This window comes from Coloeus monedula (assembly GCF_965178545.1).
Source record: "Coloeus monedula genome assembly, chromosome: 4".
NCBI lineage: Eukaryota > Metazoa > Chordata > Aves > Passeriformes > Corvidae > Coloeus > Coloeus monedula.
The window spans coordinates 48238033-48382211 of NC_138784.1; the positions used below are offsets into that span (position 1 = coordinate 48238033).

Sequence of the window (144179 nt, forward strand, 5' to 3'; positions counted from 1 at the left end):
TTCTGATTCAGTGATAAGATCCTTCTTTCAAGCATCATGCCCACACACCAACTTTGGATGTATCTCCTAAGCACCTGCATCTCTTGGAATCCATGGTTCTCCTGCAGTCTTCTATGCAGAACAGCTGCCCTCCTGCCCAGTCTGTTTCCATTCATATACAGAATAGACAAGATATGAAAAGAGCATTGCAATGGATTTTGTATACTGTAAAAGATTATATCTAAAAATTCCTCACTTCATATATATAATTTAAAAACAGATACCCATAAATTTGTATGTCAGACAATTCCTTTAGGACAAAAAATCCCTATCTGGGATCCTATCTGAGGGCTCTTAATTTCAAATCAACATTCTCACTTTCTCTTATTCACTCTTACAGGTATGGAACACGACTGTTTGAGTTTTTTTTTCTTTGCAGTAATATGACTAAATAAACAATAAAAACATCCATGGAAGTAAAATTCAAATAGTAGATTTCAATGGGAAACGGTCAGACAAATTTATATTTTTTCAAATGGTAGCATGTGAAGGTATGCAACTGCCTGTAAATAATTTGGTGGCAGTAATGGAAGTTCTGTAACATCATGGGAACAACTTCTGCCAGAGTTGTTTCATGCCGTTTTTCCCCTTTGAATCCTTAATTACAGGATGAATCCGATGTGATTTTTACTGCTAGTGTAAACAGAACAAACAATGAAATTTTAAAACCACATTTATTTTTAATACAAAATCTGTTGCACTATTACAGAAGTGAGCCTGTATGTTTACCCCCACATGCACAGATAATTCAGCATCTACAATTAAATAAGAGTAAAATGGTATTTATTTTTTACCAAAACCACTGGCAAATCCTGTTAAGAAATGTTCTCTTTGTGCTTTGTAATCAATGTTCATATTCATTTCGGTTTCTATTAAAAAAAACTGATCAATGGAAAGCTCAAAGGTGCAAAAGAAGCTTATTACAGCTGGCTTACATTTGGGATTACTTCAGTTGTGCTTTACCTACAATATATGCATGAAAGCTGCAAGGTGTTCTATGGGCTAATGTAGTGCACTGGCAAAAGCTCTGAATGGTTCAGCTGGAATCTGTAGTAAATGAGCAGAACAGTTCACTATTTTGTTTTCACAGAAAAAAAAAAAAAAAAAGTAGATGCTTTAAAATACCATGCACACCATTGGCTGTAGTACTTCTTACACAGTACAACATAAGCTTTCTTGTTTTATTTGTCTGGAACACCTAGAAGCATATAGCATCTACGCTTTAAGTGTATTTACAAATTCAACAAAATATCTACATATAAAAAGCTTACTTAAAATTAAACTTGATGCAAGTTATGAAAAACCAATTTATTGGCAAATGAAACTGAGCATTCCTTCAACCATAGGTTGCTATAAAAATTTATATTTGGAGGTAAACATTTGATTGATATAGTATGCGAGAAAATAATTTTTTAACCGATAAGGGTAATCCTTTACCAATAAACCGTATTAGCACTTGTCAGATGGAATGCTGTGGTTCTGAGTGATAACCCCCACACTGCTTCAGGCTGGAGATAATTACAAAGCTGCCACGCTGATCAGGCTGGGACACAGAGGGAAATGCACTCTCACTGATGGATTCAACTGGTTTGGGTTTTTAATGATTTATTTTACAAGAGCTTATACCTTGCTGTGTTAGTAAATAATTTAGCTCTGGTTGTATTTTGGGGTTTTTGTTTGTTTGTTTGTTTTCATTTTTAAGTATTCTAAGGCCATGAAAACATGTTGTGCTGTAACTATGTAGAAAGCTTTTTTTTTAAGGATAAAAATCATACTCTTCATTATGTAATTTGAAATATTTTAAATTTTTCATTTTTAGCACAACAGTTTCATAACACTTCTTTTTCATCACATTTTTCCTTTATTTGGCAATGACAATAGTCTGCTAATCACAGTTTACTGCACCAACTGATTTAGTAGTACAGCGCATCATGGAATGCATATTGTATAAAGGCACTGAATGTACTTTGCCCTGTGTTTTCTGGAATATTTTCTCTCATTTTTAAAGTTTTTCTTTTAGTGACTGTACAAATTCCAAAATGCATTGCAATGCGTATCTTTTATGCCCTAAAATCAATTCAATGTGTTTTGATGTAAAAATAGAACACTGTACTGCTGTAATACTTGATAGATTAAAAAGGCTATAAAGTAATAGGAGCTAAGAGCAGATAATAGGGTCTCATTAAGCATCAGCAAATGCAAGTGTCATAGTTAAATCATTTAGCAATTATATACTGTACATACTGTTCCTAACTGTCTTGCAAAAAGACATATGATAGCTAGACATTAAGTCACCAATTTCACAACAATGTCCACAAAGACATTGAAGTTCTATATAATACTACTATAACACTCTGACAATGAGAACGGAATTCATATCCAGGGATTCAGCTGAGGACTGCATAACAAATTGTCAAACCATGTTTTTATAGTGTACACAAGATTATCTGTGAATTGAGTAGGGTCTTTTTTTCCATGCATTATACTGTGTTTTCAACAGGAAACAAAATTACAAGTTGATGTTATTGTTTGTGTCAGTTCCTTTAAAAAAAAAGTAAAAATACCCAAGTTTTGAACAAAATTTGAATTTTCTATTTTGATTCATACTAACATACCACTTACTGTGTCATTATGCTGCGTAATGGTATTGACCTGCATATTCTCATAGCATTAACATCTGGTGGTGAGGAGCTCCGTTACCTGTGTGTTCATAGTATGAGAAGGAGGATGTACAAGTGCTTTAAACAAACTGAAGATACAAGGGGATTGAGTTCTGTGGTTACACAAATGAATTCATGGCATTTACAGGAGAAGGAGCCTCAGAGCTTTCATTTCCTTCTGCAGGTTCTTTCTCTTTTTTACCACTGTATTGTCCAATAAAGGAGCCATCCTCATTGAACTGACCATTTACACCTTCTCCATAGTCAACTAAACTATCATCACTGTCTTCTTTTTTCACAGTTCTGTCTGAAGGTGTCCGGCTTCCTTTTTTTAGAGGTTTATGGTCCTCTGCATCACTGGAGACACAAACAAACAAACATGGAATTAACTGATGTATTATTTATTAAGACAAAATCAGCCGTGCATGCAGAGTTTATGAAAAGCATGTGTGCAGCCCTATAATCCTTTAGTAAACCCACATCACATTGTAGAGACAAATCAATATGATGCAGTTCACATGAAAACATGGTGTAAGAATGGCTTAAACAGAGAATGTCGTCAGCGGAGGAAGGAGGAGTTGTGATTTTTTTTTTTCCCCATCGTGCATCACTTTTCAGTGGTAATACCTGGGCCCTTGGCTTGGAAGTCATTTAGATGCAACTGCAAGCATTAAGAAGTGGGTTGTAAAGTTATAAAAAAATAATTTGTTTGTTCTCCAAAGTAACAAGCTTATGATGTGCTGTGAAGTTAGTCTGTTAAACTTCTTAATTTCTTTGACTCCTTGAAAATGAATGAAGAATGAATTTGGTTAAATGAAATATACTGATTTTCTTTACTAGTATAAAGAAAATAAAAGTGCTGCATTTCAAATAATTTGTTACATAATGCAGGCCAGACTTGCAATTTTCAACCTTACCTTTCAAGAGACCTACATATTCCATTAAAAGGGTGCAGAAGAAACAAATGAAAATAGCCTAAGAAGAAAAGCAAAGTCCATATCCTGATAGTGATCAGTATTTTATCAATAATAAGTTGCTCTTAAAATTGTTACAATATTTACTGTATTACAGGTAAGCAACAATTTAGCTTACAGTAGCTAGAATTGAGGAGTTGAGGACATGCTTATTCTTTTTCATTTCTTATCAGATCCATCTCCCTCCCCTACTCCATGACAATGTTCTGACAACGATGATGGTGATTTGGAGGACAACAGAAAAAGGAAAGGAAGGAAAGGCCAGTAGAAGAGATCTCTGTAGCAAAGTGCTGTGGTCTTTCCTTTGTCAGTGGAAAAGCTGCAGCACCATTAGCATCCTCAAATAAATTTGCAGCTGTGGTAGGCTTGTATTTCATGAAATAGATATAGTTGGGCTCTTTTCAGAACCCTTTACACTGCACTTCAGTTTCAAGATGAAGATTTCAGCAGCAGCTCCAAAGCATTTTGAATTGAAACCCACTATTGCCAGCTGCACTTTTGGGTGCAATTATTTACCTTGTCTTAAACAGAACATGTGACCTTATTTGCATATAGGGTACAAAAAAAGGAAGTGGTTTGGGGTTTTTATTTAGATCCGCAGCTCATGGGAAATATAAAGAAACACATACAAAATATCAAAGAAACAAAATTACATTTTACAATTTCCAGAACACTAGGCTGAATATCGACTCAGCAAATTATTTTAACCCTCTAATTCCTAAAACCAAATATCTTAATTCTTCAAATAATGCATTTTTTTCTCCTAATTAAACCTTTGAACTCCCAGAGAAACCATATATATACAAATATATATATAAAATATACATACATATATATATAACATAGGATGTACAAGGCCACACAGTTCATATAGGTAACCAACAAAAGCCCCGTTGAGAACCTATTGCTAGAAAACCACTACACCCATTTTCCATCAAGCTGTTTCTCCTCATCTCATCATCTTTTTTTTTGTTTTTGAAGACACTAAGTTGTCACATTCTAAAAGAAGGACACCTCTAATATGCATATACTTACAGAAAAAGCATACCAGAGATTTTATCATTCTGCATACACACCAGGAAAAAAGTGGTAGGAATATCTCTCTTATTTACGTGTAAGAAAATCTTCATGCTCAAAGGACACCAAAGCAAAACCTCCGAATGTGACTGTATCAGGCTTGACGTTTTAGTTATTGCTGTGTACAAGGCATGAGGATAAATGTCTGTCATTGATCTGTGCTCATTGGTGCTGCAAACATACAGGCCAGTAACATTTAAAAGACTATACTCCAGAATTTCAAGAATCCAGCAGCAAAGTGAAAATGTTTGTAACACTGTGAACACAAGTGATTACAGAGACATTGCTGAAGAGAGCTGATTTTGGAAGGACTCTGTATTTAAAAGGATGAAGATGGAATTGAGTATTTAATACTCATACACAATGTAGTTTCTCCAATGCCACTATCAGGAGGAATTAAGAGTCATTAAAACAGGCTGTACTAGTCAAATGAAGACCAGGTCCTCCCTTTAAAATTATAACCAGTCCTACTCTCAGTGAAGACCTGCTTTCTGGGTAAGACTGTTAAGGAGAGAACATATGGCATATGGTTTGTTGTTTAATTTTAGGTGAATAACTTCATAATTCCTTACAACATAAGATGCAGAAATGAAAATAAATTAAAATTGCAATTTTATCATATTTCAATTGGTCATGAATCTCTGTGCAAATATTCTAAAGTATGACCCTAGCCAGTGTAATTCACTAGGTTGGAATATACATAAATAAATAATACACAATTACTGTATTAAAAATATCAACATTTTTGTGTTTAATCCTGTGAAAACTTGATTTTCCTTTACAATTTAGAAAAATCTGAGTATGGGAACTTCTGCCTTGTGTTGCTCTTATGGTTTTCTTATTTATATTTTTGCAAACAAAGATTATGTGTAAGACAAACAATGAAGAAATACTTACACGGTTGCATTGTGTATACGATTTTTCTATATTTTAGTCAGGGTATGAATTCTACTATCTCTGTAATTAAAACCAAAAAAACCTGCAGATTTACCCAGGAGTGTATCTGCATGGAGGTGGGCACTGGTGTGAGAGTACAGTCACAGCAGATGCAAACATCAAAGCTGAACCCAGGGATTCCTTCACTTGTTGCACTATATAAGTCTAGAGAGATGTTCCGCCTGGACTCTGGCAGTGGAAAAACAAGTGGGATTATCCAAGGTGCTTTACACTCCTGGTGCAGAAAAAGGACACATATGCCATGGTACCATTTTTTCTGTATCAAACTGGATTTTGACTCATAGACGAACACAATGTTTTGGGTGGAAGAGAAAGAAATTGAGGAAGAAAGAGGAAAAAAACCAACAAATAGGAGAAGGAGAATAAAGTGAACACATCCATGTTTTGTACAGCACTTTTGCTACCTTGGGAGTTCGAAACAGAGAAGGGGCTCTGGTGCTCTGGGGAAATGAATGTGTTATCTGTTGCCAAGAAGCAAACTGCAAAAGCTGCTGAATTGCATTAGGATGAGCTATAGAACACTTTAGGCTGTAGAATATATATTATATTGCCAAAACATGGTAAAGCATAAATTTTGACACTGTACCCACAAGGTTTGCCAAACTTGCTTATAACTGTTGAAAAAAACTATTCCAAAATGCAAACAGGATAAATCTTAGCTTCTTTCAGTTTCTGTTTGTGGTTTTGCTTGCTGACTTTTATACTTACCTAGTGTAATACTCTGATATAAAAAATAAAGTGCAAATTGGGTTGACTAAAGTTACAGTGGGAAACCGAAGAAGTTTTTGAAAAGTGTCATTTATGCAGTGCATATAATTAATAGTCAGAAAACAATACTAGGAGGGAACCAAACATGAGGTGAGAATGGGTATGAATTCTTTATTTAGAGCCATGGAAGTTAAGTATAGTCAAACTTCTACTATTTTTTGCTGTATAAATAAATTCCATACTAGTATCTTTTTAAGGATGAAAATTTCTGAATGAAGACTCATATGTACCAATCATTTTGAGAAGTACTGATGTGTACCACATACACTTCTTTTCTTGCAAGAAAAGTATTTAATATTAAAGCATATTCTAAAGGCATGATTTAAATATTATTCATTAATGATTACTATTATATGAATATATGTTTTTTTTTCTTCTTAGTTTAATGAAACACATCAAACTTGAAGCTAATTATTAAGAGATAAGAAGTAGGAAGGTTACAGTAACATTAGTGCAAATTACAAATTTATTTGTTTAAAAAAAGTAATTCCATTTCACAAGCTTATCAGTTATTGAAAGAAATATGTACCTTGAAATCTCCTTTCTTCTTTCAACTTTTCAATTTTTCTTCCTTAGATATGGGTACACGCAGCAACCAGTCAGAATGGGGAAGACACTTTTACGATGCCTCTGCAGTCCAGCAGGCAACTAGTTCCCAACTAAATTTTGCCACATTCACAGACATGCAAAAAGACTCAATATATGGTTAGCAATATACTACTTTTCCTTATAGCACAGCTGTCAGGTGAAAGGCGACATGAAACAAAGTAGGTAAAGCACTGTGGGCTATGAGACACAGAAAGTGGGTGCAGAAGATGAAAACTGTTGACGGTAAATTCCTTTTCTGTGACCTCACATCAGTAGCCCAGAAATGTTTAAGTAAAAGCAAGTGGGTAAAGCCACAGAAGTACCTTCCACTGTAGCTTCCCTGCACACTCCAGGAGAATCTCTGTCCTTATACCTAACAGATTTCTGCTCACACTCCTAAGTTATTAGGACTGTGCAGGTGACAAATATCTTCCCTGCAAACTTATGAACTTGTATCAATCCAGATTTAAACCATTTTACTATTTCTTATTTAGCTAAGACTTAAGCACACCTATATTAGTCTTCTGAGTAGTTTCTCTTTAACATCTCTGTAATACTCAATCTTCAATCCTGGCAGAAGCTGGAAAAACTGGATGATTAAGCTCTGGCTTTAAAAACCAATGTGTTGAAAAAGTTGTTGTTAATCACACAAGTATTCAAGAATTAAGAATTGTCGAAGAATTTACATGTGTGTAAATTAGAATACAGTAAGATCACTGCCAAATCCAACTGGACTATTCAGTTCTTCAGGAAGTCCATTGAGATAATCTCTTGTGCTGAAAGCAACCAAGTTTAGAATTACAGTGCTGAGGCACAAATCATGGCTAGGTCCCTGTGGAAACACACCTAAGCTGCAAGTTAAGTAACCACAAGAGAAAAAAACTACTGTTGTAGTTACAGACTACATTCTCATTGTTAATCAACCCAGAACAAGAAGGAAGAGTAATATATTATTTAGCAATCCCAGAACTCTCTGCCACAAAGTCTCTCATAGCCTAGAATTTTAGGAAAAATACTCTGTCAAAATATTGAAGAAAAGAGGCAAAATAATTCACCAAAATGTGCAAATATCCTGTGTTACCAAACTAGCAATCCTACTACTGTAGTTGCCTTGTCCTGTTTTATCTTCCTAAGAACATTCTGCAGACTGCTGGTCTTTCATCCTTCCCTTGTACTTGCTTGCTTCCAGTCTTCCTACCCATGAACCCACGGGTCTGTAGCTGTTGTAACCTCTTAATTCCTCTTGATTTAGGGACCAGGAGGAAAATTTAGGCTGATTTATACACATACACTGACCTGAACATACAGCTGTGGTAGTTATTCTGTTTCTTGCAGGTTCTTGGTGTAGACAATGACTGTCCACAGCTTACTGTCTCAGCCTTCTACAACTCAGAAAACCACTGAGAATGCAGTGCAGATTGCTACAGAGGCACTGTTTTCCCTTATCATGTAAAACTGAAGGAATCCATCCAGTCACAGGAACAACTGTCACTGAATCATTCCATGGTTCCTGAAACACTTGCATTTCTTCAAGCATTATTTCCTTCACTAGATCAGTATGGCAGAAAAATCTGATTTTGTCTAGTCCCACAGACCAGCCAGCTTTCCCACAGAAAGTATTCTCTTAGTTGAAGTTGAGGAGTGCAAAACTTCAAACAAATCCAAGCCATCTCAAGACCACTGGGAAGCCCAGAAATGAAATGTGAAAAAACTCTCCCCTAAAATTGAGAGCTATGATTTCTCTAGAATGTCTTAATTTGTCATTAAGATTTAAGTAACTTCATAATTTAAATCTTGAAACAACTAATTTTCTAAGCACTGGGTTTATTTGTCCAGAAATACTGAAACATTTCCATGTCTTTCACTCTTAGCTCCTGAGAAACTAGGAAGCAAGTCTGTGTTCTTAAAAAGTTCCTCTTGATGGTCTGATATCTTTCTGAAAGTGAGATGTCTTTTCATACTTGGCATGAAATGATTGTGAGACCTTATACTTTCCCTTCCCTCCTTTGAACTTTGGAGGAGAACGCAAGGATCTCAGACACTTGTGAGGAGAACAGGAAGAGCTTCCAACAGAGCTCTTTTTTTTCATCTGACGTGAGGAGTGTTTGTGTTCTGAGAAATCCTTCATGATCTGAACTAAGGATTCACCGAACAGCTTGCCCCCTGTGTATGGTAAAGACAGCAGTTTACATTTTAGAGCTTGCGACGAGCTCCAAGGACGCAGCCAGAGAGCTCTCCAGGCGACAGTGAGGCAAGCCACATTCTTAACAGTGAGTCTCAGAGAATCCTCAGCTGCATCATGGATAAAATTAGCTGCAATTTTACACAGCCTGCGTTTCCTCTGCATGGCACCAGATGGGACCCATTTCTTTTTGAATCTCACTCGTTCTTCCTCCAACCATATTAGTAAAGCTTTAGAAGCGTAAGTGCAGTAGATAGATACTCCAAGCTGGGCTGCAACTAGCTTGAAAGATCTTTTAATTGCTTCCTCAATCTTTCTGTCAGTAGGATCTTTAGGGAGAGCATCCATATTATCAGGCACTGACAGTACAGAATCACCAGTAACCAATGCTCTGTCTACCTCAGGCAAGGTCCCCCACAAAGCAGCTTTATCCACTGGAAAAGGATAGAGCTTATGTAGGACTGCTGGGGCTTCATGCTTGGCTTCAGGATTACCCCAAATCCTACAGACAAGATCTTCTACAGCTGAATGGATAGGAAGTGCATTATCTACCTTGCCTTCTTCAGAGGGGATAAGCAGTTCTTCTGAAGTGCATTCAGATTTGGAAGATTTTAGCATTAACACTCTCTTTATGTGTTCAAACAGGTAATTCTGATTCTCCATGTCGAATCTACGCAGAGGATCTGGTCCTTCTGGATCTTCTGTAGGGGACTCAGATGCCATCTCCCCATCTTCAGGGGCTGATTCAACCTCCAAGGCCTTGTCAGCCTCAGGTTTCCTCTTCACAGAAACTGTTTGATCTTTTAAACTGTCCATATGATCAGACTCAGAAGTCTGGGAACTTCTCCCAGATGCTTCTAAAGGAACCAGTGGAACTTCTGCAATTGGTACCCTGGGATGTTTTACTGAATGGGATCTAGCTTGTGCCACAGATGTTATGCTTTGTCTGGCTGCTGTCAAAGCATCCTTTAAGACAGTAGCCAGCTCAGGCAAGATTACAGATTTCATTAGTGAATTCTTTTCATATTCAGAGAAGTGAGTAGTAGTAGTAGGTCTTACCTTCCTGTGGCAGGAGCTCTGAGTGTCTTCTGAATCTGAGCTGCAGTCTGGGGTCTGGCTGCACCAGTGCTGGAGAGAAGAATGCTGCCTTGCCAGTGAGCCACCAATTGAGTTGCAGCTGAGGGGTTGCTGGAAAGGGGATGGCTGTCCTGCCTGAGAATCTGAGCCCTCCTCCGACCCCATTATCTGTTGCTCAGAAGCATGATGTCTAGAGCCATGCCTGTACTTCCATTCGTCTGACCTCTTTTCCTCTTGGCAGAGGGAAGCAGAGACAGAACTAACCCTTGTAAGCTCTGAAGACTGCCTAGCCCTCCTCCTGGTGTAGGAGGTCTCTGATCTGGTGCTGGAGTATTGATCCCCTGACCTTCTGAAGAAGTTGGATTTGTCAGATCTCACAGACTTTGCTTTGGTAAAGACAGGGTCTGCTTCAGGAGAATTGGCACAGCTACCTTTTCTTTTCTTTTCCTTGTCCAGTTTCTTTCCTGTCCAAGCAGACATGGACCTGAAGTGATGAAAAAAGTTCAAAATACTCGAATTCCTAGATCTTTCAAAAGTTACATTTTTTTTCAAGGGAAACCCTATACCCTTTTTCCTCAAAGAAGCACCGCATCATGTGAGGCAGACAAACTGGGAACTGAGTGACTGCAGTGATGCTGGGCTGCAGAGAGGATGGCAAGATATCTTCTGTAATCTGACTGGTTGCTGCTGCTGCCCTGTCTCTAAGAAAAAAAGAGGAAAGCCCAATATAGACTAATTACACAGAAATACATTTTAGAAAGGAGTTTTTGCAGGGTACACAGAATTAACTCTTTCATGTGAACAAGTCTGAAAGCTTGCAATGCATCTGCCCATATTCACCAGACATAAGTGAATAAATGCATTATAAAATAATTTAATAAAGCTCTAGATCATTCTTTAGATTAACTCAAGCCACTTAAATAGGGAGACATAAATTCAAATCTTGCTACAGGTCACACATGAAAGCAGACTTGAATACTTATTCCAGGCCTGAGAAAACATGTATTGAGGTCATATCATTTGAACAATTCTGTACAAAAGTCAGTTTCTGCTGCTGAAAGTTCCAGCAAGAACTGTATCAAGAACGAGTGGAGCAAGTATGCATAAAGCAGTATGCAAACTAGACTTCCCAGGAAAACTTATACAGTACTTTCTTAACTCTGCTCCCAAAGATTGCTTCACACCTCCCCTTTTATCAGTCAAATTTAGGTAATTCATACACACAGCTGTAATAAAATAATATTCTGAACTCATTAACCTAAGAACAGAGTTAAGAGAATTATTAAGAATTATTAAGAATAAACAGAAACTACTCTTTCGCATTCAGAACTGTACATCTTGTCCTGTCAGATCAAGATGTACATTTCCCTTCTATGAAGAAGCTATGGCAACAAAGTAGATCCTTCTTGAAAAAAACTGCTTTTTATATGTACATTTGTAAATGTCAAATCTTTGAAATAATAAAGGACTTCTACACTGCTTTTGACACAGGAACGCACTATAGAGTCTATTATAGCACCCATGTAAAATATAATCATATTGACCTATTTAGAAAATAGTAACATTATTTCTTGTACTAATCAAAAAACAAACTGCTTATTTAGTAAGCTATATTCATAGTTGTTATGCAAATAGATTTGCCAAGGTATGCTTTTGGTAATGCCAGATTTGGCTAGACTGCATTTACTATAAAGGAAGAGAGTCAGGGATAAGAGCTGTGTTGCATGCTTTGAAGCTGCTTGCTATATATCTTGTACTGAAATACATGAAAGGGAGATTTGCTTTCTTGTAGGACACTCCTTCACCTCTGTGTATAACATCACTTCTTTGTTATTGGATTAGATGTTAGTACTGGCAGCCATTTTAAATGCATTTGTTTTCCAGTCAACTTAACACCAGTTTGTCTTTATCAGGCTTTAGTTAGAAATTTTATTTTCAAAAATCATAATGCTCAACATAGTTCCCTAACTGAAAGGACACTGTATCTGGAATTTGAACTATCTGAAAGATGGCTTTGTAAATAAAGATTCCACACGTTGACTTTCAAACACATACAATTGTGTTTTAATCTGCTTTTCCCCTTGAATTAGCAAATGGCTTACACTTAGCTTGGATACTTTTTTTTCTAATGAATGGTGTGGTTGAAATGCTATTTTTAGTTCTACATAACACTGGATACAGAATCTTTGACACGGAAAAAAAAGTTAGTCTTGAATTAATAAGTGTGATACTATATACAGTAGATGTGTGACATGAACAGTGAACATGACAAACCACATAAGCTGCTCACCTGTATTCACCAAATGTTCCATCGTCTTCCTTCATAGGTTGTATTTCTGGATCAGCGTGTGCATCCTCCTTTTCCTTCACTAAAATATTTGAAATAGTAATTTTTATCATGAAACTGCAAGATGAGAAAGTCTCAGACCTTAATTTCTCAAACTGATCACATTTGGCAGGAACATGGTTTGAATAAAACCAATTTTTTTAAATGGGGCCTTAGGCTATTAATTTTTTTTTTTTAAGAAAAAGATCTGTTAATTAGTTATAGAATTTTATTTTTGTTCAAGTAGAAATGACTATGTCATTTTGTATTAGCAGAACTTTTTCTTTCTTTCATTTCTAGCACTAAAGAAATTAGTTCAAAATTTGTTTAAAATCCTACTAAAGTAACTTATTTACTTATATTATTAATACAACTATTTTTTAACCAAATTTGAATAATTTAGTTCTACTTAACCATGCTCTCTATTTCTTCTTGATATTCTTTTCATACTGATTGATAAAACTGAATCAGATTCACTTTTGTTCACTCTCAGTTTGTACATTTTCTGCTTTAATTTCATGTAGTAAGAACCTGGACAATTTAGATTTTTTTTTTCAGTATTAATAATTCTCAAAATACTAGGCATGGTTTGTTAATTTCTTCTTTTCTACAACATGATCAACCCCAACATAAAGGCACATACACTGGAACCTAAATTTAACACAATTGTATCTCTTGCACATTCTGGTTTTAGGCTTAATCCTTTTTCACTGGTGGGAATAAATCCAGGCATATAACTTGTCCCTAGAAAATAATAAATGTAGCACATTGATACAGAAACCCACTAGCACCTGAGGGGTCAGACATTTACAGATTACATATAGTCCTGTAAATTAAGACTGTTGACAGGATAAAATAATATATTTGTGGTTCTTTCCTTTGCCTTTTCATTTCTGTTTTTCTGGCATCTATTCAAATCTTTCCCTTGTCTAGCAGATACAGTTATACAATCCAATACACAATATCTTGTCTTTTACTCTGGTAATTTCCACACTTAATTTGTACATCATTGTACATGCCATTATTTAAGAGGATATGAATCATTCCTGACAGTATTTACTAAGTCCCTAATTGCAATAACACATAACACCTTGAGATATATCAGGCTGCTATAATTTCATACTGAAGTAATTGGTTACTTTCTACAAACCACCGGCAAGCTCACGATGACATGCAAAAATTATCATGAAAAGGAGTTCATAGCTTCGATTTTCATAGATTTCATAACTTCGTGCTTGCCATTTGTCACTACCTGTGGAACAGTACATTTGCAATGACACCAGAAATAAGAAGTCACTGCTATAAACACCAGTTCATACTGATTCTGGAAATCTTACAAACAGTCCACCTTTATACATGTGTGTGCATATGCATAGGTATCTGTGCATAAAAAAATGTATACTTTAAAACTAATAAGTTTTCTTCTGCAGAAGCAGAGAAAAGGACGGAATATCAGGGATCCACAAAGTAATGACAACCTTAGCATCCAACTGCCCTCTACACTTTCACTCAAAAACTCTGTTCCACCCTCTTCTAGATGGTGGTTCACTCCAAGTAAACATTGTGTAGTTCCAATTTTTAAATAAAAAATTATAAAACATACTTGGACATTCCTAGACCTAATACCCAAAAAACTCTTATTCTGTTCACCTCTTCTTAGAAAAAAAAAAAATATAGAAAAAACGCCCAGCCTACATGAAGGATGGTAACTTCAAACTTAGCTGCAAAAATGCAGAAGCTGAAGATGACACAGATTCTGGGAAAGAACTGAAGGTATTGGAAACAATATAACATATGAAGAGATTTGTCCTATGACATGCATTCCCCGAACTTTAAAAAACCAGTGGCTATGGTTTGGACTTTCCGACCAAATAAATTCTAACGTAACTCATGTTAGTGAATTAAACCCATCTGCACTGGACTTCACAAAGTGGAATGTGCACTAGTGGTGATGTTTCAAACAAAGCTCAAACCTCTCTAGAGAGGTCATATAGTGATATGACCCTCTGGGAATGAAGAAGGTCCTGCTCTTATGCTGAAATAGCTTGAAGTTTTCTACCAACAGGCAGATTGCTCCTGTCAGGTCCACCAAATTATAAGACTGATTTGCCATATTCACAGTGTAAATGTAAACCAGCAGCAAATGTAATTTTCCAGTAAACCTGGGATCTGTCTTAATGGGCTACCAACAGATGAATTTTACCATCCTTGTTAAATAGCATACCTGGATACTTGCCACCTTTATTCCTCCTTATGAAGCAAACAATCAGTAAAATCAAGATCAGAAGAGCAACAGCACACATAAGACCAATGAACCATCCTTGAGTAGCGATGTCTACCTGCCGGCTCGCCATTGCTAGAGATAAAAGAAGAAAAATTATGTTTTGCTGCATTTAAATGCTATGCTAATTCAGATAAATAATAGCCAATATACAGTTCATTAAAGAATAACATTCACTGTGAAAAAGAGATAGCATTAAGAAAAACAGTGATTCTGTATTTTGTGAATATTTTCATTTTTCAAAATGTTTCCAAGTACATGTGCACAGAACTTACTTTTCAGTATATAAGAAGTCTGCTAACATTTAAGCTTAGCAACTACTTTGCAAAATCTACGCACATACTACATTGCTTTCCACAAACCTCAAAACTGTTCTCAACCATTTTGCATTAATTAAATGACTGAGATGAAGTTGCAAATTATAATTCACACAAACATGTCAGTTGCATTCTCAAAATGAGCAAAAAGCCAATAATCATTAGCTAATGCATTCCCATCAGTCTGAAATGGGGAAACAGATGGGTCATTTGATGGCCCTAATACTCAATTCCAACTAAAAATCAACAATGAAGCATCCTTTAAAACCTTATTAAGCATCATGCTTTCTTTCTTTCCTCAAACCCATACCTCATCCTACAATTTATCATTATTGCCATGATTTAGCCTTAGTGAGGGCTAAACACAATGCAGTTAGGAAGCCTTTCCTTGGCACTGTTTCCCTCCAAATGCTGACTCCAGCTGGAAGATAATGTAAATAATAAGCAAACTACAGGCACTAATAAGGACAGGAATTATCTCTGTGGTCTAGGATCTGGATCTACTGGGCTCCAACACAGTAGGAGGATTATTCTGATGAAGCGTATTTTCTACTCCACTGTTGGAAACTCACTACAGGCAACTGGACTTAGGATTTGCTGTTGGGAGAAAGTGGGAAGGGTGAGAGGAGTTCGGGATGCATGCTCCAGACAGAAGAAATTATGAAGTAAAGGAAGATGAACATCCATCCAAACCTATCTTATTCATTCTTCAGGTTCTTCTCCAGACCCAAAACCCAAGAGTATGAAGCTCTATGAAGAGCTGCCCAATAGACAGCCCATGTCTCAGTGTTGTTTTCTAGTTAAGGAGTCTGAGACAGGTACTTGGAAAAGCAGCTGACAATGCTCCCACATTCCTGAGGGATTCTATGAAAACACAAAGTACTTCTGATGTCTGGATACAGTACCTCCATACAGAAGACCAATGTGTATTCCACTTTGGAAGTACTAGGCTAAAATGAACTCTTTCTTTAAATGCTTCTTTTTGGTCTTACTGGGCAAAGCTATGACTTGATTTTCATTTAAATAATTCAATGCATTAAAGTGCCTGGTTATTATGGAGATACAATCAGATTTCTCAGCCCTTTTTTATGTTTTCTGATTTTTAGAAACTGACTCTTATATGCACAATAATTTAAACTATTTTTGCATAAGTCTCTCCATGTTATACAAATATATCATTTATATACCTAGATATTTATACTTTTTATGTCACATATAAACATACATAAATACATATAAAAACATTAAAAAGTGGCGATTAAAAAAATTACAAAGGGAATCTTTCTCTGAACTACAAATCAAAATAAAAGGAAACTTTGTTTTCACATTAAGATTAAAAGTATTTTGAGGTTTGCACATCTGCATTCATAATAAGGCATTAAATGTTGTATAATACATACTGTGACAAAATGCAAAAGCACAATTCACATTCAAATGTAGTAAGAAATAGCATTGAGCCAAACAACTCATGCATAAAAATATGCAAGATAGATGGGAAAGAGTAAAGGTGAAAACTTACTTTATGCAGCTTCCTGTATTATCTTACTGCATTTCCAGTAGGAAAGGGTTTCTATATCTCTGTGCATCTTTTAAAATGGCACATTTCCTGCCTATGCTAACCAAATTACTTGCTTCAGGCAGAAAAACCTTGCATCTTGGTGAACCACTAATGCAGGAGTCAATGCAGAACACTGTACTGGGAATGCCCAAAAAGATAAACCCACAGACTGTGAAGATGCTCCATAGGAATACTTGTCAAAGAAAAAATTGTGGGAAAAGCCTCATATATGAAACATCAAAGTTTCATTCCTAATTAAGGACATATTCCAGTGTTTGCCTCTTTGTCCACTCCATCTTTCTGCAGTGTTTAAAAGCTTTGACCTAGGCTGAAGACAGTGTGACATGAGATTTTTCTGTAAGAAATAGGCTGTTTACAATTTCATGCTGAACATTGACACTTTCCATTACCAAGAGGCAGAAAGGAGTGTCTTTAAAGTCCCTTCTCCCTTAGGACTCACCCTGTCATGTTGACTCATGCCCTTAAGTACAGGAATCCTTATCTACTGGCTCAGTATTTTTTATGCAGAAAGATGCTTTTGGGAACGTTTCCATTCAGCTTGTTTTGAATTATATTACAGTCTTGATCTTTGTTTACTGCTCCTTTAGTCTTTGGATGTGTATTTACATAAAATTTTACAGGTAGGCTTTTGTACCACTAGCTGTTTCTGGCTCTGTGTTTAGACCATACATATTTGCCTGGCACTGTTATTCAGCACCAAGTTCTCAAACCTTCCTGCAACATGATAAACTGTGAACAGAAATGGAACAAAACAAAGCAAAAAAAAGGATGATTTTAGAAAGTGCTCACTTTCAAATTGGCATACTGATTATCTACTTTGTTGCCTGATAATTATTACATAATGTTCAAATGTATTTTCATATTTAAATTACTTTCTTACAACATTCTGGAGTTGGTGGGGCCACTGCTATATAACTATGCACTGACCAAAATGGTTGGAATGAGCAGAAGTGGCTAACAAAGACAAAAATCATAACAGCTGATTGAGAACATGCTGATGACATGGCATGGGATGACAACAACATATTCAGCATAACATCAAACAAACTTCCAATAGAACCTTTTCTCTGAGTGAAATTGGCAGGCTTTGCTGATTTGTGCATGAAGAAATAGGACTGTGATATGAACATAAGGAACTTAAACAGCCTTACTGATTCCCAGAATATATGTGTGACATCAAAATCCATATAAAACCAGTATATGGCAGGAAAGGAAAGATTTACAAGTAGGAATGTCTTAACAGTGGTATAAATAGATTATATGAAACATCAAATTGAATCTGCACTTTCTGATTACGCAAATATTTTAGCTCTATAAAAAGAGACGTTGTTTAAGTACAGCCATCTAATTATATTAATTGGAAACATAAGAAATAGGTCATCTTTAGTGCACAGCACACAGATGGAGTGTGAGCAGGGCATATCTTGCCCCTAGTATAAACATCAGTAAAGCAGAGTGAATTGAAAGGATGGAAACATTCATAACCTACATATAAATGTACTGGCATTATTTAGGAGTCTATAAAATAATTTAACATTGCTCTATAAAAAGGAACATGCAAAGATTCTAGCTGCAACATCTCTTGGCTAGAAGCAGGTCAGCATTTCAGCACTTGGTCTACCATGATTCTGACTACGATACAGAATTGGTACAGTGTGCCTCACCTGGACCTGTCTCAAACACATCCTCTGAACTCCTAAAACCAGACAGGCCCTCAGCACCAACCCGGACTTTATATGCTGTTCCTGGTGTTAAACCCTTTAAGACAAAGAAGCTTCGAGAACCATTTACAATTTCTTTTTTCCAATCTTCTTTGCCTATAAAAATTTTAGGAAAACAACATGTTGGAATTTTAATTTTCTCTGTATTACTGAAAATTTCTAGACAGAATACTGACAGTTATTTGACTAAAGTTTGGATCATCTAAGAAAAATAGCTGTTCGCTCAAAAATAATAAAGTTATATAAAATTATGACTAATAAATTGCATGCAATATATTGAAGACGACGTGGTACAGTAATTATGAAACTATTTTAAACATTTGTTCCATTGTACTGAACAAACACAAATTTAATTTATTTTTAAATGCTTCTTGAACTTGTAATTATAAGATACATTAAAATAGATTTTAGTCATTTAATTAAATGACACTTTTGCAGTTTCAATCAATATTTATGTTGGTTAAGAAGTTCTACTTCAAAATCTGAATCTCTCTCATATCTTTTTTCTAGGACAGTATCAGCTATTTCTTTGACCAATATCCAGAAAAATGCATTTCTATTCCAATTTGCAGATTAGTCACCTTTAGTGATAACTTGAGCAGGATGGGGTATTTGAAAAGAAGTATCTTGCTTTTATTAGCTAACTTTGTATTAATTACCAGTATTATGAAAGTTTTAAATCTGGTTTTAGGCAATAAAAGAACACAAATTGATTTCTATTTTATTGTAAGGTTTAATTAAACAAATAATATCTTATTTAATCTTTTTTCTTTCCTGAATCGGGCATAATTTAGGAAAATTCTTATATCCCATTTTAATGCAAGTAATCATATTTTTGCACATGTAATCATTTAATGATAAACAACTTCATGCAAACTACATTTTTAGAAGCTCATGTTCAAAAGAATTTATAAAATAATACAAAGGAACAAAGGTTCATATTCTATCTAAGCATCAAATACCTGCTAAACACTGAAGTTTATTAAAGTCAAAATTATTTGATCTTCCTGATAAAATTAAAAAATAATTCTAGACATTTAAGAGCTATCATTAACACTGGGTCAATTTAAGACCCCATTTACTACAAAAATCTTCAAAAATACATCTCAAACTTTAGCAGAATTTAAAGAAATGACTTCTTACTGCCTGCTACACCATATTCAACATAAAAGTTCGCATGATCTGGTCCCTCATACTCCCAACTGATATTGGCATAGGTCTCAGCAGCAGCTGTTGTAACATTTCTGATCCTTGGATAAAGTGGTTGAACTAAATACACAATAGAAAAACAAAGCAGAATATGCAGTTGTGACTTCATACATTTAAAAAAAATATTAAAAGAAGTTACTATGTTAATTTAGACCATATAGAGGGAAAGTATAGCACATTTGTCATTGGTTCCATTACTGGAAATTAGTGACTAACGTACTGTATTTTGAAACTGAATCCCAAGCAGTTACTACACTATGAAATCAAAAACTAAAGTCTACGTACTCTACTGAGCATGCTCTGTACCATAAAAACTGCCTAATACTTAAAAAGTACCTAACTGCCAAAAGTGTGAAGAACATTATTTCTATTCATCTGGAAGTAAAATGCAGACAGCTGGAAAGTGAGAACATTGTCAGGGTAATGGGAAGTGGTAGGACAGAAGGGAAGTATGAAGGTGGTACGCTCCTCCCTTTATGGCACATGGCACTGAATGGACTGCAAATGCCCCAAGTGCAAGCCCTTATAGGATTTTGGCTCTATTGCATTGATAATGATAAAAAAGGAAGACAATACCCTTATAGAATGTTGGACGGACAGTGTGCATGACTGGGGAGGTTGCAAAAAGGATTTCTGAATATCCTTCACCACCAGAGATAGTAGGAAAGAAAAAATAAAGAGTAAAAACACTTTGCATCAAAAAGTAGCAATTAAATAATACAGTAAAACCTTACCTGTTAAATAAATAACACATGCACATTCTAAGATCATGCAGGATTCAATCAGTTTTACTTGTTAAAATATGAAACAGCTAAGTGATACACGTGTATTTGAAAACAAACTGAAGTATGTATGTACTGGCAGCTTTACTTTCACAGGACATTGCCAAAATCAGCTTTTGTTAATATTATGGACTCATGGCCCCTTTAGACATTGGAACACTACACATCTATTGGAAAGCCAATATCAAAATACTCTGACGTGAAGGACACAAATCACCGGAATGCAAAGAGCTGCCCATTTTAAGGTACTGTGTCTTACTGCTGCCACCCTGCTCAGACAACAGTACTTTTCACAGATAGGAAAAATGCCCACATCTATGAAAAGAAGAGCTTCTCTCTTCAGCATCCTGAAATCAGCCACTTCTGTGCTCATACCTTAGTTCTTTGCTCAGCTTCAGCTGCAGTTATGCTTGCTACAAATGGACATGTATCTCAGTATCTCTGCTTGCCTAATACTAATAAAAAAAATAGATTTTAACAGTTCTAATGCTGTAACAGGGCAGATACAAAGAGGATGCTCCTCAAAGGTATGAAATTAGTTTTAACTGAAAACGCCTCACTTTGCCACTGACTTTTCTATCCTGCTAAAAACATATTCCATTAGAAACAATAAAAATGCTTCCCAGAGGACCATGAAACATCAGAGGTAAAAACCTTCTCTCAGTAAAGAAAAATGATAGAATTCCAATGGCTTCATCTATACAAGAAAATAAAATTAGCAAATCCTGTTATCAAGGCAAGAGGGTCTGCACAGAATTTATCTATCCACTTAAATTATTTTCTTCTTCTAACAGGCTGGGTTTGTCCACATGACCAACTGGAAAAAGTTCAAAGTTCTATGCAAAGAGAAAATGGCTTACTTGGGCCCCTAGAACAGATGAAATAATATGACTACCATTTTTAGAAAACTGTAGTTTCTGAGTATTTTTTAAATACCTAAATTACACAAATTATCAGTTCTCCTGATAATGTATTCTGATTATTACAATGTTTTACAAACTAAATCTTTTAATCCCCATATTTGCATCAAATTTTTCTTCTTAACCCTGTTCCAGTAGTATTCATTCAACAGTTCAATCTGTACTACTCCCCTATGTGATGTCTTTGTAGCTAAGTTGTGCTTATATATAATTTCTTTCACCAACCAAAATCCTAAGGAATATATTGTTTAAATAGTAAAGAATAGATTTATTTCTTGTTAAAACCACCTGAACAATATAATATAGAAAGCACTAGATTAAAAAAAAAAAAAAAAAAAAATCCATCTAGGTCTGTAAGCCACAACAACCACCCTAAGGAATACTAAAGCCAGAGCTGTCTATGGGAAATCTAGCATGTAACCATATACATTATAGTAATGCAAGAGGATTAGATTCTGTTCCCCTGTGCCACTTGGAGGTAGCAAGAGGGAAGAATAGCAGTCTCTAAATTTAGGAGGGTGCAGAGTCTGAGATTGCAGACAGGATGTATAAACTTCCTTCCTGATTTACACATAGGAACAGGTGTTTGTTTCAATAACCATCTCATCACTTTTGCTGTGCCAAGAAGACAAGTGGTTTGTATCTGAAATATGACTTAGTTTCATTAAATTGTATTTTTTCAAAGCCATATTGTCCTGGATTTTGGTCTTCCACAGAAGATGTCTAATTAGCAGCACAACCATATGACTGATATTTGCCACAATATTAAAGACAGAAAAAACTGTTAGCAATAATCTGTTTCGTACTGCTGCAAGCAGATGCCACAGCATTACCCCTAACTTCTCCCTTCTCATGCCTGAGCACTTGGGGATGGAGGAAACTGTCTCATCTACCATGAAAGACTCCTGATGAAAGAGAGCTTCTGTAATACTAAGTAAATTCAGTAATCAGTCTTATCGTGTGGGGTGTTTTTCCATCTCCAAATTCCAGTTTCTGCTCTCATTAAAGAGTTACCTGCTGGATTAAAGTATCCAGTAAAAGTCTTTCTGCTCATATGATTGCATATAACAATCAAGTTGGCTCTGAAAGTTACCTTAATTTCCTTGGTGTCTTGGTTTCTAAATCCTCTCAAGTGACTGATTTATGCTAATATTTATCAGATACACTCATATCTGATTCTTACCAATAGCTGTTTGTACAGATTTACCCACATGTAGTATTTGGTCAGATTTAAATTCGGTGGTTTTTTACCACTGAACACAGTGCACCAGGAAATTTGTTCAGTAGAAAATTTTTTTACAAAATTATTATTTTTGCAATTCTCCTCTTTTGCACTATTGCTTGATCTCATTTGCCATCAGGCCTGCAAAGTTTTATTAAAGTCTGTTAGAAGTGCCATATTTGCAACATGAAGACATTAAAAGACAGCTGATGGATCCTGTGGTGATGAAAGCTTGGAGGTGAATTGGTTACAACATCTAAAGTTGTCTTCAACCTACCCAGACTCCTGTCTTCTCAATCACCACACCTCTAATTATAATTAACCCCTCAGCTCTTCAGTATGTTTCCCAGCACTGTTCACAAATGGCAAATGTGTAATTGTCAGCTGGCAGAAGCTCCCAGCGTGTGCAAGCGCCAGTTGGGAAAAGTGGGGGGAGAGGGGCAGGCAGAAATCTTTGTCCTGGGGAGCAGAGCACTGTGCTCGCTCATCTGTACCCACGCACCACACTGTGCAGCAGTGCTGGCAAAAGCATCACTCTAAACACCATGGGCATGGACTGTCAGTAAGCTACAGGTTTTATACACACCTGCTCTTATTTGGCTACCTCTGGCAAAATTAAGCTTTTTTATTCCTGCCTCGATACAATGCAAAATTTAGCTGGCACTTCTGAGTATGGTTTCGTTCCTGTAGTATCATATAAAAGCATTTCCCAATTGCTGAGAAAGAGACCTAGGCTCAAAGTAAGATTTTCCTTTCTCTTCAAATTAATTTCAGTGCTTTTTTACTGGAGTTTTTTGGAAGAGTTTTATTTAATTTTTCAGCCTTTCAGGAACACAGTTCCTACAAATAACAGTTATACCTGGGCTGGAGAATCAATAGAATTTAATAAGACATGAGAACAGAAGGTATTTTGACAATTAATTAGGTACTCTTTCTCAAGATTTAATCCCGAAGAACAATAAATTAAATAATCCCCAAAGTGACTGAACTTTAGGAATTTTCATGGAATTCACCTGATATTCAGGAAAAAATGTTGGGTGAGTGACAAGAAAAAATTTGAAGACTAGTGTAAAATGGAAAAAAATCCCCCACAAAATAATATATCCTAGACAATTATTTAAAATGCATACATAAAGAGAAAAGTTCATTCAAAGGAAAAAACCCACATATGCACAAGAAAAAATGAAGGATGAAGGTAATAGATTTTGCCAGAGCCTGTCAGACACAGAAAAAGGGTTTATTTTTCTTTGCCTTTTTAACATTCACAGTATGAAATTCAAGCTTTAGTATAACAGTAAGAGTAAATTCCATTTCTGGCAGTGAGAAATGGGCATTAGTCACTTCTGAGATTATTTAGGCCAATTGCAAGAGCATTTCTGTAGTGTAAGAAATACAGAAGCCAAAGAAGAAATGCAAAGAGTTGTGTCATTGATGAGCATGTGGCATGACATCTACAAAGCAAAAGGTATTTGCAGGAATTTTTGCACAGTGATAATACTAATTTTCTCTAGTCTAGCATGCAAAGCATCAGCATTGTTCCCAGCAAACTTAAAAGAGGACAAAGCAGTGGTTCTGCACAGCAGGCTGTACTGAAAGAATCACACAGACACATAATTGAGAAGTCCACAGGGGGAGAGCGGCTGAAGGAGCAATACAAAAATACTACACTTAACTTGACTAAAAAAGCAGCTTGAAATTGTTAGCAAAAGACATGGAGACATTATGTAAAATGATTCAAGAGGGAGGGAAAACAGATGGTGGGCAGAGAAAATTATTTAAAGAACTGCATTTTGTACAGAACAAAGAAAACTGAGATGATCTTCTACAAAGAGATCAGAGATATGAACTCAGTTTTGACTGATTTCTAGCCTATGGTTAAGAATTACTTATTGGTGATTCAGCCAAAAACCCCAAAAGAATAGCTTCAAACCCAGAGGACGGACTGCTAGTTTTTCTCCCTTGTAACAAAAGAGAGTACTATTTCTCAGTAGTACTTGAGATGTGAAGTTCACATGAAGAAGGCAGACCAGATTGAGTATCAGTGACAGGAGGCACTAAGTACAATTAAAGGTTACTGTGGTCTCACAAACTTACTTTAATTGCATTTCAAGCCTACCAGTTACCAGCGTCTGCATGCATGCAGATTACAAGACCTTGCTTGTAAATATAAATTCTGACTAAATAAAAAGGAAACTAAAAAGTGAAATGAGAGGGCTTGTGAAATGAGGCTGACATGCCATTACTCACAACACTTCAGCTTACAACAAACATGCACCCCTATGACTCCTAACCAGCAATTGGCATTTCTACCACTGGACAAACTTGAATACTCTTCCTTCCTCTATAGGGCAGTTATTCAAAACTTTAATGGAAAAGGACAGAAAAGACTTGACTCCCGTGATCACCCAAGTCACTTTCCAGCTGCTACTATAATTATTCTATATGTAATTGAGTTATTTCCCCAGTTTTCTCACACCTCTGTTACCTCATGCCTGTGGTTAGATGCCAATACAAAAATGGCAATACCAGGGCATACTGAACATCTAACATTAGGTATAATAAATTCTGGTTTACATATGAAGTTTCAAACATTTACAATATAGGTTGCTAAGAAAAAAAAATCTGTTTTCTTTGTAGGACCATTAATTTGATCAATTTTAAGTCATTCATAACATCAGAGTATTAGAAAGGAAAAATGATAGTGCAAGTCAAATAGGAGTATCAACTATAACAGGATAGCTTTTCCATCTAGTAAATAACATGTCTCATGATGTATTATGTAGGCTTGCAACAGTAAAAATACTGAGTCTATTAAGATCCTTAGATTTACCACAGAAATATATCCCTCTGCACTTTAATTTATAGTTTTACTCTGAGAAGTGAAGTATGTCCCAAGTGGCACAGTTCACTAAGGTTTAAATTATTTTATTTCCTCCAGGACCATGTGTTTAATGTATGTGGCTGGCCAAACTGTGGGCCTTCAGGGGTAGCTATCCAGTAGAAAACACCAAATACAGAAATTTCAGTTCAGCAATTTAGGCTGGCTGAATCTGGGACCTAATGTCTGCTGATCTTCCAGGATCAGTGTCTTCAAGATCAAAGAAAAAGGATAATTACATTTTCCTGGAAAGTTCTGCCCTTCAAAATAAAAAACCTGATACGTTTTTGATAGACTCAAAAAGGTTGGCAATATCTAAACTTGTTTTGGCTTTGGGTCCAAATTAATAGGAACTGTATAGACATAAAGGCCCTCCCACACTTAATAGGGGAAGGGAAGTTCACTGCTGGGTACAGCTTCTTTTTGAGTGGGCTGAGCACTTCTATCTTCCAAACCCACCCACTCATGAGACCAACTAATTTGGCACTTGATCTTGATACTATGATCCTCCTTTTCCTTACTTGTGGTCGCTGACCAGTAGCGAAGCAGTTAACACGGTAATGTAAGTAACCACTGAGAACATTCATCTCAGACCTGCAGCAACTCAGATGTCCTAACAGATGTCATGGCTTTAGTTCCATCCTGTTTGCAGGTCCAAAGTCTTCTTTGCAATTGCAAGAGCTACATGCTACAGGAATATGTGAAAACTTTGAAACCATAAACAACATGGAACCAAACAAAGACATCTGCTTAGTTTTCAGAGAATCTGAAATGACAGCTCTGAAATGTGAGCTGCTCCAGCTGATCTTATAATTAAGATGTTTTCTGATAGCCACAGACTGTGATACAGCTATAATTAGACCTCAGTTTCACACAGAGAATCCATTTTTCCTTGCATGAGTTTTTAGAGTCAGCTATAAAAAATGAGAACTTAATTTACATTTCTGCTGTGCATGTCCAGGACTAAAGCCAGTTTGATTGTTCCAATCTGTGCTGACTTCTCAGCTACGATTAGACTAAAATAGTAAGAAAGACTTGTCATTAAAATAATTCCAAAACTTCACACCCTTACCAGAAATCCATCTGATATTAGAATACACTTACATATACATATAAAAATATATACTATATATGCCCAAATGCAGGCATACATATATTTATATATTGTCAGATTTATACCAGACTGAGTGAATGAATTTCTTTCCTATGGCTGCTATCATTCACAACACATGATAACCAAGTGAAAAGAAATTATATGTAAAACACTTTATGCTGTCTCTTCCAAGTTTATAAAAAATGTTGGGTATTTCATGTACAGATTTTGATTTGTGCTGGTTTTGGTCTGAGAATCTGAAGCACAGGTGTTCATGAGTGTTAATGACACCTCTGTGATTCAATGACACCTCTGTATAGAGACACATTTCTGAGTTTGAGCTACCTCAGGACAACCTTTGCTTCTGACAACGAAAGTACCGAAATTCACAAAAACTGTGTGCAAAACTGCATCATAAAGAACTAAATATCACCAAATTCACTAATAGGGATGATACTAGGTTTTACTCACTGAAATACCCTCAAGTACTCACTCATCAGATCTGTGAACCTAAAACAGTGGGAAGACATTTGCCTGTATATTCAATCTGATACTCAAACTGAGAAGTAGACAGAGGGTACTGTCAGTCATCTGTCCCCTAGGCACAGTTGGCTTGCAAATGAAGTAAATGTGTTCAAGTGGGTAGCATTAATCCGCAGTGAGAACAAGAATGCAGATAGTTTTTTGAAACAAACAAACAAAAAAATGCACATGGCACAAGCAGTAAATGAATCTCCTTTGCAAAACTGCTATTTTTTCTACTCCAGCTAATCAGTGCTAGTGCACCTGGATCCTGAATATTTATGACAGTGACATACATCTGTCAAATGTTTAGAAATAATTAGACTTTGCTGAAGCAAAGCTAATGAATTCCCCTGGAACTCTGTGGCAAAATAAACAAATGAAAGGTATTAACAAGCATTCTGGATTCCCTTAAAAAAAAAACAAAACAACAAACCCAAACAAAAAAACCCCACAATTGTAGTCCAAGATTTTCTGTCCTTACCACTGTAATTTACCCATTTGCAACACTGCAAAATCCACACATTAACAAATCATGCAGTTTCATTTTACCTTTGCCTGCACCTACAGCAGGACGGAGAATACCAGCTTTAATGGAGGAAAACAAGAATAGGAACACTATATAATTAGATACAACACCAAAGGAAACATACATACATAATTTCATTTTAAAAAGCATGCAGACTAGATAAAATATATTAATTCAAATAAATTAGAAACAATCCACTTGCGCTGAACACTGACAGACTACTACAAGACAAAAATTAATGTACATGCATTTAAAAAATTTTATTGCTCATGCTTGTTAGGATTCATGATTTAAAATAAATGCAGTTCGTATGCAGATGTAATACTCTGTCAGAGAAATTGCATTGAATACCAACTCACCTATGGCAATTCCAACATACCATAATTTTACTGAGCATAAAAATATGTGAAAACATGGTACCAAACTAGACTTAATATTAAGATGATCAAAATGAAAAAAAAAAGTTCCAAATTTCCTGTTTGCTTTAAATAATTCTTATTTTATTAAGCAACCATATTTAAGAAAAAAAACATCTTTAACAAAGCTCTAGAATGGCTATAAATATAAAAATAAATAGTGACTTGGTAGTTTTTAAATACTATACAGTTAGTTGGGACCATAGATGATGAATTTATTTCAACAGTTTTACAGTTTTTTGCCAGCTCTGTGAAAGCAATTTAGATTTCACAGAAGCTGTTGCATACTTCAAAATAGAAGTAACTTCCTCTAGTCACAAACCTGCATCATTCAAGTATTTTTCTCTGTGACCAAAGCTGGTCAATGATGCAGAAGAGGTGAATAGACAAAGAACACTAAAAATGTAAAGTTACATGAAACTTGAAGACCAGAAAGATCAATGTCTGTCTTAGAGCTTGTGAGTTTATATTAAAAGAAGAGGCTTTACACCTCTTTGGGGATTCCCACTACAGCAGAAAATCTTTGCATGTATTTTCTTTAAAATTATTTAAAATACTGTATTAGTGTATAATACAGTTAAGAAAGCTCTAGAAAAAAAAGTCGCTAGTCCCTATTTCCTTAGTGGAAGGAAGCAATAGCAATATTTAGACACAGATGTTTAATACAATCTTCAGTGGTTTTTAAACTCAATGGACTTTCCTTATACATACCCATCTTACCTTCATCCATAATTGTTACTGCTTCCTCAGTTATCTGACTTCCTGATCCAACTGAAGTTTGTGCGTTAAAGTAAAACTTGTACCGGGTGCTGTAATTTAAATTTTTTAATATCAAGCTGCTCTCGTTGGCAGGAATTCTTATCTCTACCAAGGGACCCAATTCATGCGTGTTGTTGACTGTTGTTACAAAAAAAAAGAGAAAGAAAAAAATTAGGAAAGTTGTGTACCCTGTCATTGCATTAAAAAAGGCTTTTTTTGGCTTGTATGTATTTGTTTTGCTTGTCTGCTGCATCTACACTTTCAAAAGAAAGTCACCTTTGTGTAAAATCCAACTGGGAGATAGGAAACACCAGCAAGTTTTTTAAGATCAAGTTCCATTCTCATAAATATCTGAATCCAAGGCAAATGAGTTCACATCAAATCATCTGAACTTATGCAGAACTGAAGGCCTGATCATTGAAAAATTCTGACACTCTAAGTTCAGTATGCTTAGGAAAAGAAAACACTGAAGCTACTTGTGTCTAATGCCAAAGAACAGTGGAATTTGGTAAGTGGAAGAAAGTAAACTTCCTTTATCTGTTCCATGCATGTGAAACTCTTTCATTTCCAGTGTCTCTGCTGACAAATTTCTGAGCTAAGTAAGCAGTTGGGATCCTAAAGAAATGATTTAATAGCTCTGAGTAAATGGCACATTTATGAATTTTTCTTTTTAAGATTATAATATAATGAAAGTTGGAAATGCAGACAACAATATAATTGGACATTCTTTGATTTACTTCTAATGAAATTTTCTCTGCAGTTAGAATATAGAACTTGTAAGTAGTAGTATCTTGCATCTAACTTGGATGCCACTTGCATGTAGGACTTCACCTCTTTTTTTCTGTGAATTATGGTTTGAAGTAATAAAAATGTTAACTTTGTACTTCAGCAAGGAAAGTTTTCCAAATGCAGTTATCTATATTATCAAAATACACTGGTGTTTTTCAAACTTGACATTTACAATGCAATCATATCTTTTGTACATTATAAATTTAACATAATTTTTTCTTCATAAATGGATAATTATTTGGTAGATATATTGCCTAAGTTAGAGTTGTATCACAGAGTCATAAAATGGTTTGGGTTGGAAAGGACTTTAAAGATCAAAAATCTAACCCCCAAAATATATTCATATTTAACTTACTTGGCTGAAACTTCAGTGTATATGACGTCAAAACACCATTTGGATGGGTGGGTGAACCCCACTCCAGAGTCAAAGAGTCCAATGTTGGGTTAGTAATCTTCAGAAAGGAGGGTGAGCTAGGAACTTTTTTAAAAGAACACAGAATAAATACAAAGTAGATTAACTTAAGACAGGTCATGAATTATTAATTCTTAAGAATATTACTGTATCAAGACAAATTATTATTTTATGAAGCCCAAGTAAAACCCATTTAAGTTTAATATCTAGGTTTTTCATTTCATACCTCCTTCAGGGGTCTTAAATACTTTGTCTGGGCTTGCTGGTCCTTCTCCTTTACCATTAACAACTCTAACATTCAGCTTGTAAGAACTATAGGGCTCCAGCCCTGGTAACATTCCAAAAGTCTTGTTTCCCCTGAAAGTCAAGATCTTTTTTTCTACATGTCGCCTACTCCTTCTGGATAGACTCTGCACTTTCCAGTAGTAAACCTAGAAACAAATTAAAAAAAAAAAAAAATCTACAGTGAGTGCTTAGCCGCTCTGATTTTTGGAACACTGAGCTTTTCCATTAGTGTCCATGAATTATAGGTAGGAACAACCACAATTTTAATAAGCTCAGGTGAGACACAGCGTAGAGCTTATTTTAATAAGCTCAGGTGAGACACAGCGTAGAGCTTTCCTGCTCCAGAAACAGACCTTGTCCAGAAACAGTCTACACAACTGGGTGCAGAATACCACTCGCCAGTTCTGCTAATGCTCAAAGCCAGTTTGACACAAGTTCTGGTTGGGAGCTGCATTGGTTTGTGATCATTCTCCTGTTACCCAGTCTATCTGAGAGGCAGAAGTTATCCAGTCTTTCAGTAACATGTCTACAGGCCTTCCAGAGCAGATTTGTACTTTGCCTCCTTGTTAGGTCACATCCCCAACCATGCTATTCCTTGATGTGGGATTACCTTTGAACGGGGAAGAAACCAAAAGATTTGACTGGACTGGAAAAACACACAAGTTCTGAAATGACTCTAAGGTAACAGTATTGAAATGATCTCCACCCAGGGACAGGAGGGCTGTTCCTCCAATTATATGACAATTTGATCAGATGAGAAAGCTGATTCTGATGTCCATTGAGCTGACTGAGTTTCTAAGAAACTCCATATGAGCCTCAAAGGTACTTCGCACTCTCTTTACTACGCAGTCTCTCTACCATGATAGCTCGAAAGATATTAATAGTTGCCCCTCCAAAGACTTGTGTTACTCCTAGGATTGTCACCTTCAAATACGTAATTGTTTATTTTTCACAGCATCATTTTCATGTACATATGATCACAAGCTAAATGATTAAGAAATGTAAATGAATAAAAATCTGTTTCTATTCAGGCCAACTGCAAAACACCTCCTTAATTATGGAAGGCTGGGATGTCACATAGGAATTCAAAAAAAAGAGCTGTTAAGACTTGCAAAGCCCAGATAGATAGCTATAAAGCAATGTTACACTAACACTAGCTTTCAACAGACCTTTTCACTCCAATCACTTTTAAATGCCACTGAGTTTTATGTGGTTTGAGTTAATGTTTTTCAATATCACCAGCTATCATCCTATAGCTCTCATCCTATCAACTACTGTAGAAAGCCATTTACAAGCTGACAACTTGAAGTGTTGGTACTATTGGTACTGAAACTCATAAGCTATAATAAATGAGAGTGCATCACATTTTTCTTAATTTCTTCTTAGGTTTGAAAAGCTTTATAGTACCATAGTATATTGAGTAATAGCTAGATTAATATAAGAGCAAAATATGCATGATGTGCTTTGTCCAAACATTTGCCTTCAAGATGTGACTCTTTAGAGAAGTACCCCTCTCTTTACTAAGAAATCTGTCCCCAACACTACACTGTATATTGGGCTACTGGCAGAAACAATTTTATTAGGAAAGCCTGAGTGTGAGGATTTTGCTGCTGTGTTTACAAAGAGCTAATCATGTGCTTTATAAGCTATTTGATGATGAAGATACTTAAAACATACTTCTCATCCATGAAAAGTTTTCAGTTTGTATTGAGAGAAAGCTTTATAATAATAGCTATCCACCAGGTCTTGCAATTTCTCGTGCCTTGTCTAGTTTTTAACCTACTTTAGCTTGATTTAGCTGTATTTGCAAAAATTATTTAAGATATTTCTGCTGCATCTGCAATTTATTTAAGGATATATCATTGTCACATTTGTCCTAGCCAGAACAGCAAAACTACTCAGTGGTCAGGTCTGTTGTCAATCCTGTGGTTGTGAGCTTGTTTTGTTTATTATTCAAGTAGCTTATTTGAGTTTCAGTTTTGCTTAACTTTGTGTAATCGTGTGGCTCTCCTCCCCACAGAAAAAATATTATACTGTATATAGAGAACACATAACAAATTAAATAGAAGTAATCATGGCATGACTAACCCCCTAGATCACCTGAAAAGGAAAGTGATCCCATTAGTGATTCCAGGACAGAAGATAACCCTCAGATACTGAAAGCTGGAGGAAAAAGAAATGTCCATCTAAACTCTGATGATGACAATTCACTGTGACCATGTTGTTCAACTTAACACCTGATGTATAGGCAGACGTGTCTGTGGATTTTGGTTTTGGTATTGTTATAGATCTTTAGTAGAAATTTGGTGATTTGGATTATGAGCTTTAGTGTTGCTTGATTAATGATTACCATTAATTTCACTAGGATCCAACCCTTTAATTCTCACATAATACACATTTTCTTTTGGTTGCAATATGAGCGTGAAATAGCAGGTTGATGTAAAGCTGCCATCTAATAGATAAACATTTAAGAGACTAGTAAAGTCCTGCTTCTCAGCTGAGTTTATTGAGTTGGTGTGGCAAAGCACCACACTAACTACAAACATTCACGCTATGTCATACAGAACTAGTTTAAGTCTCTCTGGATGGTAGTATTTTCTGCCAGGAAAGAGATATCCATGTACTAGGAACTCACATTCATGTGGTAATCAGCTATAGAGTACTGAAGCTCAGTTTCAATGTTTTTGACTCCTCCATTTTATAAGTATGGTGCGTATTTATTCTCCTCCAAATACTTTTTACTGTTTAAATTTTTCAAATACTTCTTTTACCTCCTTTCATTTAAACAGAAGTAGTTCAAATTAGTCTGTCTTACAAAGTAACCTAGTTTGGGCTAAGCAGTCTGTTTTGTTGGAACATATGAGAATACTTGCAGAGGAGCAAAGAAGGAATTATTTTTATTTTCTTCTTTTGTAGCATAGGATGTCAGTATATCCTCACTGAAGCAACTTTTCCCTATCCCCTAGGGACACCAGTTTCTGATCTTGAAGTCCTTCTGTCTCCCCTTCTCTATTAATTACAGTCTTTTTTCTCAAGCACAGCCTTTTCAGTTACGATCAAAGGCAGCACACTACCTTACAATAAGCTCCCTTCAATTATATGGGCACTCCAAATCATCTGCCATTTCATATGTCCTTAGGTTGAGCTTTTACACTGAGCTTTTTCCTGGCCTCCAAAAAGACATAGAACCCAGCATATGCTAACAAGTGTCCAGTTAGTCTGAATTAAAGATGTGATTATCATATTGAGGCAGAAGATGAGTAACCTTAGCATTAGACCTAGAAGAGACTCCCACAAATACTAGTTCTTCACATCCTCTAAATTACTTCGGAATAAGATCTGTAAAACTGTTACCATTCTTTTATCTGTTTAATGTGTGCAAGCTTAATTGCAAACACATGCCATTTCTCTTCAAGGACAATGTCACAGGAAGCTAGTGCCACAAGGCTGGAACATTGCTGAACTCTGTATGAATTGAATCAATGCTGTTGCTCTTGTCAGCAGAACTTGTGAGCTCATTGAAAAGCAAGAGTCCTCTTACATGTCAGTTACTTCAATTTGGATACAATCTCATATAGGAAGAGTGATCTATTTTAATAAAGAAGGAAGAGAATGCTTTTGACTGTACTTACTTTGTACCCTTGAAGGTGCCCTCGGACAGTTTTTAGTGGAACTGGGTCCCAATGCACCTTTGCTAATGTGCTGTTAATAACATGAACCTGCACATTGCCTGGAGCAACCATTGGCACTGTGTGGAAAGGATGCAACAAGCACCTAGTTAGAATTAGAAACCACACAAACATAGTTTTTCAGAATGAGACTTTGCATTGTACTCAAGGAAGAGGTTAAAATGTTCCTATGTTTTCAGGATTAATACTACAGAGTATTATGAAGCCTTATTATCTCTGAATTGCTTCCTTTTAATAAAAAAAAAAAAATACTATCCCCTTTATCAATATTTCAGTATTTTAAATACTCATTTAGGTTACACATTTAATTCCTTTTAATTAGGATATCTGAGTCAAACTACAAAACTTACAGTCTTCCCCTGAATGTCCAATCACCTCTGATGGCTCTGGTGCATATCCCAAGTCATTTAAAGCTTGCACTTTTACTTCATATGGAACAAAAGTTGGTGTACCAGACACAATATATTTAGATACATTTGCAACTATAACAGATGTCCATTCATCATCAACATCCTTCTGGCGCCAGCTGACTTTGTACTGAAGCCCTGGTCCATTAGACTGAAAACCTTTTAAAGGCTGAAATGAAAAGAAGTATTTTTTAAATATCCTGAAGCATCTTAAAAATCTGAATTTACAAGGAAATACACTGATTCTTTTATAGAATGTCACTGAAAATTCACCACTGTATTCTCCAACAGAGAAGCGCTGCTGAAAGTTATGCAATTTAGCTTTTACAGGAGGTCAGTTCAGTTGTTTTTCACTTTTTGGTAAAAATCACATTGAATGATGTTGGTGGCTAATTCTTACACAATCAATACATTGTGATTTCTGCATTTATGTTTTGTTTTCAAGTATTTCTTAAGAAGTGGAAGCGAGGAAACCAGATTTACACCAACTCCCTGTAAAGAGTGTTCCCTAGACAATATTTCTTGCCTGGGAGGGGCAATTGGAGCTCCTGTCATGATGGTAAGGGCATGATAGAGAAAACTTCAACAGATGTTTTTTAGTGGAAAGTGCACAATGATTAGTTACCACAAAAGATGACAGCAGAAGTAACATTCACATTAGAATTCACTCTAAAAATTAGACTCTACTTGAAATGAACCTCAATTTATATAATGAAGTTTTCCTGAACTGGCAGTAAAACATCCTGTATTACCTAGTTATTGGCTTATCTTGAGAAATCACTCAAGGAAAATAATATGCCCCCTCCTTCACTTACTTTCATATTTTTCAAACAGCATTCAGTTTTTTCCACGAAAATGAAGATGGGAAAATGTCTGAATTTAGCTCTTTTTCAAGAACATTTTAAGTAAGCAATGCATTTGGTATTCTCATTGATTCTCAAAAAAAAAAATGCTACTCACAAACCTGAAAACAAATGAAACCTTGAAAAAAGACCCATCTTACCTCCCATGTTATTACCAAATTATCAGGTTCTGAGCCTATCCCTTGTACATTAGCAGGATTTTCATCAGGGCCTAAAAATTAAATATTTACACGTGAACAAGAATGACTTCTATGCGATTCCAAGCAAATTCAATGCTATTCATAGCAGAAATCAATCCCTGGTAAGTGGGAATAATTATTTACTTGCAGATTTTGTCAGGTACTGCTCAGATGGCTCACTCGGCTGACTTCTGCCAATCTTGTTGACAGCGATCACACGGAAGGAGTAGTTGACATACGGAGACAACTTCAGCTGCGCTGTTGTCTGAGTTCCAGAAACTTCCGTCTGGTAATGCCACACTCCTGGTTCGTGCAGCGCATCTTCATATTCGATCACAAAGTCTGCGGGCAGAAATTGAATCCAACTTTATGTCAAAACTTGCAACAGCTTCCCAGACAAGATCAGGCATTTCTTAATGAGCTAGTCAGAGGGGATTGCTCCAACTGATGCTTTTAAAAATCATGGAACTTGACATGTAAATACATAAATCATAACACAAATCTATAATGTGGATATCAAAAGTAGAAATATAGGTAGAAATATAATAGATAAACCCTTACTCTTATCCTTTCTATTGTCACTAATGCAGCCATCTCTCAAGTAACACTTTATTACAAGAGCTCTCTCTCAGGTAGCGGATTTTAATTTAATGGGAACCCTTGAACTATCACAGCAAGGACGTGGAATTTGACTGCCAAATATATTGTTCTTAGTTGTATCAAGCAGACAGCATGCAATACCTGTACAAATTTAAAACTCCCTGAATATTCCATTTTCCCCAATGAAACTGGCATAATGAAAAACTATTTAAAGTCAAGAACCTATACTTGAGGAAGGTTTTTGAGAGCACTTTTCGTTAACTTCAAATTAAGTCAGGGAATGTCTGTTCAGAAACTAAATTTCTTGAGAGGTCTCTCTGTGAACATTACTATGATTACTGTTAAGACTCTACAAAGTATATAACCTCAGGGATAAATAGGTTAGTAGAATTCTAAAAAGAAAAGCACATTCATTATGAAAGACAAAAGGACATTTTTTTCCAGATGTGAAACAGCCAGAAAGCCTTCCTGTAATATAGGAGATGTGAATTCTGAAAGACTTAGGAGGAATTTTTAGGGCACAGCAAATAAATGGGAGAAGAATGTACAGTCTGAGTACATTTCACAGAACCTTGAGCATCAAATGTTTGTGTGTTGTGTAACAAGAATTTTCCTCTATCCCATGTGTAGGTGGGGACAAGGAGACAGAATATGACTCAGGATACAGCCTGTTCGCACTACTAAAAAAATTCTGAGTGGCACCTAGAAATTTCTTTTAGAATACTTACAGCACCACATAGAAAAAAATGCACAACAGTTTGAGGAGCAAGATGTAAAACAGGTAAGTAGTACTAATCATAACCTTCTGCACTTAAGGCTGGCAGATTTCATTCTGACACAAGTAGTAAGAGGGAGAACTGACCCCAAATTACTGTCTGAGTTACTGCTGCTGTTGTGTGCTCAGCGATATGGGTCTTGGGATGGGGTGTCTTCTGAATCAAAGCTTTGCTGAAAAGGTGAGAATATCACAGGCAAAAAAGGTTTTCACTACTGCTTTTTGCTTCCCTGGTCACTAGCCTTCTGCCTGCAACTCCAATAGAATAATTTATAGGCAACTTCAAGGAAAAAAAACCTGTCTGAGCTTTCAGAGAGATTCTAGCATGTCAGTCATGTTGTGCAAACAGATCACTCCTAATGAAGTGCAATCCTTGAGTCTTCATCTGCACTTTGAAATGACAGCAGCAGCAAAAGAATAGGCTTAGTTAGGAAGAAGATGCCTTATTTTGCAGGGCCTAAGAGGACCATGCAGCAATATAGGTTGTATTATAATTAAACCTAGCATTATTCAGTAAGAAGAGTTCAGTGTCCAATATCAGAGTGCATGCAGTATCTCATTCTAGAAAAACCTACATGAAACAACACTGCCTAGTATTAACTTTTTTGGAACAGTGTGATCTCATTCCTGCAGAAAGACAACATTTGTGCTTTCTGGTGTGGAAAAAACCGAAAATACTAATAAAAGTATACGTATTTGAATAAACCACTATTCAACTATTTACACTGATCTTCTATATATTATATTTTTAAGGTATATTACTAATTAATATACATTAGAGATGCCTGAGAGTGTAAAATTACATAAAAATCACTTGGTGTTTCATTAAAATGCAGTAAAACCTTTCATGTGTTCTGAAACTTGTGAAATGCTGTTTTTCACAAATCTTCCTTTCCAAACACCTGATCCTTATGGTTTGTTTTCAGGGTTGATACTGACCAGCATCAGACCCTGGAGAGCAACACCCAGTAAGTCAGCCTAACCAATTCATAACAAACATAACAGGTACACTGGTCTTGGTAACTCGTGGCAGTTATTCTCTAAAAACACACTGAAGAAATAATTGAGTTAGATTGCTCATAGGGAAAAAGTTATGCCAACTAATCTTTCTGATGCCATGATTTTTTGGAAAACAAACATTAATATTTCTGTTTCTTGCTCCTAGATTCCCCCTCTATGGTCTCTGCTCAATATAAGCAAGAGTGTCTTCCATTATGTTTCACTGGGAAGAATAACAGCATTTAAGATCAATTTACTGCCTCAAAAGTTTATAGATATTTAATATTTTTAGTTTTATGGATGTGGTTTATTCTTTTAACTGTCTGGACTAGAAAAAAAAAAAACCCAGAAAAACTATCTACCTTATATTTTCATGAAGAATAAACTTTCACACCAGTAGCAATGGCTAATCACTGATAGCGGTACTGATGCTATTTCAAATTCATAGAATTACAAAAGAGTTAATGCAAGATGTTAGTAACTCTCTCCTTCAGAAGCATACAACCAATGAACAAGTCTGCTCTCTACCTATTTGTAAGATTGGACCTTGACACACAGACCTCATATCAGTATATACAACTTCTATATTATCTAGCACAGGTTTTTGAATAAAAAAGCCCAGCCCTTCTGAGCAATAAATAGGTCTTCCTGCTTGGCTGTACAGTAGAGCACATTAAGGGTATGTTACGTAAATAAATGGCAGCTGTTGAGAATTAATTTACCATTTTTCCATGCTGTACACAAAATTTATTCCAGAAATCTTTGGAATTTGAGAACAGTTAAAACAACACTGTCAGTGTAGTGTAGTAGATACAAACAAACATACTTGTAATGGGACTGTTGTTTTCATCTCCTGGTATCCATGAGAGTTCAATGCTTCTTTCTAGCTGACCTGTCAATTCCAAGTCAAAGGGTGGATTTGGCCGAGCTGTAAATCAAATGAACACAAAGTAAGTAACCACACCAGAATATGGATTTTTATATTTAAAAAAAATCCTTACATTCCAATCAAAAAGAATTCCACAAATATAGCAGAGCAGATCTACTCATGTAAGCATGACTTAATGACCATTAGCATGCAATTTTTACAAAACAGACAAAAATGGAGAACTGATGCAACCTGCAAACTTCTATGCATTAACAAGAATCAGTATTTATTTTTAATACTGTGAGTGCACTGGGATATAAAAATGTGACGAGATGCAAGGAATTATGAAATGCATGTTTAGTTTATCTTTGAATGATTATGAGTGGTATTGTAACAGACATATACAACATGGAAAATAAGCATTCACATCAAAGAAGCTCTCTTAGAACCACTACATGTATTTTTATGCAAATTCAAAACAACTATACTTCAAATAGAAACTAATTGCAAGTTACTAAGTTATTTATTTTTTTGCTGTTTTTTTAAAAAGGCTCAGAAATACTATGCAAGCTGTTATTATACATCCTTATAATGCATAAAGATGTAATTGTCCATTCCAAATTCACAAAGGTAATTTATTAAATTATTTGTTACACAAAAATCAAGACTTATGAGTGGGTTCATGTAAGAATACATAAGCATTTTCACTAAATCTTTTTCACTGATAGGATTTAGATAAGTGCTTATGACCCTTACACTTAAAAGTGTTTCAGCTTATTATATTGCACTTGAACCCCCAAATTCAGAAAACATGCCACCAAATTAAAGGCTCTGTAAAAACAAATTTAAGACTATGCCTGACTAACAGATTTTTTTTTTTAGTTTTAACTTTAATTTTAAAATCTCTGCGATTTCATCAATTATACGTCAAACTGGTCAATATGGTCATATTCTTCTTTTGAGTGGAGTAAAATGAAGATAAACTATGAAATAAGATATAGCAGGCCTACAAAGCTGCAAAACCAATGTTAACATACAATATAATTTGGTTGGTGCGATGTCTTCAATAGTGAATTACCTTTCACCAAAGAGTTGGATTTATCTTTTAGATATTTTATTTGTTATATAACTAATTTGTATTGCAGTGTACTCCATGAGAAAAACATTTTCATACTATAACCAATCTTAATTAAAAATAATTTATTTCTGAAAATCACTTATTGCCTTAATATAAAGCAGCCTGTACCGTAACATTCCAAAGTTCCATACTCCAGTAATGAAACAATTGGTAAAATGGGATGAAACCACACTAACAGACACAGACACACACACAGAGGAAAAGGGGGAAAAAATAGGCAAAAAAAAATTGCAATAGGCAAATGAGAGATATATCTGCCTGATGATGTACAAAGAGAACTTTGTATTAGTTTACCGTAAATGATAGCTGGTGTTGGGGGAGCAGCTGAAAAGAACATTAATATAAAGGATTTAATCAGTTAGTAGCCATAGAAACAGAATACTGTAGGTAGTTAAAGACTATAGTTATTAGAGACAAAGAGAAGTTAATTTATTTAGATTAAATCACTAATTTAAAAAAATACATTATAATTTTTCACTGAAGAGATAAAAAAAGTATCCTTGAATATTTTATTCATTTTTTACAATAAGGATAAATCAAGAAAATAAATAAAGTAAGCAATCTTATAAAAATGTCTAAATAAGTACTAGTTGTCTGGCTTAGATCATTCTCAGATAGGCGTAATACCACAGCAGAATTTTGAAACACAAGCATACTTGACTTTGAGTCTCAGCTTGAACTCACGTAAGAATAATTCAGGACATCTACTTAAAACATTCTTAAAAATTGGAGAAGGGGAAAAGTAATATATTTGGCAAGAATCTGCAATCATAAAAACAGAGAACTAAACTAAAAATATAATCCATGAGAAGTCACACAACCAAGTATGCTCAGTCTTTCTGAAGCATAATTTAGTTGTCCAAGAGATTCCTGAGATAACATGCTCCCAATACAACAAAGACATGGACCCGTTGGAATGAGTCCAGAGGAGGGCCACTAAGGTGACCACAGAGCTGGAGCACCTCTCCTATGAAGACAGGTTGAGACAGCTGGGGCTGTTCAGCCTGGAGAAGAGAATGCTCTGGGGACACCTTAGAGCAGCCTCTCAGCACCTAAACAGGCTACAAGAGAGCTGGAGAGGGACTTTTCACAAGGGCATGTGGTGATAGGACAAGAGGGAATGGCCTTAGCTGAAGCAGAGTGGGTTTATGTTACATAATAATAGACAATTTTTACTGTGAGCGTGGTGAGGCACTGGAACAGGTTGCCCAGAGAGGTTGTGTGGAAGGTGTCCCTGCCCAAGGCTTGGAGGTTGGAACTAGACGAATTTTAAGGCACCTTCCAACCCTAGCCATTCTATGATTCTAATATGTTTATGTTCAAATACCCTGCAAAATTTAATTTACTGTAGTATCTCAGATGAAGTCAAAATAAAAAACTGTCCAGCATGAAACTGAATCTGTCCTGTAACGACTCAGTTGTTTCATAAGTAGCTGATTCAAATGCAAACTGTAGGGTGAGACTACATTTTTTAAAACCTGAAACACATTTACCCATAGGTGGCATTTCCTTTATCCTGTCCTAAAAGCCAAAACTATGTTTATGCTTTTCACTTTAAATCTAATGCTGTTTTCATACTTAACAATAGAAGTTTGAGAGTATTCTTACCAACAACAGTGAGCACAGCACTTGCTGAAACACTGTCCAGAGTAGTATTAACTATGCAAGTGTATGTTCCATCATCTTTATCAGTTACATTCATAATGGTCAAGTTGTCTTTACCAACTAGAAACCTGTAAATACAACAGATTCAGCCACTGATTTTTCAATAACTGGCACCGTTATAAGAAACTTGCATAAAATATTATCAAATCCCATATACTTGTGTATTTCAGCACATACCTAAACAGCTATGTTCACCCAAGTTAAGCCATGGGACAAGGTCGGCTTTTTTTCTTTCTTTGTTGCTCTTGACCATCTTCCCACAGTAACTGTTCATTCTAATGTGCTTTTCTTTCCAAATAAATTCAAACAAATTTTAAATATATGTGATCCAGAGCAAAATAGGTTTCCGTTAAGTGTATCGCTTCCTATGTCAATTATCTTTATCTTACACTTAATTTATAAGGTCAGTGAGCACAACTTGTATAAATGTTTACACCTCATTTTATTTTTAATTCTATCTTAATATTTTCATCACACTAGGTAAGTCCTTTAGTCACCAGCTATGGGATAGCCATGATGTTTATCAGTCTTCATTGGAAAATGTCAACAGGTCAATATATTCCTTTCAAAGATCAGAAAAAGGAGCAGACAAAAGGATCTAGAAAATTAAAAATAAAGGAAAACTGTTTGGTCCTTACCTTTCATCATCTGGCAGCTCATCATTGTCCTTCAACCATATAACTGTTGGTAGTAAGGTAGAATCATGTTTTATTATACACTCAAACGAAACCTGGCCATATCTCTGAATCACTTTGTATTCTGGCTGTTTAATGATCATTGTTGGATCTGAAATTTAAAATTAAAATTAGATATTTAGAAAGTCTGAAAATCTGTACTAATCAGTGATGAAAGAGTGATTAATTTCTCACCTTTAATTTCCAACTGCACCTCATTTTGTATCTTTCCTAATTCATTCCTTGCTACACATGTGTATGTACCAGCACTATCCTTCTGAGCCACCGGAATTTCCAAGGTTCCGTTATCATGGAAAACGTATTCATTGCCACGCAAGATGCTACCTTTCACTCCCTTAAACCTTTATGAAAAAGTAATATCATTATCCAGCATCATAGTTAAATTCTGTATGGTTTTGTTATCAATAAAATACAAACTTAGGACTGCCACATTAGAAAATAGAGACAGAAGGACTCAAAGAAACTTACACTTGACTCTGTAGGTGTAACTTTACTGCTGTTACACTACGTATATGGAATATTCCATTAACAAATTGTAAACAGCATATATTTTAAAATACGCTATTTTAAAACTGTAAATAGAGTTAAAACAGTTTTAAAGCTTTAAGTGTTTGTTTCCATAGATGTAACTGGCTCATCTTCTGTAACAGCTAGAGCTTACCATTCAATTTCAGGCTTAGGTGACCCAAAATAAGCACAGTCTAGCAATGCAGGACTGTCCACGATGACTTGATACAGTTTATTAGCAGGAGTTAGAATTCTTGGTGGCTCAGCTGAAAAGACAAAGATATCTGCATATAGATACAAAGATACAAATACAAAATACAAAGACATCAAGAATGGCCTAAAGAATTACATGTAAACATTCTTCTCTGAGATTATTTCAGATCTCAGTCTAGGTTCAAATACATTCTACTGGTACTAGCCTGAGGAAAAGTTAAGGCAGGGAAATTATCTTGTGAAAAACAACTGTTTCTTGCCTGTTTACAACTAATAGTGATGGGCATCAAAGGCAATGATTTCAATTGGAAAATTTAAACAGAATATACTTCAAGAAGATAATCTCCTGGGTACAGACTGAACTACATAATTCCAAATAAACCTGCAGGCCAAAAGAAGCCAGGATGTATTTTTGGTGTAACACCTACATTTTCTTTCTTTTAAAAGACAGTGCCAATCAGCATATGTGTGAGTTCCTGCAGGAGAGTCGCTAGAGGCTATTCTGCCTAGGATTTTGTTACTAGCTTTGTTAAATTCAGTGAGAAGAACTAGAGGGGCCACAACATTTTGTAATCAGAAACGCATGCTAGGGAGGCCTTTGAGACAAATGCATAATCATGTTCCCTTGCAACAGCAACTTAGAGATCATTTATTCCACTAATCCAAAACATTTAGACTCAATGGAACTGTACTGAAACGTACTAACTTAAGCGATACTAATTCCTGCCTCCTTTGTTGGGCTTCTGTTTGATTGACTCACATTAAAAAAAAAAAAAAAGAGAGAGAGAGAAAATTTCTTCCAAGTTTTTCCCAGCTTTCACATCTATCCTTCTCACTTCGGAACAGTGAAAGTGAAATTCAGGAATATCCTAGAAAAAACAAGGTATGTATACCCTTGCTCTTTACAGGGGCCAGGAAACAGATCAATTCCTGATGAAGACCTCAAGCAAGGCTTGAGCAGAGAGTCTGTGTGTTAGCAGGAGACAACTGAATACCGAAGAAAACAGAAAAATATAAAGTCTGTTTCTTACCCAGAACATTCACAAATGCATTTGCTAGCAAGTATCCATATTCATTAGAAGCATTGCACTGATAGACAGCACTTGACCTTTCTTGCACGTGTGAGAAAATAATGGTGTCACCATCTACCTTTCTGCTAGGATCTTCTGGGGCAACTGTTGGTGTAAAGAAAAAGAGTTATTGCTTGTCCTAAACTGCCATTGGATTGCAAGTTTCATAATTCTGAGAAGAAGAAAGAATCCGAAAAACCAATATGCCCTAAATGTTTTTGTTCCTGGGTGACTGATGACTGGTAAAGATGTGAATTTTAATAAAGTTTGAAAAGTTCTTCTAATTCTACAGGTATTAACTCAGGATGGTAGAGTTCCCATTTTTGGAGGGTTTTTTTTTTGTTTGTTTTCCAAGGAAGTGAAGCTGTGATTGTATTTTGCATGCAATACAGAGGAAAAATAACAATATGACAAGATTCAGGCAAATACAGTCAATATCTAGAAAAATACAGAAATATTTCTGAATTTCAAAAGAAAATGCGAACACAATGACATAATCTTCTGTGACTTTAAAGTTTCAAATACATTGTTATACCATAAATAATTATCCAAATATAAAAATAGCCATACTCAGTTGAAAATTATCTTGGAGTAAAGCATAAGCATTCCTTCACACACACAAGATCAGAAACAATCTTCACAAGAGCAGAGTTAGTAATTCAGTAGGTGGCACTCTTTCCCTTATGTAAGAGTTACACAGTGCCATTTCCTTTACTGTTCTGGAGTAGCCTGAGCTGTCAAACAGCTCTTGCATTCCAGAAGCATCCAGGACATAACTGAAAAAAAAATTCTAAGAAAATACTGAAGAAAAATAATAGCTGTCAGTTCTGATACAACTGGCTGGCATTAGAGAAGTACAATGAAGAACACACTGCATAAAAATGCACAATCTATAGTTTAATATTTTAAGAATGTATTAAATAAGACCAGATATATTATTAACGTATTAAAAAGCACATTTATTATTAATAGGGAAAATTAATGGTAAAATTACTGATCTACTAATATGAAAAATAAATGTATATATACATAAATAAATGCATCCTAGTTTGGATGCATCATCAAAATGCATCACCTTATTGACACCCTTACTGAAGCTTGGAAAAGTAAGTATATTTGTGGAACACATTCTCGTATAAAGAAAATCTTATTTGAACTCATAAAAAAGATCAATCAAATAAATTAGCATCAATTTTCTGTAAGTGACAGGAACCTTTTGATTCAGACAATACCTTAGTACTCCTCTGTAAAGAAAACTGAGACATTTTTCCTGCATTTTCTTAAAGTATCTATTACTGAATCCTCTACAAGAGAAGAAACCAGATGAAGGGGATCACAGTTCTATGCTTCTGCTTAAGGGTATTTCCAGCTTGGGTGAAATCTAAGGCCATTTCTCAAATAAGTACATCAATTTCCAAACAGTTGCCTCAGGAAGAGATTTCAACTTCTGTTTTTTCTGGTCTTCCATCACTCTGAGTTCAAATCAACATCACAAATTCGAAAATTTCAGGAAGGAAGAAAAAGGTACTACTGAGATTTTAAATGCTTATTCTCTGGACTTCTGGATTGCTGGCACATATTTTCCTTCTCTTTTGCTTTACTTCCTATTGTGTTCCATGTTTCACATTGCTTCCTTTTCTATGTAAATGCCATTTTCATTAAAAGATTCATGGGCTGAAAATAGCCGGAGCAGGTGAGTAGCCCAGCAGGCAGGCCAGTGAGCTGTGGGGAGCGGTCTGTTTCTGCATACAAATCACAGTTCAATTGAAGACAGGCACAACCGCTCTCCCGGGATGAAGGAGATCTGGCCAGAGCCATTCCAAGCATGGCTACTTCCAGCCCTGGGCTCAGGGCTTCCCTCCACTCATGCCCTCTGAATCCTACAGTACTTTCTGAACCCAGGCAGTTCTTTAATGGGTGCACAGACTGCCCCCCTCACATGCACTCCACCACATAATCCCTTACAGGATGATGGTAGGGCCCCTCCACAGAGATGGAAGCCCTTAGTTCAATCCTCTATGACTGAAGGAACTGCATCGTAAAAGAATGATCAACCATTCAATTACTATATAAAAAGAGGGGTAGCATTTTCCCTTCCCACAGCTGTATTTAAGGAAAAAAGGCGACATCCCCTTTCAGCTATCTGAAGGAAAGGAGGTAGGTGCCTGTCTCTGAAAAGGGCTTCAAGCTGGGGTCCGGAGAGAAAAGAAAACAGAAGTGTCAGGTTAGCTGGTGCTTGGTTAGCCACCTGGATGCTGAAGGGCACTGGTTCAAAAGCTCCCTGTTAAGACTATTCAACTACCTGTTGAATACAGCTTCTTTAATGGTCTGAAGCACCCACTGCTGCACTCACAGACGCAGAAACGTTGAGCTTGGAAGGGATATTTGGAGGTCATCTGGTACAACCCCTGGCTCAAGCAGGGCCACTTAGATCCAGTTATCAAGAACTGTGTCCAGATAGGGGAAGGATCACCTTTCTTGACCTGCTGGCTATACTTTTATCTCATGTAGCCCAGGATAACGTTAGCTTCTTTGCCACAAGGGCACATTGCTGGTTTATGGTCAACTTGGCGTCCACTTGGATGCCCAAGTCCTGTTCTGCTTAGCCACTGTCCATCTGGATGGCGCCCAGCATGTACTGGCACTAAGGCTGTTCCTCCCCAGGTGCAGGACTTTGTTCCACTGATCACCCTCTGGGCGTGGCCATTTGGCCATTTTTCTATCCACCTCCTTGTCTGTTTATCCAGCCCCTACATCAACAGCTTGTCTACGAGGATCTAACGGGAGACAGTGTCAAAGGCCTCACTGCTGTCCAGGAAGACATTATCCAACTACTCTTGCCCTCATCTATCTGGCCAGTCATTTCATCATAGAAATGTATCAAATCGGTCACCCCTTGGCGAAGCCATGCAAACTACTCCTGAAAGTTTTCTTGTCCTTAATGTGCCTTGAAATGGTTTCCAGAATTAGCTGCTCCATCACCTTCACAGGGATAAAGGTGAGGGTGACCAGCTTGTAGTTCCCTGGTTTCTCCTTCTAGATCTTCTTGAAGATAGGAGCATCATTTGCTTTCCCTCCATCTTTAGGCACTTCTCCTAGTTACCATGACCAAGAAAAGATTATCAAGAGTGTTCTTGCAATGACATAAGCCAGCTCAGTCAGCACTTGTAGCTGCATCCCAGCAGGGCCCACAGACTTAGGCATGTTCAGTTTGCTCCTGACCTAGTCCTTTTCCACCAAGGGTACATCTCATATATAAAATGAGATATCTTCTCCTCTGGTCTTTGGGACCTGGGATTCCTGAAGGTCAGTATTGCTAGTAAAAACTGAGGAAAAATACCATGCAGTACTTCAGCCCTTTCCATATACCAGTTTTTTTGGTTTTGTTTTGGTTTTTTGTTTGTTTGTCTTTTGGGTTTTTTTATCTTTTTCTGGGGAAGAGGAGTGATGGCAGGGCCACTTGAGCACTGCTTGTTTGTATTTATGAATATTCTGGTCACATTACAGGATAGCTGCATGAAAAGGAGAAAATGCTTTTAACCCTTTAGACAAATCTGAATTTGGCACTGATACGCAAAATAGCAAAAAAGTACATAATACTTAAAATGGGCTTGTACAAACAGGATAATGAAGTAGGAGGATGTGCTATAGGAGTTCTCCTGCTGTAACAAGACAGGTGAACATGTGCTGTCTAACAGCCAACATTTGCTCCCTCGCAGGGATCTCAGCTTATAAATGTGTTTTGGACCTTTCTGAACAAAGACCTGGTTTCACCTAATTTTTTCATCACATTGTAAAATGATACAGCTTCTTGACTCTAGCCATGTTCAGCATATTCCTAAGCAGAGAAGGCGGAGCCTCCATCAGATACTTCTGTTGTAGTTAAAGAGATCAGCACCCTGAATAACTTCTGTTCATTTGAATGCATACTTCCATCTGTTTCATAAACTTCTGACAGCCTATGTAATTACTTTTGCTAGTATGTTTAAATAACCACTATGGCACCAGTATTACGTTTTCTTCTTGAAAAAAAAGAATGACATGCTCTCTGAACAGAAGCAGCTAAAACACACCATTAGGCTTAAAACTGGAAGAAAAAAATCTGGTTGAAAAAAACCTGGATGACTGAAATGGCAAAGAATGTCGTCTTCCTTTTCTTACCAATCTTGCTTGCTCCTCAGCGTATTATTTTCCTGTGACCACTGAAATCCTTTCTTTCCCGAGTTTCTGATTCTGATAGTTCTATTGTCTCCAAAGGGACAGCAACCTGCACTAACTATAACAATCCTTTGACTATTTTGTGCAGAACTGAAAAAAACCTGATTATCGAAAGTTTTTTAATCTGCTGAAGTTCCTAGGCCAGATGCAAAGTTCCAACACAATGACAGCAGAAGCAGTGGATAAAGATATTCCTGAGCAGTCCTCTTCTCTCCAAGACTGAAATACTGGGGGCATAGGAGTCCAGTAAATTTCTCCCCACCCTCCCATGGCTGCAGTGAACAGCTTGTGGTGTGCACTCTCAGAGAACATGATGGATGATGAATCTCTGAGCCAAGGATTATCAAGGCCTTTCATGAAGGAAATCTAAGGGCTAATGTTTCTCCCTTAAATTCAATGTGAGTACTAATGGAGACTAACTCAAACCTAGAGATTCAATGTAAAATGTGATACAACAAGAGAAGAATGTGTTGAAAGAAGATAAACAGCACCTTTGCACGACTTTGTATAAATCTAAGTGTCTGTATCTAATATGTAATAGCTCATCATGAACTATAAACCACTGAACCAAAAAATTAGTCTTTTGTACAGTATTTGCAGTGCCTTTCTGAAGTCCAATTACAAAAGCGCTTCCCCTTCCCAATTAATCTGGGTTGTTACTTCCTTAAAAGTTGAGATACTTTATGCATGGCTTCCCTTTTGTAAAACCATGCTGAATATCTAAGCAGTAAGACACAACGGATTATGCAGCGATATAAATAATGCAGATCTTGAGTGTTAATTGAAGCACAAGGCAACACAGAGTCATGGCCTGAACTTTAAATTGGGACTTGCCAAAGTAATTCTAATTGACCTCAACAGGACTGTGCATGTGAGTTCAACATATTCCTCCTGTGAGTAAACATTAGGAGGTTAGGTTAGGTCCTTATCATTCCAACATGTCTGAAGCAGCTTTTTTTTAGAAATGCTGGTGTTCTCAGCATGATTGTTGAAGAAAACTAATTAAAATATTTCAAGGAAACCTAAAATCTTGCTTAAAAATATTTTTTTTTAGTCAGATTATTGTAATATTGAACAAAATTCACACCATTGCAATTTTATTTCATAGGTGCTTAACACACAATACTTTTTTCTCTATTTTTTCTTTGCCTTTTCCCTACAGATATTTAAGCCTCAGCCTTTGACTGAGACATGGACGAATGGTTCTTTCTTCAACATTCCCCCTTCCTTGTCTGATTCTATTATGGAAAAACAAAACCAGAAGAATTAAGTATCTCCCAGTTGTGCTTTCCAACAGAAAATTAAAGTATTGCAAACAGATTACTAGGCCACAAGAGGCACATTGTGGGATATATGATGACAGCAGGGCTTTGAAATTCAAATGTAGCTCTTTTTCTTTGAAATCCTGCCATGGGTGTAGCTCTCTCAGCATTGCCCTGAAGCTGAAACAGCTGCTTTAGTTTCCTTTTACATGATTTCCTAATCATTCCGTTGGAAGATGAGGGGCACAATTCTATAATTTAGTAACAAGTGAACAAAAAGGCACACTGTACTTGGTAATTTCCAGAACAGCTTTTGATAACTCAGAATAATAAAAAATCACAAGAATCTTAAGAACTGCACTTTCTGTGATCATGATGCTTCTCAAAGATGTCCTGACAGACTCAGTGTACTGGAGCATCCAATCAACTTGCACTTAAATATTTAATGTGGATAAGACTTCAGCTTTTCTCAGCAGTGAAAGTGACCTTTAATATAAGGCTGAGCTACCCACTTATTAATTTCCTGTATTCCTTTCTTTTTTTTTTTTCCCCTACTGAGTTTCAGTGGGTAATTTAATTAAAGTCTTTTAATTTTTACTGAATTCCCCTCAAGAAAACTTTGTGTACTGATTCCTCAAGGCCAGTCAGCCAATATATGCTGCCCTTGTATTTGGGAAATTTGGTGGCATCCTGCAGCTGCTTCCAAAAACTCTGTTTCTTAATGTTTTACTGTTATCCTGAAAGAATGCAGAACACATCACTCTTTTCTGGAAAATGTACTTGTCTGTCATTTAAACAGCTTGCCCTACAGCTTTGATAAGGAAGAAGAGCAAGGCAAAGCTGACTCTCATAGCCAGGTGAAAAAGATTTTACTAGTCAGGAGGCCTGAAATAATAGTTAAACTATAAGAACTGCAGGATAAAAATCCCCTCCAAAAAAATAAACAAAAAGTGAATGGTGAGTATACAAAAAAACAGCAAAGGAAGATGAGTCCACCAAAAACCCAGAACGGAAAGTGAAGGATAAGTACTGAACTTTGATGACAACACATGCATTATGATATATTTATTTATAAATATATATTATACAAAATTATATTGATATTTTCCTGTTTTCCTGTCTTACCATTGTTTGATGAGATGATTAATGTCAGTTTACATAACTTATTTACTAATGGAAACTTCTCATTTTAAATCTCAGGCTGGAGATGTCACCTTCCATTTAATTAGGATTCCTGAAACAGGTTATTTGCTAAATATTTCTATTTGTTTCAATATATAGCCTTATTTTGTCCCCCAAAGTTGCATTTTTTCCCCTACAAGTAAGTTTAATCTCTTTTGTATACCAAATACTTCAAATATACCTAATGAGGGTTTTCATTTGCTATAGTTTTCGGTTGCTATTACCTAGATTCTGACTGTAGAGAATCCTTCTCCATGTCCCAAACTGGGTGAATTATAATTCATCAAGAGACTTAAACAACTCCCAAATTTCTGAAAGTAACAGAAGTGACACTGTCATACTTTAAACAGACCAGTATTTTAGAGTACATTGTCTCTCATGAGCCAACAGGTGAGACTGTCTGGTTTTTTACTACTGTTTTATGGAAGAGGAAGGATAAAGGTAGAAGAGCCAAGTGTGACTTTGCAGTACAGGGTATGCTCAGTGCAAACCCAGCTGACAACACACTGCAGTGTCCTCCAGCAAGTTCTTTCCAAGGGAAGTTGTACTATATATAGCAGCTACCTTGTGTCTGTCATACAGCACTGCCAGTCATAACACTGCAGCAATTAAGTGGCTCAATCACCAGTTCAGGGCTGCTTTTCTTACCCATGCACACAGAAGCAGCTGTTTCACTGCCTTAGGGGTTCCTTTTCTTTGACACCTACTTGGCACAAACTGTTTGCCAGGTAGCTGCTGACACATCCAGACAGTTTTTGCTGTTGCAGCTTCTTAGAGCTGAAGCCTGAAAGGCTCAAACATACACTAAGCTGCAAATCCTGCAGTGTACTGCAAATCCTGCAAATCCTACAAGTGCTCTGTATAGCCACACATGTAAGGACTTCACTTTTTAGGTCACATTTAGGATTCCTAGGCAACATTAGAGTTGCAGTGGGGCAGCAAAGGAGATATCCAGCAGACATGACTGCTACAGAAAGACAGTGGTAACAATGACATCCCAGCAATGGCCCTGTGAGAGGGACCACCCAATCTCCACAAAGATACTACCAGCAGAATGCCAGACAGAATAATCAGGAGCATGGTTACACATTTTAGTTCTCTCAAACATATTAGAGGCACATTTTGTTGTTTTACTTTTATGAACCACAGTATTTTTATGACATCTTTTATGATTTAGCATTACCTGTCAGGCAAAAACTACACAAATACATGCTCTTCACATCTATTTGGAAAAAAAAACCACCCTAAGACTCCTCATATTTTCTTACTCATACTCCTGTAAGGTAATTAAGAATCTTACTTGCTATGGGAACACCATTTGCTAACCAGCTTATACTAGGCTTTGGGTTGCCATTAGCTCTGCAGATCAGTGTTCCATCTTCTCCAGGAGACAAGACCAAGTTTCTGGGTGCTGTTATCCAGTACGGAGCAGCTGGGTTTAAGAAAAGAAAGACAGCAATTATTTTTCAAAATTACGTACAGAAAATCATAAGCCACAGGCACGGTGATCAGAAGATAATTCAAACAAGGTATGTGTAGATACAGACTTACAGCTATACTGTTACTTTGCATGTACATATATACATATATATGTGATACTCAATTGAGTGGTGGATCATACATTGGCTAAACTGAGCCTCTGGTCACCCACTGCATTAAAATTCTGAGATAAACAACAAGAGGTTCTTTGTTCCCTCTAGGGTTGCCTGCTTTGAATCTAATTTGCCTTTCCTAAAGCAAGCAAAATTTATCTGAGAATGGCATTTGCAGAGACTACAGTGGTCTTTTGATGAATTTCAGAGATATCCATGCTCTTAGTAGTTAGGCTGTTAGGAATGAATTGAAGTTTGATTACACAAAAAGATTTCATGTCAAGGGTGAAATTTAGAAATGGCGAAATCCTTGGTCTCACTCAATTCAATGGATGATTGCAGTGGGGCCAGATGTTTACCTGGGACAGATGAAAACACAGAGATCAAAATGGGTGAAACACTGTCCTCACTAAAAGATATTCACCTATTTCTCCACCCTTTTTTACAGTAAATAACCACAAACAGCATATATTATCACATCTTGCAATTAATTTTCAGATTTTGGATTGATGGACAGATGCAAACAGAAAATTAAACTTCTTTTCTTAGAAAGGAGGTTAAATGTGATCATGAAATTATGCTGATCTACAACAAAATAAATGACTATTTAGCATGCAAAGTAAGCAATACAGCTGATTATTTCAATGACTAATTAACTGTCATTACAGCTTTTTGTTTCATGGTATTCACAGCATACTTACTATTCCTATTTAGACAAACATATTGTAAATTCTTTTAGAACTATAAGGCATCATCTTGGGTAAAAAACATGAAGAAGATAGAAACCCAGAAATATCAGGAGAAGAGAAAAAGGAAGAAAAATATAAGACTGTAAGACAACAATGAAATAGAGGAAAGAAATTATCTGGGTTATAAGAATGGAGAGAAGAAAAATGGAGAAAATAAGGAGGAGATGCTGAAGAGAGATAAGGAGGAAGATATAGAAATAAGAGAAAGAAGCAGTCTAATGACGGATAATCAAAGGTTCTAAAATAAATGTAGTACTTGTGCAAGCTAAGACATTGTTTTACTACTGTTACAGTAAAATCCCAGTTTAGCCTGATGCTTTACAAAGTAATATTAAAAGATGAAAAAGATATTAGAGATAGTAAAGCCCTTCCAGTGTTAGAATTCAGACAGCTGAACGTTTCCTCAGGGTGATTTTTAACTATTATCATTCATCCTTTTAGCTATACTTCATCCTAGAAAGCCTGCTTCATCCCTGCATTCTGGACTCTTGACAACATTACATTAAGGATAATTTTAGTATTACCTTTTACAGTTACTGAAATGACATGATGAACCGAACCTAATGTATTTCTTGCTATACATTTGTAGTTCCCAGAGTCAGCTTCAGAAACATCTATAATCTTGAGAGTTTTCTTAAAGTTTTCAAAAAACGTTCTGTTGGCTGGCAGTTCCCCACCCTCTTTAATCCAGCGGATTACTGGTGTGGGTCTGGAGAAGTAAAAGCACAGATCAAATTTAGGGACTGAAGAAAAAGAAGATAAGAGTTCAGTACATTAATATTTTTAATATATGTTTTATAAATAATTATTTTAAGAGCCTCTACCCAGATTCTGGGCCCCATCCAACAAATACGAAAAATATGCCAGCATTTGTTTCTAGGAAATGACAAGTCTCACTAACATTGCCAATGGCCATCTGTTCATAGGATTAATCATTACAGAATACATTTGTCTGCTGATTAATCTAAAAAACATGATGGTTAATAAATGAAGACAAGTTTATTTCAAATCACATTGTGCTTCTACTACTAAATTTATGCTCATGATGCTTTTAAAGGTAGCTTCTAGATAATGACAAGTTTATAGCTGTCCTTTGTGTGAGCAATAGCCTAATGCTTCATCAACATCATAAACTTTACAAAAGAGCTGTAAGGACACAGAAATATTTATTGTGAGAAATCAAGAAAAAAATGTCAATGCTGAGTCAAGTATAGCTACTTGTCACTGCACCGAGTCTAAATCTTGGCTATGCCCCATGTTGTCCACTGAAGTTGCAAGTTGATCAAACACATGGAGATATACTTTGAAAAATACAAGAAATAGCAATTTGTTTCTTACTGAATAGAATGTCCTCTCTCAAATAGTAATGGCTCTAGGAAAATGTTTCCTTAGCAGTCTAATATCACATATTTTATAACAGACACCTAGCAAGACTGACTTTTAATTATGGGGTCAGTGATTAGGAATAGTTGTTTTGAACAAAATCTGTATTGGCCCTCTGTGGACAAATATTCCCCACTGATTTTTTTTCTTTTAATTACATGACAGATAAAGACACAAAGCCATATAATATATTACACTCTATTTTTTTTCACAGGTTTTATCCAGCCGTTTTACTGGAGTTTGGCTCACCGAATACTTTTATTGCAGGATTGTCAAAAGGCATGTAACTATATTGCAGATGAAAATTATCACTCACAGGGGTGGTTTTGCTAGTGCTGCTGGGACAGACACCTGAGCAGGCCACAGCTGAGACAGAAAGACTGCACTGATGCTCAGATCAGGTTGTGCCTGAGCGTGCTCTGTGGAGGTCGTGCAAGTGAACACGTGTGTGATGCTGTGGTGCATGAGTTACAATTATTGGTTTTCCTCATGGCTACCTGACAGCACTGCATTATATGCCTTTGTGCACTGTAAATATATTTACAGTTCTTGAATTAGGTACTAAAGATTTTCCACTTCTATTCTATAAGATAAGATAAATCTATTCTAAGATTTTCCACAATCTATTCTCAGATTTCTTCCTGAGAACGAAACTGATTTAAAGATCAGCCTAATTCACGAAGTTAAACTGCTCTTAAGTAATTTTCTTTTTGCACAATAACCAGCAGAAGCAAACTTGCATTGCATTGAAGAAACAAGCACCAATTAAATTCAATTACAAGGAGAAATTAGATGTAAGAACCCGAAGAATTGTTCTAACAATTCCCACCTAGCTGATCTACTAAGTAATTACTAACATATATAAGCAGTTTTCTTGGATTAGAACATCAAATTCTTATGTATTTTTATATAATTCGAGAATCTAATGATTGTAAACATAGGAAAACAACAGAGGCTTTATTCCTGACTGCAAGTCTGTGGATGTGTGCCTGAGTTTAGTCTATAGCATTTCTTGCCTGTATCCTTCAAAAACAAGGGTACAAACCATATCCTGTGCATAGGGTTTGGGGATATGAGAAGGCAGAGGCCATACATGTTCATAGCCAGTTTCAAAGTCTGCTGATGCCCAAGTAAATGGTGGAGTTCCTTAAAAAAGCTCTTTCCATTTTACACTTCTGCTTCTTTGAAACACATCAGCTTATACAGTGGTAACATTCTAAGCATCTCTGAAATGTTTCCCTCTGTTTCTGTATTTCTATTTAGAAAGAAAAAAAAAGTCTACAAAGTAACTCACAATCCTGCTGCAATGCACTCCAACAGAAGCACATTTCCTCTGAGCTCCACTTTGGTACTTGTGCTACCTGTTGGTGTTAGAAGAACTGGCGGCCTTTCTGTAACTGGCTTTGCTGGAAGAAGAAAAAGTAAAATAATTAATTTCTAAATTTTATTGTAATACCAATCAAGTGCATACATCCATTCTCACACTTTGGACAGAGATTTTGCTCCACATTGGCCATTTGATTAAAAGTCACTGTGCAGCACAACTACAAAGCCAAACACATTAGTTTTTTGACAGACATAACATATCTGTTAAATGCCACCATTTTGAACACATAGAAGAAAAATGTTATTATTAAAAGACAGGAACAATTGATACAAAGTTTTTACAGAGGCAACTATGCAGTCTTAATCCTAAGTAGCTGCTGTTTCATTTAACAGAACTATAATGGGGAGTAAGAGGCCCCTGGCGTGAGGCACAGTGCAAGACTGAGAGTTACTGAAAATTTCTGGGCTTCCATCAAAACAAAAATAAAGCAAAGTTATTTTAATCAGAAATATAAACCAAGGGAATGAAAGGTACAATCTGCTTTGGAATAGGTTTTAATATTTTCTAGGCAATGTGAGGCAGTGTTTCAGAAATTAATTCTTGTATTTTCCTCTTACTATATATTTAACTTTAATTCAAGCTGTTCCTCAGTCTCGCCATAAAGAACTGTTGGTTAACCTGTAAGCAATAACAGACAACTATAAATATAAGACTCATTTCTGACATCATACTCTGTTGGCTTTTGAAGTATATGGTGTTTCCTGTGCCTTCACGGAATTCAGAATAAGAGTTTTCTGTAATTATAGAGTGTTTTCTGTGACTCCTCTAATGTTCTCTTGTAGCAATTTTAATATACAGAATTAAATTGCCCCGAAGTGCAGTAATAGTCTGAAACATTACAGTAAATCATTCTGTTTGTTAGGGTACAGGATTTACTGATAGATTAGCATAAATACAACACTTTGTTTTAATCCAGTATGTGCTGTGAATTCCTTAATAACCAGTACACAAACAACTGAAAGTTGTTGGGAGAACAGAGCAGTCTAGAGTCAAGAGCACAGCCGACAGTCACAGCAACAACTCATCTACGCAGTGTCGGCGCTGCCAAGGGCTGCTGACTCACTTGGCCAGAGTATGAATGTTCAGAAGAATTACCCATGGTGGTTCTGAGCTAGGAGCCAACCCAACAGCGTTTTCCTCACTAATTGTAGCTAATGTATTGTTTTGTGTTCAGGTACTTACTTCTTGTTTGTTCCTCCTGAATAACATATAATTTTTATGTAGAGAAGTAAAATATTCTGTGCCCACGTTTTATTTTAGATTCACACAAGTTATGGCTTAATATGTGCAAAGCCCCATTTCAGAAGGAAAAAGACAAAAAATGGAATAAATATCAAGTATTTTCTAGGTCACAAAATATAAAGTGAAGAGTCTAGAATCAGTGGTGCTCCAAAGTCAGCCTTGCTAAACACAGAAACATCTGGGAGGATTTAATTCAGAACGTACAAAAGACCACTCAACATGGATTAATGGAAAGACCAGCTTAAACACCAAACAAACAAAACCCATCCTACCCCTATGAAGTTATTTCTACAGATAGTATTAAAGTGTATGTTTTTATTAATTCCAGTTTCACACTTATGAAATAAGTTAAAAGTTAATGGTACATTCAGTAAGACATTAAATGTGAAGTGGATCTGTTAAGTGCTTAATTGCCGTTATTTATTATGCAGCACATGATATTGAATAGTCCTAGTGATAATGAACATATCAAACTACTAGGAAAATTGGAGGGAAAATATTAAAAAGGCAACGCAGTATAGAAGCAGTTTCTAAAATCTGCACCAGTGTGAAAGGACTCTTTTATTATATGTGTTTATATTTTCTATAAGCCATATGTTACAAGAACTTTGAAACATTAAATATTCTAAAGGATCACACTGTGCAGTCCCTTTGTTAAGTATGTATTATCACCAGCACTAATTGATATCTTTATTAGAAACTGAAAAGGGAGCAAAAGATTAAGTAGCCATGGAGGTGAAGTTAGTTAACTAAATGCTACTGTGAAACAAGGAGTATCAGTGGGGACCAGTGTAACTCACCACCATAAATATCAGTGTCACTCAAATTAGCAGCTATAGTGTCATTCAATGAATCCACTGAAATAAACAGAATATCATGAAGAAAGCATAAAGAGGGATAAATAAAAGTTCTGGGGATCAAAAGGTGATGACATGGCCACGGGGAGTTAATCAAGTGATTGATTAATTTGTTTCAATAGTTACAATAATCATAATAACTTTATATTGTACTGGAAAAACATCTGAAAACTGTTATTTTTTACACAGTACTTTTTCTATGTAGCAAATCTTAAAAAACATTTTTTCAAAACACAAAGCCTTATAAAGCAAAAAATGATAGCTTTTAAAATCAATTATATATCAAGAAAACTGGAGATTACATTTCAAGTTTATACAGTAATGCAATTTCTTATTCAAAATTAAAATGACAAAATTCCCTAGCATAACACTACTTAACTTTAGCATATAACTTGAGAACTTTGGATAAATACTGTGTAAGTATGTAATTAGATAATGCAATACCTACTTGAAAAGACTTTTACAGATATGGGTTGTTTCTGCTGTATAGTTTGCGTATGATTAAATCTTGCATAGCAGATATAGTCCTCCCGGGTGTCTTCTGGTTGTACATTAGCAAAATAAAGATCTCCATTTAGACCTTGGGAAACTCTTTCACTTTGAGGCAGCCTTTGGAAAGCTAAGGTAAAACAAGAACACATTTATGTCAATTATAATTGACACACTCTATTATTATGATCTGCAGACTCCACATTCATTGAATTACACTTTTTTGTGGCTTGGTACATATATAGACATTTCTAAGCTTCTTGAGGAGATCCCTTGTCTACCCATTCTTCCCCAGTGGGTTAATCTACAACTTACATTAAGATCTCCAGCTGCTTTTGGCTTCGTGCTTTTGGGTTGTATGTCTGCTTGTTTCCTCTGTTCTACAGAAATGGAAATTCACTGAATTTTAACTTACAGGGAAACTTCACCATCTGTGGTTTTGGTAAGCAATGATCTACTACATAGAAAAACTGCAAAAAGTCAACTGCATAAAAAACAAACTTACCATTATCCATCCAAAATATGATAGGTGGTGGTAAGCCAACAGGAGGTCTACAGTGCAGTACTAGTGAATCACCTTCACGAACATGGTTTGGTTCTAGTTTTTCTTTCGTCCACAAAGGCGATCCTATAGAAAGTAATTTTGACACACACACAAACTATGGATTGAAAAAAACTCAAAAATTTAAGGGAAAATGCAAAAAATATTCCAGAGAAATGGAAGAACTACATCCATCAGAATGTTAAGTCCTTCCACATTTGTTTTATTTTTTTCTCTTTTATGTTTTTTTGGAAGAAAAGTGCAGCAATGATTTATTGAAAGTATAATCAACTGATTCAAATTATTTTGTCTACTCACTAAAGGTTTTGCAACAGTTCTTGCAAAATTTTAACTATACTGAAAAAAAAAGGTGAGGTGCTAAATTAGAAAAAGGCCTAGACCCTCCTGAAGCAGTGTTATACGTGCAGTCTTTAATTAAGATGTGAGAACAGCATATTTTAAGCTGAGAAGCATGAAAACTAATCTGAGATAAAACTCATAAAAAGCTGTAGAAACAATCTACAGAAACATTTGTAGAAACAAATTTTTTAGCTTTATCTTCTTCTTAGTCCCAATCTGTTATGTTTTAAAGCTATTACAAAAACTATGGAATACAGACTTCATAAGCAGAATAAAAATTGTTGTCATCAATTGTTGTCATCAAATGCCATTGATGTAATCAAATTATCTTTAAAGGCTGAAGGATTTAAAAAATTTATTCTAATAGTACTGTCATACATACAACTCAGTTTTAAATATTAAAGGTTATCCAGATGTACTGAGAAAAAACTCTGGTTATTAAAATTCTGTAAAAAAAATATTCGAGAGAACATGCAATAGAGTATTATACCTAAGTATTAGAAAATAGGCAATAACTTCTAGCATGGTCACTTGGATGACTGAATTTTTAAGACAGGAAAACAAAAAGGTGAAAAGTTCATAAGCAAATAAGAAAACCAAAGTGTTTCATACTAAATGAACACGAAGAGCTTTACTTACTGGAAGGCCTTATAACAATATTGTTGGAAATGGCTGCTCCTCGTTCATTCCTTGCTGTACACTGGTATACTCCCTCATATGCTTCTGCCTTCCCACCATTCATAATATTTACGACAAGAGTCCCTGAATTTGGTTTCATTGTTACCTGTGCATCTTTATCTATATCAAAATGAGTTCCATTGCGTGTCCAGGAGAAGCTAAAACAACAAAAACAAAAAGAAAAGTTTCTTCAGCTGCTTTTTGTAGATTGTATGGAGAAAAAGAAGAAAAAACTAATTAACAAAGATACATGTTATTTTTTCATTAGCAGATAAGTAAGACTTGTTCCCAAACTAAATTATCTAATAAAGCAATACAGATCTTCTAATATAAGAAATCTGGCAATATTTTAAGGTAAAAGGTTTGGCTGGACTTGTTGACAGCAGCTATTTCAAAGTCAATTCTTTTTTTAAAAAATACATTAAAAATTTCTGGGGTTAATCATACATGGAAAAGAACTAATTTCCTTTCTACTAAAATGATGTGGTAGCATCTGCAAGAACTGGTATTGCTAAAGATGCATTAGCATTTCCATTATATAACCTACTGTTGAAAGGGTTTATAAACTTGTCTTTAAAAACTTGCTCAGGGCTGAAATGTGTAATTTCAGGCTCCAGCAGGACACCATTTCTTTTAATTGGTCTGGCGATTTTGGAGTTATGCAAGTGAATTAAAGACTATGGTGAGTTTGATTTCTTTTCACTACTCTAATGCAAGCAAACATCATTCTCTAATTGAAATGTTAGAGTCTGATAGCCTTTATTTAACCTAGCAAATTTATACTGGTGCTACTCAAAACAAGAAATGTTTTGAAAAGTAGTTATTAAAAATGAAGACTAATAGAACTCATAAAAATTGTAAAGAAGCAAAGATTCATAGTCTACAACTTAGACTACCGTAAACACCAATTTCTCACTTATGCTCTGTTAATGGTCAGAAGTATTGTCACAGAGAGCTTGACCAACACCTATGAAGTGCTGAGCACCCACAGGTTCAAATACTGTGAACAGTAGTTTTTGTACTTGTTACATTTCAGCTTCAGAATCTCAAGCACAAACACTCTTTTTGCTGATTAGAATGCTTCCTAAACTATAAATGTAAATGGCACTGGAAAAGCTCAAATTCTAATTGACTCAAATTGTGTACTGACCTTCAGCAGCAGGTGGGCAGGACTGGACATGGTATTTGCACCTTGGGCTGGGAGAGAGAAGAACTGGACCTGCAGCAGTGCTGCACCACACTGCAGTGTTGTTGGGAGGACTAGCATGCTTAGTGAACTAACAGCGAACCTCTTTCTTACAACTGAGCAGGTGAAGCTTCAGAATGTGGTGTTTCTGTTACCAATAACTTTAAGGATGCAAGAAAGTGTAATGTAGCTTCAAATGAGAGGTGGAAAATGTGGTACAAACATTTGAGATACATGACAGTCAGAGCCTTTGCTGCTCTAGCTATAGGCAGCAGTACATCCACAAACCTTTATGCCAGGTGCTCGACCAATAAGAAGTTACCCTGTTTTAACAAACAATTCACAGTGTGGGCTGAGAAAGTCCACCTTTGACTTCAGAGCTCTGGAGCAGCTCAAGTTCCAATATGCATTTGCAGGTTTTCAGGAGTGATGGACTCACCACACTAACTATTGATACAAATTATATCTATGTCATATCTTAAAAAATAAGCAAGACTAAGCACAAGCTTTTAAAACTCATTAGAAAATTCTGTACTTAAATCCTGTCACTTCCTCTGTAGCAGGGGAACAAAGCGAGATTCATGTTTGATGGGGAAGATGAGGATGTACAGCAGAGAGGCTTGGCACATGGCTCAGGTATGTCAGTCTCACAGACAGCACTCTTTCTCTCTCAGGTAATTCCAAGCAAGTGTTCAAGAGAAACATCTGCAGAAGCAACACAACTGGCCCAAAGCAGACATCATCTGATCTTCCAGGTCAACACTCAAGACTCTTAAAAATGGCACTGGGCCAGCCAAACTAAAATGCTGGTAAGCAAAACAGCTCTGTGACACTCCTGTCCTTAACGGAACACCACTAGAAAGGGTGAGAAGTATCCCAGATAATTTCCATCTTCTCCATTCTACATTCTGCTGCCCAGCATGATAATGACCATGATGCCAAGGCAACCAGCAGGAATAGTGCAGAAAAAAACCTGGTTATTTGGAAGAAATACATCTAACAAGCTCTGTATGTGTCTGAATGAGCAGTTTTAGACGGACCTTGCTAGTAAGGTGTAGCGTCACACTGCTAGAGCAGAGAGCTGCACATTTCCATGTTCCTAGTCTCTCAGTCAGAAGCAGTTACTAACAATGCCAGAATGTATCATGGCTACTGATGCTGCCAGTGCAGGTACTCAGTACCTTGATATGAGTAGTTTTCAAATATTTCAAGATGCTGAAAGAGGATCTTAAAATGGACAATGATCAGGAATCTGATCCATTTCTGCCAAAACCAAAACCGAAGGCTATTAAATACACAAGGCTGCTGATCAATAAAGCTGACACACACTGCATAACTTCTGACAAATTGTATTTCAAGATCAGCCTCATAAAAGGGAATGATATACAAAATATTACATTTGAATGTATTAGCGTTAGTCTGACTTTATTCAATGTCCATCCTTCTTAAACACTATGCCTAAACCTGGCATGTGATCCAGTTCATAGTACAGCATGCCTCCTAGTGTGTTCCATGGGCATTTACCCATCTGCTCTTGTAATAATCAAGTATTATTTTATTGTTAGAGTTTTGAGAAGATAAAAAATGCTACAATTGTTTGATGTCTCTAGAAACGTTTAAATGTCAAGTGTGGTAAGAGTCAAAATTATGCCACTATCTGGTAGCTGTGTTACAGAGGTAAGGATGTGTGCATGTTTCTGCATGTGCAAGCACATGTCAGAGACTGAAAATAGTTCATGCCTCAAACATTGATATAAAGTTTTGCTCATTATAAAGAAGCTACAACCAAAGAAGCCTCCCTGAAGACTGGGACTTTGGACTGAAAGTCAAACTGCTGATTAGATAAAGGGAAACCTGTTTTTCAGTCATCTCAGGCTGAGGGTAAGGTATGCATCCACAAAAGGCCAAAGCCACCAGCTGTGCTGAGAATCATCCCTGGCTGAGTTTGGGGTGGGGGGAGAGCCCAGCTCACAGAAGCCAGGTTTACACAGACTCCCCCCAGCCGAGGGGGAAGGAGGAGGTTTTGGGTGTGTGGTGCAACCTCTGGTCAGAGGCACTGAACACCCATCCTCCGTTACACAAACCGGCCCGGCTGTGGAACCCCCAGCCCCACAGGGCACATCCATGGGACCTTCTCGTGAGAGACAGCTGAGGGGGAGCCATAACCCCCCTAAAGTGCTCCCCAGAGGCTTTGCACCACCGGATGCAACAGATCCCGAGTCTGCTGTGAGAGACTGCTCCCCCTTCCCCAGGGGGGACATGCCTGGGCATTGCCACCTGGCTCGAGGATACATAAACCCATGGGATTCTATGCTTTTTTGGGGGACCTTCACCATCAAGATGACCAGCTGGAGAGGATCAATAGACCATAGTTGGGATTCACGGAATGGTAATATTGTCCTTATTCTGTCCCTGTCACTCTCTTTCTGTCCCCCCTACCTATTTTTCTACTTCTTTCTTTCTCTCTCTCTCTATTTGCTATCAAACAAAACCCATATTATTGTCACTGGCATATGGTCTCATTTGCACCTTATTTCGGGCAGAGAAATTTCTAAAGAACCCTAATAATTGGATCTTAGCAGCACATTCATACACATAATCTTGATCTTGTTAAATTGCAGAAGTTACAATATGTTCTCCTAGTTCTTCCATGCTGTTAGGCCAATAAAAGCAAAAAAAAAAAAAGCTACTAACCTAGGAGGTGGCTTTCCTTTGGCTTCACACTGTATTACAATATTCTCTCGAGGGTCAACAATGTAATCTTTTGGAGATTGCTGAGTTATCGTAGGAGGTTGTGACACTTCATTATGAAATACAACAAAGAGAGAGGATTTTAACAATATTTTCAAAGTATCACCAAGACACTTTTGTAAGCAGATAAAGAAGAATTGCAGTTAGGAATCAAATCATTGACAGAAGAGTGGGATTAGAGTATCCTTTGTATAAGGAGGCTGAAGCTCTCTACCCTTGTAAATCAGTGTAGCTATACTAACTTCCAAATGAGCTATCCTGATTTACAGTGGATGAAGATCTTGGCCAAAAAGTTCAATGAAAATATCATTTCTATACCTCAGATTTCAATAGATTTTCACAAAACCAAAGGACACTTGAATTCTATGTCCAACAAATTTGAAATGAAGAGTTGCAAGACATAAACCTCCATAAAATGTTTTTTTACCACAAAGGAAGAAAAATTATATGTTGCTTTGTGCTTCTAAACATTTTATGCATTTCCAAATTCTCTGTGGGTGAAGCCTTTCCACACATTTATTATGTTCAACATACTGAATTAATCTACAAAGCATGCTTTAGGAATTACTTTTCAGGAGTAAAAAATGTGTTATAAGCAAAAGACTCTGTTAAAAATGACAAAAATAGTATCTAGTTTCCAAATAAAATGAATGTGTAAGAAAAGTATAGCACTGATTCCCCTTAAGAAACCCAATAAAAATACAGTCAATCTTGTGAACTGTCCCAGGAGAAGCAATCATTTAACATTTGTGATTTGTCAAGTACTCTAAAATCAGTAGCACAGAACAAAATTTGATTCACCTGTCAAAGTAGTTGGTGTCTACCTATTTTAAGTAATTTATAAACTTTTACCATTTTCTATGCCTATTTTTGCATTAAAAAATCCTGTTTGTGATATTAAGATAGTGAGAAAGGTGTCTTCCTCAACATTATTCATATGTTTACATTTAAGTGTCGCTTAAAGAAAACTGTTTAATAACATGTCCATGAACATCCTGTGATCATAACTGTCTAAGTGCTGTAAATCACCTTTCCAGCAATACCCTTTGCCAGTGCTTTGGGGTAATTTCTAGCAACTGGAACAACATATTTCAATCATTAGAGTTAGTTGTGTTCTCATGCCTCACTCTAGCCAGTTAAAATTGAACAACTGGGATTTTTAAGTCTTCCTTAAGTATACCATTGTACATTAAGTACTACTTTGCACAGACAGAGGTAGCCATCTGTAAAACCCTACCTGTAAGAAATAGCCATGAAAAGAAACCAGATCATGGAACCATAACAAAATAAAGCAGCTAAGCAGAACAGAACAGGCCATGCAGAACTGGGTTCTGCTCCTCACTGCACAGGGGAGAATCCTTGAAAGAGGAAGGCAACATTTTTACATGATGCCTTTGTGTGTATTTCTTCAGCAGTGCTTTGAAGGCAGGCCTTTTCCCTCTCAGAGGCATTTCTCAGGGTCAGTACATGTCAGATGCCTACTTGGGAAAAGCAAATATACTTTGAAAAAGGACATGACATGAACACTGCTCAACCTACAGCACATTCCATCTGATGAACATCAAAGACCTGAAATCTCTACTCCTGTGTTATGACCTGCACTTAATACTGATTAAATTAACCATAAAACTAAAGCTAAGTTAGAACCCATAAAATATGAGGTCTACTTAAATAGCTATATCCACTGTGGATATAAAAATATGTCCACGTGAGATATGTAAAATAGTACAAAAGTACATATATTTCAATAAATTTATTTTTTACCAAATATATTTACTCCTGAAAGTAGTAATAAAACACTGCACGTGCTGATATTGAGTGAAGATTTTAATGTTCAAATAGCACACCATCAAAAATCACACAATTAATTTATTCAGACTATCAGAACACTGATTTATGTACAGTAGTATTTTCTGAACATCGCATGCACAAAACATCTAGATACAGCAAACCAAATTATCAACAAAATGTCAGAATCACGCATTTTGGACTGCAATTCAATTTGCAACACAATCAGTATTAATTTTCAGCAGCACACAGCCTATTTTTAGTGAAGAGTAACTTACATTCTTCTAGAAGTTTTGCTTTTATTCCCACATCAGAATCAGCAGTTGAATGGACAAATGGAGATTAAAGAGAAACATTTGTTAGTGAAGAGAAAATTAGCAATTTTGAGAGGGAAGATAAGTATCTCTGACAAGTACATTGGTCACCATTAGAAAGAAAACATTTAAAACATTTAGCACTGCAACCCATGCAGCAATGCCTGAAATTCCAGTCACAAATTTCCATTGTGTCAGATATTACTACATTTATCTCAAAGGTCATGGTATGAGAAACTTTTCTGAAGTGTTCACTTTTTAAGGGCAACCATGGTATGTGATTTTGGCCTTGCAAGGACATAAAACACTAATACTGAGGAGACAGCAGCAAATAGAATTAATGGAGTGCACTACCCTCATGCTGCAGTCAAAATCAATCCACCCATATGATCACATGGAAGAACTGAGTGAATGCTTCAGGCTAAAATTACACTTGTAAAGACAAAAGCACCTAATTCTACTCAACAGACTTCCAACCCCTTTTGGTTAGGAAAACAACTAAACAAACAAAAAAATCGTCTTAGCTGTCAGATCTTTATTGCTTACTTCCAACATTTTGCATAAACATGTCTCTTTGGCAAGAGGTCAAATGTCCTTGAGTCCCCTACATTTTCAGTCATTCCTTGCCTGCTTTGAGGAGATGCTGACTAGGAACTAATGAACTTGCAATGGATAGGAACTTCTAACCTGGATGAAACCTAAATGTTCAATTAATCAAGTATATTCCCACCACCAGGTCTCTGTGGTGGGTATTTAGGGAAGACCCACAAAAAAACCTAAGTCCTTCCCTTGTGGTGCTCTCCCAGAGCCCATTCTCATCATGATTTATGAAAGCAATACCATGATTCTAGATGCAATTTCTGGCTAAAAATTCAAGTATGTGACTTTATCAGACCTCACAAAGTTATTAGGCATGAAGTAGAAGGCAATTAAATTCTCAGTAGAGAATTAAAATTATACATCTAAAAGAGCTATTCATTTTTGTCTGTTGATGTATTTCTGGTAAATTTAACCCAAAATCTTACTCTTAATATAAAGATATTAGAGAGGCGCAGAATTTGTATTAGTTCCTAAACTACAAGATAGGCTTAAAACACTATTTATAGCCCGAAAAGATATTTAAAGAGAAAAATTAAGTTTTGAAAAAAACACATTCATTCATCAAACTTTCAAAGCCTTCTTTAACCCACAGCTTATTGCTCTAAAGGCATTTACAACACAACAAGTTGGATGTGATTCAGATATATTGATTTTATTACAGAATTACAGGTCATTGGTTTGATAGGCTTGTAAAATGCAAGGGGGGAAAAAAAACCCACCAAAGCACTTGCAATGTATGTCAATGATTATTAAAGAAAAACATGCATTTCTGGAAGGCAGGAAGGTATCAAAACCACAGGGGTAAAGAAAGCCATGCAGATTAGAATCACAAGCAAATTTACGGATGTATTAATCCATCAATTAAACACCAACCCTACTGCTGTCTTCCCTGGTAATTAGTTTAACAAATGAATAGTCAGTGAGAGGTGCAACATGGTTCACCGAATTCTGAAAATGTGATCATGCTTTCATGAAAGAAAGTATCAACCTGAAGCATGAGTAATTTGATAAAATCAGCTACTAAGAACAGAAAATGCAGCAGCTACCACTGCATCCTCTTCAGCAAGGAGTGCTACCTTCAAGGTTCCCCACTAACAGAGTCCTATCCTGGACAACAACTTCAGATCTTGGGATTTCTCCTCCTCCAGACGTTTCCTCATGTGTTAATGCAGGAGTTCCCTGCTCAGCACATTTTTAACATGTTTTTAACTTAAAGTTAATTACTTAACTGTTTTCAGGCACTGCTTAAGAAATCTAAGAGCCTTACTTACCCTTTTGCATCAAAAAACAAGATGGTTTGAGTGCCTGAATTTTAGGTATTTGAATTTTTTACTAGCTCTCATATCAGCTCCTGGGACCCCTTTCTCAGAAGGGTGATTGTTTACAGCAGCTAGGAGTTGTCCTGGGGTTTTTAGCAAATTATCAATATGATCTTAATTTCACAAATAATTAGCATTTAGCTGGGGTTTTCTGCCCTTCTTCATTTAGATCAAACAAAGGCACACTGAAGTGTAAGTAGGATTCTGTGAGAATCCCACGTTAAACCTTCTCAACTGAACAATGTAAATCATTTTATATGCACAGGTTTTGAAAATCTTCAGTAAGTGTAAATATTCTTAATTATAATGTCCTGATTGAAGTTCCCAAACACACTCCATGTTTTAGCTCCATATTGGAGTCATCTTCATCTTCCTACAGAAATTATTTAACTAATCTTCCATTATTCTCCACTTATTTATCAGGTTAATACTTACAGTCAAGAGGTACATCGAGTGCAGAAATAATTTGGCACAGAAAGAGGACCAGGGAAGCTTTGCTTGTAGGTATGCTCATCTTTTTCATCATGATTTTAGGCTGTACTGAATAAATCACACTTGAAGAATGAAGTTCAACTTCATAAGACTAGATAGCTTGCAATAGTTATGTAAGTATAGACATGAAACCTGGTAAATAATAAAAAAAAGAACAATATGTAGACACAATGGAGAGTTAAACGATCACATGCATCTCAATAATATTATGAAATACAAGCAGTCTAAACACCATATCCAAAAATAACAGTTACACCATTTGTTCTACTGAAATCCAAGAAATCCACCAGTTCTTAGGTCACCTAGATCATAACCCTTTCCTAAAGAAGCTACTGAACAACTCCTATAACCTTATTGAATGGAAATACAAATACCTCTCCTAAGAAGGATAAAGCATCAGGCAGTCCATCTAGTCAAAAAAGAGTATATACTAAAGATAATAGTCCTCTGAAGTAGATGTAGTGGATTAAAAGCTCTCAATGCCCACCTAGGCTCACCTTCAAGCACCCTGCACCACTCCTGGAAAGAGTTATTTTAAGCATCTCCTCCAAGGAAAACATGTCAGATCATGAATTTGCTAAGTAAACTGTGGAATCTTTCTGCAGCTTTGAGTTAGGTATCCCATCTTCTCCCAACTTTGGAACTCTTTCTAATAAGATAGCTGTAGACTGAATACACAAGACTTCATGAAGGTGCTGAGGTGCTACCATATGTACTGTATCTAGGCTCCTATTTCTGGATTTCTGATTCCTCTCAAAATAGGTAACATCAAAATACTTTGTCATTTCTAGCCTGAAACCAAAATCTAATTAACTGTCAGCATATTCTCAAACACCCTTCTCCTCCTTTCATATGTGACGAACTGTCGGAAATGAAACTTAAGGGAAATCTGTTCTTTGAAATGTGCTAGATTCCCCCCTCCGCCAAGCATGAGAGATCACATTAGCCACGCAGAATAATTCTGGCTCCTTCCTTATTTTTTGCATTCAGGACCAAGCTTGAGCTGAGAAGAATGTTGGAGAAGTGAAAACTAGCTGCCTGCAAGCCCCATAAGCATCACCAGTGACCTACAAAGAGCTACGCAGCCTTAGAAATCCAAATGGTGCTTATGCAATGCATTCTCAGTAAATGGACATCCCCTGAGAAAGTACTTCCAGGATGCCAGATGGATCAGAAATTTCACAGTGATCAACATTAATTCAACTTGAAGTGAAGTGAACCATGACTTGCTCAGCTCTGGCCACAGATATGAAACACAATGCTATCCAGTCCACAAGGAGTTAAAGTTGCAAAGAAGCAGCCACTTTACAAATGTTAAATAAAGAGTTGTTTGTGCTTCCCGAAGTTACTTAAACCAGTCTATGCTAAGAATTTCCCTCAATTTTCACATTACAGAAGAAATTATGCCTCTTAATTGCTGCTATAAATTATCCTTCTCTTTGTACAGTCCTCTGAGAAGAGACTAGAATTGGAAACTAGAACTGAGGTGTGGAGCTCTACCTTTGATCCTCACCTAGGACATCAAGTTCCCTGATTCTTACTGTCACTATCTGTAAAACAGATTTTTGTTTCAAAATAAGAATATTCCAGTAGGCTAAGGTTCTAGACATGTACTACTTGGAGCTGTTGGAAACTGTTGACTGGGGCATCACGGGAGAGGGCAAGTTGCTTATGGACATTCCAAACTATCTCTAGGACTTCGTACCGTAACGTAACGACTAATTATTTGTCATGGCAGATTAGAAAAATTACAAAACATATCAGAAGAGAGAGCACTGTAGTTCTGGCCTTTGCATACTTATTTATACAAACTGGAACTGCACAAGCAGACAAGGTGGCATGCGTACCTCCAAAATACTTAGAAAGGGGTTCAGACATATAGCAGGAATGCATGAAAAATACTCACTTTCCTAGAAGAATGAACTGAACTTTCCTACATTTTAAATGAGCACCCTAAATTGCTGGAGCTGGGGAAGGTGAGAAGTGTTTTCTCCATCCAGTTTTTGGCACATATAGTTTACTATGCTCCTGCTGCAGTGAGCAAGGGGAAGGAGAAGAGCTTCTATCAAGAGTGCCTGAGAGCACTCCAGCACGTTTCCTGCAATGAAGTGCTCCCCAGAAAAGCTGATTTTATTCCATCAACTACAGCTGTCTGCCCTTCTCCAGTTAAACTAGGTTCTCACCCACTGTTCTTCTTATCCTTGTGTCATCTCCTCATTACAGTATCACTGCAATTATCAAGGGGCCCTCTCTGTGCAATGACCCAGAATTTACTGGATACTCTGAAGTATTGCACAATCGAACCTTGACTTTTATTGGTTCTTCCTATGCAACATTTCAGTTCTCCTTACGAAACCCTGAAAACCTGATTATCCACTTTACTGTCTTGTTCTTTCAACATGTAAAATGAGTATTGCAGTGATTTGAGAGTATTTTAAAATTAAATTGCATTTGCTTTGAACAAGTACAAATGAATACACAAGCACTGGTGAATCAGGCAGGAGCAATTAAAATGATGGGGAAAGTAATACCCTTGAGAAATTGTCTCATACTGTCTACTTCTGCTACTGCAAGGTTCCAGTAGGATACCTATTGAATCTGCTGCTGGGATGTTTGCATACAATATGGGAATTCAACCTGAGAGAGGCAATGTGCCCAAAGTGTTTGCGATAGAACATTACTGAAAATGATTTTAGGTTTGTCGGCACAACTGGGTGCTCTTGCTGAATATATTCAAGATTAAATCTGGCACAATTTAGTATGAATACAACAGCTGCTATATAGAACTAAACATTGCTTTGACATAACATTATCTGCTACAAAATAAGGCCAGGCCTCCAAGCGCAGATCAATGTAAAGGCTTCAATTGCAAAATTTGAAATATTTATACAGCAGATTGCCTTTTCCTCCAGACAATTTATTTAAGATCTTGTGTAACTCAGACATTTTGTCCTACCCTTTTCATAGGAAAACACATGTATTGTGACAGTTCATTCAGGAGTTTACTCACCAATTTGTACAAAATTAGATTTTCTGTACCTCCATACCTCCTTTGTACTTAAAAAAATGTCACTTGTTACATCTTCTGTGAAAAGCAATTTCAAATGACCTAAATGTACTTAACGACTTGTACATAAAAGAAAAAGTGTTGAAGATTATAATCAAAAAGCACAAAATGCTTGTTTTTGAGGACAACTGCAATAGCCTTATCACTTAATGGAAGGTCTTTACAGGGCTCATGTGTTTTACACAGCTATGCTAAGTATGCAAGTATTAATAAGATGATTTAATACATTTTTGAACAACTGGTTTCAAATTTCACACTTTTTTTTTAGGTTATCTAGTATTTGCAATAACAGGTCACATAAAAAACTCTAATTGGAAACAATTATTTAATTTAAAATCTTTCAAATAGAAACTGATAACAATGCACTCAGCATTACACTCCCTAAGCAGCACAGACACAGCACTAATAGAAACAATAATGCTATTTAGATATTGCCTTTATTCTAACTATTTTTATGGAGGTAGCATGACATAATAGACTAAAGACCCATGTATGTGTCAACAGGCCTAAGGAGTATTCAAAATTCTGCTCTTGAATAATCTTGTAGTCAATGCAGTCCCCACCGATTTGCTTTCCCTATCTCTTACCTATTAGGTGTAAATTATCCAAGTTATGGTCTGTTTCCAGGTAGCTGGTATTAATCTACTTACCACAGGATAGATACATAGCTCTAGAGTGTCTGAATAGAGGTGCACATAAAAAGAAATAATTTTTAAAACTTTCTAAAAGTACACCAAATTAGACCTATTTCTCATCCTCTAGAAGCCTGGAAAACACCACACTGCTCTCCTCCAAGTTTTCAATTTGCCACAATCTACTATAAATCTATCCTCTGAAGTCATCAGGGAATACTAAATCATCTTCTGTGACCTCCTGTTTATGAAGATTAAGCCCATTGCTTTGGATTTGGCTACACTAAACGTGCTGTACGGACATACCTTTAGAGAGAACTGGATGAAAAATAAACTACACAGACAGAACTCCTGAATTAAACAAGATCTCCTCAGGACTAATTCAGATGCTTCAGGTACTTATTAGGGTTAGATATTTATATGCATTTAGCCATTTTCAAGCTATTTTGACAAAGGCAGATGGCCTTGTGTGCCACACTCTAAATGTTCTCAGCAGTTCTATATACAGCAAAAATCATCAGCCTGGTTACACTCCTGAACTGCCACTACACTCAGCATTACTGTTTTGGCTCTGAGACTGTACTTAAGCATTCATAGTGGTCTCCTTCCTTTTCACGATCCAGACACAATTTACAGTCTCTCTACTCTCACTCTCTATTTTCCACAATGGGAAAGCCACTTAGTCCTTGAAACTTCTTTATTGACAATCCTATATTAAGACCTGCCAGCTGGTTTGTTATTCATCAAAGTCTGGTCTGTTTTGCTACATAGTTAAATTCATGTTTTTATTAATCAGTTTCACATGGCAATAAGTCAAATGCTTTTCAAAGTCTTTTACATTGACACCATCATCTTACCAAACTTGTAATTTTATCAGATATTAGAAGATTAAAATCAAGTTTCTGTCAATAATTTGTTTTACAAGCCCTACTTTCCATAAAACTCTGAGCAGAATCAATTTTACTCAAGGCCTTTAATTCCCTATCAGCTGAGTCCCCAATCAGCTTTTTCCATATGTTCACTGTGATTTATATCAGGCTATATTTACCCTGCTCAATCTGCTTGTCTATTCTGAATCTGGGCAGAACACCAGCTTTCTTCCAGTCTTAAGGAACATATTAAAAATGAAAACCTGTGAACCAGATATCTTCCCCACTGGCTCTTTTGGAACTCACAGGTAGACCCACTGCACCTACACTTGCTGAATTACATAAAACTATGTATCTTCAACATCTACTAATGGTTACTATGACTAAAGAAGCTTCCCATCCTTATATGATGCACCATAATTTTTCTTCCAATTCGTCATGTTACTTGAAATAATAAAACAACAGCAAGAGAAGAAAATTACTGTGGAGTACATCAGAAAACAGTGCTGACCCTGTTTCTGTTCCTAAGACTTGGTCCTAAAAAAAACCCTAAATATTTGCTTGCTTGTCTCCACCATGGCAATGACCAACACATCTGCCATGAGAACAGAAGCTCTTTCAACACAAGTATCAATACTGACTGTACATCTGCACAGCCCCAGCACAATGAGCTCCAACTGCTTCCAGCATAACTTCAGTATCAACTGCTGAACCAGCAACGGAGAACCACTTCAATTATTCACCCATTTTCCACTGCCACGGAACTGCACTTGTACCCTGATGCACCCTTGCATGAGGCTGACTCCTCTGGCCCTGCCAGGACTGAGCAGGGTTTGCGCTGTTCTTCCCTGAACACTATAAAATTTCATAGGTGCTAACTGGATCTCTTTGGTAAATCACTATGAGCTAAAAAAGCAAGACTATCAGTTCTTAAAAAATCCACTCTTATTTCAACTGTCTGCTCAAGAAATACAATCTATGAGCACCAAAAAATGTAGGGAAAAAAACCCCCAAACAACTAAGCACAGAGATCAAATCTCTAATTAAGGGCTGCAGGTAAGCCTGTAAGCTCAGTCATGTGTCACAGACTTGAATCCTTAGAGCAGCCACTTAAGAGTTGATTTTTAAAACACTGGAGCAAAGCCAATCTGTCCTTTTACAGTTGTCTTACATATTCCCTGAAGGCCTATATTGGATTTGGCCCTTTTGAGGATTTAAAAAGAGCAGCACCTACTTTTTAGATCCTGCTCAGCTTAAATTATAAACTGCTTTGGCAGGGGTGACTATGTACATGGCTGAGCAAAGCTGCAGATAGCCCTCAAATAGGTAGGTAAGCCTAGTAAGCCTGGCAAGTTTAGATGCCTCCAGAGTCGAATCAGCATCTGAACAGCACTTTTGTATTGCAAATTTAAACAGATGTCTCAGTCTTGCTAGGGTCTTTTCTGGTGTCATAAATTCTTCATTGGATTCAGATTCTTTCACCTTTTTTTTCCCCTTGCACAAAAATGATGGAATGGAACATAAAGCTAATGGTGTAGTGACATCTATTTCAGTAGCCCTTTAGAGTCATTACAGCCTGAACACTTCATCTCTCATGCATGTATACATACTTTACTGCCTTTCAAAGACTTGGTTGAGATGCTTGAATTGAGTGTAACTTCGCAAATCTGCTGAAGACCATAAGTTTACAAAGGAGGGAGTGAAAACATAACTTGCATCAGTTTAGAGAGAGCTAGTTTAGCTTGAAGCAAATCACTAAATATGGGGATGAAGGAAAGAATTCTGCTTGATCATTAAAATTCTCAGTAAGTTAGAAAGAATTCAGAGTAAGTGAGAGAAAATAAACTAAGAAAACACATTTTTACAGGACATGGATGGTAAAAACAGGTACCTAGATAATGGTATTATTAGGATAGTTCTTAACATTTCAACACTTTTAGAGCATGCAAATGATCTTGTTGCTCCCTAAGTACAAATAATTCAGCACGAAGTTCAACAAGACAAACATTTTCAAGTAGCCATCTCTTTCCCTCTGAAAGGTTTTGCAATAGAACAAAACAGTGCTTATGAGAAAAAATATCAATGTATCATCAGCCTGCTATGACAACCATACCATAGTGTGCAAATAGAACTAGAAGGAAAACTGCAGTGGGCAGAAGGAAAATGCACCTTTATCCTCAGTGAAGACTCCCAGTTCAGTTATTTATAAATATGCGAAGAGGATGCTCAGCTGAAATATTCCCTGAAATATTAATTTCTGTACCTGGGAGATAGGATGAAATGGATTTTTTTTCTATTATCCTAATTTTTTTCTATCCATCAGAATATATGATGACCTACCTATGGAGAACGTAATACATTCTGTATTACACTGGTTAAATACCTTCTTTGCATCCCTACTGCTAACTCCAAAAGCACTGACCAGAAGTATTCCATGAAGATATTCTCATGAAAACCACACTGTGCAAAAGAGCAGAATTTGATTCACAGACAGGGCAACTCCTCCCTTGGGGAAGTAGAGCAGAAACCACTAATATTAGCATGAAGTGCTGGAATAGTTATGGTAAAGAGGAGGTCACTCAGAATAGGAACATTGCCAGAAACTGAGGACTACAGCATTCTGTCAGATATGAAACCTTAACAAGTACATGAACAAAGGAGGGTAAACAGTGCAGAGGGTACAAACTCCAGCTAGCTGCTCTGGGTTCGTTTTTTGGAGATGGGGGCTGGGGACTAGCCACCTATGTGCAACACACTACTTAACAGGTAAAAGTCAGCCTGTTTGCTCATTCGATTTTAAATATTTCTGTTAAAGTAGTTAAAATTACACCTGTTACCTGCCCACCATTAAAAACTGAAATGAACAGAGAACTCTGATACAAACACTTCAACACTATAGAAATATTCTTGCCTTTCTCTCTAAAAGTGAGAGCTGATAATCTTCACAATGATTATAGCTGTGCAAACCAAGTCTGTTCCTGCTTTAAACAGTAGTAATTAATGCTTCTACTGCTCCCAACAGAATTATGTGAGACTTAAGTAAATGAACCAACTTTTAATTTGTTTGTAGATATCACCAGTGTTGTGGTACATTTCACAACCAGGTCACTACGCTCAGAAATGCTGCTGAGGATCATATGTGCAGGGGTGACCAGTGTCCTAACAACGGTCAGAAAGAACTTGCCTAGCTCAAGATTTTCTGAAAGTGATTTCCGAAGTGATTTTTATCACTTCTTTACATGAGCATCTCTAATTTCCCCTCATTCTCAAGTAACTCGTAACAACTCACAAAGTTCTGATTAACTTCATTGCCTTCATAAAGCTTGCCTGCTGCAGCTGGACGCCTCAATTCTATAGATAAAATAAAGCAGGGAAGGTTGGCATTCAAGTTTTCTTTTTTTCTCCGCTGCCTTTGTTTTCCTTTTTTCTTTTCTTGAATCTCTGCTCAGCCCTAGTGAGGCCACATCTGGAGTGCTGTGTCCAGTTTTGGACTCCTCAGGATAAGAGAGACATGGAGCTACTGGAGAGGGTCCCACAGAGGGTAACTAAGATGAGTAAGGGGCTGGAGCACCTCTCTTACAAGTAAAGGCTGAAGGAGCTGGGTGTGTTCAGCCTCGAGAAGAGACAACTGAGAGGGCACCTCATCAATGTCTGTCAGTGTCTGAAGGGAGAGTGTCAGAAGGATGGAGCCAAGCTCCTCTCAGTGCTGCCAGGTATTGGGACAACAAGCATTAGGTAGAAACTGATGGACAGAAAGTTCCACCTGAATACAAGGAAGAACTTCTTTACTGTGCAGGTGACTGAGCACTGGATCAGAGAGCACTGGATAAGAGAGGCTGTGGAGTCTTCCTCACTGACGATATTCAAGAACTGTCTAGACACAATCCTGAGCAATGTGCTCCAGGACAGCCCTGCTTGAGCAGAGAGGTTGGACCAGATGACCCATTTTGGTCCCTTCGAACTTTACCCATTCTGTGGTTATTGTGGACATTGTGGAAATTTAAATGGGAGTACACAGCAGGGTAAGGCCTGACAGGACGTGCACAGCATCTGTGAACAATGACACAACCACACCGTGAAAAATAGCACAACCTCACTGCCTGCTGCTATCATTTAAAGCTTACTTGGCTGGCACTTGAGAAAGCAAAGGAGACTTGTCATCTGCCCTCAAGACCCCCACAGGGAGCTCACCACCACAACACAGGTAGATTCTGCCAGGGTTTCTCACATTGTGCAGGAGTAAGGCACAGAGTGATCTGGATGCACTGTCTTCTGCCTACAAATATTAATTGTTAATTAATTAATCCATGAGGTGGCAGACTGACCCAGAGAGAGGTCAGGACAGACACTTCTCTGAGCTTGGAGTTGAGGGGAGAGAAGAGTGAAGGTGTAGGGCAGACAACTAACTGTTGAAGCAAAACGCTCCAATGGGATTGAGAAGATACCAGATAAATAATACCTCTTGGGATGGGAAAGGCAAGAAGGAAAGTGTGCACATACCTAAAGGCAGAAAGGTTGAAATTTCATGTTAAAATTTCATACACATTAAGTCAGATGTAAAGAAATTGAAAGTATTCAACTTGATATTAACATGAAAACAGAGATATTTCAGCACAGACTGCTGGGACTGTAATCATCCTGACCTCTCACTCTGAAGTACAAATCATGTACATCATTCTACTCCTCATACAGCTCTTACTTTAGTCAATTCCCTTGCTAGTGGACATCAAAGCCATGCCAAAATATAAGCAGAGAAGACCAGCCAGGCTGAACAGAGAGGTTTGGCTTCAACTCAGCGAAAAAAGGAGAGCGTGTGACCTTTGGAAGAAGGGGCAGGCACCTTGGTAGGATTACAAAGCCAGTGTGAGGTTAGGCAGGGAGAAAATTAGAAGGACCAAAGCCCAACTACAACTTAATGTGGCTACTGATGTAGAAAACAATAAAAAATTTTCTATAACTACATGAGCAACAAAAGGAGGGCCAAGAAGAATTCCCACCCTTTATTGGATGCAGGGTGAAACACAGTGACAAAGGATGAGGAAAGAGCTGAGATACTTCTTTGAAATGCCTTCTTTGCTTCAGTCTTAAATAACAAGACCTGCTGTCCTCCAGGTACCCAGCCCCCTGATCTGGGACACAGGGACAGGGAGCAGAATGAAGACCCCATAATCCAAGAGGGAATGCTCATTGATCTGCTACACCACTTAGACACACACAAGTCAATGGGGCTGGATGAGATTGACCCAACAGTATTGAGGGAGCTGGTGGAAGTGCTCACTGAGCCACTCCATGATTTACCAGCACTCCTGGCTAACTGGGATGGTCCCAGTTGACTGTAGGTTAGCTACTGCGATGTCCATCTACAAGAAGGGTGAGAAGGAGGATCCAGGGAATTCAGCCATGTCAGCCTGACATCAGTGCCAGGGAAGATCATGGAGCAGATAATCTTGAGTGCCATCATGCGTCACATACAGAACAATGAGGGGTTCAGGACCAGCCACAACAGGGGTTTAGGAAAAGCAGGTCCTGCTTGAGCAACCTGAGATCCTTCTATGACAAGGTGACCCACTTAGCAGATGAGGGAAAGGCTGTGAATGTTGTCTACTAGACTTTATTAAAGCCTTTGATACTGTTTCCCACAGCATTATCCTGGAAAAACTGGCTTCCCAATACTTGGATGAGCATACTCTTTGATGAGTAAAAGAACTGGCTGGATGGCTGTGCCCAGAGAGTGGTGGTGAATGGCAGCCAGTTGGCAGCTGGTCACCAGTGGTGTTCCCCAGGGCTCAGTATTGGGGCTCCTCCTGTTCATTATCTTTATCAATGATCTGGATGAGGGAACCAAGTGCACCCTCAGTGAGTTTGCAGACGACACCAAGCTGGGTGGGAGTGTTGCTCTGCTGGAAGGAAGGAAGGCCCTACAGAGGGATCTGGACATGCTGCATCAATGGGTCAAGGCCATGAGGTTCAACAAGGCCAAGTGCCAGGTCCTGCACTTGGGTCACAACAACCTCCAGCAGTGCTACAGGCTGGGGAAGAGTGGCTCGAAAGTGGCCCGGTGGGAACGGATTCTGGGGGTTTTGGCCAGCAGTCATCTGAACACAAGCCAGCGTGTGCCCAGGTGGCCAAGAAAGCCAATGGCATCCTGGCCTGTATCAGCAATGGTGTAGCCAGCAGGACCAGGGCAGGGATTGTCCCTCTCAATCGTACTCAGCACTGGTGAAGCTACACATTGAATCCTGTGTTCACTTTTGGGCACCTCACTACAAGCAAGACACTGAGGTGCTAGAGTTTGTCCTGAGAAGGGCAATGAGGCTGGTGAAGGGTCTGGAGCACAGATCTCATGAGGAACAGCTGAGGGAGCTGGGACTGTTTAGCCTGGAGAAAAGCAGGCTGAAGTGGGACCTTTTGTAATGAGGCTGTAACGAGGTGGGGGTTGGCCTCTTCTCCAAAGTAACAAGAGATAGGACAAGAGGAAATGGCCTCAAGTTGTGCCAGGGGAAGTTTAGATTGGATATTAGAAAAAATTTCTTCACGGAAAAGGCGGTCAAGCACTGGAACAGATTGCCCAGAGAAGTGGTTTAGTCGCCATGCCTGGAGGTATTTAGAAGACGTGTACATGTGGCACTTTGGGACATGGTTTAGTGGGGGACTTGACAGTGCTGGATTAATGGCTGGATGTGACGATCTTGGAGGTCTTTTCCAACCTAACCCATTCTGTCATACTGTGATTCTGTAAAAATGAACATTTTCAGTTCAGAGCAGGGTAAGTGCCTTGGATCAAAACTTCGGAAGCGTAGATGACATTTTGGATGAACCAGCATTGCACCCGTTATTCTTTCTCCCTGGAGTCTATTCTTATCCAGAACTACCATCTTCTTTTCATTTACTACTATATCTTTCTTCCTGTTTAAGACAAACTGTGTGATTTTAGCCAGTTTTACTGACACTGACTATTAAACCACATCTGTGCAAACGGACAGACCCATGTTGCTATGTTATTCTAGGGGGAAGACTTCAAATAACAGATATAATTTACTAAAATTCATATTTTTAGGATTTACCCTTCATTTTGCCAATGTTATTCAATCAAATCTCTGACTGGCTTCATTTGGCTAAATCAAACCTTGGTTTGATTAAGATTTGTTTTATAATCTTTACTCCAGCTGATTCTGTTAACTCTCTGTTCCCCAGCCATTTTCTTGTATCTGCATTATCAAAGACCAGAAAAAGAGAATTTGTTCAAAAAATATAAATTAATGTCTATTTTTATGCATTTCACATTTGTGTAAATGTGAAAAATTTCTCTGCTATTATGATTTAAAGGATTAGTATGGCTTTTAGTTGAATGTATTTTTCAGTTTAATGTATCAAAAAATAAAACCCTGCAGCTTAATTCTCACAATAAATCTTGCACTTCTAATAGAGTTTTAAAACGTCATTAAAAAACTGAAACCTAAATTGGGTGTGCTAACCTACATTTCCAGGCTGTTGCTCTTTCATTTGAAATATATTTTATATGTTAAGAATATTTTCAATTTTCCATTTAAAAGAATCAGAGAAGGCACTTAAAACCACTGAAATAATGTAATTTCAGGTGCAATTTAAGCCAGCACAATAGGACAAAGCAAATAACTAGAGCCGGAGTATGCCTTTTTATAAAGTCATTAATTCAAACCTTAAGGGTAAAAAAGCTCATTTATTCATCAAGAAGTTAATCCCGTTTGTCCCCTAACTGGGAAATAGCTTTCCCTGCTTTTTTTTTTTTTTTGTATGTCTGTGCTCCTCATTAATGAAACAAAAAAATTTTACCCAGGACTTCAGATCTATTATATAAGTAAACATTACACTTTGATGTAAAAATTTACATTGTTCACAGAATCATTTTAATTTCACATTCATATTACCACTGAGGAGATAAAAGAAATTTCTTTAAAAGAAATTTCACTGCCATATTCACTACTGTTTTCTTTGACTTTTTAAAACTACTTTATCCTTTATATCAAAATCTCAAATGCAAACAGCACACATTGCAAGAATAGTATTTTTTTCTGTTTAAATTAAGGTCATCACAGTTCTGCACAGTCATTCCAATGGATGATTAAAAACTTTATTCCATTAAATGTACTCTCTCTCACTCATTATATGAATACTATTGCAAGCATATATGATATCCTTCCACAAAATAATACTAAATACTGAATTTAAGAAAGATTCTTCAAGGTGAAGGAAAAAGAGCATTGCAAGAGGAAAACACAATACAGAATCCCCAAATAACTAAAAAAAATATATTCATGAAATTCTGTTGCTAGTTCTGCAAAAGCACTTCACTACACAACTTGTAAACCAGACTGTAAATTGGTACTAGCAGACTGATAACTGTACTCCTGTATTCACACTAGAGAATGACTACATTTAATGATTCAAAAATAAAAATAGCTTATTTACATTTATACCTATATAATATTTGTATTACACAATGAGGCTTCCAAAGTAATATCTGCTTTTTATGACAATATGTCTAGGCAGAGAAACAAGGTAGCACTGAAATGAAATTAATTCCTATTCTCATGAAAAGGCACTGTTTTATAATTATGTATCCATTTTCTTTCCAAACTGCCATTTTTTCCTAAGCCAGGTTATTTGCTCAATTTCTAGACATACATAGAAATTGAGCAAATTAAAAAAAAAAAAAAAAAAGAAAACCAAATTTCTCTCCAATTACACAAGTACACTAAAAGTAATTTCTCACAGCACGACTATTAAAAATTATTTCACTCAATTTTGCTAGGTCTAATTTGTTCGCAATTGTAACATCTAATGCATGTTTTTCATGAAAATGCAGTACCAAATATGAATGTTTCAGAAACAAAAATTTCAAGAAACTATAACAGTGAAGGCAAGACATTTAAAAAGTGAAAATAAATCATTCCTCATTAGCTTTGATTACTTCAAACACTTGGCTATGGTTTACAGTTTTTATAAATTATCTTACTCTTTGAGGCAATTTTCAGTCAATCCAGTCATAGTTAGAATAACAATGTATCAAGGCAGCTTGTCAGTCAGACCCTTCTCCTTCACACATCTTGAAATACTGATCCTTCAAAGAAAACACAAAGGACTGTTCACTTGACTCTCAAGCAACACCTGCAGGTGATACAGCCATATTAGCATAACACTGTTTTGGATTTCAGCACATAAAGAATGAAAAATTGCTATAAATCAACATTAAAGGTCAAAATTATTTTCTCAGACATGCTAATTTGAACTGAGAGAGATGCTGTTGTCCCAGGATTTTTAATTTTACATTAAGTTGCCTTACTGCTTATACACCAGAGAAACTGTAATATAACTAAAACCAGAAAGTACTCTTTAATCTTTAAAATATAATTAAATTTTGGTGGTTTTGCAATTTATCCAGAGATATAGTACTACTTAAAACTGTTCTTTATTGTATTCATTTTAATCAAATGTTATTTTAATTGGGTCTGTAAGGACATGTAGAAACTACTGCACCATAGGGAAGAAAGTAATTTTTGATCTTCTGTTCTTACATCTCTAAAACCAGTCTGGTTTTCAGTCTCACCTTTAACTTCCCTCCAGGCATTATTCCCTAGGGTTCCACTGCTTCAATTCCCAATTCAGATTTGCTCAAAAGAAGAACGTATCTCAAAGCAGCACTTCTGGAAATCAAGACATATGGAAATGGCAATGTCTTACCAAATTTTCCATATGGTCTATGGGAAGAAGTAGAAACCTAAGGTAGGGCTCCTGGGAAATGCTTCATAGACCACATGGTCATAGCACAAACAAAAAGGCAACTCTACCCACCAGGTAGGTTCCTGATGTTTATGAGGGTGTCACCATGTGAGCACACTGCAGAACTGGAGGGCCTCCTTCCAAAAAGGAGCAAGAAATCAAGGCAAGACCTTCCTTAGACAAGCAGCTGTGAATGTACTGCAATCCTCCCTCCCTCACCCTGATTTCACCTAAGCACCATTCCTTCTAGAAGACAGAAAAGGGGCTGCCTTCTTCCACAAAAGCTGTAAGCTAGCCAGCTCCACCAGACTGACACAAATGCTATTCTCCATGCTGCTGAGAGTGTAGCCATCTATGAAGAGAAACAGTGATGGGAAATAAAGCCAATCAAGGAAAAAAACCTTAATCAGACCTTGAGTAAGAACAGTCTACCTCACCTTGAAGAAGAGGGCTTGGGCATGGCTTTTCTTACTGTCAGAATGAGAAAATACTAACTCAATAATACCCTCTCACAGAGGTCGGTTACAATACCTAAGACTGGCTGGCAAATCCAGGCTGCAAAATTAGGGCAGCCCCTCTCCCAGTCCTCATTCCTTCCTTGCAGAAACTTGACTCAAGGTGTTTCACTGCAATGATTTGGTAAGTAGTTCAACAGTTTCCAGTCTAAACAAGTTAAGTTCATAACTATATTCTACAATTCAATTAGGTTCAAATTTTCCAGGCAACATTTAACTTGAAATTAATACCTTCACTTCCTGTCAGAGTAAAATTTAAAGTAGCAAATCAACTTTCATCTCTAAATGCATAAAAACAGTGTTACTCATTCAAGACCTATAGAAAGTCCTAAGGATGAGGGTGTGGGGGGTATGCTGAGGTTTTCTACATTTGTGGGTTTGGTTGGAGTTTTCTTTGTTTTGTTGGGCTTTTGCACTGAATTTTAGATGAAATTGGATCAAATTTATGGAAGGGGTTATGTCACGTTGGGTACCCGTGCAGCAGTCACTAGACAGCAATGAGGAAAGAAACCCTTGCAAGACTCCTCTTCCCAGAGGAAAAAGCAGTGAACAGGCATCAACAGATTTAGAGGTTTTCAGGAGGACATATGAATACTTTTCCTATAAACTTAAATAGCAGTAAAGGGAAAGAATCTGTGTCTCCTTTAAGATTCATATCTTAAATTGTTTTGGTTTTCTCACATTTGAAATGCAAGTAGGACACAAAGGCAACCAACCTTTTTGTACCCTTTACCATTGTTTTAAAAATGTGTACAGGTTTTCACAGTGCATCACAGGGATTTCTGCATTCATACCCATGTCTCATTTTTAACTTCATAACTCATTCTGTAACAGGAGCTGGTTTCTTTACAAAGGAGTCGCCTGGAAGCATCCTCCATGAAATCATGGAGAAGGTAAAGGTGAAATAAGATCTTTTCTCACTCTTCTTTAATCTTGATAGTGAGTTCCCAGCATTAGGCTGGGTCCAACAGATTAAATGGATTTTCACATATAATGCTTGCTGCTGGGTAGTTGCCAGATAAGATAATAAATTTCAGCTTAATTAAACCACATTCCTTCTTTTCCACAATGGCTGATAATCTGGGCTATTTTCAACGCTGTAAAATGTATTCATATCAGTATATGCTGGGAAAAGTATGATATACCTTTTGTTTAATGTCAAAAACCAGAATTTCCAGGCACAAAGTCAGGAGTTGGCATGATCAAGACTCTCTGAACTTCACACATGTTTAATCAGAGAAAGTTTACCTAAGTCATTACACTGGTTTGGCAGAGATATTGAATGTCATGGGGAGAACAGAAAGAGGAAGGAAAGATTCAAAGATTTAAAATGGACAGAAGTGTAGTTAAACTCCTGTTTCAACAAAATGAACCACTTCAATGTATTTGAGTCAAGACACCTGCACCAAAAAAAGCCCCCCAGTAAAATCTGAGTTGAGAAAACAAATACAATTAAACCTGAACTAACCTGACTGCTAGGTAGAAATGAACTTAGCTATACAACTCGTTTTGCTACTATAAAAGCATTAAAGGCCAGGTTAGAAAAGTAGTTTCCCCTTTATTTTCCAGAAATCACTGTCATCTCTTGGTCACAGAAGTACTTTATTAGAAGGTACTTTTCAGTACTTAAATCTTCCATATATCCTAAACAATTGCAGGTATGGAAAAAGGGAAGTTCACAGAGACTAGAACGACTTTTCTTCTTTGGCTTGCTGGGTAGAGTCACAGAATTATGTAGCGAAATTATTTCCACAATTTGAAATAGAACATGCGTGTGTCGTGTCTGTGTGTGTGTCAACAGGTGGAATTAGGACCATCCGTTCACTAGCTATACTCCCTTATTTTTGCAAAACCAGACCTTAGTGTTCCCTCCAGCATTCCTTTTACTTAAATGAAAAAGTTGGTACTTTATTTAAGGGTGGATTTTCCCACTAGACTTGCTCTGATCTAAAGAGAAGTAGCTGTCAAGAAGATACGGAGAGGTCCTGAGCTCTTCCATTCCTCACTGCAAGATCCTGCCCTCTCCCCTCGCATTTAAGAATTGTGGCATCCCCAGTGAGCTACATCAGTTCATTGATCCAAGAGAAAACAAACCTCTGCAAGAAAAGACTAGGTTCTGACACGACAGAGATCTCCTCAAAGGAACTACCTCTTTTGGATGACAGCCTGAAATTAAACAAGGTAAAGCATCATGTGAAACTGTACCCCCAGCCTAAGTCTTCATGGATCTGAGTGAGGTGAATGCAATAGTGAAGTACTCTACAGTTGACTCTGTTCCTCCCTACTGAAGCACTGGCGGGGAATACTCCCAAACCCGAGGATAATTACTTCTGAAGTACAGTCAAACATCTGAAAACAGGTATGTAATACCAATTTTAAAAAATCAAATAAAGATCCTAGTATCTCTGATTTAATTCACTTGGCTCAATGAATAGGGAGTCAGCAACATACACTGATTTTTCAAATCACAAAGTTAAACGTAAAACGTTAAACATAAAAGTTAAAATACGTTCCTCAAAGCCTCACAAACAGGCTTTCTTTTCTCCTACTTTGCTATGGGAAGAACTCAGAATTGCAGACTTACCGCTTTTCCCAAGGAATTCTGTCACAGTCTTCAAATTTTGTTTATGCTTGGCTTTTTCATTCAGACTAATCAGCCGTCCAGTATTTTGAACAGCTGATTATTCTGAATGACTCTCATTCAGACATTCTTTTCCATGACCTTCAGCAAGGACACAGTTTCTCCATGTGTCTGTGATTCACAGCCATTCTTTTTAAACTACTTTTCACTATAGCATCCTGTTTTCTTCCAGATTGTATAACTTTCAGGTTTAAATACATTCAACTGCTGGATGCCATAAACAAACAATCCTACAGTACTCCTAACATTAAAAATCCTACATTAAAATTTCTACCTCGTAGAAAACTGACTCCAGATGTAACAATCTCTCTAACAAGATCACTAACTTGGACTGAGATCTGCTTTATTCATAACGCTTCACATGTACAGAATGGTACTATCCTCAGCAGAATTTCTTCTAACACACACAGCGAAGAAGAGAACAGAACTGGATCTCCTGCCCTCACATACTTCCTGTGACATGTCAGTATCACAAGAGCAGAGCAGCCTGTAAAGTCCATATTGATTTTTCTCTCACCATGTCTAAGACACATTTCCTAAAATGAAAAATGCATTCATAAATTTCACTGTATATTTTTATTAAAAAACATTGACATTTTATTTTTCCTATCTTTATGATTCAAAGCCTGTCCTTATATTTCTTTCTAATGAGTTGCAGCACTGCTCCTAGTGTAGGCTGTTAGATAAGTGAATTTTTAATTTTGAAGAGAAGTAATATATTCTGCAAACTCCATAAGTCATGTAAAAAGGAATGTCAAACCTTTATTGGATTTCCCTGTTATATCCACCAACCTTTTAAATCGTACTTGAATAAATGACTGTATTTGGTTTATTGGGAATAAAATAATTCAAGAAAGTGTAGGCAATTACCATACACCAATGTATGCAGTTTCCTGCAAAATAATTCTAACATAGTACCATCCTTCACATATATTTAACAGGATGTATTTTATAAATAGCATAACATTTCTATTTGAAAGCTTTTATTTCTAAAGATAGGAAAATTATGACTAAGACACTATCTATCATATCTGAGAAGCTGTGGCAGTCCAGTCAAGATCCCCCTGACTGGAAAAGGGGAAATATAACCCCCATTTTACAAAAGGAAATGAAGGAAAACCCAGGGAACTACAGGCTGGTCAGTCTCACCTCAGTGCTTGGCAAGATAATGGAGAGCAGAATCTCTCAGAAACAATGCTAAGACAAATGGAAGGCAAGGAGGTGACTGGTGGCAGTCAACATGGTTTCACTAAGAGTAAACTGTGCCTGACAAACAACAGGATGACAGCACCAATGGATAAGAGAAGAGCACCTGACATCATCTCCCTGCATTTGTGAGAAGCATTTGACACTGCCCTGCACGATATCCTTGTCCCTAAACTGGAGATAAATGGATTTGATGGATGGACCACTCAGTGGACAAGGAATTGACTGGATGGTCACATTCAGAGAGCTGTGATCAGAGTTGATATGCAAGTGGAGACCAGTGACAACAGGTGTTCCTGAGGGGTCGGTGTTGGGACCGGCGCTGTGTCACATGTTTGTCAGTGACACGGACATGGCATCGAGCGCACCTCAGCAAGTTCGCTGACAGCACCGAGCTCTGTGCTGTGGTCAACGGGCTGGAGGGAGGGGATGACACCCAGAGGGACCCTCACAGGCTTGAGGGGTGGGTCTGTGCAAACCTCAGGAAGTTCAACAAGGCCAAGTGCATGGCCCTGCACCTGGATCAGGGCAATCCCAAGCACAAATACAGGATGGGCAGAGAACGGATTGAGAGCAGGTCTGAGGAGAAGGACTGGGGGGTTTTAGTGATGAGACGCTAAACATGACCTGGCAATGGGCACTTGCAGCACAGAAAGCCAAATGTGTCCTGGGCTGCATGAAAGCAGCGTGGGCAGTAGGGTGACAGAAGAGATTCTCCCCCATTACTCTGCCCTCATGAGACCCCACCTGGAGTGCTACATCCAGCTCTGGGGTTCCCAACACAAGAAAGATGTGTACCTGTTGGAACAAGTCCAGAGTAGGGCCACAAAGATGATAAGAGGCCTAGAGCACCTCTCCTATAAAGACAGGCTGAGAGAATTGGAGTTGTATAACCTGTAGAAGAGGACGCTCCAGGGAGACAAGTGCCCCTAAAGGGGCCTACAAGAAAGCTAGACACAGACTCTTTACAAGGGCAAGTAGGGACAGGACATGGGGCAGTGGTTTTAAACTGAAAGAGGTAGGTTTATATTGGATATTAGGAAGCAGTTCTTTACTGTGAAGATGGTGAGGCACTGGAACAGGTTGCCCAGAGAAGGTGTGTATGTCCCATCCTTTAAGTGTTCAAGGAGAGGCTGGATGGGGCTTTGAGCAACCTGGTTTAGTGTAAAGTGTCCCTGCCTGTGGTCCCTTCCAACCCAAACCATTCAATTCTTCTATAAAAATTATTGTATACGTAAGTGATAATGTTACTAATATTATATACTTATAGAATTAATAATACATGTCTGTGTATGTATATATATACATATATATACATACACACAAAAATATTTAGTCTGCCCTGTAACAAATTGGAGCTATATTTCTCAACATAATGAGAATTTGTTGCTGTGATGAGTACACTCCTTTAAAAAACCACCCTGATTGCAATTCCTGTGCTCACTGAATCTTAAATACATCTTGCATAACAGAGCTTTTCTATTTGCACATTAGTTTGCAAATGTTATCATTAAGTCACCCAACAGTCAAATCAGCTATTAAAAAGGAATATAAAAAATTATATTTAAGGTATTTATGGAAAAGGGGTGCAAAGAAAGACAGATCATTGACAGAAAATTTGTTAGGTTAATATAATATTCTAGAACGTGACAAATCAGGAGAATTCACCCAACATTCTCCATTAGAACTCATTGACCCAATACCAGAATTTTAAATCTGTTTTTGCCAAATAATCAGCTAAACTGTGTGCCATGTTAAAGAAAACCTCATAGGAGAATAAAGATTTGCAAAAGGTTCCGGTTACTAATTTAATTTCAAATGTTTCTGTCCTTTTAGGAAGAAAAAAAAGAAAAAAGAAACTCTTAAAGCACTGTCAATACTGTAAAAGAAGAGAAATACTGCTTTTGACATGAATGCTGGCCAAGAGGCATCCCACTGTGTAGGTTATTCCAAAAAGGAGATTTTAAAAACGCATTTAATTCATCTACAAGAGTCCAATGTGACATTCTTTCAAAAATTAATCCAGTGCTATTTTTGTGCTCAAAGCTTCATGGTCTTTTCAGGCAGCACCCTAGTGGAGCAGCTCACTGCCTCCACTTTGCCCAGGCCACTGACACTTTTTAGGCTCTGTTTAAGCTTCTCCCTCTCTTTCAGAGTTGTCAGTGAGAACACACATGCCAGCTGTCATCTTTTCAAATCTGTAGGAATCCTTTATTTGTTTGGAGGTTTCTCTGTGGAGAAACGTTTCTGAGTGGAAAAGCATTTAGCTCAGGTTAGCTTTGTCAAGACAAACTGCAGTGGCTAAGTAAATCTATCAGCATCAGGAAGCTTTATCTCATAACAATAAATAACCATTTATTTTGTTCTCTAAAGGTAGACAAGTACTTTAAACATGAAAGAAGTACCACATGCATTACTAACAATAATAGAAGGATGTCAATGGGCACAAGAACTTCTGCAGGAAGTTTTCTACTAAGCTAATTGTAGGTTTAAAGGTGCTATACTCAGAAATACAAAATTAATTTACACATGATCTTACTGACTACAGAATGCAATGGAAAGCACATTCACTTTTCCTGATGAAAGAAAGTAAACTTTTCTGTACAGAGGTACTGGCAGCAGCAGTAGGTAGAGCCTTTCCTTTTGCCTTTTGACAGAGAGTGCTGCAGTAGGTAGACACAAAAGAGACTTTCCACTGTTCCCAGAGAGTCTGCCCATCCTTTTTTCTACACTATCATTATCTGCTTTAAAGGAATTACAAAACAAAAGCATTCTGTGAATAATTCACAGATTCAATTTTTTTTTTTATTTTGCCAGGCAGAATATTCAATTTCTTCTGTCATCTTGCCACTACATTAGGTCAGTCATTTCCTTACAAAACTCTAATATAAATTTTAACATGAGAAGGATATATCATCTTTCAAAACAACTTTTTCCTTTTTAGTTCATGTCTGCTTTGGTGGCATTTCAAAAACTAATGAATATATGGACAGATGACTAGATGGCAGGTTTCAAAGAACTGTTTTTGCTTTCTGTGGCTAGACATTTTACAGTTTTCTTGCAGAAATGTGTTTCATGAATAACACTTCATAGAAATTCAACAAAAAGAAAAATAATTTATACTCCAAAGCTGTAAAAGCTAAAATCACATGAACTGTAATTATTTTAGAAACTAGAGTGGCCATCAACTTTTGTATATCCCAGTCTTTACTGTTTTGTTCTAGTACTGTACACTGGCATTATCTATTCTTTCAGCAGTATTAAAAGGCTTTACGAACTGCTGATATTCAGTCATTTACTCTCTGGTGAAGCCAGAGAGCATTATAACATTATCAGACCACATCACATATCAAAAGACACTTTGCTGCTGCAAAAGAGGGCTCCTGATGCCAGACAGATTACATTATTGAGCTATTACAGTACTCACATCTGCTAATTTTTAGAAGGCCTGTGAGACTTCATTAATCCCAAAACAAAACCAAAAGCCTCTGTGGAATAAACATGAGATTACGTTTTCCTCAGCATCCATTATTTAGCAATGTTTCTGATTTGGATTCCACAAATCCCATATAGATTAACCATTTAATAAAAGCCTGAAAATGTAGATGCTCCACAGATGCTTTTACAATGTAATAGTTTTTCTATTTCACAAAAGACTTACAAGGGTTGCAGAAAAAGGCATAACTGGAGAATATTCATATCACAAGTATTATATTTCACCTTTTGCAACAGAGGGAATGCAATCCCTGGTGTTTAATTAGAAGTCTGAAATCACCTACTACTTTATACTATTCTAATACTGATTCCAAGTGAATGCAAAGTGATACTCTAAGCACTTTTCCCCTCTGACGATAGTGCCCACACAGCTACATTCTAGGGTCAGTGAGATTTTACCTCAGCTCTGTTGAAAGCTGAGGTCCTTCCTCCTGTCTCTGCCTAATAAGTTTAGGGCCAGAACTTTCAGGTTTCTATCCCTAGATGTTCACATGATAAGACTAGGTTCCACTTGGCAAAACCATCCCATCTTCATCAATTTATACTGGCTTCTGGTTCACCACTATAGGTCTGTGCCCAATTTAATTACCATACCATGGGTCCTCTAACGTTATGGACAAATGTTCTCTTCCAGTTGGCTCAATTAACAAAGGAATTTACAAGATTGAAACAAGTGAAATATCAAATGAGTGATTTAGCTGTCTGTCATGGGAAGGCAGTACCCATGAACAGGGAGAAGGTCAGGCAAGCTGATAGGCTTTAAGACATTTTGCTGGTTCAGCTGTTTGAAGAACACCTGGCTGGCTATACCTAATTTGAGAAGTCACATGTTAGAAAGTTAATTATATTGACACAGGATGTTGTGCTCCTTGAGCCATTTCCTATTGTGAATGAATGGTGAAGAATTATGGTATCACAGAAAACAACGGCTTTGTAACTGCTATCCAGTGATAATGCCCAACTAAGGGCCAAGTGTGTTTGCTGTATAAATTGTCACTGTGCTGTGGTTTAACCACAGACAGCAGCCAGGCCCCATGCAGCTGCTCCTCACTCCCTCATGACTAGGATCAGGGAAAGGACTGGACGGGCAAAAGCCAAAAACCTCGTGGGTTGAGATAAAGACAATTTAATAGGAAAAGTGAAAGCTGTGCAAAGCAAAAAAAGGAATGAATTCACTGTTCTGCAATGTTCAGCCATCTCCAGCAGAGCAGGGCCCCATCACATGTAATGGTTACTGGGGAAGACAAATGCCATCATTCCAAATACCCCCCCTTGCTCCTTCTTCCCTCACTGTATATACTGAGTATGGTGTTGTTTGGAATACCCCTTTGCTCAGCTGGGGTTACCTGTCCAGGCTGTGTCTCCTCCCAACCTCCCATGCAGTTCCAACTTCCTGGCAGTACAAGAAGCAGAAAAGGCCTTGGCTCTGTGTACGCCCTGCTCAAGAGTAACAAGAACATCTCTATATTATCATCACTGTGTTCAGCACAAATCCAAAAGATAGCCCCATACCGGTCCCGGTGAAGAAAATGAACTCTACGCAAGCCAAAATCAGAACACACTGCGTAGAAGAAATCTTTCCATATCCTGTCATGGCCACTCTCCTTTTAAATTAATTACGCTGAAAAAAGCAGTCACCTTTGTCTGGATCTTCCTACTTCTGTAGACTAGAACAGATGAAAAGAGCTTCACAAAATCAACTAGGGAAGTAAATGAAATACTCTGAACCTAATTCCATCAGTTTTCATATACCACTATGAACGCAACTTCATCACAGACACCCAAAGGTAATGAATTATATCCTAACTTAGTAATGACAATAGGAATTCTGCTTCTAAGTTCAATTAGACATGAATGCATCCAGAACAAATGAGATTATCACCTGGGTGAGTACAAGTAACAAAGGAGCCACATAACTGGGTATAAAATGGGTTCCTCCTGGGGACAAAACGGAAATTGTGCTGAACCAATGTGATTTAAATTCAGGAGAGGAGTACAGGTCAAGTAATCAGCTTTCCTGAGGTCTGTGAGAAGAAAGCAGGGTGCAACAGAGTGCCTGAGAGCAAAGGTGCTGTGCCAACCATATTTCACAGGCTCCACAGAGAAGCCACTGTCAGACGCCACGTCATATGCAGTTACTGTACTAAACAGACAAGGATGGTAACTGCACACATAACAAAGATAGGTGCTGACACCTGTCAAGGTACAGTGCACACACGGCATATTGCCCTACAGTCTGTTTGGGTCCTAAGCCTGTGTTCTTTGTAACCTTTCTCTCATAGGCTCACTTCTTGTACCATATCTCTTCTTGAAGCTCTCCTGAAGGCAAGACCGACAGCAGAGCCCTCCACTGAACAACAGGTGTAGGAGAAGAGCTGAATACTTACAAGAGAAGTATTGCAGCTGCAAGAACAATCATGGGCGCAGGAATGTTTCCTGCTACAATCTGCAACTTGGGGTTCGTATATTTGTTTATTTGTACTTTTCCAGGGAAGAAAACCTTGTTCTTGACTGGTTAGATCATTCAACGCTGGACCCTATGCAACTCAGGGATAAGTAATAACTTGACAATGAACAAGCTGAGAAGATGAAATACTGTATACACAAGAAACAAGATCCTACTTGAACACTTTGGACCAAACCCAGAAACAACAGACACAAGTTTTCGAGCAATGAACACTGGAAGAGTAATTCACATTGTTGGTTTGGGCATCTATGTCCCCTATTATATTGAACACAAAAGACACAATTTAGCATAGTATTCAAACAGCTAGTTATCTCTGCCCTAGACAACAGAAACTAATGGAAATTTTTAAATTCTTTCTCCTGAGAGTTTAATGCACTATTATATCAGCATGGAACCAGAAAAGAAAGCTGCAAACCTTTTGTGCAGTGATGAGAACATATAATGACTTTGAATATGGAAAAAGGATGCAGCAATAGTAGTGTGGTAGAATCACAGAATCATAGAATATGCTGAGTTGGAAGGGACCCATCAGGATTATTGAGTCCAGCTCCTGGCCTTGCACAGGACAGTCCCAAGAATCCCACCATGTGCCTGGAAGTGTTGTTTAAATGCTTCTTGAACTCTGACAGGCTGGTGCTGTGACCACCTCCCAGGGGAGCCTGTTCCAGTGCTCACACAGCTACAGAGTAGCTCCTACAGAGTAGGAGGAAGCCTGTATAGCAGACCTTTAGCATTTCATGTTTAAGCTAGCACAAGGCCCTAATCATGAGACACTCAGGAATTTCTATTACTCCATAAGATGGGCCACTGTGCATGCAAGAAAACCCAACTGCTTGTATGAAGCATATGCAGCAAAGAAGTATTAGTAATAAGGAGTAAACTGTCTGTCAAACTCCAGGTATCTTCTTGTGTAGGGCTGCCCTATAATAGGAACTCAATACTCTGATACACTAGCTGCTGTTTTGTGGAAGCTTTTTCTGGTCCTTATGAGTGCTCTGTCCCACTTGGTAAAAAGCAGACCATGTTACAAGGTGCTTGTGAGAAGAATAAAACTAAAATTCTCCTTGGATCTTTAAGTGAAACAGTTATATCAATGAAAATTATCTTGCATCAATTACAAATCCTCCTGCAACTTCATACAGGTTGCCTACACAATTTTTGGAACAGCAATATGAAGAATCAAGCTCTCAAAATCCTCTCCATAACTTACTTCTTTGATAGCAGAAAACAAGCATCAAACACTTTGGAAGGACTACTTTGGTTTTAAAAAGAACAGGCATGGATCCAGTTTCCTTATAGTTTAGGCATAAGCTGTTCATCACTGTTCTACATGGATGCCAAAATGGAGCCAAAAGAATGCTCCATCAGCTTTTCTTGACTTGTGTTAATTTTCAACTGCCTGAACAAAGGATATTTCTGTAGTGAGCAAATTGGTTTTACAAAACCTTCAGATGAAAACCTTACTTACAAACTAAGTTAAAAGTTGATAGCAGCATTCACGTGAAAATGTTGAGAATCCCAATCGTATTTTAGACCAGGTAGTGTTTTGTGGGACTGTGTAAGGAAAGAAACAAGATTCAAATGTTAATGTAGAAAAGTAACTCTTTTACAGTTCCCATTAAATCCCACAACCACTTTAACATCTGCAGGCTGAATGAATATTTTGTGTCTTTCCAGCATTTTATATCAACTAATATAATTCATGAACATGTCACTTTTCCACATTCTTGAACCACCTCACTGTTCTGGAAAGGATCCCAAAGGCCCAAAATCCACAAACTACTGTCTTTACTCTTTCTACAGCAAACATTCTACTGGCTGAATCAATGAGACATAGAGAAGTATAATAAGAAAATGTTAAAATACATGGTAAGAAACTTAATCCATTTAATTTGCATGAACTGAAGTTGTCAGATTCTTCAGGGCTCTGCAAGCAGTCCAAGGCAACTAATACTGGATGAATGGCTGCTTTATGCTATTCCACACCGTCATTCAATATATGGCTCTACTTCATAACCTTTACAACTACTTGAAAGACATTAATGGGTGGAAGCATATCATCCTTCTGCAGTCTTCTGCTCTAGATGTGAAGGATTCAATAACTTCCAAACCTGTGAGCTTGCCATTTCGTATGGTGGACTGGAGAAACCTGTCTGAACACACTTGAACTAGTACAAAGACCTGACAGTTGGTGGCAGGTTATTTAATATATACCTACAGGGTTTAAATCTTCTTTGCAACATTTTTCTCTTTTCTTTAGCTGGAAAACATCCACTCCTGCCAGCCAAACATCCATTTTCCTTTGAAGTACTTCCTGAGAATTTAATTGCCCAGTAAATTGCCAACAAAACTTCCAAGGCATAGATCAGCCCTGAGAGACTCCAGGGGAAACAGCCTGTAATTCATCTTTCCACTGTCAGTGAGGAGGGCAGAGTTGCCCTTCAGTCATAAAAATCAATTTTTGACTGGATGAAATTCACTGAGTTGAATATAGCCATATACAGGAAGTAGAAGCTCTCAGCATTCTTGGTGGAATCTGACATTCCACTGGAACAATACTTTTGAGAACTGGAATATTCAGGTAGTTCGTGTCTCTACATAGGCACTACAGCTAAAATGTTTTCTGTTTGAAAATGTGTCTTCTTAGACAATTTAAACATCTACAGTTATTCAGCCCCCTTATACAGTTCTTCTAATCTTAGCAGGTCCTCCAAATTGACCATGTACCATACATTTCAGGTCAGCAAGGTTCAAATGATGACACAACATAAGAAATACAGTGGAGAGGAACATGACGTCAGTAAATATTTTTTTTTAGTAACTGAAACAATTTTAGAGTCTCACTTTCAACCCTTCTCAAAATAAATAATTGCCAATAACAAAACAAAAAGACTCAAAATTCTTGCAAGACAGAAAAAACGGAGGTTAAAACAGAGAAATTTCTTTTTAAAGAAAATGCCAAATAACTTAACAAAAATCCTAGAAGTGCTGACTTCATTTCACAATACTGTAAATTATACACCTGATGCAATTCTGGAAACTCTGTTATCTGTCAGGAAAATGTAAATTGAGGTAATACTGAGATGCAATAATGCCTAGCATAGTATGAATAATCCATTTGGGGTTTGTTGTTTGGAAACAAGTCCTCCACAAAACAAAAAAAGGTTTATGCTAGACTACAGGCTGTTAATCACTCATGACGCATTTTATTATTAATATTTTAGTGAATATTCTTTAAATTGTTAATTCAGAAAAATCAAGACTTGTACACACTAGATGCTCAGGCCTGCTAATGGTGTTGGAATACATTATCATGAAGAGTTAACTTCAATGGCATTATCTCATTTTTAATTAAAAATAAGCTTTAAGAATCATAGTGAAGCTAAATTGTTATGTTAAAGCTTGGTCTGACCTGCTTGCAGAAGCACATGTGATGCATACTTGGAGTGCACCAACAGTGCTCCCTCTATTCACAAAAACAAGCCAGAGATACTAGAGGTGCTTCTCCTCTGTCCCTGCTGAGCCTCTGAATAGTAAATAGGCCAAATTCCTCTACTGAAGAAGAAAAGAGCCTCAAGGAAAACTGTCCTGAGATCAGGCACCAGCCTCATCCTCCTCTGAAGACAATAGGGGTCAGTGAGGAATTAATTCTGGGTGACATACACACAGTGTCATGTTGGGAGCAGAGTGGGACATAAAGAATAAACTCAGTGTCTACCTGGCTACTCCGAACAATTTTGCAAATTTCAGAAGGTTAAGTTTCAGTTTACTCAGAAGAAACTGAGGCTCTGTAATCATAAGCAACATGGACCCCGGTGAAGGGACTGGTATTTTTTCCTAGAGATATATCAACAAGATATAGTTCAGAATTTGAAGACTGCAGCAAAATCATGATTAAAGCCCATTCAGTGGAGCAATTACTATTATTTTCAGCAGTAAATTACTTTCTATCCATCCTGTGCCTTCCCCTGGTGCTACTATATGCTTCTGATATGGGAGAACTAACTGACAGATATTTATCGGGAAATTAAGAGAAGAGAGAAGTTAGTTACAACACACTATTTGCCTTTATTCTAAAGCACAGATATAGATTTGCTAGCATATTGCATTTTTAGAAATAAAGCCACACATTCCAGATACCTCTCCAGGTACTACCAACGTGTAACACTGATAATGTGAACATCTTGTTGCAGAGATAAACATGTAGCTAAATCAATAACACACAAGTGACTCTGCTGTCTTAACACTTTTAGAATATGACTTCCTTGACAGAAATAGTACAAAATTGAAATGAAGGCTACATTGTATCAGTCACTTAAATATTCACATACATTTAGACATAATACAGTCCTGCTGCAAAACACTAGAAAAAAATTCAGATAATTAGAGGGTCATTTAGACTCCTCTGCAAAATGACATCAGCCTTCAACAAAGGCTGAAGCCCTCCAGATATTAAAATGCATGACATATGCTGCCATCATTACATCCATTACATTTTTCTGATGCATAAATCTATCCAGATTACCCCATAATATTACGTATGATCATTATATTTACTAACTCTTCTATAAATTTACGATAAAGACAAGAAACTGCGTATTTTTTTCTTTTATTATAGACAATAATAGAAAATTGTGATTTAAAAAACAATTCATCCCTCTCTATGTTGAACTGTTACCCTTTGTCCTTTACATTGTGCTATAATCCCTTCCGGTGATCTTTTCCTAAATGATTTTGTAAGCTCATCTTTTGGGTCATACAGTATCACAAGTTTTTCTGAAAATTCCATTATGTTGTTTGTTTCGGCTTCTTCATTTACTATGTACTACTGAAACTGTGAACATGAACTTACATGTTGGCAAAGAATTCTATAAAAAAATTCAGCATTTCCAAGCCTTCCACGACAGACCCAGGGAAAATTGATGTATTCTGTGATTTCAATACAGAAAGTCTTGGCACCATGCTGCAGTCTTTTTCAGGACTATGTTTCATTGCCCATTTCTCATGTTAACATACTCCATAAAATATTTAGTAAACTTATTAAAGCAAGTAAGTAAAATGGTTCCCAACAATACCTAAGTATTTTAAAAAGTATTGAGTCAGGGTGGTGCTCAGGTTTTGTATATTTCCAATACCAATTCCTAAAGACACAGAGGAAGGGGGATGGCAGAAAATACACAGCTAGACTTCAAGGTGCACCACAAAAAGCCAAGATGCAGTAGTCAGAAATTACAGCAAAGAAAAATTCAATCAGTGTGGATACAAGTATTGCTGCTAGGAAGAATTTTTCTTGCTTCCTTCCAGTCCCGTGAGATATTTTTCTCTCTCACAGAAAATATTAGCAGAGTTCTACAAAAACTATGAACCTGCAACCTTACAGAGCTATGTTTATGGTACAGTAGGAAAATATTTTGACAATGGATGTTTTAGGATTTTAGCCAACCACCCCCAAGGGGTGGCTGATCCTTTGACCAATTAGACTATGAAGAAAAAAGTCTATAAAAGAGTTGTAAAATAATTAAATAAAAGAATCTTGCTGCACAATTCCTGCCTGTTGGATCTCTCTTCTCCTCCCTACCACTGCAGGACACTGTGATAAATCAGACTTAAATTAAAGAAATTTCCCAAGTAGAGCTGTTAAGGACATTCTACATTGCCCAAGGAGACTGTAGCACCTCAACCCTTGGAGATTTTTGAAACTGAATGGGATAAAACCCTGAATAATCTGCTCTGACTCTACAGTTTCCCTTGGTTCGAACAGGAGGCTGTACCAGATGACTTCCAGTTCTACCAGAAGACGTCATAAACTAAGTTATTGTATTTTTCTACTAATTGAAGAGTCTTGAAGAGTCTTTGTGATGCCTTAAGAGGCCTCCCAAGACACAGAGACTAGACAGGAGTAAGGGAATAAAAGTAGGCATTTATTTGAAAGGCCTTCAAAGGTAACCCCTCCCCAGGGGTTATTGCCAAAATGGACCCCAAGATGGATGACAGGTCACGAGTTCTTCACACTTTTATAGTGGTTTTTTTTGGTTCATTTGCATAGCAGGGTTAATTCTCCAATTAATGCTTCAGTTTAATGATATAACTCCCCTCGTCTTACCCCCCCTTTGAGGCTCTTTGGTTTATACTTTTTTGGCCTAGGACAGTCTAGGTGTCCTTGGAGAGCAGACCCGGAGAGGCTTTGTTATGTCTACCTAGCATGAGAGAGCAGAAGTTAACAGGCTACAAGAAACTTCAGAGTTACACACTAAGCAGTACAGGATTTGAAAAATATGAAAGTTAAAACCTAAGGCATCATTTGAAGATCAAGTTATATATTTGCCTTACAGAATAGCTGCGTAAGTAAATGCATTTGTGTAAGTTGCACCTAAGCTTTAACTGAAGCATTATAATTTTATGGGGGGGAAGGTTATTGACAAAACTCTATAAACCTCACAAACTCCAGGAGGACTTAAGTCACAAGTGAAATTTATATGTACTCATATAAAAAGAAATTCTCCAATTGAAGCTTACAAATTGTGTCAGATTTACTGTTTCATTACCTCTCCTCTGTTGGGAATATTAGAGGATCAGGGATATGGATCATTGATGGAATTATGGGATCAATAAAAGAACTGTAGCAAGAGCCTGCAAGCAAAAGGCCTGTGAGAGAAAGACTCTCCATGAGAAAAATCTTGTGTGAGAAAAGGTCTGGGAAACAAAGAGGGAGTTTTGAAACGATGCAGCTGTACTGATAAGATGTGCTAACCGGGAGAGAAGGGAGGTAAACTCTGAATTCTTTTAACATAACATAACTGTAGAAGCTTGCCAATGTAAGTCCAATTATGTAGAAGTAGAAATGTGCTTTGATAAGCTTTAAGCCACTTAAGAGTTAACAAGCTGGTATACTATATAAGTGCCTCTGGATTGCTAATAAACGGAGTTTTGCTCTTATCAACCATATTGGTTTTGGACTGCAATTTCTCCCCCCGCCGGAGCCACCGGGCCTTTTTTCCTTTCCAACACTCCTCTATTTTCCCTCCATGCTTCTTTATTAAACAAAGATATGTCCAAGCTGTTGAAGTACTAACTAAGAGAAAACTAGATGTAATCTAGTAGTTGTCCTGTAATTAAAGTAGAACCAGCTACAGGGAGTACTGTCAACTTGGGAAACTTGAAACTTGCTTTTGGTTCTCTTTCTAACTAGTGCATGCTCAGAAAATGATTGTATATTTAGAAGCATGTAACAGACTTCATAACATTTTAAATGGTTTTAATTGCTGCTGTTAGTGATCCAGAAATTTTCAAATTAATGAAATTTGGTTTATTTTTTCTTTTCTTTTATTTACCATCCCTCCCCCTTTAACATTAGGTTAAAAAAAACCCATATAAAATGTTTATTTATGGCATCTGTGGTTGCATGCACAGTTACCACAGGAACAGACTTAAATTTGCAACAATGAAGGAGTATCACTTTTACCCTACATAAGTCATCACCCAAGGTTCTTGTAAAATGAACATGCATCAGAAGTTGAGAAACTCGGGATTATGTATATTCCTTACATGCTGTCCTTTTTTAACATATTGGAAAAACAGTAAGACATCTAAAAAAGGAACAAGTGATTCAAGAGGTCCATTCAATTTAATCTACATATGAGGAAATCAGAGATTATGAAGTGAGAAAAAAAGCTGGGAAAACCTAATTTTTTTATGAACACTAAAATATCCTAGACACCATACACTTACTACATTTGGGCAGGCTTCAACAGAACTGGAGTGGCTGTGATCCCTAAATGAGTTACAGCTACCTCTGTTAAAACACTTTTTAGCTGTAAACACATTTATGAAACGCATCAGTTTATCATCAGTAAATGAAAGCTTTGTGAGGTATTTTTAAAATGCAAATTAATTCATGTATTTCCACAAATGAAAACAGAAGAGTTCTCTTTCTAGAGCCTTCCATTTTCCAATTTGTTAAAAATGTCTCTGATTTCTAGAGGTAATTTCTGTCACGTAAAATGCTTACATTTTGATTCTTGAATAAGTAAGTCTCCTCATCCTTTCTTTGCTGATGTTAGGAAACTACAGATTATTAAAATATGCTTCTCTTTTCCAGACAATTTTTCCTATCAAGTTTCCTAAATTTAACTATATGATATGTCAGCCTTGTTAGAATGAGGGCATTTTTCACAACAAAAATTTTACAAGGAATAATGTAAACTCGAAAAATTGTACTTCTGTTACTATAAACAATTCCTCTCATTCCCACCAATTAAAAGCTCCCTCTCTTCAGTCTGTTTATCTTAAACAGCTGTGAGACACTGCATCAAGCCTTTTCTCTCTTTTCTCTTTATTTTCCACTTCTGTCAGCAGGTCTTTTTATTCGTAAGGACAGCAAGGAACATAAACAGTTGTTGTATAAACAATGTTGACAGTAGCTACCTAGCTGACTTTCCACCACTTAGAATATTTTCAAACTTGACTATGTTTAAATAACTCTCTTCACACTTGTAAATATACACCAATGAAAAAGCATTATTTTAGAAATACACATTCGAGTCAGCCAAAGCAAAAGTGACAATATTGTTTTAAACAAACCTTGAACTGGGGAGACACTGATTTCCTGGAGCCACCCCACGAGCAGCACCTGCTGGGACTGAGACACTCTGGGCAGAACGGACTAGCTAATGCAGGCTCAGTGGGTGACAGGAGAGCAGCAGATGTTGTTTATATTGACTTTTGCAAGGCTTTTGACATTGTCTTCCATAAATTCCCCACAGACAAACTGATGAAGTACAGACTACAGAAATGGACAGTGAGATGGACTGAAATCTGGCTGAACTGCTAGGCTCAAAGGGTTGTGATCAGCATGAAGTCTAGCTAGAGAAAAGCATGCTGGTGTACTCCAGGGATCAGTACTAGGGCCAGTTCCTTTTAAGTACTTCATTAATGACCTGGATGATGGGATACAGTGCACCCTCAGCAAGTTTCCTGATGACACCCAACTGGGAAGAGCGGCTCATAGACCAGCTGCTTGCACTGGCATTCAGAAGGATCTTGAAAAGCCCAGCCATAAACCAACGGGAATTTTATGAAGTCCAACAAAAGGAAATAAAAAATCCTGCACCTAGGGAGGAATAACCCCAAGCACCAAAACAGGATGAGGGATGATCAGCTGGAAAGAGGCTTTGGAGATAAACACCTGGGGCTACTAGTGGGCTCCAAGTAAGACCATAAGCCAGCAGTGTACCCCTGCAGCAGGGAAGGCCAAAAGCATCTTGTGCTGCATTAGGAAAAGATGTTGTCAGCAGGTCAAGATCAAGATCATTCTGCTCCACTCAGCACTGCTGAGACATGCCTGAAGGGTTGTGTCCACTCATGGGCTGCTCAGTACAAGCAAAACACAAGCATCCTAGAATGCAGTCCAGTGCAGGACTGCCAAGATGATTAAGGGATTGGAGCATCTGAAGTGGCGAGCCTGAAAGCACTGAGACTCCAGCCTGGACAAGGCTCCAAGAGATCTTATAACATGCATAAATACCTGAGGGGGACAGGGGTAAACAACACTTCTCAGTGGCGCCCAGCAACAGGGTAAAAGGCAATTGGGCACAAACTAAAACAGATTAAATTCCATCTAAACCAAAGCAAGCCCTTTTCTACTCTATGGTTGTTCAACAGCTGTCCAAGCAGCAAGTTGCTTTACTTGATCAGGGCAGGTGTTGAACTAGACAATCTCCAGACCCCCTTTCCAACCCCTGGTATCCTATGGTTCTTTGTGGAAGAGACAAAAGGAGGGCAAATTCATCCAAGTAATATAGACTATGGGCTTAATGTCAGTTGCTTTCTATGCACACAGCAAACCTTCAATAAGACAAAACAGTTCCCTTGTACATCAGTTGCCTGCGTCTGACTTCATTATATGAAGGCAAGGTGTTTATTCAACTTAGGAAAAGCCTCATTGTGCAGATACAACAAAGTAAGTTCTTTTCTCCCACGCCTTTCCTGATGCCCAAGCCTGTGAGTCTACGCAGTATGAGAACCACCTAACACAGAGATTAAGGCAATGTATTTGTTTTCACCCATCGAATAATTCACCTTATTGTCTATTGATATGTCCACTTGTATCAGCAAACTTCCATCACTTTAATGAATTTCTATGTGTCTCCTCCAGTCAGTACTGAAGTGGTAAAGCTAGTTTAACCAAAGCAGGGCAATGGGAAATCATCCTTCTCCTTTGATAAAGCCTTTTCTCTCACATCAAAGTATTGACAGTTTTGTTTCACAACTGTAGGAAAAATGAGAGGAACCAAGAGAACATCACAGAGAAAAGCTAGAACATCTCATTCATGAAGAGCAGGCACCTGTGCACTGACCCAATTAGGCTTTCAAACACTTGTCACTTTGGAGCTGGCTGGCTGTCACTCATCCAATTAGCCCCAGGGGATGTATTGTATGGCGGCATTCCCTGACAGGAGAACTGGAGCAATGGAGGCGATGAAGGCACAGTGATAGGGTGCCAGGATCCTGGTGAGTGAGAGCAGCCAGTAGCAAAGCCAAAGAACTTCAGAGCTTCCTTAACTTGGTTACCATCCAAAAAGCCTTTCAGAGTCTTCAATGGTTTTTTTTTTTTCAGAGCAGTCTAGTTTAAAAACCTTACAGTAACAGTTCTCTTTACCCAATGATGCATTTAACTCCTGAGTGACTAACACAAGAAACATTTCAGAAGAGGTAGAAAACAAACAAGCAAACAAACCATCTTCATTGCAGGGAGAGATGCACTAAATGTTACTTTTAGTAACACTGCCAGCAAGTAATTCAGAAGTCAAAATGTTTCAGTGACCATCTCCTCCCTCATCTAATTTAAACATACTACTGACGCTTTCAGATGCTCTATCTGCTTAACCACATAAATGAGGGATAAAACGCTTTGCAACCATCAACGCCTATGCACTGTGAAAGATAGAAAAGTTCTGTTCTACTAAACTACATACAATACTGCGTTCAAGACCACCTAATCAGATTTTTCATTTTAAAAAAATCAGATACTATACTACAGATGACTATTCAGCAGCTACTACTCACTTTAAGTAAAGTTCTCTTCTTATGCTGAAAGAGTTATGCAATGCAAACACAAGAGCAGGAAGGGGTTCAAGGGGGATTGGGAAAAAAATGTTAGGACATAAACCATGTGAACAAAGATTTCAGAATGTCCCCATCTCTAAATCAGTGGTCTATGCTAGAAGAAAAAACTTCCAATGTTTGGTCCAATATTTCATGTTCCTTCTAAGTCCATTATTCCAGACTCACTATTTCACTAGTTGACTTGCCCCAACACCTTTTCTCTCCAGTAAGGACCATCAGAGATGATTAAGGCTACATGCAATTATGTGAAACAATGAAATATTTTTAGCTGCTTTTCTAGTTAATGTATTTTGATATGCTCTTCAGCTAAAATCTGAGCTGAAATTTAAAGAAAAAATACATGAATCACATACATGAAGAATATGTTATATGACTATCCTGGATACTAATTAATAGAAGCTAAATTGAAAGATAGAAATTTAAATGATAGAAAATCAATGCCAGCAGTTTGGGGTTTTTTCCCCAGTTAGAACGGGAAAATAAAATTTAGAGGGAAAATTATCTTACCTTTGCACAAATAACTTCTGAGGAAGTTGGTCTCTCTCTTTACTTTTCCTTCTTTTCTTATGTCCTGTATGACAGGTCTTTATGTTACTGCCTTGCCTGAAAAAATAACATACAACCTGAAATATTTATAGAGGCAAATAATGATATTCACTCTTTAAATTACAACAAATATTTCATATATGTCTTGATAAAGCTGCAATACTAAATTAAGGCAAATGAAATGGTATTTTAATAGAAACTAATTTATATAGGTTGGGCCAAAGAAAAAACAAGAAGCATTAGAAACAAAAGCAGCTCCCTAGGTTTCAAAGTTGTGTTTTGCATTTAGCTCTCCAAAATAGCTGCTTACATCAGATCAAACAGGAGCAACCATAATTATTCAGGTTCACGGCACCATTAGTGATAAACCAGTCAGTGCTTCACAAAGCTTGAGCATGACAATTAGGAAGCCTAACCACAGCTTTCCAGTGTTCAGCAACCCAACTTAACGCACACTGGGTACCTCAGGACTAAACACTTCAGTGCTCTTTGTGCTACAGGTGCCCAAGATTCTAAAGACATCCACTGGAAGAGTTGGTAGCAGCTAACAGCACGCCTCTGTTGCAGGAAAATGTTTGGTCACAGACAGCACTTGCCCAGAAAGAGAGGGGTTTGACTTAAGGGCAATTTGTAATTTGTCTTAACTCCCACTTTCTAGAATATCCTAAATTCTAGTGGAAGGATGGGACTCACATCCCCCACTTCCCTCCTCCACCAAATTAAAAGCACAAAACAAAGAGAAGACAGCAGGAGAGGTTTGTTTTGAATTTGGCTGCTACCTTCTTCATTTATTGACAAGATTTCTGCACCCAGTTCCTCTCATCTCATACTTTTTGTTACTTTAACCTATTTTAAACACATTTAATGTTTTGTTGAGAACAAGTTGCCTATCTTTCCATGGTAGTGCATATGTGGAGTTGAACTTTCAAATAAGCAAGGTTCAAGAAGGACAAAGAATTTTGCAAGTGAGCTTCAAAAACTTTCTGAGGACTCCCCTTACAGTCTTTTATCCTTAATATGTTGCTCATCTGCAAACTCAGCTATGCTTGCCACTATATGCAGTCCTTACTTCAGTGAACTACTGATGAACTGCAGAGAACGGCAACAAATTAGCACCACTGCAGAACTTGGTATTTTGTGTCCTATACATAAAAGTATATACATTTTACTTGTAGGAAAGGAATTAAAAGTTCCTTGTGTACTCTTAACTGGAGATTGGTGCTGTTTTGTAGAGTAAACCAGGAGAGATTGCAACATCTCATCTTACAAGGATGATACAGGAAGATCAGTTTAATTTCTCATCAAACTGATAATTCAATCATACAATTTCTTTCCATATACTTTTAAAAGCCTTTTTATTGTTACGTTGGCCTGCCAGTTGGCAAAACCTCAACTGTTGACTAGAACTCTCATGGAGATGTTTCTTTCCGAAACAAACAACTCTTCTCATAAACTGCTTTTTATCATGCTCTTCCAAAACAACTTGTCGCTCTTACATAATAAAACACTGGAAACAATACATTATCTTAGTAACGTCAGGAGTTTTGGTATACATGTATGATTTATTTCACTGGGGTGAAATTCACTTAGAGGGTTTGCTTCTTTGCCTTAATCTTTATTCAGGCACTCAAATCACTTCCAACCCCCCGCCTCTATATTCAGCTGGAAAAGCTGCCTGCAAACCAGCAGGACCTGGATGAGCCAAAGTCAACAGAGAACTTCCATTCAGCAGTGCTACATGTGTGCAGCTCCTAACTGACCACAGCACAGCCTGACAGTGATCACACAGATCCCGTTATACCAAGGCAACAGCTACATCCACCCTGCCATTCACGCTGCTTCCTGGCTGGTTCAGACTCTCCTAGACAAAACCTGAGTGTGCTTTAGGGAACATTCCAGCCTGAAGAACCCTTCCAAACAACAGCATGGGTAAGACTTAACAAAAGTCTTAACTAAACTTGCTTTACGTTTTGATTCTCCACTCTTGACAGCCCTGCAATTCTCACATTCCAGGCACTGCATCCTCATTTGCAGCCTCCACCTGCCTCCATGGGACCCACCTGAGCAGACCCCAGGATTTACAGTATTAGCCTGTAACATCATGACTTTGACAGGCTGCAACACAGCTCCCACTGTTCCAGGTACTCCAAACTAAAAGACACCAGCTACTTACCAGGGCTGCAGAAACACCACAGCATCCAGACTACACTCAGATTATAGCCAGCCTTCTTTTCTAAGACACTAATTTTCTAAAGCATTAAAATGCAGATGTGGCCCAGCCCTTGCCAACCAGCCTGCCTTGACGATGGGAATTTCTCCTTGCCTTCTTGTTTATGCCATTTAAGAACACCTGTAGCCTCAAGGGCATTGTTTAGAAGTTAGACATGTTCTGAAACCCAGGGATGACTTGCATAAGACCTCATACATTGCAGAAAACTACAACTCTGTTAACACTATGGAGAATCTTATCCAGAATTCTAACATTCATTAAAAGAATGGGAAGAACCAAGTAGGAAAGAAAAATCAAGGAGGAGGGTAGAATGATGGTTCTAAAAAAAGTCCATAGATTAGATGAAACATGTTTTAAAATTTATGAGACATATTTGGGGTCTTATAATTTGCTTGGTCAGTAGCATATTGTGGAAATGTAAAGCACACTTTTTAATCTTCCACACCTGACATTATGCTTACTGTATACTTATTTGTTAAAAAATTCATGAAATAACTAAAATTTACATAGTATGGCTCTTTTTCTTGTGAAAGTGTTGATAGATTTCAGGGAAGCTAAATTTAGAAAAAGAAATACATAGATTCCAATAGATAACTATGCAAGAAGTTCAAATGTGAAAAATTCAAAATACAAAAAAATCCATTTTTATTTCATAATCTGATTGGCTAAATGGTTTTACATAAAATGTACTCAAAAATAGTCTACAAAATGTCAAGACACTTTAATATTTTTAATGTAACCTTAAAAAGCAGTAGTGAGACAATATGCAGCTTTGTCCTAAAATTAAAAATGTATCTATATACACATATATAAAATTCAGTTTCAGTTTACTTCACAATATTGTGGGAAGTTCTTTAATATAAAATACTTGCTTTGTAATATTTAGTGTATTTAAGCAAAGTTTTATGCAATCCAGTACTGTGGAACTCCATTGTTCACCCTCATGTAACTCCTTCTTTCAGAGCTAAGGATTAATGAGGAGCTCTCAGAAAAGGAGAAACCACCCTGGCTTGTTGATGAGGGCAATAATCCATCTTGCTCTCATATCTATCTTATTTCTGGGTGTGCTCAACCCCAGATGATTCTGACAAAGTAATAATGGAAAAAAATACACTGGAAATAGAACAAAAGTAGCTTTCTGTTTTTTCATTTCTGATACACACATCCTCATGAAGACACTTCCTACAGTGAGTAGTCCAGCCTAGATTACATTAACATCCATACAAACCACGCCCAAATGTTACGCATATTATACAAATCAAAACAGAATACAGATTTCATCTGATCTTTAATATATTGCAAAGTCATGCCCTTCCTTCATGGATACAAATTATACCTCATTCTTTCAATTCCTAGACTACTAACCAAAGTTGAATGTTTCAGTAAGTTACATAGCGTAGGTTTATTCTCCTGTTCAAAGTTGTAACCTGAATTTTTTCCATTCCAATACATCAAACTAACTAACTAATACTAAGGTACATAAATGTCAACTATTTGAGTGATTGAGAAGTACCGGGATAGAAAAGGGAATTCAGCCATTACCTTGTGCATGTAGCTATACAGTTGTCTTGGTCCTCTTCCTTTTTTGGTGGGTTACTTTTTCCTTTCTTTCTGTTAGTAAGTGGTAAGAATTTGTACCATGCTCCCCTTCATGTTGCAAACTTGACAAAACTCTGGTGCTAAGCCCTGCTGTTGCTGGCCTGTGTGCAGGGGCACGTACAAGAGGAACCGTTTCCAGCAGCCCGTCGCTTTGTCCTCGGCCCTCCCAAGCTTCTGTGTGATCAGCACAGGCTTTGTGGCCATACAATAGGGGTTAAACACTTCCCTGTATTTATATAAAAGCAGAGCTAAATCTGCTTAGCTGCATGAACCTTTTAATAAAATTACGCTCATGCTATTAGGGCATTTTTCCATTTGTTTGGTTTTTTTAAGAGTAATTAAAAATTAAAAAACCAAAACATATATATACTTTTTTTTTCATTATATGCAGAGCATAGAAAATGCAATCAACATTATTATTCAGATCTTATATTAACCACAATTTCCTTCTAAGCAACTACCTGCGGCTTGCCTATTTACTTCAAGATATAGTTTCATTTTTCCTTTATATTTATTTTACTTGATGACTTGCCAGTGGAACAATCCTCTGACCTCCAACAGTGAGACAGATCATTGCAAAAAATACAATCTGTACTCAGTGGGGAAATTCCAGTGTAAGGAACAGAATTTAAATGTACTGAGAAATAAAGGAAAACATTTTAAAGAGTAAAATGTGCTTGCCCACAGTCCCAAAGACACTGATTTCACACACGACATGGACCACCCTTGCTTTCCAAGAAACTACCTTGAAGCAACACTGGTACTGAACACTAGCATTTTTTTCAACTCCTAAAGAAAGAAACACTTATTTAAAACCCCTCTCTTTTGCTCTGTTACAAATCCAGGTTTTTCTATTTGTTCTTTTGGTTTGGTTGGTTTTTTGGTTGGTTTGGTTTTGGGGGTTTTGGCTGGGTTTTTTTTTTGGTTGGTTTTTGTTTGTTTGGGTGTTTTGTTTCAGGTTTTGGTTTTTTTATTTTTTGTTTGGTGGCGGGGGGAGGGGGGGTTTGGTTGGTTGGTTGACTTTTTAAGTCCAGTTAAAACATTTCTAACTTTAAGAGCATTGCATCTTTTTATAGGTAGCAGTATGAATTTTGTCAGCCTCTATTTTCACCAGCATCAGTTCAGAACAATAACCTCATCTGGTCCTTTGAAACCTATTCCGTTTTCAAGGCTTCTTAGAACAATGTTTTTCCTCACAAAAGCATGAGCTATGCTTAAGAATCTACTTCAAAGCAGACTGCCAGTGAGGTTCAGTAATGACTGCATCCACCTGAACTCTTAAACTTGCCAAAATAGAACCAGAGTATCCTAACTTGAACTCTCACTTCATGTATGTGTTATGATTCTAGAGCTGTAAACACTTAGCTGAGAAGGATAAAAAATCAGAGGCTAATTACCATTACAGGCCAATAATTTTTTATGTGAAAAATTTATCATCAAATAATATAGTGTTGATTAGGCAAAACCTCTGCCATTCAGTTACTAATCTTTAACTGCACATTTACAGCTGTACATTCAAACAACAGCTGACATGAAACTGTAAATAAGAAGTTACTTACCATGCCACAAACATGGCACAATATTAATCTGTTATTTTTACTTAGTAACATTTATTTCTCGCAAAAGCTCAATTCTCAAAATAGCTATTTTCATGGTTTCAATCATTCTTTCCAAAATGAAGTCCCAGAAGAAAACTATTTGGGTAATGCAGTAGCTTAACTATTTGCTCCCCTCTGCCTCTGACAGCATATTGTATCAAGAAATCAGCTCATACATAACTGATTGACCAGAGTTTTTGTGTTTAACTGAGTTTAAGCAGAAATTGTCCTCTGAATTTTAGAGCTGAATGATGGAGGGGCAGGGCTCATTTTGTCATCTGGCTGACCAAGCCTAATCAGGATTATTTCTGCACACTGCTTCACTACAGCTATAGATCCATTAAACACTAAATGCTCCAGAGGGCCATTCCCCCTCCGCTTCCCACTGCGACTCCCACTTTTCAGACAGTAGCAACTCAGTGGGCTACTCAAAACACTCAGAAAATGGAGGTGCTATATGTAATGGACAGCTCAAAACCCATAGCAAAATCTGTCACTTGAATGTTAGGACAGCAGCTATCATAATAAAACAGGCTCTTTGTGATGGAGACTTAAAAAGAAGCCTTTGAACTGGTTCCCTCACTTCTCAATACATTTTTATTAGGAGAAGGTTTTCATTCACAATAGCTATTTCTTCTTCAACATAAATAATCATGTCTGCCTCTGGAAATGTTCACTGAGATATGCACTTTTTTTTTGGTAATCATAATATTACCCTTGGCATGTTGGTTTTTTTTTTTTACATCTTAGTACCAATTTAGCCTCAGGAAGCTTTAAACTAATACAGCCATTAGGAACAACTTAGTGCACAATTTACATATTAACAAAACTATTTTTTAACCTCTTGAACTATTTAAGCTGAAAAAAACCTGATGTGCACATACAGCGCATAATTCCTGACTTTGAGATCTGCTTGTTAGAAAAGACAAAAACAGATTCTGAGAAATACATAGGAACTGTATGATGACACTAATTATTCGTCTATCTTTTTTTTCCCCACATTTTTGGCTTTCCTTTCCAAACGTCCTCAACTCTTCCCAGACATACGGTAATACTCAGGAGAAGTAAAAAAATCATTTATGCTTTCTGAGGTCAAAGTCACATTCCCATCAAAATTTAGGTAGTGCAATACTCATCTGAGACCTTCAAGCAGCTCAAGAGCTAAGCTCATGGTGGAGTTTAACCCCAGACACAGGCTTTGAACTATGGTCGGTTGGACTGGGCAAACACATATGGGATCTGTAACTCTAGAAATGCAGCAGGGGTCACAATTACTCAGGAATGGGGCACAGGAACACCCAAAATAAAAGCTGCTTGTGCAGTTAGGTTAGGGCAATGAAGAAGATAGCAGATTCACAATCATAGTACGATAATAAAATGGGCTGGTTCTTTTACCTGTTACTTTGTACACTGAATGTTTTAAAAGCTTCTGTATGCCTAACAGTTAAAACTGAAGTCATGTCAATATTACAAGTTTTAGAGTATAGACTTCAGTATTGAAAGGTACTCCATTAAGTCTTCCGGCTTGTTCACATGACCAAGATGGTATTTCAACTTGCTGATCACACCAGAACCGAGATTAGGTACACTGGATCATATCACTATTACTACTACTGTTTGTTTGAAAAGCAAGAGGCAAAATATTTCCATTTCCTTAAAGGAAAGATTTAAGGGACTTAAAGAAACACATAGCCTTGCTTTAGCTTTGTTCCTTGTACCTGTTTTGATAGATTCATCTTCTCTTTGTCGTGTTTTTGCATATACAGACTTGATTTTTTTTTTTTCATTTTTTACTTCACCAGTAAAGTTTTCAGCAATCATAATTTTATGTGCAAAAATTTCCAGTTTCTTTATGAAAAATGCCTTTATGATTTTGGAGTCTGAAAATACTTTAAAGTGGAGATGACATTCAAAAAGACAGCTTCACAGGCATAACAAGATACGCAACATGACTATTCACTGTCACCTGTGTATCTTTATCCCAAAAATTCAACCCAAGTACTTGGGTTGGGATGTGAATTTTAAAGAGTATGTAATAAGTTAAGTGATATTACAAAGCAAAAATTGTGAAGAGCAGGATCCTCTAAGGATTTTACGATTTATTCATTTACTTTAAAACTTCGTCATAACCATTGCTACTGGTTTTAAGCTGTTAACTACTGAAATTTCATGGATGCACTTTAATTAAACCCATTGCTGTTGCTCTCTCAGTAATAATTTATTCTTTTTGTGTTTTTTCCTACAAACAACAGGATGCTCTATACATGAACATAGCCAGTTACTTCTTAGCAGTCACCAGCATATTATGGTAGGTAAAGAAGGTTAATTAATTTTTAACTAGACCTGAATAACTATACTTTGTTCCAAAATTATTGTAGCATGTATGTCCTGATTACAATTCTTAGACTTTTGTCTCCTTTCTAAATTCTCCTGAAGTTCATTGTACCAGCCAAAGCTGACTATTTGCCAGCTACAGAAAATCAATTCTCAAACACTCTGGGGGATGCACTTATACAGGTTCCATTTCTCTTAGTCCTTTACAGGGAGAGCCTTTGTTCACATACATAAGGCACATAAGCTGTTTATCACACAGAGAAGTTGCCAAGGAGTGTGAGGTTTCCCAGAAGTGACCCTAGCATGGCTGACTGAGAAGAGTCCTCTTCAAATAACTCAAGGTTCAGTCACTTTATTATTTTACCAGCACATCCAGCTTCGTATTGTACACGGGCTTTTTTATGTTTCCACGCTACTTTTTAATGAGGAAGCTCCATAATAAGATGCAAAGCATTAACTTTAATTATACTGAGATTTTCTCTACTACTGTTCTCCATCCCTTTTCATAGTGGAACAAATGCTTTGCCCTTCCTCTTTGTGCACAATGAGTGTCCTTGACTGCTGGGTGCCTAAAGCCGTTTAAATACATAGGTCACAGAAATGCAGTGTAAGTGTAGACAAATGTGCACTTCCCAACCTCAGGATGAGGAGATTTATCAGCAGCTAGAAAACCCATTGCAGCTTCAGGAACAAAACAGATTTGCTGGTGCTGTAGTGCCCATAGGTAACTACAAGTTACTGAAACTAGAGACATCAAATGCATAGCCTAAATGAATTTACGTAAACTATGCATCAAAAAAAAAAAAAAAAAAAATTAAACAGAATCAAGCCTGGGCAAGAAAGGGAAGAGGATAAAAGGAAGAAGATGACAGCTACAAAGTGAAGTTAGAATCTTGACACTGCAAAAAAACCAAACCAACCAAACAGGAACACAAAATGAAAAGCACCTGATCATTCAAACAGGCAAACAAAAAATCCCAACAAGACAGAATCAAGATGCTGGCACGTGCAATTTTAAGTTCGTTCTCAAGGGAAGGAAAAAGATTAATAAAATTGAGTCTTCTTTGGATGTAGAAATCTTTTTGGGATGCCTCAGCTGTCCAAGAGTTTTCTTTTTCTTGATAAGGCACATGTTTGAACTTCTGCATGTGATATACATGCTGTACCAGAGCCTGCACGACCCAAAGAGAATCTGGCTGGAATGGAGGCCACGTTCAGCTGCTGATATTCCTCTGTCCACCCATATCTACCATCACACATAGAAACACCCAAATTATCAGTGCCTTAAACTTTACTTGAATGCTCTCTATCTACCATTCTTTCTCTGTATCGTTTTGACAGAATTTAGAAGCTGTCTGTTTTAATTGTGTCAATAACTTGACTGACAACTTTAAACTAAGTTTAGCCACCTGAAACTCCTAAAGGATTGTTTTCAGTACATACATACAGAGCATGCCAAGCATACAAAAGAACTGGGCTCCCCAAAGCACTGGCACAGCTGTAATTTTCTTTTAAATAACAGCAAGAGGGACGTGGTGTATGGCAGAGCTTTCTCCTTTACACTGAGCAGCACTGGCTGTGGCTCACCCAGTCTTCAGCACTTTGCCCCTCAGTGTCACAGCTTGTGTAGAGAGACCGAGAAGATAATCTCTCCCCCTTGCAGATTACATCTGAGGAACATATTGAAGTGAAAAAAGACTCTTTTCTACCCCTTTGTCCTTGCTATCCAAAGATCCTAAAATAGGATGAATAGTGATTTTCCTCAGAGATAAACCATGGGAGCTTGCATATACTTAGCAAAAGGTACATTTTATCTCAAGACTCTCCTCCAGCAAGTATTGCTGATAAGCCTGTTTGTTGGAAAAATCTGTAACAATTCTTCCAGTAAGATTCAAATAGAAGATCTTCATTCAGGAAAAAACCAGCACTCAGCAGGAAAGCAGTCTTAATAAAAAACCAGATGGAGACACCTCCTGATTCTGTGCCAGTCTCGCTGTGTCCCAGCTTTTCCCAGTGCCCACTGCTGGACCCAGAGGCGGCCCTGAGGCACCACTGCCGTGCGCAGCTGGAGCGGCACAAAGTGGGGAGGGGAACGGGGAGCTACACACAATACCCCTGTGAACATACACACCCACAATGGGCACAGTTGCTGTGGCATGGAAGCCCCATTTTGATAAATTTGACCATTTTCAAAAGGGAGAGGTTGCACATAACTGCATTTCTGGGCTTCATCTTCCACAAACTTTCACTTCAAACCTGGTTTCTATTTCTGAGACTAAACCATGAACATCTATCCCGAAAACACACACTAAATTGCTTTCAGGTTTAACTTCTTAAACATTGCAAGTTTTCCACTATGGCAGAGCCCTTTCATACTACACGATTAAGACTTTAAGGTCTCAATTTTAAAAGACTTTTTGTCACTCTTCTGATAGGCAAATTAATTTTCATGACTACTGATCTAGAATGAATATCAACTGTTGACCTGGATATCAAAAAAAATACTCAAAGGCTTGAAACCATTCCTTGCTGCAGTCCAGTCAGAACTACATTTGATTTTAAATACATTTGAATAATTTGGCATTACTTATGGAAATAGGACATTTGATATTTTTTTTTGTAATTACACTTGTGATTTCAAAGTATTGTCTCTAGATGTGCCATTCACATCTTCACAGACTACGTGTCATTAATATCCTGTAAGTTGTCAAATGCTTTAGTGTAGCAACTAACTTTGCTGAATTTGAGTTGCATGAATAGAACAAGTATTTCATTTTTATAGTAGCCACTGCAAGAACATTAAGCAGGAGCCACACAAGCATAATAGCTTCTTCACATCTGCAGTGACAAAAAATTGAACTATTTTTATTTCCTTTAAAGACAGTAAAACTGTGTGGCAACAGAGGTGAAGTAAGCAATAAAATTACACATTCAAAAGATAGTTTCAGCAAAAAAATAAATTATGCAAATACTAGCAGTGGAGGAAGAAAGTAGCATATAGGTAGGATTCATGTTGAAACAGTCATTATTAAATAATATGGAATTTTTATTAAAATAATTAACATCTTATTCATTATAGCCAAATTACCACACATCCAAACTCACAGCTGGCTCAGTTTTTGATTTGCATGCATTGCATGATTTTTGTCTCCTCTACAGTAAGAAATTAAATATTCACACACGTATAGAAAATGGCTTTATCACTGCTTTAAAACCCCAATAAAGTTTTGCCCTTAATAGCTTTTCCTTACTACACAAATTTGTCAAATGACTTCCTAGAGGATTTAAAAAAAAAAAAAAACAACAACTAGAAATCCCTACAAGAACCTGAACTTTGCAGACGCCTGTTTTGCAGTTGTCAAACAACCTGATGAGCAGCAGATGCACCTCTTTTTTCTTAGCAGCTTAGATAGGAAAGGTGTTTGGAATCATTTCTGCACATAGGAAGCCGGAGCTGCCAACCATCCAGTTCCGTTATTTATTAACTGCCTTTGTACAGCAAACCTGGTTTGTAGCAGCCAGAATGGCTGCATAGACAGAACTGGAGCAGCTGGAAAAATGGCACAGCTGTAACTCTGTGACACCAGCAGGTACAGTTTGTTGGATCACCTCCTGAGGCCATGTAATCGCCCTGCAATAACACAGTCTCCTCCTTTCATTAGCAGTGTATGACACAAGTCTAAAGGTATCAAATTATTTTACTTTTCAGTTGTAGAAGGAGGAATATAATTTATATAATTTACATATAATTTCTATATTTAAATACAATCCATTTAAAGCACTTTTTTGCTTACCAAATTGTATGCCATATACAGAATTGCAAAATAGCTACCTGTTTTACAAACTCAGTGGAAATCTCCATCTGCAGGACAGGTTTTACTTATACGAGAGCCTGCAGCTCTGTTTTCCAAATGGCTATACCCAGGAAACCAATGCACTTCCAGCAGGTGCTTGAGGTAAATGTGCTGTGTTCTCTTCCAAAAGTGCAGACAGCACATGCACCTAACAAATGCAGCCTCATGGCTCAAATGGCAATGAATTTACAATATACAGAGTAATCAAATGTGAACTCAGAATGTAAGGGGTTTGTCTTTGAGGGGCTTCTAAGGGCATGGATAAAATTGATGCTGTTTTATTCAGTGTATTAATATTAGTCTCCATTTTGACACACAAAGTAAAATCATGGTATAGAAGGGATCTGTAAACACCCCGTTAAAGCCTGAATATCCACTCATCACATACTCTCCTAATTTACTTCTCCCTCTGTACCACCTCTCCATATTAAAAAAAAAAAAACAGTTCCAATGAGTTATACTTTTTCCCAGCAACCTTCAAGTATTTCTCTAACTTCACAATTTACTGGAAAAATCTGACATGTAACTTTAATCTGACCTAATTATTTTAGCTATACTACTATGGTCTGTGGATATCAGTATATGTTACTCATCTTTCCTGAAAGCATGATGATAGAGATGTTACCTCATTTTTAAACTAGGAATATTTTGGCTCAGGATCTGTGATGTGAAATGCCAATTTATGATTAACCCAAGTCTTACTGAAATTCTGCAAAACATATTTGGAAACTTCCTTAGAAAACACAGCCTATTAAAAATAATGATTTAGACTCAAAACACTGAAAACATTTCTTTTTCATCTTAAATAAGAGATTATTCAAGTGGGCCTCTTGACTTGGCAAATAAGCTTTTAGCAATTCTTTTCTACAAACACAGAAATAAAAATCTGTTTTCACTTTGCTAAGCTTCAGGGGTTTTTGTTTGAAAATATACTTAAACCTAAAATTAACCAGTTAACATATTAATTATTTTAGCTACTATTTCATTTTGCTTTAAAGAACAGTAAATTTTATTAGGATGTACATAAAAGGATGATTATGGAAAAAGAAAGACTGGGGACTTGAAGACATATTAAATAAATCAGTAAATAAAATCAAAAGTATATTTTATTCTGCTGTTGCTGTAGAACTGTTTTCCAATTGCCAATCAGTTTGTTTTTATTTTCTGCAGTTGCCACAGTGTCACAGTCTGTCTAGGATAATCCATCAAAACAGCCAGTGGTGGTATACATGTACAGTTCTCCCTTTTCAGAAAAGAAAAAATACTTGGGCAACAAGCAACAAACAAGTTTAAAAACATACTTCTACTCTCAAAACACTACAAATAGCAAGAGAATAAGTGTATACGAACGACAAAGCCAAATCCAAGATGGGAACTGGAATTCAAACAGGTCAAAGGAAGAAAAAAACAACAAGGAAACAAATAGTGTAAGAAAAAAAAAAGGCACTGCGGGTTCTTTAAAAGGATTTACAGGCATATATTGACTGAGGTTAACACTGAGTACTACCAACTGACTTTGAAGCACTAAGGTATTTTTAAAACACACAGCAAGTTAAAGCTGTGGCATTATTAACATTTAATGTTGTTTTGACTTTAAACACTGACAAGATGTCTGCTTTACCAAAATAAAAAATTCATTAAAGAACTCTTTTAAGATAGAGATTCAGGTTTAAAGCATGGAGTGCAAAACTTTCAGCTTCCAGTTCCTGAGGACATTTGAAGAATTGTGTCTTGATGCCAATTACAACACTAGTAACTCAATGATAATATCTGCATTAAAAAAAAATAAAATTGTAAGTCAAAATCAAAACCTATTTTGAAAAAAAATCTTGATAAAGTAATGATCCTTTTGATAATTTAAGAATGTCATTGTCATTCTGGTTTTATGTTTAAACTGAAAAAGAAGAAAACACACTGAAGCCTCATGCTAAGGGCAGTTCTGTTACTTACAAAGGCCTGACATCCTTCCCGTAACCTGATAAATGATGCTGAACTTGGATTAACTTAGGTGACAAGCAGCTGAGTAACAGGAACTGTCAGCTGAAGAAAAGAAATAGTCCCTCATACCTTCTGTGTTAATATGGAAGCTAATAAAATTCGGATGTCCAGAAATGTAAGTGAAGTACAAGAAACTTCACTTGAAAGCTTAAAAGTGAAATCTTAAAAAAATCTTTTTAATATAGATTTAAATCTAAGACTGTTTTACAGAGAAACCTACGAGGTGCAAATCACTACCTAACATGGCACTGTCAAGTTGGCAGCTCTCTATTGAGAGCTGAAATGACTCAGGACTAGAGAGCATCAGCAGATGATAAGCACAAGTATGACAATCACAAAAAGCTTTGGTGATGACATGATCGTGGTAAGAGATACAAGTTCTTCACTGTGTTCTGCATGGGCCTGCCAGACTTACGTGGTTCTGCTTTTTGTCTCCTTCTCCGTTTGCAGCTACCAGGACTCTGCACGCTCTCCCCAGCCCAATCCTTCTGACCCCTGTTCCCAATCCAACTCAAATTGGGATGTTACAAGTAAGTATCAGCAGTGGCCAGAATGTCCATGTATAAACCATGTCCCCTTTTTAGCAAACACTGTAGTGTACCTACATTAAGAGTATATGTTTACCTTTCTGCTAAACATACCTGACAGTCTAAATCAACCTCCCATTCAACTAAACTCTGCGTCATTCCCTGAAATCACGGTGGAATATGTCTTTACCCTTTTTATACACCAGAGGCAAGTGAAAAGTGCATCTGGATATAAAAAGCTAGCTCAGGCACCTGGGTATTGAAACACTGGAAATAGAACTACACTGACAAACTGGTAACAATACAGTCTGCAGTAGACAAGTCAGTGTAGAATGACAGTAAGATATTTTCATTTTGCACCCAGTACATGTACTGCTAACACCTGTCAAAACTATAGGGCATCAAATTAATTTTCACCACCTGCTGAGAAGGTGAGCAATCCACAGAAACCACCTGACTCCTCTAATCAGTAGCAAAACTGAGATAATGAAGAAAATAAACCCCATATCTCTTTCCTTACAATACCTAAGAATTTCTTTGACCCCAAGAGGAGAGGCTAGGAACATTAACAAAACTAAACTTCCACTAGAGATGATTTTGATCTTAGCTACAAGGTTGGAAAACTCAACATATTTTTGTGAGCTGGCAAATGATTAAAGCCGCCAAGTTCTGTGCTCTCCCGACGGGCAGCAGGAACTGGGGTTTTGTGTGCTGCAAATCCCCACTGCCTGGCAGGAAAAGAGCTGACAGATCACCCGCCAGCACCACAAAGACAGCACTGTCACTAAGCCTGGAAGCTGGGGCTTCAGCCATGCTGCAAACACGAACTCCAAGGGAAGAAAGTGAGAAAAGGACCCATAAGACTATCAGTAGGTATCTGAAAATAGACAACTCAAGTCATCCATGCTAGAAGTAATAGGGAATTCAGCCCTAGGGAATGGGGGAGCTTCTGCAAAGTGTTTTTCCAGAAGATTTTGATATTTAACACTGAGGGAGTGTCTGTTGATTCTACGTGTGCTTCTCCCCCCATTCAATTTCATGTATATTTCATAAACAGTACATGGTAGGATGAACTGTTATCTTGACACTAATCTCTATAACCATAACAATAATTAAATCAAATTTTCCAGCAACAAGTTCAACCCCACCCCTTATATAAGCAGATGATTTATTATATCATTTTCAGCACGTCTTACCATGTAATGATTATAATGCATATGTATTATGAGACTGAAGTTCTTACCACATTTGCAAATTTATTCTGATATTTCTATTGAGTGCTTTATTTTGGAGTTTTTCTGATTTCTCTTAGCAAAACTCTCATAGTAGGTCTTCAGAGAAATTCTATCTATTCCTCATTATAAATAATGGCATAGCTTAAAAGCAGAATTGGAACTTTAGGTCTGTTACAAGTGATCTAAACTCTGACCTTACCTCTGCACAAGTGATCTAAAGAGAAGAAACATAAAAAAGGAAACTTCTTTGCAAAATGCCATCAATAGAAGAGACAACTTAGGCTTTTGCAGTGGAATGCACAGCAATAGGAAGGTGACCCCAAAATTTGGAGTCAACTTTTGAAGCTGTGCACTGTTCACAAGCACATTTCAGCCTAGAGGAACCTTTTGTACATCTGTATCCCACCTCTTCTTAATACTGATATGCCTTGAACTTGTGTCATGCTCTCTACTATCCAAGCTTCAGTTTTCCTTAGGGTTTTTCCTGGTATGTCCTCATGTCCCAGCTGTTACTCTTACCTACTCCACTCACCCTTTCTGTCCTCCAAATGCATGCACATAAACAAGCTTCCAGTCCTTTAGGTAAATCAGTTTCTCCCAATCCCCCAACATCAGAGGCCTAATGTCTGCCACATTCATCATGTCAACACATGAGTACAAAAAAATATATGTGCAGGACCTTAAGCAATGATCTGTTTGATCATCCATAGTGTTTCATTCCCTCAGCTGGCTTTTTAAATTTTCACCTCACCTGGGGGCTGTTGCCAGTGGACAGCATCACTTCTATTGCAGCCAACAGTGCTCCAACACCATCCTAGGCAGCTCCTGGCACTCGTATGCTCTTACGTTCCCCAGGACATGCAATGTACATAACCAAGGCCATGCTATGAAAAAGAAGATCCTGCTGAGCTGCAGCAGTCTTGGCATTATACCAGACTGAACTGAACCTTCCAAAACCACCAGTTGATTAAAGGCACAGGATTACAATGTAGGAGTGGAAGGAGACAGCACCGAATGCTACATGGTGTAGAAGTGCCCAGACCATAGAGGATGCAGCACTTTCCAGTGTCAAGGCAGACACCTTATCCCAGTTGCCTAACAGGGAAGAATGTGCTTCTTGCTTAGCAATTTCCAGTCCCAGCTTCATCAGTTTCACAGCTTCTCACAGAGTCTGGGCCTAACCATTCACCCGCTTGCTGACTCTCCTTGCTCTTCCACATTACCAGCTATTCATTCCTCAAAATTACTGACAAGCAACATTATTAACCAAAGGGAAAACTTCCTTTTCCCCCTAAGCCACTGGTTCTTTTGCCAAGCCCCAAACTTGACCAGCTCCAATAGCTTATTACTATAAACACAAAGCCTTATCAGACACCTGCAGGTATGATCTGGGATGTACTCGGTATAGTTAATGTATTTGTTACAGCTTACGCTTTGCTACTGAAAACAAAGGTTCTTTAATTCAGACATTAATTAGTCATAGTTATGACAAAGTACCAATCCAGTACAGGAAGACAAAGGTTTCTAAGTAAAAACTGTGGGTTTTTTTATTTTAATAACTTCTACTCTGTCATCATCTTCAGAGTGACTGAATTACTTCGGCTGAAGTTTTTCAAACAAATCTAGCTTGCAGCAAACACTAGTGTCAGACAGCTTAAAAACCAGGTAGCACTAACAATCCCTCCCTTAATGAAAAAGGATGAGACATGATCAACTGTTACAAGCTATATTTATTTCATGCAATTTGGTATCACTGTACCCATATGAACTAAAATGACTCAAAATAGGAATGAACACATGACAAAAACTAATCTCCAGGTTTGAACAGAGCTCTAATTTTAGCTCAGTATTGTGTAACAGTTTTTCAAGTATAATTTTCTTCCAAGTGTTTAAATCATGAAAGTTGTTCTCAACCACTTTTAAAAGCCACTGGAGGAAAAGCTGCATCCATAACTGGTGCAGCACAGTTACTCAGATGGCTCAGCAATGTCTGCTCTGCTCAGAGCAACACTTGACTTTTGGCTCTGTGTTCCCACATTCTTAGAAGTCTACTCTGTGTTCAGGACTACAGCACGCAGAAGCATCCTCCTATATACCTACATGTCATCCACTAAAAGAACTGGAGAAGCAGCTGGGATCTTTAGAGCCTGAACTTAGAGCCAGTAGCCTGCACTGCGAGGCACAGACCCTTGACAGGAACCCCACACCAAGGAGCAGCTAAAGGACAGCTCCTTTCTTGCCAGAAACATAACAGTGCCAGTAGGAAGAGCTTTTAATTCAAAAGCAGCACACTGGAAGTAAAATTAGCTCAAAGCACTGGATCGTGACTTGGCATCTAATCACTGCACCATCCTAGATGATTCACCAGATTAAGAACTCCCAAGTGGCTGACCTTAACAAAAGCAAACCTCCACCATATACCTACAATACAGTATTTTTAAGCATAAGGAACACTGCAGCACACACTGATCACCACAACCAATACAAGTCAGACTGCTGTGCCCATGCCGTGTGAGCTCATTTTACAATAAATGAAATAGATCAATTATTTAAAAAAAAGTATATGGTTGTTTCAATTATGCAATAAGCCTTTAAAAAGGGCACTTGAATATTTGATGGTCTAAGCATGGTGAGCAGAGATTTGTATTTTAAATATATGTTGCTAATTTCTCCATCACCACCACTGCCTCAAGAGGAAATTTCCAATGTGAGGGCGAACAATGCACTCTAAAAAACAAGCATTTCAATCTACTTTTCCATTTTAAAACATTAACCCCCTAATAGAGAACACTAAGAGTGACTAGGTTTCGCAGGTTATCGGCTGACATAAAGATACTGACTTCAAAAATGTTAAATAATTAAAAACTGGAAAACATTTTTTTATTGACACTTAAAAAACCAAACTGAAAAACAGTTCCACAGGAGTTCCATAGAATATCTACATTCCATAGAATGTTCCACATTCCATAGAAATGAGGAGAACAGACAACAGTTACTTGCTTTCCTTTAGGATGTGCATCTTTAGAAGTATAACTAAATCTTGTATTTCACATGATGCTCATTTGAGCAAAAACTTCCTCATCAAATATTAGTAGTCTAACAGGAAGATGGCCTTCAAGTTTAAAAAAAAAAAATATACTGCCTGGCACATCATTTCTTGCATTTTTCACTTTCCTGTGTTATCATTTTCTAGTGGCATCTGAGTAACACTGGTACCACCCAGTGTAAATTCATTCTAAGTAAAAGGTGAAAAAGCAAAACATTTTCTCCAGTAAAAACCCTGGAAGTATTTTGTGTAAAAAGGAAACTGGGTATGCTTCTCCTTACACTTTGACTAAATTGTTCTTTTCACTGTACTCGAAAAATAGTTTACGGGTCCAGTGCTAGAAGGCAGCACAACCTCATAGTTCCCTTAGGGATCATCTGGGAAAATATCATTAAGTTTGTCAAACAACATCTGACAATTGACTAGATATCACTCTTTGCTAGAACATCTAATAAACTAAATTACAATCCTGTTGAAGACAGAAAGAATATAATTGAGGATACAGACAGCTAATAAGGAAAACAAGGCCTTCCAAAGAAAGGCATGCTAAGCAGGGCATAGAGAGATCAAGTCAAATTTAACAGCTACTAAGTCAATTAAAAATTATGTCAGGAAAGCACAGAATTCTTAATACAGCATATTTTCACAAATAATGATTAACTGGGAATCATTATCTGAACGGGCGGTTATTGTCATCACTCTCCTTCACACTAAGAAGTGTCAAAACCAGCACTCAGATACCATGGGGGATTTTCTTTCTTGCCTTGTGAAATGCTGTAATTTTTTTTCTCCCCATTACATCACTTTGAAGAGTTCAGCAAGAAAAAAAAATATAATTCACTTAGGCTTCAACAGTGATGCAAGTCTACTGAAATCCCGCCAGTTAAAAATACCAACCTTTATGTTCAGGTTTCACTAAGAAAGACACTAAAGATGTTCCCAAGGCTGTATTTATGCCTTGCATCATCTGTCTGACGATACACAAAAGTCTTTCCAAGGTCTTTATTGTTAGGCCAGGAAGTTAATGAGGTAATAACACTTACCAAGGGGAGGGAAAGCAGAAAAAAACTCAAGAACTGTCTCGGGCTGGTTTAATACTTTAAATTAAATGTAAAATAATGAATATTTCACATATTCTCAAACAGTGTTTGTACTTGTAGAAAATGTTCCTCTGAATTTTGCATTTAAACTTAGAAAAGGCTCACTTGAAATCATCCTGTTTCAGTACTCCATGAATCACCCCACATGCACCCTTGCTCTTTAGAGCCCACTCACTGCCATACCACACTGATGTGCCATCCTTACAATTACAAAGGATGCTCCAATAAAGGGAGATTACCCACTGTTTTCTATAAATCATCTTGAACCCCATTGATTATTTCAATGAAGGTGGTCCTGATACACAGGCATCTTTGGCTGTCTTCACAGAGAAGAGGAAGAATTTAAATGAATGACAACATTGCATCCTAGAACTCAATACAGACAATGATGACAACTGAAACAGGTCAAAAGCAGCAAAGTCATTTAGCTTTCCCTAACAGCAGCATATGAAATGCAGCAGAGGAAAAAAAACAACACTTTTATTTAGTCACTCATTATTAATTACTAAAGAAATTAGAATGCCTACCAAGTACACTAACGATGATTGAAAATTCCAACATTATCTGAAAGTATAACAAGATATTCCTCTTGATTTAGGAGAGATTAAGCAGGAGGAAAACATGAAAGGAAGTCATAAGAATCCCTGTTGAGCCTGACACCCAAGTTCTGTTTTCCATGTCTTTCCATACTTCAATAAACATGAAATGAAAGTTTTACATTTCTGTATGGCAAACAAGCCCACTCTGAAACACCACAGCTTTTCCTCATACCATAAAAAGTATTCAACTGTTCAACCTTCAACAATAAATGCATATTTTAAAGCTTTTAAAAATATTTTAAAAGACATATTTTATCACTTTTCTCCAACTAAAAACCTTTCCTTCTTGGAGTTTATAGTTTCTTAGACCTAGAAGCATGAACAATAATGAAACAACAACCAAAGGAGACCAAAACAAACAAACAAAAAATTACATTGCAACTCCTGCTCTTACAGCTAAGTCGAATGGGAAAGTCTAGATGAACTTAGTCTTTGGTGTGAACTGTAAAAACCAACTGGGATTTTTCCCTCTCTGTTTCATCTAGGCAACCAAGTGTTTAACCAAGGCTTCTAAGTGATTGAAATTCATAACTATAATTCCTAAAAGTAGACCAGAGAAAAAACTTCTGCCTTAGATTTCAGGTAACTACTTCATAGGAGGGGAAGAGTCTTCCTACTTCATATGCCCAGTGAAGTACCACTTTATTATCACTTTATTTGAGTTGGCGCTGGACAGGAGGAGAGCAGGTAATCATCTGGGATCCAAACCTGGTGGAAACCACAATTATCTTACGCATATTAACACCCCTGCATTCCTGGTTCAACACCCACTCCTCCCTGACAGGGCACAACCCACCCCGTTCTTGTTCTCAGGGCGCTGATCTCAGCCACATGAAGCCAGTATGAGAGAAGCGTCAACTCCTCTTGCTGTAGCTGGGTCACTGCATGCTTCAGCACACAGTCACTAGTACAGAAGAGGTCAGATACTCCTCCTTAGGGCACTCTTCAGGTCCATACGGTGTCATTTATTGCTGCCTAGGACATTGGGCTGGGCCAAGATATTTGTCTTGAAGGAGACACCATACAGTTTAGCCTCCAAGTCATTTCTATCAAACTACTGTCAACAGTAGTGTGTCAACACAAGAAACGGTCCAGGCTTCACAACTGGAAAACCTCACTATCCACATCCTCTCCTCCCTCACTAGTGAAATTTCCCTCTCTCATAAGTGAAGATGCACTTTTGACACATTTTTTCTGTTTTCTTATCTCTCATTTTTTTATCCTCCACCCCCACTCATTACAAGCTATCCGTACTTACTTTCCTCCTTAACACTAAAACTGAGACAGCCTCAGACTGTCTCAAATACCTGCTTTATCTCTGCCTGTGTGTCTCCACAGACACTATGGCACAATGCAGCTACACCTGACACAGCTCAGGTGCTAGAAACCTGCATCTCCAGGGCAGTGTGGGACCAGGCATTGACTCCCACAGTGATCACAGAGATCAGCTGGCCTCTCCTGAGGTCTGTGCTGCTGGTCACAGTACCAGAGGCAGCATGGTATAGGTGGGCTCAGCAACAGCACAGCCATGTAAAGCAGCTCTGTCTGAAAATTTGCATATAACCCGCCTTTCAGATACCCTGTGAGGAACAGCACACTCAGGCTCTCTGTACTGGCCTTGGGCTAGTAAATCCTGCCAAGCTTGGGAAGGCTGTGAGCAGTCAGACTAGATCTCTCAACCTTGTGCTGGGATCTTGGGCTGCTTACTGGAGAGAGTTTAGACACACCCAGCACCCTGAACTCCCAGAGACCTTGTCAGCTTCCCATGTAACATATGAATGCATAAGGCTGGCTTAGATCTAATACTGAACTTAAGCCAAACTCCTCCTGGCACCTGCTGAGAATGGCAGAGCAAAAACGCCCTATTTGGAGACAGCAGGAGACAGCCCAAGTCCAGGCAGGGCCAGTGCTGAGCCCTGAGTGGGAACTTTTCGTGCCTCCCTGAGCATGTTTATCCAGCCTTCCATTTCAGGTGGGAACTTCAGCCTCTCCACTGTCCAGACTAACACTTGTCCACTCTAGGAGCAGCTGCTAGGATCTTACAAATAAAAAATGCCAAGGCATGCAGAGTTTTCAGACACTAGTAAACTTTGGTCATTATGTGGTGTTAAGATTTTACCATAGAAGAACAGACACAATTTAGTTTTTACACTGTGAATGACACAGAGCAGGTTTTACCAGTACAATACTACAAGCAGGAAAATTATTTCCCAGTGATTAGCACTTTCCTAGATAAAAACCTTCATGTTTTTCATCGATTAATGATTAATTAAACAAAACAAAACATAACAAAAAAGCTGAAAAAGAACCATTTAGGTTTATTTTGAAACATAGTATTAAATACCAAAACTGAGTACCACTAAAATTAAGCCTCATTTAATAAGTCACAAATGCTTATGGCAGCATGCTCAAGAGTCACAGAACTACCTTCTTACTCTGAAATCACTAGCACTGGGGAGTAGTAGATTTCTGCATGAAAGGTCAAGCCAGAACAAAATTGGTAAGATTATACTCTGATAAGCAAATGTTTTCAGTAGCAAACAAATTTTTTGGTGAAGTTAATCGTAAGTAAATTCCTACATAGTGTGGATAACACTATGACCTCTAACACACGCACATCCATAAATCTATGAGCAAGTTTTCTCAGAGTTCCAGAATGCAGTGGATCACAGGCAGGTATAAATCACAGTATGATTACTAGGTCTCTTTATTCCAGCCAAACTGACTTTTTTGGGTAGATTAATAATAGCCTCCAAACCAAGTAAAAATGACATTACTAACTTAATATTAAATTCATCTTCTTGGTGAGTGTTAACAGTGGACTTCTATAAACTTGCTATCTTTCTGGGCATTTCAGTTATGACTGCCAACTCTGTGGATGCAGGAATTTGGTAACAAGCATTAAGACAGGGAATGGTCTAAGTATGGATGGAAGTATCTTTACGTGCAAACACCTAGGGACATACATAAAAATGATGGCACTGGTGAGTAAGTGAATATGGAAAGAGGATCTGACTAAAATATACAGGAATTCGTGAGAATTACTAAAATCAGTTTAAAATATATATCATCTTCCCCTCCTGTGGACTCCAAGCTTTGCTGAAAATGAATAGTACAGTCCACAGAAATCCATGAAAATATGTAGGTATCTTGCCAGGAAAGGAATGGAGCCTCACAGTCACCACTAGATCTCCAAAAGTATAGTGTTTAATGTTCGCCCACTAGAGTCTGGGTGGCTCTGCTCATTGCAGACTCATACAAGCTCTGCTGCTCTTGCACAGGCCAAGTTTCTGCTCCCAGATGGCGAATTAGGGCTCTGTCTGATAAAACAGATCTTGTCTGATCTAAATTTGTGATGTAACACAAGACATAGGTGAGAATCCACGAAGTGTAAGAAAGCAGTAAAGGGGAAAGGCCACAAGCCTGTTTTCTGGGGCACACCCAAAACAAAGTGTCATTTCCTCAGGCCTGAACTTCTGCATCTCCAGGCAGGACAGCCTGAGTTCCCCTCTGTTCACAGATGCTTCCTGGAGTGAGTTTCACACCCATCCCCATTTTATGCATTTATGATTTTTCAGAAACCAGTGGGTCGTATAATTTAACCCCTTTCAATGAACACACAAGCCCATTTCAGTCAATCAACACAAAAATTTACTATCATTGCAAGTGTGTAATACTGACCTTAAGGATAAACTGAAGATTCGACATTATTTCTAACTGTACCCAAGATATTTCAGTTCAGAAGATGAACATTACACACAGTCTGACTTAAAAAACATGTAAAAACTCTGGCTCTAATAGACACAAATCAACTACAAAAATTAAGATTTTTAATCCCTTTTTGTAAGAAATCAAGATTTAGTTAGAACAGATAATTGCTCTCAAATTCAAACAAAAATTATAATGATCAAGTAACACCTAGGGGTAATAAGAATACATCTCCTAATCAAGCTTGTCTCATAAGTTTTGTTGTATTTCACTTTACTTGTATTTTAATGAAATTTGCAGCACAGCCCAGTAAGACTGAAATAGGTTACTGTGCTGAGAGGAACTGCCTCAGGCACTCTGAGGAAAAAAGAGCTGGGACAGACTCCTCTTCAGTAGTGTGTTGTGCTGCCTTCATCTGTCAGCTTGATTCTCTATCAGCATGTCTGTGATCACAGAGATGGTGCTACAACAGCCTGTTATACATGTAATGAATCCAGCCCAGGAAAAGAATATGGGAGGACTTTCTGTTGTGTTTTAATTGCATATTTCTTTGAGAAGAAAGAGACTGAGGGAAAACCTCTTGCACATGAGGCTACTGCCCCAGAGACAATGTGGACTCTTTACATTTCCTTTCAAAGTACATAAACATGAGCCTGTGAGCAACAGTGCAACAGGGAGTGAAAGATGCCACAGGGGTAACACCAACCACTTCAGATTACCCTGAGTTCAAGATCCTTGGGGCAATGAGGGGTGCACAGAGCAAGCTCACTGCCCTGGACTTCAGGAGAGCAGATTTTGGCCTCTTGAGGGATCTGTTTGATAGAGTACCATGGGATAAAGCCCTAGAGGGAAGAGGGGCCTAAGAAAGCTGGTTGATATTCAAAGATCTCTTCCTCCAAGCTCAGCAGTAATATACCCCAACAAAGAGGGCAAAACCACCAGGAGGTCTGCATGGATGAATAAGGAGCTCCAGGACAAACTCAAACACTCAAAAAGGAAGTCTACAGATGGTGGACGCAGGGACAGGTAGCCTGGGAGGAATACAGAGAGACTGTGCTAGCAACCAGTGACCAGGTTAGGAAAGTTAAAGCCCAGATAGAACTAGATCTGTCCAGGGCAACAAAAAAGCTTCTACAGGTACATCCACAATAAAAGGAAAATTAGGGAAAATGTGTCCTTCTCCAGAAGGAAACCAAGTTAACAGGGATATGGAGAAGGCTGAGGTAGTCAGTGACTGTTTTGCCTCAGTCTTCACTGGTAACTGCTCCAAGCACATCACCCATATCGCAGAGGGCAAAGGCAGGGACTGGGAGAATGAAGAACCACACACTGCAGGAGAAGATCAGGTTTGAAACCATCTAAGGAATCCGAAGTTTCACAAGGCCGTGGGACCTGATGAGATCAATCTATAATCTCAGATGTAGGAAACCAGCAGATGAAGTTGCTAAGCTATCCATCATATTTGAGAAGTCATGGCAGTCCCATGAGGTTTCCCACTGGAAAAGGGGAAACATAACCCCTATTTTTAAAAGAGAAAAAAAGGAAGACCCACAGAAATACAGGCCAATCATACCCCTGTGCCTGGCAGGATCATGGGGCGAATACTCCTGGAAACTATGCTTAGGCACATGGAAAATAAGAGCGTGATTGGTGACAGTCAACACAGCTTCACTAAGAGCAAATTGTGCCTGACAAATTTGATGGTCTTCTATGATGTTACAATGTAAAGGTCTTTTCTTGTTCCCAATTTGAATTTTGTTGTCAAGACAACACAATCCTCTCCGTGTGGTTGTCCTGTCATTTTTTTCCCTAGTTTTCTAGTCTGCAGTCTGCTTCTTCTCTCAATACAGCTGAAAGCATTTTTAGTTCTCTGCTTCTTCCACACAGCTCTTTGAAAGAAATCTTTTGCTATCTTGCCACTACCAGTCACTTAACATCCCTTGAGAACTCTGAGGTTTCATTTTCTGGTCGCCTCCAACTATCCTTTCTTAATGTCCTGCCCAATGAAACCCTTACACTGACAGTGACTAGTGAAAGGAGGGGAGAAATACAGAACAAAGAAGACTATTTCCAATTTACTGGAAACTTGAATCATAAGAAAAAAAATATGCACCCAAAAGAGTATATTGTAGCAAGGAATTACTGCCAGTCCAACTCAGCACACAACAACCAACACACTGCAAAACCAGAAAAGCCACTACACATGGAACTATTTAAAAAGAAGTCTGAATCAGTCAGCTTTCTCAACATGACTACACAGAACAGCAATGTTGTCAGGCTGCCCCAAAGTTACAGCTATTTTGATACACAAAAAGGCTGGAAATGCACTCAGAAGTCAAGCACGTTCATTGAGAGCACTGAGTCATACCACCCTCTCACTGGCAAGAGGCTCTGCCACTTTCCCCACCTTTACAGCCTGGTTTTGTGACCTGGCAGCTGCTCACACGCCCAAAACAATACACCATCACTCCACAGACAACTTGCCATTTTACAAATTTGATACATTTTAGTTCTGCTTTTATGATGCAGAGGTAAGTAGCATTTGATAACGGATTGAACTCAGAATGACCTCGTCTTCAACTGTAACCATATATTGAAACAGCAACTGAAGTGGGACAAGCATTTGTATAAAAATTATACAAAACTGTGACTATTGTTAAATGATTACATCCCTGGGAGAGAGAAGTCCCATGCTTTTGAATTGTGCATTTATACCATAAGTAATTAAAACAATATTTGTAATTCAGTCTGAGTATCCATTTCCATTTTATAAAAAGGTTGTTTCAAAAGTGGAATTGAGCATTAAAGATGTTTTGCTGTTAAACATGGAAAAATCAGCTATCTGACTTTCATTTACTTTATTTAAAAATAATTTAAAAGCCTAACACATGATATAGTACTAGACCTTGAAAAAAGGGACATTGATTTGTACTCAGCTATGAATTTCTTCTCAACTATTTCCAACAAGCTACTGCATAAAACAGATCTAAAATTTGTCCTCCCTTACATGCTCTTCCTGTTCCCCATTCCAAGTTTCAGTAGCTTAGAGTTAGTGGTGTCTCACAGCCTAAGTCCATATTTTAAGACACCAAAGCAGGTTAAAACCACAACAACCAGTACACAGAGAAATTATCTAACAGCACTGCTACTGAACACTGGTTACTAAACGCAGACGAGGCATTAAGTGTGGGATAGGAAAAAGTACAAGCTTGCAGCCTTCATTACAGATTCTGCTTATTTTGAAAGGGGTAGTTTTAAAATTCTAACTAGGTAATCATGTCAGAGGGACAGAAGGCTGTCTGAGTCCTGCAGGGATCCATGCTCAGGCTTAGGCTGTTCAGTATATTCAGAAATGACCTGGAAAAGGACCTAACTCTGAGCCTTCGAGATTCCAAAATCATTGTGACTGCAAAGATAAGGACTGGCTACAACTAACTGAAGAAGGGTCTTGCAGTACAAAGTCACAAGACGATAAAATAGCAAAAAACAAAAGTCAAACAAAAAAAATTTATATAAAGAATTATGAATTCATTGTTAAAAATATCTAGAATGAAATACTGAATTTATGTTACAAGTTTATGATTAAGTTTATGATTAGACAAAGGTCAGGGCAACACTCATCACTGGGTAACAAAAATCCAAACCAAGTACTGGGAAAACAACACAGAAAAGGATTTTTTTTTAATGTATATTTTATATACATAACTGATATTTACAGTATAACTCCATTATACAGCTGCATCTGCATCTGGTGTGTCGTATTTGTCCTCCTTCAAAAACCTCTTTTCTCCCCCAAATCTTAGAATAAAAGTCTACAGCCACACTGGAAAACAGTTTTGAAAACAATCTTCCAGTCCTCTCTTTCCTCTCATGTACAGAAATTGTTACTTCTCTAATTAGAAATGACACATATAATTTTATTGGGTGGCTTTTTAAGTAGACAGAGATCTCAAAAACTGGCTTTAGAATACAAATATTCTCTCACTAAGACTCACCAAAACCCATGATGAATCAATAGAGTCCAACTTCTGTTTTCTTAAAATGATTATCGAAGAGATCATATTAAAGATACCATATTCCAAGAAAAAATTTTTAAAAGAAAGATTTTCTGCTAAATATTCCCTCTCTTGCAATACATTTAGGACTTCTATTATGCAGAGATACTAGTTTTTGCTCACATCTCTGACAAAGGGACTGGACTAAGCACTGATCTGCAAATTAATTTATATTAGCTTGTCACCATTAACAAGCTTGAACATAAAGACAGCTTAATGTGCATATGCAGAGACTTCCTAAATGCAAGAGAGACCAACATCAGCTAGACACACACCATTTCCGACTGACTGTAGCAGTAGCTCTACTAATCAGAGAGATGAATGGATCTGCAGTCTGTCAGAAAAGGGAACAAAGACCTGTGGCTACAGGCGAAAAGCTCCCTGCTCACTGGGCTAGGATGCTTCATTTGCATTATTTGAAGCGAAACAGCTCTTGTCAGGAGGTTTTTGGCCACCCATTCTCTTTTATTTCACAGTGGAATTAGGCGATACTATCCATAGCTAATTGTTTGGATTCTTAGAACAGGCTGAGCAAGCAGTAACATAGGCTGGGCCACACTGTTTAATACAGCTTTGGAAAACAGAAGGCTAGGTCATCACCCTGCTCACATCCGCAGCGTAAAACAAATCCAAGCCCTTTTGGTCAGAGTGCCGCGTCAGCCTCTTCAAGGGAAGACTGCATCCAGGAGGATCAGACTCAGCATTAGAACTTAAGCTTTCTCAAGCTGCCAGACCACTGGTTCTATTTCCCCAGGTGGACAAGCACACTTCTGCTTTCAGAGGAAACAGCTCAGTTTATGTACTGGTGTGAGATGGTGGTAGAAGAGAACTTGCTAGACATCTGCTGTGTTTACCTCGGCTCTGCTAACTCACTGCTTAACAACTCCCTGCCACTTTCTGGCTCATTTGTACCCATGAGAAGAGCTGTCACCATTTCTCTTTTTCATTTAAATGAGTTTATGGGGTAAAAACATGGTGGAGGCTAACAGATGTCACTCTGAAGTTATATCTATTACAGATGTGTATATGTTTACCCCTTCCCTGTATCAGTCCAAAGAAAAGGAAATAGTTTCTGACTCGAGGACGTCAAAGCTCCCCTTTGCATCATGCTTCATATTAGGCTTGCCCGTGGCACATGTGCTCTGCAGACCACTCAGCTTGATCAAAAGGCAGCATGGAGGGTAATGAGGAATGTCCTGCAGAACAAAACCAAGCCAACACCTGTAGCTCAACAGGCACAAGAGAAAGGGGCCCTCTCTTCCAGCAACAGTCACTCCAGGAAGCAATCACTGCTGTTCCATCACAGCGCTGTTTCACACCCATTCCCCTCGTACACATTTCAGGGTACATACTGTAAAATCCAAGAACCCCACTAATCCCATCTGTCCAAGAGCAGAGGTGTAAAAGCCATGCAAAACACTGGTATGTCCTTGATCAGGCTGTCATCCATGAGCTGAGAGCACCATGTCTCCAGGACTAATTCCTGCCTACTTGAAACAGAGGGGTACAGGGAAAGCTGAGCTTTGCAGGAAGCCATGGGCTTTCTCAGCTGCTTCCTTGGTATTTAAGAATACATCAAGCTTCATACTCCATGGTATTTTTATCTCTTTGAACATAAATTGTATGTAATCACTTAAAAGGAGCTTTTGTTAAAGTGCCTTCCAGCCAATTTTTTCCAGAAATTTTCACCATCCTAAAAGCCTGAAAGTCAGAATCCACTTTTCAGGTTTCAGAAATAATCATCATCCCCCACTGAAGAGTGCATCAGTGTCTAGCTGAACACTCCCTAGAAATGGCAGATGGAGAATGCTACAGGAATTTATCTTCTAGAAGGATAGGCTCTGATTATTTCCCTAACACTTAAAGTTCTTATGGCCTGTGGCATTTGGGAGCAATATTTTGGTGCTCATAGAAAAGAGTTCCACAGAAGTGACAACTAAGCTGATGGGAAAACTATCCAGCTGTACTAAGGGATATGAACACATGCCACAGAATACAAGAACTTTTATTATTCAAAATAGAAAGAAGAAACCATCTACATGCAAAGTACAGGTTGGGTTTTTTTTCTTTCATATTTATGTGCAATACTAACACTTCACAAGTGCTTAAATCTTGGTTTTTTCCCCTCTTAAGTTTCTACTTTTTCTTCTTGGGCCTGCATATATTAAATGTACCTTGTAATGCAGGAACTGCTACCAAATGTTTCCCCGGGAAAAATACTAGGGTAATAAAGGCCTGGAAGAAATCTGGTGAACAAACCAGATAACAACATATTTGAATGAAACCAGGCATAAGCTGTGTGAAATAGAAAAATTGAAATTACTCTGGAAGGACAAAAAGGCATCCTTCCAGTTAAGTCTGTTAACAGGGAACCTTGGCTGCTGAGTACATCAAACAATTTAGCTTTCCAATAGGAAACATTACCATTGTAAGATACTTTCTTAGCCTGTTAGGGAGTGCCACATTTCAGGCACTCAGAGCATAAAGCAAGGACAACAATGCAGAGTCACATGAAGTTTTTCCATGCCAGCTGTGTAAGCTTCCTGAAATTTCATTCACCTAAAGGTCAAGAACTTGTGGTACTGTACATATGAGGCCTTTGAGAAATTGTTTGGAGTTCAAGTGCCTGTAAGGTTTTCCTTGTGGCTCATTACAAAGCTAACACTTGACTGATTTGCTTGGCAACGTGACAAGTTATCCACATATGTTCTGCTATGCAGGAAATACATTTGGTCTTTTTTGCTGGTTTCGGAACCAAGTAGCTCTCTGACATAGAAAAAAAACGTTATGGGGGTATGATGGACTACAGCAATTTCTGATTTCACCAACACAAAATCAGATTGTTTGTAACCATCCTGACTTGAGAAGCTATCCACCTTGAAAGTTACTTAAAAAATAATCAAAATTTGGATTTTCAATTCATATTTTAGATTAAAAACTTGAAGTCACCTAACCTGAGAATATCAAGGATTTGGAAAATGTTATTCTGCCAAGCCTAATCCTAATGTGCTCAGTTTTAAACAAACATACATAACCCAGCAAAATGCAGCCTCTGGCTTAAAACCAATCCTGTATTAAAGCCATAGGTAATCTGTCTTACATAATGCTATTTGCATTTTGTAAATCCCGTTAAAAATACTTGTGACATCAAATCAATGTCTTCTAATCACAAATGCAACATCCAAACCAGGACTCATGTAGTAGACCTGGTTTAGGGCTTTTTCTTTACTTTATGAATAGTTCTTTTATCATTTGTGGTATACATAAACACCAGTGGTATGAACTGAAGTTTAGTATTTTAGTACAAATATAAACTAAATTAGAGAGTTATCATCACTTATCCTTGGAAATTAAAGTAGAATCTAATGTTCCAGTGTGGTGAATTACTTACATCCATGGGATGGGATGGTAACACAAAGCTTTGCCATTTATAAAACAGATTATAACTTTATGGTATGAAGTTAATATTAAACTTTATGCTAACTCACCTTATCCCACTTAAATTTTGAACAACAATTTAGTTTTTAGCATTAAAAAGTCCCAGAATGCAGGCAGATACCCAAGTACACTCCACAACTCAGCCTTAGAAGTTCCTAGAGAATCAACTTCATTCCCCCAGCTGTGCACACAGCACATATTCTGGGTAGATAAGCACTTATCTTTGGTTTAACACACTGCAGCTCTATAAGTAGATGTGATTAAGCACCTGAAGCCTACAAGAGTTCTCTTGAAGAGCTGCAAAAGTCAGATGTGATAGGGATCACAATTCCTGAGAAGCAGAAACAGTGACAGTTCTGCCCACTTCCTCCTCAGCCAGATGGCTAGAGCACATACTTAAGGATGGGAGATCCAACTTCAAGTTCCACATGAGACGAGCTGATTGAACAGGCCTGCCGATGGCTTATTACAGAATACAGGCTCATTGGAGAGTATAATTCAGCATACAACCTCTGCCAGCCATTCATTCCCTGTTGCACAGGGGCTCAGGGCATGCTCTGGGTCCTGGCAGGTAGAACCCAGAGCACAGAAGTGACTGAGATCCCATGAAGCCCAGTAAAAAAATAGCAAAACAAAACCAAACCAAACAACAAAAAAACCCCCACCAACAATAAACACCCACCAACCAAACAAAAAAACCCAACAAACCACAAAAACTAAAAACCAAACCAAACAAAAAAAACCCCAACAACAAAACAAAAAACCAATCAACCAAACCAAACCAAAACAACAACAACAAATCTGAACACGACAGAAGCAGGATCTCCCACTTCTTTTGTGATCTAGTCACTGAGGGGAAAAAAAAAAAAAAAGTTCTTTCATCCACAGAAGAACTACAGAGAAACTTGTTCTGAAACAGACAGAAGACATCAGAATAATTAGAGAAGTTAAGGTTGGAAAGGATTTATGGAAGTCACCTGGTTTAAACATCTGTCTCACTCTGTTCAGCACAGGAACAAATTCAAAGTTAGATACAATATCCTAATGATTCCTTAATGCTGTTAAGGACAGACAGACAAGGATTTCATTGGACTGGTCCTCAGAGAGTTCTTATTTTTCAACCAGATGCAAAATGCTAAAAGCAAAGCTCTGTTGGGCAGTTCTGCCCTATACCAAATAGTTCAGATTCTGATACAGCTGTGTTTAAGTTATGAAGACAGGATTCCACTTTTTTATGCATAAACACACCATGAACACTGTTTACAGATATGTTCAATTATTACACTAACATTTGTCACAAAGATATCCTAGAGAGTCCAAAAGGGTTCCAAGCCTTGATCTAGTTTAGTTTAATCTGATGTTCTCTTTATATTTGAAAATGCAAGTGCTCTATGTCCTATCAAGTATGGCATGCACTTAGCACGATAACAAGTATCCCAAAGGACTCATCTCTGATAGTAGCTAAAAGCAGATGCCCGAGGGAAAAGGATACATTTGTGGCAATATCCTCCCAGACTTCATCAACTGAAAGCTCAGAAGCCTGATGGAATTTCCCAGTGCTCAACTCCACCGCTATACCATCTTGATGGAGTATTAACATTTGTACACCATGTTGTCATCAGAATAATGACATCCAATTTCAGAAGCTATCGTAGGCTGTTTGAAACATTACATGCTGTTAGTGGCAATGGCTGTAAAGTTAGCAATTAACACTAGCACAGAAACTACTTAAGACATAGTGTGCTTCCAGGAAAACAGCGCAATACAATAAATTTTTTTCAGAAATTCTGTAAAACGTGTACCAGTTCCTTTATCCTGATTTTACTACCAAATTATGGTCTAAACCAATATACTTTATATTGTGGCAAGATACACAGAATTTATAATAGTGGAGAAAAATAAATTCAAGGCACCATAGAGTTACCAGGTATCAAGGCTGTGTCTGTGTGCACACCCAGCACACTTACTCACCAGCCTCCAGCATGGACCAGGACCTGTTCTACTGAAATATCTCAAACCAGTCCCTTGTAGCATTTGCACAGCAGGATAACTGAATAAACTCTCACCTGCCTTTACAACAAGGCAGCTGGTAAACAGGACCTCTTCAGCTGAGAATAATGGACAGTCCCTGAAGTTTCCCTAGGCAGCTCCAGCTGCATACAGGCCAACTGGAGCTGCTTGCAAGCGCAAATAGCATCTGATGCTGAGAATCCAGCATTCCCAGAGACTCCCTGAGGCAGCTGAAACTGTTCCTATTTACACAGCAATCCCCCGTGTATATGCAAGACGGCCAGGAAATACAAAATCGGATAGAGTTTATTGTAAACCAAAAGAAACACATCGTGCATAATCAGCAGAAAATACTTTGTGGAGTCTCATTTAATCCAGATGAAGAGACTTGCACCACCACCTGGTAAAGGACCATCAGATCCCATCCAAGAGATTAGATTCCCCAGATGAGCATTACTCAACACAACAGAAACCAGTCAATCGCTTTTCCCATTCACTCTTTAAACAAACAGCTGTCTGACTGTGCAACAGTATTGAGAAACTTATCTGGAGACAAGGGATTACACTGTCTTTTTCAAGGAAACACTATGGTCATCTCACAAAATTTGTCAACACATTAAGCCTACTTTATCTGCATCTGTGTTGCTTCCTTAATGGTTTCCAAATTAATGTTTTTGGCATAGTACCTAGAAATATTTGTTTTATCAAAGTTGCACTGAACTAAATGATAGAAAATGGTCGAAAGCCCAATTCAAGCTTCAGATCAATCCTTCAGGCATTACTCCCATTTTACATAAGACAGTAGACCAGAAAAAGCCAGATACACTGAGATAGTTTCGTGTAATCTTGAAGTAATGACACCAGATGGAAAAATAGAACTCCACATATTTCTCACACATTTTTCTCAAATAGCTGAAGTAACGTCACTGTATCACCAATGTTCCTGCAAGTACTTTAAATTACTACCCAGACAGGATTAGAATAGTATTTCCCAAGGGAAGGTTGCACCTACCACTCACATTACAGGTTCTCAGTCAGACCAAGTGCAATCAGCTTCACAACTCTGGCTTCTCAAAAAACCCAACCTCTACAGACAAGTTTGGTTTTATTTTGATCTCTTTATATAGACTGTTAGGTGATTCCAACAGTTATTGTACTCCTTAAAGATCAGACCTTTATACTATGACTGGTTTGAGTCAACAGTGACCAGCTGGGAACTGGTGCTGATGTGCACAGTACAATCATCACCCTAGAAGGTGTCATTACCACCCTCATTTCCTTCCCTACAAGCATAGTTTTCTTTCAATTATCCAAGGCAGTAAAGGGGTAAGATAATTATTAAAAGTTTAAAAAAAGCCACAGGGATAACACACACATACACACAGTAAGCTACAGAAGAACATTCAGCAGTGTAACTGATATCAAGGAGGTCAGTTGTACTGTTGACTATGAATGGACACAAATTGCTTTGCTAATTTGGACCTCAGATCAGACAGCACAGCATAAAAAGTTACTCTCCTGCTCTCTTACCCAAGTTTGCTCACAAGAAGTCAATTTGGGCACTTCTACATTTATAGCACAGTTAATACGTAACCTGAAAAATAAATAGAAATAACCTTAGCAGAAATCACAGCTTGAAGAATCAACAGACATACATATAATGGAAGGCTCTTTATTTAAAACTACTGTATGATGATTCTTCTAATGATTACAACTTGCCAGTGTAACATTAAAACCACTACCAGTACCCGGGACAGTTGGCTGGATGTGCAAGGGATGCTCCATCCAAACACACCCCCTGCTTCAAAGTATAACAAAAATGAATGAAATTTCAAAACTTATCACCTTTTGTTATCAAGCTTTGTATCTAATCAATAACTTCATTACAACAGAATATCATCCATTCATGCTGAAGTCAGTGAGGATAATCTGGCTATGCTGGTTCTCCAAACTCACTGTTAGTGGCATTGCCCTCAGCCATCTGCAGGATGTTTTATTTTCCTTACCGTGTAGTTGTTAGCTTTTCAGTACTGAAGCTACTGAAGCACTATTCAGAATTAAACTAGTTTGATCTAAATCTAAGTTTTCCTTTCTGCATCACCAATAAGATTAATCACCTCAAGCGCAGCTTCACTAACAGAAAAGGAAACTTTTGATGAGCAAGGTATACTATAAGAAGTGCTTCTGAAAGTGGAATACTTATGCTAACCATGTGTCCTTTCACACATGGTTTTTAAACTGCGGTACTGAACACTGACATAATAAAACAATAACAAAATTCACCAATATGAATATATTTAGCAGAGCAAGCTTCAGTACTCTTGAAAAACCTAAGTGCTAAAAAACTGTACTGCATAGTACCCATCAATTGTGTCTAGAACACTTTCTTCTGGTTTCAGCACTTTCTTCCTCTTCTCTCTTCCATTCCAATAAATACGTGTTTTTATTGACAGTCAAACCAGGAAGCTACCTATGAGTTTGCAATTTGAACTTTTCCATCTATAATAATAAAAATAATGGTATTTATTCACTTTAGCTTGCTGTCATGAGTATGGTTAGAAGCTGTTGGGTTGTCTTTCAATATAATCTCAGTTAAACTAAGCGGGTAGGGGAATTCACAGGACTGTTTGGCTCTTCTAGGACAGCTTTACCTCAGAAACGAAAACACACATAAATGCCAGTATAACATAATGAACACAAAGACTGATCTTCCTACTAATGTGAACTTTGGCATTAGCCCTGGCAGCCACTTAACTTCCAACAGATTGTGATGTTGCAGATGTTCTCAGCAACAGCGTTTCTGTTGAGCCACTCTGAGGCTCTAAGAACTAGGCTCTTGTAGAGAGCTATCAAGCCTCATAACTTTAGCCAATTTTTTTTTTTAAAACAGGTGCAAAAAACAACCAATTATTAACTGCAACTCTGATTTCATTTTTAGGTGCTTCTAGGCTTCTTGGCATGGGGGAAAAAAAAGCTAGGACACATTATTCAAGTAAATGATTTTTAAAGATTTCTATGTTCATGGTTAATTCCCACGATAATCTTTCAAGTGTCTGACCCTGTCAATTCTGGAGGTGATGAGAAACCTCCTCCCATATTTCATTGTCAAGAGGGTGAGAAGGTTGTGAATTACATAAAACTTTAGTAGTAACTTGGAGAAATTCCTCCAGATAAAGTTTTGGGGATGATATCTGCAAACCATCTTACAAAGAATCTCTCCAGAAATCCTGCTATTAAGGGACTGTGCCTGCTGGAAATGACAGTAGGGAGATTGGCAGTCTGGGGCAGCATTTAAGACTGTTTTGATGATGCTTCACTCCAGCATAACTGGTAGAGTTGAGAACCCCAGAGAGGAAACAAAGGTTTTAAGACATGATTGTAAAGAATACTGTGTCTTCAAAACAATGGGTTAAGGGCCTTTCTTTCCTCACAAAAACAGCCTAGGTTTTAGAGGAAAATAATTCAAAGAAAAGACACTATTGCTGTAACTTGAGACAGTGCATGAGCAGTAAAACACTAAACACCTACATTCCTATCAAGTAAGCTAAATAAAAATTACTAGACACTATCTTTCACTAAAATCTACTCTACAGCTTTCCTGAAAAAGGCTACTTTATTGAAGCACTTAATTTTAGGTCCAGAACATTAAATATTTTCCATAATACTCTGAAGAACAAAATTACATACTTTAAAGGACATAAATGTTATTAATAAAATAAAAGTATATGCAAATCCTGGGGTATATCTGGGAAAACATGAGATTTAATTCAGAGAGATTCTTTATTCTTTTAACTACAAGGGAGAAACTATTGAGAAAGGAGTGTACTTTACATTTCCAAATGAAAAACCCGCTCGACTCAATATAAAGGCAAATGAGTTAAGCTTAAGAACTCATTTTTTACAGGTCAACTGCATGATCTGATGAACTACTGACTTCCACTGTAGAAATACAAATCCTTAGGTGAGTTCTAAGCAAATGTATTTACTTTCATCTTAAACACTAAACAGTATTATATTTCTGTCAATGTATGAAACTTTGTGAATTTTTACTCTGTTGTTTATTCAGTCATTATCTCACTGCATTTTTATAGTCATAGACTCCTTTCTAAGGATTTTGGTTGGAGTCATTAAACACTGTGTCTGCCCTCTGGTGGTCACACTCTTCTTTTATATGTTCCAACATTTTAATCTCTTTTTAAGTTAAAAACGCACTTTATACAACTACCACCTACAAGGTCTAACAGATATTTAGCCTTTAGTCACCTTGGACTGGCTTGCTTTCCAGTTATGCAATTGCCTACATTTCAACTTTATCATGCAGAAATAGCTCACAGGTAAGTTAAGATATTCCTCATTTTGTCCCTGTCTAGAACCAAGTTTAGATACAATTTTTAAAGCACTCCAACTACAGAAAAGCAGAAAACACCTGAAGTTTCAATTTATATTGAGATTATAAGTTTGGTGTTGTCTGGGAAAGATGTTACGCCTTATAATACACTGAAATACTGGCTACTAGATTCCAAGGTCCATAAAAACATTAAATGCTTCTAAGGGAAAACAGGGATATTTAAAAGACTATTTTCACCTTAAAGGTTTCAGAACCGCACTGCATAGAAACTGCTATAAAGACACAATCACTCCAATAGGCAAAAGGCAAACCAAACTATACATAAGGTACATACAGCTCCAAAATGAACAATGAGTTCCTTCACAAGCCCAAAGTTGTGCCAAACACCCTTGTAGTACTACTTAGACTGAGTTGCACCAATACTGATAATAGTTCTTATCTGCCTCTTATGCCCTAATCAAACCTAGGCCAAGGGAATAACAATGACACCTGCATCAGAAAGAAGAGCTTGGAAGACTGTGGATTGTCTGTAAGAGCCTCAAGAACATAGCACAGAACCATAGAAACACCACGTTGGAAGAGGATCTCAAGGTCCTCTGGTTCAGCTTTTCTTGGCAAAAGCACAGTCTAGACAAGATGTCCCAACAGTCTGTCCAGATGCATCTTAAAGGGTCCAGTGTTGGGGAATCAACTGCTTCCCTGGGGAGATTATTCCAATGGCTGATTATTCTCATTGTAAAAAACTTTCCTCCATGGAGAGAACACAGCTCTTCACAGCAACTGGACCAAGACACAAAACTTACAGTTCCAAGACTCAAGAATGCCTAGAGGCCTCAGTGTAGTCAGCACTGTATGCAAAAACTCCATTTTTTTTCTCTTTTAATGAAGACTTCCCTGTTGTAAACTTACTCAAATCCTGTACTATTTTGAAAGGGTGGGCAAAGGAATATATCTTTCTTTTCTGAGCTTCAGTAGGAATTACCTAGTCAGAAGAGATGAAAAACCAGTAAAATGGCTAACGCAGCCTATCAACATCTCATCTTGCCCAACAGGAAAACCAGGTTTTGATTTTTTGTTGCCATATAACAAAGGCAACAAAATATAACAAATTCAGCTGAGCTGACAATTTAAAAATTACTTCCATTTCAAAAGAGCACCAATACAAAAGGATTTAACTTCCTTTCATATATTTAGTTTGTCCAGAGACCACAGCACTGGTCTACGGGGGGTGGTGGGGCTTGGTGGAGGGAGCCACAGATTCCAGCTTACTCAAAGTAGCAGTAATCAAGTCACTAAACCTGTTTATCACACCCAAAGAAGAGCTGTGGCCAAGCTTTCCTCTTCCTGTTATTACCTGAAAATTTTAAGAAGGAAGGCACATCAAGCACGTCCTGCATTTTGATTCTCTTAGAGATATGAACAGCAGGAGGGTGGGAAACCCTATTTTTAGTCCTTCTAAACACTGGAGAAATAGTGAAGAGAACCATTGATCTTGTTACAAAGTGGAACAAGTGTTACTTGCCTACTGATGAACACCACTGAACTCTTAAACATTCTTGAAAAGTGGTCCTTCTCAAGATTTGTTTTTCCTCTTCTTTTGCATTTTGTTGATTTCTACTACTCTGCCCATGCTACAATACTCAGTGGGGAAACCTTCCCTTGGCCGGCACCTGTGCTCTGGTAGGTTAACTCCATGGAACTGTTCTCCACCAACAGCAGGACTGTTTCCTGACTCCAAATCTGGTACAAAGGCTGACTT

The 144179-nt window shown here is 37.5% G+C and overlaps 1 protein-coding gene across 9 annotated transcripts; it reads right to left on the reverse strand.

Annotated features, from left to right (window-relative positions):
- Window positions 1–2818: 2818 nt before the first annotated feature.
- On the reverse strand, window positions 2819–60085 carry NRCAM (neuronal cell adhesion molecule; the record flags this gene model as incomplete). Of its 9 annotated transcripts, none has more annotated exons than XM_082280190.1 (25): window positions 59932–60085; window positions 58897–59019; window positions 58351–58521; window positions 55711–55822; window positions 53558–53742; window positions 51993–52124; window positions 43992–44135; window positions 42902–43013; window positions 42415–42581; window positions 42184–42331; window positions 41489–41613; window positions 40175–40204; window positions 38701–38802; window positions 35645–35842; window positions 35462–35532; window positions 34402–34627; window positions 33995–34110; window positions 30304–30508; window positions 30021–30143; window positions 28838–29014; window positions 19690–19815; window positions 18490–18642; window positions 14873–15004; window positions 12613–12691; window positions 2819–3056 (listed from the first exon to the last, which is right to left on the reverse strand). In XM_082280190.1, exons 1-25 carry the CDS (start codon window positions 60068–60070, stop codon window positions 2819–2821), a joined length of 3534 nt encoding a protein of 1177 aa, XP_082136316.1. In that variant the 5' UTR covers window positions 60071–60085. The 9 variants fall into 9 exon arrangements, with proteins under 9 accessions (XP_082136316.1, XP_082136317.1, XP_082136318.1 ...); XM_082280191.1 differs by lacking the exon at window positions 40175–40204 and adding an exon at window positions 57846–57902 and having other exon boundaries at window positions 41459–41613; XM_082280192.1 differs by lacking the exons at window positions 18490–18642; window positions 40175–40204 and adding an exon at window positions 57846–57902.
- Between the last annotated feature and the right edge of the window lie 84094 nt (window positions 60086–144179).